The 130,239-nt window shown below is 50.8% G+C and overlaps 1 protein-coding gene across 7 annotated transcripts; it reads left to right on the top strand.

The window, feature by feature from the left end:
* Positions 1-15,618: 15,618 nt before the first annotated feature.
* On the top strand, positions 15,619-101,229 carry SCN5A (sodium voltage-gated channel alpha subunit 5; the record flags this gene model as incomplete). 7 transcript variants are annotated; one of them, XM_082848749.1, is made up of 27 exons in its annotated part: positions 15,619-15,891; positions 18,407-18,552; positions 25,553-25,633; positions 26,971-27,099; positions 34,097-34,188; positions 37,465-37,695; positions 39,079-39,142; positions 40,463-40,604; positions 41,105-41,302; positions 42,301-42,480; positions 43,110-43,499; positions 48,504-48,636; positions 49,576-49,811; positions 58,892-59,065; positions 60,353-60,709; positions 65,133-65,573; positions 67,022-67,180; positions 69,845-69,965; positions 70,879-71,033; positions 85,625-85,798; positions 89,549-89,671; positions 91,510-91,791; positions 93,907-93,960; positions 94,550-94,691; positions 95,359-95,459; positions 96,661-96,931; positions 99,989-101,229. In XM_082848749.1, 27 exons carry the CDS (start codon positions 15,619-15,621, stop codon positions 101,227-101,229), a joined length of 6,090 nt encoding a protein of 2,029 aa, XP_082704875.1. The 7 variants fall into 7 exon arrangements, with proteins under 7 accessions (XP_082704875.1, XP_082704873.1, XP_082704878.1 ...); XM_082848747.1 differs by having other exon boundaries at positions 67,019-67,180; XM_082848752.1 differs by lacking the exon at positions 34,097-34,188 and adding an exon at positions 33,871-33,962 and having other exon boundaries at positions 96,661-96,841.
* Between the last annotated feature and the right edge of the window lie 29,010 nt (positions 101,230-130,239).

The following is a 130,239-nucleotide window of genomic DNA, read 5'->3' as shown; positions in this document are numbered from 1 at the left end:
CCCAACTTTCCTCCCCGAGGGTTAGAGCCTCTAACCGCTGCGCGCCCCCTCCCCTGCCCCGGGTCCGCAGGCAGGCTCCCTCCCCCATCTCTGCCCCCGAGGGTGGGAAGGGGAGAAGAAGCGGCGCAGAGCAGCCTGGCTGGAGGGGATCCCCGGGAGCGGGGGGCGTCTGCTAATCGGCGCACGCCCCCTCCCCTTCCCTTTCCTTCCGGGTTTCCCAATGCGCTGTCGAGGGCCGGGGGAGGGGGAGCTGCGGCTCCGGCTTCCCGGCCGATCCTGGCGCAAGCTCGGGGAGGGTCTGGGATTGGCACCCGGCTTCCGGAGGCCAGAGACCCCAAGGTCAGAACAGCGACTAGGCGCGTAGAGAGTGGGGGAACTGACCGAGAAGGGCTGGGAATGGAGGAAGGGGCTATGCCCCCCCCTTTCTCTGGGCCCCGCGGAGCAGTCCGCTGGGGGTGTCCTCTCTGGGGTGAGATCTCTGCCGGTCCTGACCGGGGACAGATCTATGTGCACCCTGACGGGGGAGAGATCTATGTTGTGTGCCCTATCTCTGCGCGTTCCGACCGTAAAGAGATCTCTGTGCCCTCTTGACGCCCTAATGGGGACACATCTGGTCTCTGTGAGCCCTGAAGTGGAGAGATCTCCGTGTGCCCTCAACGGGGGAGATATCTGTGCTCTGGGATGGGGAGAGTTCTTTGCCCTCCTAGCTCTGACCCGGGAGGCCAGAGGCCAGGCCGTTTTCTACTTGTTTTTTGATCGTCTTTGTTGGTGCCCTGGAAGGAAGTAGAGGTGCCTATCCTTGTGGGGGATGGAGGTGTGGAGAGTGCTGGTGGTGGTGGGGTGCTGGGCACAAGGCCCTGGCCTTAGGCCCGCCTTGCAAACACCTGTTGGAGGCCAGTGCACAGCCCCGAATCAGGAGGCCGTGGCCGAGGTTGTGGCAGGAGTCGATCTTCTCTCCTTAGTGCTCTGAGACCAGTGTGGGTGACGGGATCAGTTTCCTCTTGGGGTTCTGGGCTGCCATTCCATTTCCCCACCTCTCTCCTCCCATCCTGCTGAGAACGCAGGCGCCTCCACTGGGAGGCTAGACTGCCCGGTAGAGACAGGCACTCCACATGACCCCACCGTGCCTGCCACAGCACATCTGCTCTCTCCCCGATTCCCTTCAGGATCCAGAGGGGCCCTGAGCGGCAGAGGCCCAGGTCATCAGGAGGCCAGGCCACTGCTGCTGACCTCAGCCTCTCACAGTTAGAATTGGGCAGGTGCATGTGAGTGGGTGGTAATGGAGCTGGAAGGTGGAATGAGGCTGGCACGGGCTGATAGCTCAAGCCCTGCTGCAGTCACAGGAGCGAGGGGAGGGGAAGGTCAGGGAACAGCCAGAGTGCGGAACACAGATTTTACACTAGAGTGTTCAGCCCCATGCTGAAATGAGCCTCAGTAACCCTATCATCACCACCACATCGTGCGGGGGCAGGGGGGAAACTGAGGCTGAGAGTGGGTCAAGGACTAAACCAAGGTCACCTAGAGAGTCAGTGGATTGGGGGCCCCACTCAGGGTGAAGATGCCTTGAGATCTACTTTCTGAGAGCCAAATTGACCTAGGACTGATCACAGAGAATCTGAGCAGAAAGGGATGTGGTCCTGAGGTGCCAAGAACTAGCGTTCAGCCCAGTGTGGCATGGGAAGCTGCTATGCCTTTGGGGTGCTTGGTCCCAACTCGGTGGTGATTGAAGCCCCTCTGGAAAATTTCCAGGATTGACTCGCTCAACATGAAGATGGAGTTCGGAGGAGTGGTAGGAAGTACCAGAGACAACTGGGAGTTGGGGAGAACAAGAGGCTGGTGCTCAGGGATTCCAAGGAGAAGGGAGTCCTGGGGGCAGCCTGGGACAGTGGTAAATGGCAGTCTCTGTTCTGTTCATAGGAGGCTGGTTCCTGCTGACCCTTGGGAAACTTACTGGAAAAGTGTACAACGATAGAAGTGTGTGCCCACAAACCACTCAAAAGAGGAGTGATTGCCTTTGGCCAGGAGAGTCAAGGGTATCTATCTAACAAAAATAACTTTCCAGCTGGATTTTGAAGGATGAATAGGAGTTCTCTAGATAGAGAAGGTGCAGTCTAGCCATCAAGACTATCACGTACAAAAGCACAGAGATGTGAAACAGTACAATCGTTCAGTGACCCGTTGGGTCCCGTGGTGTGAGGAAGAGAAGAGCAAAAGCTAAAGCCAAGGTCACAGTCACGGGGACCCTTGGAGCTCCTCTCAGGAATTGGGAATTTATCCTCAGTAATGGTACTAAAAATAGCTAACATTCACTGAGTGCTTTCTGCCAGCCAGGCACGGCACTAAGCACTTTATAAGACTCATCTCGCTGAATCCTTGAATCAACCCTGGAGGCAGACACCATAATAATGACCAATTTGCAGGTGGTGAAACTGAAAGCCCATAAAGGTTAAGTAACTTGCTCACTGTCACACATCTACTAAGTAGCGGGACTTCAGTTTGAGCCCAGGTGTCAGTATATCTGCTTTGCACTGTGCTGCCTCTCCAGGGCAGACCATGGATGCCGTACAAAGTTTTTCAGTTGAAGGAGAGGGACAGGCAGGTGACCACAGGTGATACAAACTGTGATATTCCAACTTCCTTCCCTGTTAAGGGATATGGCGCTCTCCCATCCCCAACATCGGTTGCTCACTAAGTGAGATTCACTGCTGCTGTATCACACGGTGGGGAGTGGGGTGGATGGGCAAGTGGAGTTTGGGTTGGCAAGGTTGATGCAGAACAGAGAAGGTGATGGATGTTTCAGGGTCCTGATCTGAACGTGTAGTGCTTCCAGGGAGATGCTGATATCTAGCAGTCAGTTGGAGGGAAGGGTCCAGGGTCCAGGAGGGAGATCTGGGCTGGAGGTAGGAACTTGGAATCATCCGCAGAGGCTGGTTGTTGGAGCCATGGCAGTGAATTAGATTTTCCAGTGAGAATGCAGACCAGTGGTTCTCAACCCTGGCGATATTAGCATCACTTGGAAAGTTTTTTTTTTAATTAATCAATTAATTAATTAAATTTATTTATTTTTGGCTGTGCTGGGTCCTTGTTGCTGCGTGTGGGCTTTCTCTAGTTGCGGAGAGCAGGGGCCACTCTTTGTTGCGGTGCTTGGGCTTCTCATTGCGGTGGCTTGTCTTGTTGCAGAGCACAGGCTGCAGGCGCCCAGGGAAAGCTTTTTAAACAAAACCAACCTATGCCCAGACTCCACCCCCAGACATTCTAATTCATTTGACTCTGAGGTGAGGCCCAGGCATCAGTAGTCTTGAAAGCACCCAGGTGATCCTAATGTGGAGAAGAGGGTGGGAGGGAAGAGAGTTCAGTCTGGAGCCCTGAGGCACTCCAACACTTGAGGCTGGAGAAGTCTGCAATGGAGGCTGGGAAGGAGCAGTCAGAGAGGTAGGAGGACAGCCAGCAGTGGGAGGTGTCACAGAAAGCACAGAGGGCGCGCATCCCGGAAGTCTCCTGTCTGTGCTGGGAGAGTTAAGAAGATACGTTTTGAGAAGTTCATGGGAAGATGAAAAAGAATGCATAATTTAAAAATGAGTGTCCATTAGACTGAGCGACCGTGAGGGTGCTGGTGACCTTAACAACAGAAATTTTCCTCTTGGCACCCACAGAATGTGGTGCTGGGTAGAGATGGATTTTGATGAATGAATGAATGAATGAATGAATTGGTGAGAATGGAATCCAGTTTGGAGTGGGTTGAGGAGTGAGCAGAAGGTGAGGATGTGGAGAGAGCATGTGTAGACAGCTTTTCCAAAGAGTTTGATGGTTTAAGAGCGAAGAGAGAGATAGAGGGGAGCTGGGGGGAGGGTGGGGTCGAGGGAGGGCTGTAGGAAGAGCCCGGAGTGGACACTGTAGGCGTGTGCATCCGTGCCGTGCGTCCATGAGCGTGAGATTGTGGGGAAGATGCTTTCCTTCACAGGGAGGGCCAGAGATCTGTGAGTTGAAAGTGTGCCCGTGGGGTCTCAGTTGCTCTGGTTTGTCCAGTGGGCCGGTCAGGAAGGCCTGGGGTGAAATGACTCTTCCTATGAAGCTCTGAGAGGGTGATTTTGATGGCAGGAGCTGTGACTCCTGCTGGGGGCAGGGAGTAGGAAGGAGAGGGAGATTTGCTCTGAGGAGAGAAAAGTGTTCCAGAAAGCCAGTGTCTGAGGATAAGATGAGGTCGTCTAGAGCAGGTTTCCAGGAGTAGAGGGCCTGGGCTAAAAGTCCTGTGGCTAAATCCACAAAGGAGACAGAGAAGAGAAGGTGAAGCCAGGGGCAGCCTGTGGAGAGAGGCTGGACGATGCAGGGAGGGGTCACAGGGGTGGTGAGGCTTCGAAGTGAGCCCAGGATTTGATGCCCACTGCCCTCTGCCAGCCCAGACTAACCTGCAGCAGAGGTCTGAGGCTGAGTTCAGCCTCAGGTGGTCGGAGAGAGCCTGGACAGGGCATCCAGCACCTAATCTCTGTCATGGAACATTCTAGAAGCTGTACAATTCACATACAATAACTGCTCTCATGAAGTTTACATACTGTTGGGAAAGACAGGCTGGGTACCACGAAACAATTAAATACAGAAGATAATTTTAGATTGTGACCGGTGCTATGAAGGAAATAAAACAGGATGATGTGATGGAGAGATGGAAGTGACGCTAGACTGGCTGGTCATGGAAGGCATCTTGAAGGAGGAGACTAAACTGAGACCTGAATAGCAAGAAAGAAGCAATCCTGAGGAGATCTGGGGCAAGAATGTCTTGTAAAGAGGGGAATGCCAGTACAAAGGCCCTGAGGCAGGGCCAAGCTCCTGAACAGGGTTGGCTGCTGTGCTGGAGCAAAGGAACTGGGGTGGAGATAGAGAGGTCCCTTGCCTCCATTCCACCTACCCCCCCCCCTCAGTCGTTAGCCCCTTCAGACTGCCCCTTTGCTTATGCACGGCTTACACCACTCACCTCGGGCTGCCAGCGGTTCCTGAGGGTGACACTATATTTAGACCCTTCTCTCTGTGGTCCTGGAACATCCTGTGTATTTTTAAGATGATCAATATGGGATGGCTGCTATTTATAGAGACCCCAAGTGAATTCCTGGGACCTGGAGCCCTCAGTTAGTGGAGGAAATCCAGGACCAGGCTTTTCTGGGGCAGCCACTGCATCTGGCAGAGCATTGGAGACATCTGATTCACGGACTCCGAAACTCGTATCACCTCCCTTGCCAGGCCTGCTTCATCCCATCCCTGCAGAGTTACCACAGCCGTGGGCTGGGGAGCTTGGATGCCCATAGTCCACCCATCTCCAGCTCTGTTTCCTGGAGGGGTATCCAGTGTGCCCCAAGCCCAACAGAAAACTTCATTGTGATTGTTGAAACCAGAGTCTGATGGGACAGTTTGTCAATCTTTTGTTCATTCCTCACTCTGTTTACTGGCAGAAGAGGACTCTCAGAACTTCCCAGGTTTACCCCACTGGCCAGAAAGAGGTCTGCCCAGGAGTAAATGTGAGGTTGGCACTGGAAGCTTAGCCTTCCCAGTGGGAGGTCAGTGTGGCCCAGAGCAGCCAGGGAAGGCTGCCTGGAGGAGGTGGGATTGGAGCCCAGCCATGGAAGATGCACAGCATTTGGAGAGGTGAAAGGGATCAGATCAAGTTTTCAGGCCTGTTTTCGGAAGAATGTTTATGTTCCAAGGCTGGAGTTCTTTCTCTTTCTCTCCCCTTCAGTTTTTCTTCTGATTAAATCTCCCAGGGAGACAGTGGAAAGTCACGTCCCCATAGAGGTATTAGCTGAGTTGAAAGACAAAGCTGCTCTCACGGAGTCTGTGTGGGCCCGAGAAGATGCCTCACCCCCTTGGAGATCCCGCTGTTGTCATCTGCAAGGGCTTTCACTCCCCTCCTTACAGCCCTGAGAGGCCAAGGGCTGGTACTTGTCACCCCATAGGCTCAAGGTCACACAGGCATGCAAGTGGCACTAAGCCCAGAGCCAGTGACTCCCTGCCCCACCCAGGCCTTGCCCAGGTATTCCCAGTGCTTTCTGGGAATGGATCTTGAACAGTAGAAAGGCTCTTCGTGGCATCAGGAGGGTGGTAAACACCTTTCTGGCGGGTATTGATTCCTTGAAGGCCTGTGTGAAGGAAGGACCTGGCTCAAGAGGCAGTTCTCAGAGAGACAGCAGAGCAGGAAGGGTAATCTGGCTTGAAGTACCAACTCAGTTCTCAGACTACCTTAGCATCCCTCCATCCGGGCTGGCCTGGGAGGTGCCCCGGGAGGATCTAAGATGAGGGGCAGGGGGAGATCAGACCATGGGAGGGACCAGCCCAGCCCAATCAATACCTCCTGCCTGGCCATCAAAGTCCCAGCCTCATCGACCTGGACCGATAGCCCGGAAGTGGTCCAAAGAGGCCCTCAGAGCCCAGATGCCCTCCCTCTGCTGCCTGCCTCTGGGGCTTTTCCTCGGAAGAATACCAGCCCTGGGTCATTCCCTGCTGGGCCCAGGGCCCCACCCAAGGGACACCCTACTGGTGTGTGGGTGCAGGGAGGCTGAGCGATAGAGGCCTGCCCACCACGGCCAGACTTGAGCAGAAGACACAGGAGCTCAACCGGCCATTTGCGGCGCCGACCCTGCCACCTTGCTGGGTCACAAGCAGCACAGACTGCCAGTGAAATAAAGCGACAGCTAGTTGATAACAAAACTGGAAACGTAGGGAAAGCCCCCACTCACTTGCTGGGCCTGGGTGCTTATTAGGTGTGTAATTGCTGAGCTTCCATTTCAGGAAATGTCTGAGAGAAGGAGAGAAAAAAACTCCCTAAGGATCCCCTGGGGCCGCCTGTCCCCGGAGACTGCTGCACTTCGGGTCCCTTCCAGCCCTCGAGTTTTATGATTGAATCAAGGACTTGTCCCCAGATGGTTCACTTGTCTTCCCAGTGTATTGCACAAGTAACTTAAATGGCACTCACCGACAAATAAAAAGTAAAATTCTCAAAAGCATTATGTTAAGTAAGGACAGCTGACACACAAGAGCCCATACGGTGTGATTCCATGTATAAGAAGTTCCAGAACAGGCAAAACTAATCTATGGTGATAGAAGTCAGAAAAGTTGACTGGAAAGGGACAGTGGGGAACCGTCTTAATTGGCGTAGTAGTTACACAGGCGTATACATTTATTAAAACTCATCCCGCTGTACACCTAAAATCTGCATTTTCTTGTATATGTATTATACCTCAATTTAAAAGAGTATCAAGGCACAAGGGTTGCACATTTGGCTATATGGTGTCATGACACTTCTGCCGTGTGGACTTTGTGGATTAGTGGATTGGCTTATCCCTCTGGAGGTAAATGACCCTGTAGCATAGGGTTCCTAGGTTTCTCTGGGCGCATTTCTGTCTCCTTCAGTGCATGCAGTAGGTGGCCCCAAAATGCCTAGATTGCCGTGGCGTCTGTGCAGTTCCACTGCGGAACCTTTTTTCAGCCCAGATGGAGAAAGTGAGTTGGAAGGAACTGGGCTGGAGAGAGACGGGATGCTGACTGCTGTCTCAGAGGCACGTCTGTTCCAGGAGGGTGTTTCCTGGGCCACAAGTGGACACCTTTCTGGCCCGATTGTATGTATTGTGTGGGTGTAGCTCTACAGGGTCTGGGGCAGAAGTGCCCCAGGCTGACTGAGCCAGCTCTTCAATTCTGGGCTCTGTGGTCTCCGAATAGTAGATCATCCAGGTCTCCACCCAGGAGACCCAGGGCCCCAGCAGCTCTGACAGCTCAGAGCTGCTCAGCACATTATAGCTCCCTTAGTCATGGAGCGGTACAGGGTGTTCGGAGGAAGACTCGGGCTTGGGGGAAGTGGGTGCTGTGTGCCGGGTGGAAGGGGCCCTACATGACCTGGGGAGTTTGTGTTTCCCCTGGCCTGGCACCAAAACACCACTGAACACTCAGATGAGATAATGGGATGAACTGGCACTTCCCAGCCCCCAGGTCCCCATCCTTAAATGGGGAAGGGGGATGAAAAGGCAGGAAGGAGGCTTGGGCTGAGTTCAGAGCTCAGGTCAAAAGTGCCCCTCCCTCCATACAGCTCTTCCATCAGCTCCCAGTCCAGAAGGGGACCTGGTCTCAGGGACCCCCTTTTCATCCCTGCCTGGAGAATCACTTCAGCAGAGCAAGAGGGGGAGGTTTTACTGTCAGCTGAATTAGCCTCGGCTTCAGCCTGACTGTTGGAATAAATGAGATGCAAATGCATGTAAATGAGGGCATCCCCGGCTTCTGGGGTGGGTGTGTTCACCTCTGGGAGGGATGGGGATGATTCTGCAGGACTTCCCGAGACTGCTGGGGGCTGGGATGGCAGCTAGAGAAGGAAAGCCCCTTCACGATGCCTCGCCCCCTTCCTGAGGACTGGGGTCCAGACTGGACAGGGTTAATGCCTGTGCAGCCTCAAAGGAGAGGAGCCTGCAGGGAGCCGGTTAGCTGAGGCCCTGCCCGCACAGGGATGTGCCAGTGTGCCTTTGATCTGGGAGCAGGGACCTGAATGCACAGGCCACGGGCACCAGCTGGCACCCCCGCTGAGCCTTTGTCCAAGTGGTTACCCCGGGAGAGCCAGGACTGTGCATATAATTGCCTGAGCAGGAGGGATGGCCTGAAACACACTGTCGACTCCTCCCCTTCCCCTCACCCCCTACCATCCCAACCTGTGGGATCCCCGCCCTCCAACCCTCCTTACACCTATCCCCACCTTCCAGCCCTCCTCCCCTCCGTTTTCTGCTCCCTCCCCTCCCCCACCCCCAGGCTAGCCTGAGGCCCAGCCCCAAAGCAGGTGGAGTTCTGTAAGGGTTTAGGGCCCCGTGGCTGGAACTCTACGACAGTGCCATCCAATAGAGATATAATTTGAGTTACAAATGCAAGTCACATATGCAATTTAAAATTTTCTACTAGCTGCATTTTAAAAAGTAAAAAGAAACAGGTGAAATTAATTTTAATATGTTTTATTTCACCCAGTACATATATCCAAAATATGACCAGTTTAAATTTTAATCGATATTTAAAAGTTAATAATGAAATAGGTGACATTCTTGATCATGCTAAGCCTTCCAAACCAGTGTGGATGTAACACAGCACACCTGGATGGGCACTAGCCACCTGCCAGGTGCTCGCTAGCCACAGGTGCAGAGTGGCTTTCCTATGGGACTGGGCAGCTCTATCTGGTGTGGAGAGCTGGAGAGACAAGGGCAGAAACTGGCTAGGTCTCCCTGGGACCATCTGGCCACACAGGCTGCGAAGAGGGAGGGCCAGCCTCAGAGGAGGCTGATGGGCCGGCTCTTAGCTTTGGAGCGAGGATCACAGACATACTCAGCCCAGGTAGGCAGGCCACAGATAGCCCTGACCCTTCCTCCCTGCTCTCCATGTCCTCAGAGGTGGGAGGCAATGTCGTGCAGTGGTTAGGCTTAAGGCCTGGCTTCAGACAGACTGAAGCATCAGATTTCCCATGTGTACCATGGGGATAATAACGTCCCCTCTTCCTAGGATTGTTATAAGGATGGAATAAGCGCAGTCCCAGGCACATAACGAGCAAGTGATGCTGCTGGGATGACCCACCCCAGCTCATGGTTGAGGAAACTGAGGTCCAGAAAGGGGGGAGGGAGAGTGGTAAGTGTGACGTTATCCCAAGGTCACAGTGTGGGTTAGTGGCTGGGCAGTAGGAAGGTTAATCTGGCACTCATTCATTCATGCGTTCATTCCTTCATTCACCAGGCCCTTATAGGCAGCTCTCTGAGGCCAGACTGTGCTTTGGGAGCTCAGGACACAGCCAGAGGGAGAGGCAGATGTGGAAGCAAATTACTCTACCCTGTGATGAAGCCAGTATAGGAACGCAATGTGCCAGGAACGCAGAGAAGGGAAGGGCCAGCCAGGCGGGGAGGACTGGTGTGGGCAGCGACAAGGTTTTTCAGAGAAGGGTCTTCTGAGCTGGATTTCTTAGGAGAAAAAGAATGGCAACAATAGCCACAATGATTATAGCAAATGACACTCATTGAACACTTTCTGTGTGCTGAGCATGTGCAAGTATTAATACACTTATGCCTCAGAACAGCCCTGTGAAATAGGTACTATTATTAACCCCATTTTACCTATGAGAAAACTGAGGTAGAGAACCATCAGTTAACTTGCCCAAGAACATACAAGTGGCCAGGACCCAGGTTCACACAGGCAGTCTTGCTTCCAAGCCATAGCCCTAACCATGCCCCTATCCCGCATAGGACTAGGAAGTCTTCCAGAGATAAGAGGGGTGAGCAGACCCGGTCACAGGGCTGGGTTCTCTGGCCCAGGGCATTTCCTCATTGCCAACCTCAACAAGACCAAGTAGAAATTTCCTTAAAAGCTACCATACTCTCCTTGCTGATGACTTTTCCCCCTTTCTTGTCATCACACCTGTTGATTTGGGACCCATCACTTAGGGAAGGAAAGTATTCTAAGAAGTCATTTGTAGGGCCATGCACACAGTGGGTACTGATTAAATGTTCACTGAGTCATCAAAATGAGTCTATGGGTTGAGGTGTTGATTAGTTTCAGCGGGTTCTCAAGGGAGAAATGAAGTGGCTCCTGATCCTCCTCACACCTGTGGGGAGTGAGCCCCTGCTTCAGGGCCACCCACACCCTCTCCCTGAGCCCTCAGGACTGAGGGGCAGTGGAAGGGCACAGGTGGAACTAGTGCCCAGGGTTGTGGGTGCTCCAGCCCAAGGTCACCTGGACTGCAGGGCGGGAAGGAGGCGCCCAGAGCAGAGGAAGCCAGCAGAGATTTTCTAGGAAGCCAGGGAATCACTTCCACAGAGCTCTTTGAATAAATTTACATGGCAAAGAATATTCTTTGCCTGTTGCGTTCCAGAGGCTCCGATTCCAAGGCGAGCAGAATGCCAGAAGTGACTCAGGAACTGCCTTCAGGAGCCAGGAGGGGAGTGAGCAGGAAGGGGCTGCGAGGAGGGGTTAGGCTGGAGTCTGGTCCCTCCTCACCCCAGGGACGGCCAACTGGCCTGGTTTGTCCAGGACTGAAGGGCATCTGGGATGCAGGAATTTTAGTGCTAAAACCAGGGAAGTCCTGCGCATCCCTCCTCCACCCCAGCACTGCATGGCTGCACTGCAGGCTGCCGGGCTGTCGTGTCCTGTGTCACGGCATTGTAACCACCATTGACTGAGCACCAGCTGTGTGCCCTGTGCATTCAGGAAATCGTCTTTCAGGAGGAGACAAAAAGATGAGACAGTCTGGGGCGGTCCAGTTTCTGGTGTGAACAGTCCATATTCTCCCCCCACAGCATCTCCGCCCTGATGTGAATTCCCACACCTACAGGCCAGTGACTCAGAGGAGGGGGGACCCAGCCTTGCCCTAAGATGAGGTTTCCAAGATGTTTGGGGAGACCAGACCCACGCTAACAAGTGTCAGAGAGCAGCCGAGGCCAGGAAGAGATCCAGGGCTGGATGTGGGGCTCAGCCTCCTGACCCAAAGGAGGGAGGTCAGTGTGGGTGGGCAATCAGAGAGGGCGTCCTGGAGGAGGTGGCGTAGTGAGGGGAGCATGAGGTGGCTCTGCCGTTGCACAGGGCATGGACAGTGTTTGGCAATGTCTGAACTAGGGAATGGTGGGAGCTGCACATGGTGGGTGGAGGGAAAGAGGGAGGAGGCCGGTGGCAATGGGATCAGACTGGTCCCAGCTGGGGCCAGGAGGCCCATCCCACGGCCGTGGCCTTGAGGATGGAGGCCTGCTGTTTGGTGGAGCTAGGGAATTGCGGCCAGTGTCAGAGGAAACGGTGTCAGGAGGAGCCAGTTTGAAAAGGAGGGTTCACAGTTTGCTCCCAGTGACTCTCAGGAGCCAGCAGAACTGAGGGAGAGATGCACCCAGTAACAGAAGCTGATGAACTTGAGACAAGATGGAGTAGGGGGTCCCTAGAGCTCAGGGGACACCGATAGGACAGGGGAAACTGGCCCAAGAAGAGGGATCATCTGGAAGAAGCTGTCCCAGCCTGGGGAGCAGGTATAGGGCTGGTACAGATGGAGAAGCTGGTGAAGGTGAAGTTGGTGCAGGTGGAGAAGCTCCTACAGGTGGAGAGACTGTTGCAGGTGGAGAAGCTGGTGCAGGTGGAAAAGCTGGTACAGATGGAGAGACTGTTGCTGGTGGAGAAGCTGGTGCAGGTGGAGAGGCTGTCCTGCGTGAGGGTGAGAGTCATGGGGTGCTGGCATCTAGAAGAGTATGATCTTTGTGTGATCTTTGAATCAAATCTCGTCCAGGCTCCCCTACATGATGGAGCTGTGTGAGATAGAGGCTCCTTGCACTTCCCCAGCCAGAAGTGGGTCTTCCCTGCAAAGCTGGGGGCCTGCCGTCCCAGGCCTGAGGGGTATGGCTGGGCCCGAGCCTGGAGTGTCCTCAGGTCTACCCCGATCTCTCCTTACCCTGGCATCACCGGAAAGCTTGCAGCCAGGGCTCAGCCAGTCTCAGCCTCAACAGGGCGTGGGCCCTGAGCTGCTGAAGGAAGGGCAGGGCCAGAGCCAGGTGCAGGCAGTGGGAGAACAAGGGAGAAAACAGATCCCACCCACTCACAGTGAGCCACCTGTGGGGACCCAGAGACAGAGGACGCTCTTGGCAGGTTTACCTTGGAACCTGAAGCTGCCTGGCTGCTGGGGAGCAGGGAACTTCATCTGGAATCTGGTTTCACAAACTGCCGAGTCCCAGGGGTTCTGGTGCCCTGCTGGAGGCCAGCTGGGGCAAGACCCTTCCGAGGACCCGGGGCCCTGTCATTGGGGCTTCGTTATTACTATATTAAATAATAATATCTAATAAGTGTTGTAATTTTGAAGTAGCCATGGCATTAATGCTATTTGAGATACTGCAGCCCCTGTAATGGAACAGAGAAATAGCTGCATTTCTATTGGTCACAGGTATCGCTAACACTTCCATCTTGCTGCCTGCATTCGTAATGGAAGGAAATGTTAAAGTTCAGATAGAGGTTAATGAGAACGAGATGCAGTTCCCCCCAGATTTTTTCCCCATCACTCCAAGAGGTCTGTTAGGTTCCTCTGAGCTGCAGAGGCAAACAAAGCTAGTCTCCTGACTGTTAGCAGTCGGGAGAGTGGTTATCCAGTTGCTGACTAGAGGGGAACCCCAGTCAGAGGGACTGGAAATTATCCATTTCTTGACCTGGGCGCTAGTGACTGGGCGAGTTCAGTCTGTGGAAATTCATCCACCTGTGTGTACACTTAGGATTTGGGCACCAATCTGTATGAACAGTTGACTTCAATACAAATTTTAAAAGCACCTTTACCAGAACAGATGTATATGCAGGTGCAAGCTTGCGTGCACACGCACACACACACACATGCACGCACACACACCACACACATACACACACCACCACCACACACACACACACACACGCCGCTATGTACCAGGGGCCCTAGGTCCATGGGTGTCCACGTGTCTCCAGAACGCTCGCAGGCATGTGGACACAGATGGATACAGTGAGACAGAGAACACTATTTTCAGGAAATAATTCCAAGTAAACGAGGAGACTTCCTGATTTACAGGACTAGTGATGGCTCACAGTGGAGAGGATTGCCCTGCGAGGAAGGGGCTGCTGTCATCCAGGCTGCCTTGTTTTTTAATAAAAAGAATAATGACTTTATTGTTTTTGAAAAATAATATAAGATCATCATAAATAATTCAAAACTGAAGAAAAGCACGAAGAAGAAAGTTTAAAATTACCTAAACTTCCACCAGCCGAGGAAAAAACCTCACCATTCATGTTTGGTGGCGAGTATTACAGACGCCTCTCTTTGTTCACGCAAAGATGGAGTTAGACAGGGACAGGCTTTTATTAAATAGGGATCTACTCCTTCACCTGCTGTTTTCAACAAAGATGTTCCTATAACTTTACTGGAGTGAACCAGAAGAACAAGAGGCTGAAGGATGGGGTGGTTCTGACAGTGTCTGTCCCGGGACCTCTCTCCTCTGGCTTCCCTTCACACATTCCGTGCTGCATCTCCCTGCGGACCAGAGGCGGCCTTTTGAGACCTGGCTGTGTTGTGTTTGCTCACTGTTTACCTGTTACCTGGCCAGGTGCTTACTTCACGGTGATTGGAGCCTGGGCCCTTGGCGGGGTGTGTGCAGGGGTCGGGGTGGCAGCCACTCATTGGGGTCATTGGTGACATGTGTCCCAGGAGTCAGATCAAGGCAGAGCTTGTCTTTGAAGGAAAGGGATTCTGTCTTGGCAGAGATCTCCAACAGGTGCCCGGCCCTGCCCGGGTTTGATGTGGTAATTAGTGACACGGCCTCCCCCTCCTAGTGGCAGTGGCATCCCAGTCAGGAGCTACGCCGACCACATCCTGTTTTGGTGGGGCAGTCGGGTACACATTCTCCGGCCTCCGTGTCAGAGTCAGAGCCTGTTCACACCAGGTCCTGGATCATCTGAGGCCACCGGGGGCCACATTCTCCCTGTTTGGCGTCACATGCAGCTGCTGGCTGGACGTCCTAGCGGAAGTGCGGTCACCATGTTCTGGTTCTGCTATTACTCGAGATGGGCCCTGGTTTGTTCAGACTCAGGAGGAGGGGAGTGAGGAGTCTGGGATGCTCCGTCAGCGTTTTCCATCTCTGGAAGGATGCCTCACTCTGGGGATTTCTTTGAGATCCTCTCAGGGGGCTCTGTGGCAGCTGTGTACACAGCTCTGCGGTGCCAACATCTGGATGGCAGCTGCCAAGTTGTTACCCAGCTGTTGCCAAAAACCTGCAGGACTTGCCTGGGCCTCGGTGAGCAGATCCAGATACCCCCTCAGTGGACAGATGTTGGAACCTCCGTGCCCCAGGTGAAGTCTGGGCACCCTCCCCCACGCAGGTGCGTGGTGCTATGGGAAGACCAGACAGACTGTCCCCCACCCTCTGGTCCCACCACTCAGGCCGAGGATCTGCCTGAAAAAGAAGCCCAGGGTTGGGACGTTGGCCCAGGAGGGCTCTGATCACCCTCCTAGGGTCCCAGGGTTTCCTGTAGAAGAGACAAGCTGAGAGGAAGGGCAGCAGTGGGTACCTTCTAACGCCCTTGCCCTTCATCTACGTATTCGTCATTCATTCCATCCTTCATTTGTTCAGGACCAGCCTGGCCAGAGATCTGAAATAAAAAGGTGACAGTCCCCCTCCCTGCCCCATGGAGTGTCCCCTTCAGCCCAGGGTGTGTCGGGATCAGTTGTGAGAAGTGTCTCAGAGTGGGCTTGGTTAAGGAACCAAGAGGTGTGAGTGTGCCCTTTTGTATCGAGTGGGGTAGAATGAAGGGTCCCCGATGACCCAGTCACTCATGCCTACTTGCATTCAAACGTGCTCATTGGGATGGGAAAGGGAGGAGCGACCCTCCTGCAGGTCCCCATGCATTCCCTGGAGCCTGGAGGGCTCTGGGTTTGCCCAGGCCGGCGTCCGCCAAGTGTGCCTGTGGAGAGGTGGGGAGCATCTTTGCCAAGATGCTGGTCCTTGCCTCCACCAGCCCAGCCACTCCCCCCAGGTCTGGCCACCCTGCCCCCTGGCCGTGGGCGCAGCATCAGCCGCATGTCTGTGTCTTTCAGCTTCCCTGCAGGTAGCGTGAGGACAGCCTGTGCCCCAGAAGCAGGATGAGAAGATGGCAGACTTCCTGTTACCTCGGGTCACCAGCAGCTTCCGCAGGTTCACCCGGGAGTCTCTGGCGGCCATTGAGAAGCGCATGGCAGAGAAGCAGGCCCGAGGTTCGGCCGCCTCGCAGGAGAGCCGAGACGGGCTGCCCGAGGAGGAGGCTCCCCAGCCCCAGCTGGACCTGCAGGCCTCCAAAAAGCTGCCGGATCTCTATGGCAACCCACCCCAAGAGCTCATTGGGGAGCCCCTGGAGGACCTGGACCCCTTCTATAGCACCCAAAAGGTGACTGCTGCCCACCCCCACCCCACCTCCCTGCAGCATCCCTGTCAACACAGCAGACAGCGAGAGGGCCTCACCTCCATATGGGGGCTCTGTTTGGGGTTGGCTTCCCTGGGCCTTGGGAGAGTGAGTCATTAGTGATCTATATTCCCATCACCTTAATGTTAGAGTTCTGGAATAAAAGGCCAGAATTATGCAGCCTGAGATGGTTTGGTGCTATGAAAGAAAGAGCAGGCAGCCACACTTGAAATCTTGCCTCCCTGTGGAGTATCTACTTTGGGAATCATCTGTGGTTAGATTATTCTCACCCCTGGAGGACTCCTCCCGGTCCCGTGGTATGTGTGAATTGGAGTCGGGCCCTGAGTCCAATTTGGGCCCCAGAGCACAGCATGTGATCCCTCTCCTAACCAGAGACAGCATGTAGCCCCCATCCCCCACCCCACGGAATTTGCTAGGCACTGGCTGTGTAATGACAGCTCAGGCTGGGGGCCACGGCAGCAGCATCCTGGGCCTTGTGGGCTGGTGATGGGACCTTGATGGCCAGTGGGAAATCTGAGAGGGGTAGGGAGGGGTGGTTCTGCCATTGTCCCTCCTGAGTGTAGGGAGAGGAAGGGGCTTTTGTCCACTAGGGCAGGGTAACCCAGGCTTCCTCAGGCATGGATTTCTGCCCAGGAGGTCAGTTCCCCCGTCTGGGTCCCCTGCCCTGGCCTCACCTCTCAGGACCGTGTGCTCAGCCCTGCACCCAGCCAGACCACGGGCATGCAGGGCTCCTGCAGAGGCCTGGTACCCACCCCAGCTGCCCACACTTCGGTCCTCACTGCCGGAAGAAGGTGGGTTTGAATTTGGGGGAGGCCTTTCCCCAGAAGGCTGGGTGCCGAGGAGGATGGTTCCTACCCACATCACTGCAGTTGGTCCAGGGCTGAGGAAGCGCTGAGGAAGTGAATGTGAGCACCTGGCGGGTATGAGTGTTGCGTGTCAGTGTCACCGGGCGTCTGAGTTGTGTGTCACTGTGCAATGAGACTGCATTCAGGAGACCAGGAGTCTGAGGGTGGGAGAGGTGCCAATCGTCTCCGTGTGTGCAGGCACATGTGACTGGGTAGGTGGAAGGAAAGCCCACCCAGGCTATATGCACAGGCGGGAGAAGAGACCTTGAACCTGGTCTCGATTCCCCCCAGAGTTCGAGTGACTCAAGCTGGGTTAAGGTGGGGGCCTGGGGCCACGGTTGGGGTCAGAGTTAGACTAGACATTGGGATTAGTCAGGTTGGGTGGGCCTAGATCCTGGTTGGTCAGAGCTGGACGTGAGAATTAGGGTCGGGTTAAGGCCGCAGCTGGGGACGAGTCAAGGTTTGAGTGGTGCATCAAAGTGGCGATGGGGTTGAAGTTAGCTGGGACAGGCAGGAGTCATGGCACGGGGACCCGGCTGAGAGTAGGCCAGGGCTGGGCTGGGCTTTGGGGGGCTGGTGGCAGTTGAGCCTGGGAGGAGTCAGGGACACTCTCCTGTCCCTGTGATCGGGGACACTTGAGTGGTGGCCCCAGGTAGGATTCTGGTCTCTAACCTCCCGTCTCCCCTTGCTGACCCCCGGTCACACTGCCTGCAGCCCCACCGGGTGATTCAGGCACCACAGCAGTCCTCACCTCTCTGGTCAGCTTTCTCCCCAGCCCCGAGTAAAAAGAACCTGATCTCAACAGCTCAGCCCTTGGAGAAGCACAGCCCCAGGCTATGCCACCTCAGCTGTGCCCGCTGAGCCAGGGCAGGGGGAATGGGCTGCTGTCCTCAAGGGTGGCATCTGGCTCAAATGCCCACTCGATGTGCTCGTGGCTCAGCCTCTAGCACCCATTGTCCGCTCAAATGCCCCGTTGAGCTGTGTAGATAGACTCTTCTGGAAGCACAGGGAGCAGGTTTACCCTGGGCTGCACATGATCCCCCGAGGAAGACACTAGGTTGTGTCCTCTGGGGTCAGGTGGGGCTGCCATCTGTCTGGACTCCAGGAGACACAGTCCCCGGGAAAGCTTCGCTCTCCTGGGCTGGGCTCTGCATTTTCCTCATCCCTACTCTCACCCGTTAGTCCTCCCTGCTGACCCAGCTCCCTTATCAGACCCTCACTCCTCAGTGGGCCTCGTGGGGAAGCACAGAGGGGTCAGAAGGGAGAGGGGAAGGAGGGGGCATCAGCGGGGTCCTGGCCTCCGCTATGATAACAGCTCGGCTAGGATCATGAAAGACCTCTTCTGGCTGGGACTGTAATTTTCAAACGAAACTAAATCCACCCAACCTGACAATCCCTTAAACTTGATCTCATCCCACCCCAGCCGTGGGTGACCCAGCAAGGGTCCACTCACCTGTCAAATGTGCCGACTGCCCCTACCCCTCACCTCTCCCTCAGGCCCTCTCCTCTTCCTCTCACCCTACCCTTTCTCCAGAGTTCTAGGGCTCTGAGCCAACAGCTGCCCCCCAAAAGCCTCTCTCCTCCATAAGGGCCTAAGGGCTGCCACCCGACCTAAAGCAGCTCTCCGTCCACAGACCTTCATCGTCCTGAACAAAGGCAAGACCATCTTCCGGTTCAGTGCCACCAACGCCTTGTATGTCCTCAGCCCCTTCCACCCCATCCGGAGAGCGGCCGTGAAGATCCTCGTTCATTCATATCCTTGGCAGTCCGTCCCCGCTGTGTGGGCCCCAAACAGGGCGGGAGAGGGGGGCGGGTGGTGGATGGGGCGTTTAGGGCTGAGGGTGGTGCTGATTCTCGGTCAGTCCTCAGACGAGCACACAGTTGTCACCTGGGAGCGGTTGGACATCAGTCTCTCGGACCCCACCCCGAATCTGCATCTGCATTTTAACAAGATCCCAGGGGATCGTGAACACATGAAAGTTTGGGAGATTCGGCTCTGATCCTTCAGGAGAGAAATGTCCTAGAAGCTCAGCTACTGAGGATCCCAGAAGAAATGAGGCCGATCAGTGTCCCCTGGTTCTGGTCTTGGCTCCACATGTACCCTCCCGGGCCTGCACCTCCCCGCCTACCGGCTGGGACCTCAAGCAGGTCACCGGGGCTCAGCCAAGGAGAAGACGCTTCCCAGTAAAGAGGCCTCTGGTTTATTCACATGTGGGCCTCTTTCAAGGGAGGCATCGCTTGCTTTTTGATTAGGTGTTGACAAAATGTCTGCAGTTTCCGGATATCTCAAAGAACTCTGGTTAGCGTTAAGTTACATAAACCACAACATAAAAAATCTTCAGGCTGCGGAGGAGAGCTATGGGACGGCTGCAGTATGGTAAGGGACGGGTACTGGTCTTTGGGCCCTAGGAGGACCCCATTCGGGCCGAGCATGGGACAGGGAAACGGCTGTTCTCTGGACTTCAGAAAAAGGGCCCTATGCATGGAGCCTCTCGGGGCGGGGGGGCAGGTATCTGGCTGTATACATGGAGCCTCTCGGGGCGGGGGGGCAGGTATCTGGCTGTGGAGTCAGAGGCATCTGTGTTTCACTGTGAGGGCGTGGGCAGCTTTGCTTTAGCTGCAGCTGACTTGCCTGTTAATTGAATCGATGATGCTGGGCTCAGTGGTGTGATGAGCTGTTAGATTGGTGGCTTGGCCCGAGAGCTCCCCAAGGTCCCCCCTCAGTTCCCCCCTCCGGATGGACCTCTTCTGAGGCGAAGGCGAAGGTCTCACCCATTAACCTCTGGTCAGGGCAGGAGGCTTCAGGAAAACAGCTGCTCAGTGGGGGACTGAGTAACAGAGACAGATGCTGACTGCTCGGGGGACATTTCCTGTCCAGGCAGGGATGAGGGATGCTCCTTCCTGGCTCCACTGTCTGCCCACCTGTGCCCCGGTGCCGGATCCCAAACCCAGGGACCAGTCAGAGGGCCCCAGGGACCCGTTTGTTTTCTGCTTGCAGACGCTCTCCAGCCCCCTCCAACTGGCTCCTGCCTTTCTCATGGAGATGCTGAGACACATGTATGTCCAGGGACCACCCCCTGCTCCCAGCCCATGCAGGCCATGGCTGTGGCATCAGTAGGGTGGTCTCTAGGGTGGGCAGACACTGTGGGGAGAGACTATATTCAGGGGCACCCTACCATTCACAGCTGCATCCTACTTTATGAGGCAAGGGTGGTCCTGGATTTAATTTTGAGCCATTCTGCAACTGTTCCCAAGCTCCCTGTAGGTGCCAGGCACTTTGCCCGGCACCCTGGGGGTGTCAAGCTGAATAAGACACTGTCCTTGCCCCCTTGGGAATTTTACAGTCCCCTCAGCGTGATTAGACAACCACACGAGGAGTTGTCATTTCTGCAGGCATGTGGGCATAGCCTGGTGAGAGCAGTGCAGCGGGAGGAAAGGCCAGCCTTCTTGCTCTGAGCCTGTCTCCGGCCTCACTCCAAGGGCGTGGCGTCCCCGAAAGCATGCTCTGGCTCCCACCTGGGGCTTCTCCTCCAGGTATCTAACCAACCCAGCTCTGTTTGGTAGCCACTGCAGCCCCAGGGCTCCTGCAAAGCTGGGCCATGGGGCAGCTGAGGCCAGGGAGGAGGTAGGGGCAATGCAGTCCCCAGCCTGGCCAGAGGGTCCACCGAGCGGTGGCACTGAGGCTGTGTAGGGCTGGTTCCGCCCGGCAGGACCGGCCCTGAGGTCACTGAGGTGGACCTTGTCTCCCAGGGCAGCTGTCCCAGGGAAGTGGCTCAGCATCTGGGAGGCCCTGTGCTGGGCTCTGAGCAGCTGCCTTGACGCTCCACTGCCTGGGGATGGGAGCGCACTGCTGGCCTCCAATAGCGCCCCTTAGCGGGCTTGGGGGGCACTGAGGGAGAAGAGGGGCCTGGATTGTGGGGTTTGGGAGCAGCCCCTCTGTGTCCTTGAGTCTTGCCATCAAAGTGTGGTACACCAACCAGCAGCAGCAGTATCACAAGGATCTTAAAGGAATTGCTGAAACTTGGGCCCAGAACCCGCATTTCAGGAAGGTCTCCATGATTTCTGCACACACTGCTCTAAGGCAGTCATTTCCAAATGTCAGTCTGCCAGTGGCACCTGGGAAGTTTGTTAAAAATGCAGATTCCTAGCGCCTTCCAGACCAGAATCACCAGTGTGAGGCCTAGAAATCTACAAGCTCTTCATGCATTTCCCTTTTTTTCAATCAAGATACAGTTCGCATACCATAAAATTCACCATTTAAAGTGTACCATTCAGTGGACTTTAGTATATTCATAAGGTTGTGCAATCATCACCACTTTCTAATTCCAAAACATTTTTGTCACCCCCAAAAGGAACCCCATGCCCATTGGCAGTCACCATGCGTTTCTAATGCCCACAGATTTCAGGTTTTGAATTAGGAGCTTTCTCTCCATTTACACTTTTTTTTATTGTGGTAGAAAACATGTAACATAAAATTGACCATCTTAATCATTTTTAAGTGTCCAGTATAGTCATATTAACTATAGACACATTGTTGTGCCATAGATCTCTAGAATTTCTTCATGTTGCAAAACCGAAACTGATTGTTGGCCTACATTTCTATAGCCATTCAAACATCTCAGTCCCCAGTGTGCAAAGTTCTGTGCCAGGCCCTTTGGACAGGGCAGTAGGGGCAAAGACTAACTTACGAGGGGGCAGGAATGCAGTCCCTGCTCTCCAGAAAGAAAGCCCGCTCACTTGCGACAATCCAGGCATTCCCAGTGACATGCTGGTGATCGTGCGATACCTCAGTTCAGCTTTGCTCTGGGCTCCACGCTTGCAGCGTGTCCCTGGGAAGTTGCCTAAAAAGTAAATATGGGCATGTAGAATTTTTTTTTCTGAAGTATTTTTGTTATAATCCTGCAGAATGTGTTCCTGCCAGGATTAAATAAAAGAAACCAACAGAACGCCAAATTCCACTGCAGTCACATTCAGAGAGGCCGCACGTTCATGGCAAGCAGCATTTTGCCTTCCTGGGTGCATAGGATCTGTTCACAAAATCCTCCCACATTCCCTTGGAAGATTCAAATGGGCAATCAAACCACATGTTTGTGTGTGTGTGTGTGTGTGTGTGTGTGTGTGTGTGTGTGTGTGTTAATTTAATAGCACAAATATATGAAAATACCCCGACCATTAATTCCCTTCTCTTTGATGCCTTAGGATCTGAAGACAGGCAGCCCCAGTTTCAGACTTTCCCCACAACCCAGGCTGGCAGTCCTTGCTGGCATTTTAATTATGAGGCTGGGAGTGGGTGTCTGGGGACAATGACACGGCAGGATTGAAGATGTTCAGCTGAACTCAGCCCCGGAGAGTTGGCCTTTGCCTCTGCCCACACATGAAACCAGCTCAATCATCGGCCTGAAACCACCAGGCAGTGCAAACAGGTGTGCCCTGGCCAGGAGTACACGTGACTTATCTCTCTGGTATTGGCTGTGTGCGTGGCTCCATGGGGGACCTAGGGATGCTTGGGCTGAGTCACAGGGACTAAAGGCTCAGTCTAGGTAGGAAAAGATCACATACACAGGAAAGACTGAGAATAATGGAAGGGCTGTCCTCAAGGATAGGAGAGCCAGGCAGGGTTTTGAGCAGTCAGGTGGCAGAGACTAGAGTCTGTGCACCTCACCCTCCATTGCTGTGTCTGGAAAAGCCAAAATTCATTCAGGGAGCACTTGTCTTTTCCCACCGTGAGACCCAGGCCCTGGCTAGCGGGGCTCAGCAGGGCTGTCTACTCTGGTTCTTCCCTAAGTCTTGATGCTAGACCTTGATTCACCTCTGTCTGTGTCCCGCCAAGTCCTCTGGTCCAAGGCGGCCTGTCCGCACTGCTGCTGTCTGCCAAGTGACCTTTTCTCCTCTCTAATGAGAGCTATGAGTGGTGTGTGCACTGAGAGAGGGCTTGGGAGAGGCTTGGCTCCCCAGACAGGGGTCTCCCCAGTTCTGAGCCTCACCAGGACTGACGGCTGGAGGAACCCTAACCAACCTTCAGTGCCTGTCTAAATGCCTCCTCCAGGAAGCCTTCCTGCCCAGCCCAGCCAGAGGCGGGTCTGGTTTCTCATAATACCCTATCTTGGAGCAGTTCAATGGCTAAGAGGCCTCCCTATCTCCCGCACAGAGCCACGCACATGTGCTCACATGAGGTTTGTTCTTAAAAATGACAAATAATTCTGTTCCTCTTCCTGGGTGGCCGTCTGCTCACACTTTACAGAGCCCTTCACCCTGTGGTTTGTACCCACAGTCGTTTTCTGTGACTGCTGTAACAAACTACCACAAACTTCGCCACTTGAAACAACACAGACTTACCACCTTATAGTTCTGGGGGTCAGAAGCCCAAAAAAGTTCTCACTGGGCTAAAAGCAAGGTATCGGCAGGGCTGCAATCATTTCTGGAGGCTCTAGGGGAGAGTCTGTTTTCTAGGTTTTTCTGTTTTCTGGGGGCTACGGGAAATCCTAGGCTCTGGCCCCCTTCCATTTCCGAAATCAACAGCAGTTGGTGGAGTCTTGCTGTTAGCATCATTACTTTCATATTTCAGGAATCATCTGATCCTCAGTTGGTTTAGCAATGGATCTGTGGGGATGAATAAAGTCTGGTTGAGGGGCTTGTTAACTGCCCAGTGAGGAACGCCTTGGCAGGGAGCTGGGGTGTGAGGAACGGGAATGTGTGTGCGCACATGCGCACGTGTGTAGGGGAGAAGGACTGCTGAGTTGGGTATCTGATCCTACCCTTGAAAGCTGGAGAGGAACTAGGCCTGGCCGTGGAGACCCTCCCCCAGGCAGAGGGATGCACAGATACCAAGCTGAGGGAGGGACCTCAGTGTCTGGAGAGACACCCTCTGGCCGGGGAGGAATCAAGGTTCCCTGAGGCCCTGGCCGCTGAGCTGAGCAGCTCTGGTTTGAGTATCCAAACCCTGGGGTGTCCCAAAACCTGACCCCTCTCATCTCAGATGAGAAATTGGAGAATTCGTTATATACTGGGGGCCAGGTCTGACATGCTATTGCCTGATACCCTGGATTCCCTAGAAGGAGTGCTGGAGGTGTAGAGGGCATTCACCTAGATTCCTTGAGATATCCCACCTCTCTCTCCAGCTGGGCCACCAAAGTCAGTACCCCAGCTCAGCCCCATCTCCAGTCTGACTGCATGGGGCTCCCCATCGGGCCCGAGGCTGGGCCAAGCCATGGGAAAGGGTGGAACTGTGATGGGGCGGGAAGAAGCAGGCCCCCGGAGCTCAATTACTGCAGCTCCCGGGCTTCCGGTGGGAATCACCTGGCTGGCAGCTGCTGCCCGCAGGGCTGAGGCCGGGACAAGGTGGTGAGCCTGGGGGCAGCTGCAGGGAAGGGAGGCCCAGTTTCCTCTCTTGGGCTGGGGAGAGGATTTGTGGGGCAGCAGAGTGTCCCTGTTCTAGGCTGGGCCTCTCAGGGGTGCCCCTACCCACAAGGGGCCCAGGGTCTGGCCCTTGTTCCTCTGCAGGTCCAGTAGAGGTAAGAGAGGCCATGGCGGTCAGTCAGAGCTTTGTTCAGCCTGAAGCAGTGTCTGGGACTTGGAGCCAAAGAGTCAGGGATCATGGTGACACAGTGGTTAAGAATCCGCCTGCCAATGCAGGGGACACGGGTTTGAGCCCTGGTCTGGGAAGATCCCATATGCGGCGGAGCAGCTAAGCCCGTGTGCCACAACTACTGAGCCTGCACTCTAGAGCCCACGAGCCACAACTCCTGAGCCCATGAGCCACAACTACCGAAGCCCGTGCACCTAGAGCCTGTGCTGCACAAGAAAAGCCACCGCAATGAGAAGCCCGCGCACCGCAACGAAGAGTAGCCCCCGCTCGCTGGAAATAGAGAAAGCCCACGTGCAGCAACAAAGACCCAACACAGCCAAAAATAAATAAATATATTAAAAAAAAAAAAAAAGACTCAGGGATCAGACAAGGCCTGGAGCAGTTCAGCGTGAGGCTAAGGGCCCAGAGGATGCCCGAGACGCAATCCCAGCATTTGAAGAGCTCCCCTTCTGGTGGTGACAGATGGGCACTGCCATTCAGGGAGCCAGACATGCTAAAAGAGGGATGCCTGGTGCCATGGGGGTGCAGCAAGCAAGAAGTCAGGGCAGGTTGCTCAGAGGAGGCCCTCGTTGAAGGAGGGAAGCAGTGTACTAGGTGGAGAAGAGGCCACGAGTGAAGAGCATGTGCAAAGGAGGAAGCAGCCAGAGATGTGGTCCCCTGCCTCCCCCCAGGTCACTGTGTCCGGACAAGGCATGAACGTTTTGGCAGAGGTCCTAGTTCAAAGGTCAGCGTGGGCTGCTCCCATAGAAGTGGAGGAGGGAACTCGGGGCCCTGCCACCATGGCTTTCCTCTCCCTGAAACAGTGGCGCCTGAGGAGCTGTTTATAAACACCCATCTCCCTCTAATTGTGGCCAAGGACAGGGCTCCCACTAGGCCATGGGTAAAAACCGCTGAGATCTGGGGGCCGGCCCCTCCTCCCTTCTCTCCAGGATGGGCCCTACAAGGGACTCTGCTGTTTGAATTCAGGTGTCTGGTCCCTGTCGGGGGCTGTGGAACAGGGCAGGTGTCCAGCCTCAGTGGGGAGGGGTTGGCAAGGACTGGGCAGAGCCCCGGTGTGTCTCCTGGGAGCCCCTGTCTCGTTGATCTGGCAGCCCTGGCCTGGCGGTGCCGACACCTGGGGCGGGACCCCCTGGCGGTGGCAGCCTGTCCGGCCCCCTGCAGGCGGCTTTCCTTGACCCTGCGCCATGCTCTTCAGCATGCTCATCATGTGTACCATCCTGACCAACTGCGTGTTCATGGCCCAGCGCGACCCTCCACCCTGGACCAAGTATGTCGAGTGAGTATCTTCAGGGCCTCTCCAGCCAGCCCCTCCCGCCCTGCCTTTTCCATTCCAGACTCTTGGCCTCAAAGTTACCCCGGCAGAGGCCCAGGGACTCACCCACCTGGTGGGGGGGGGTGGTCCTTGCCCTAGCCCTTCCCTCTTTCGCTGCTTCCAGTCCTGCCAAATTCATGCTTTGAGTTATGTCCTCAGGAGAGGAAGCTCTCCAGGTTGGCACAGTGAGGGTTTCCCCCTGACCCACCCTAAAGAGGACTGATGGTATTGGAGAAGGCTCTGAGACAATACTACTAATAACTGAGCACTTAGTGCATGCCAGCCACTATCCTGGAGCAATAAGCATCATGTAACCCTCATGACAACCCCGTAGGGCAGGTACAGACACTGTGCCCATTTGACAGATGAGAGACAAAACTGGAGAAGTAACCACCCCAGACCTTGCAGCTAGGGGGCGTGGCAGCCGGGAAAAGGCCCAGGACTATTCCGACCTCAACACCACACTCTGCTGCCTCTTTTCCCTAAGTCCTGCTTCCTATAACCGTTTGCACAGTTTTAGAAAACTGTGCCTGGTTCTTTCTTCCAACATGAACGTACCTGACCCATAGGTTCTAAGTGGAACCCAACAGGCCTTGTTTTTAGGGGACCAATGAAATGTTGGGGACAGCCTCTCTTACCTAAGTGGCTTGCCTGGTGGTGCTCCTTGTTCACACAGGACCCAGCAGCACGGCCAGTGCTGGGGTCTGCATCCAGCTGCTAAGACCTGGAGACAAGCATGGCTGTGGCCCTGTGGGCCGCAGTCCCAGCATCCGAACATTTGGGATTGCTCAGCTGACCCCGGACACAGAGAACAGCAACCTCCCAGCCTCAAGTGTTAGAACATCAACCCCCTTTCCGAGCCCAAGGTAGACAGCTGTACCCACCTACCTGTAGATGGTTGAGGATGAGAAGCCTCCCATCACTGAGGATCCACAAACAAGAGTGAGGGGCCAGAACTCTGAGTGTCCTAACTGTCCCACTGTGGCCACCGTATGCCTGTGTACCTGGACCCCCAGGGCTGGGGTGAGGAGATACGTGGAGGGTCTTCTTACATCAAGACAACCGAGAGACAGAAGATGGAGGGTTCACATGGGCATGAACAACGCTGAGTAAACGGGAAGATGCATAAGTTGACCAGGTGTTTGGAACGAAGCTCCGGCCCCCAACTCCAGCTCTGCCATGGGGGCTTTGCTGGGAGCCTGGTCTGAGAGCCCTCGAGAGGGAAGCTGCATAGGGCTCCTGCCAACCTGGCCTGCGGGCCTCACCCTCCCTGAGAAAGCCCACCGGTCTCTCCTCCCCAGGTACACCTTCACTGCCATCTACACCTTTGAGTGTCTGGTCAAAATTCTGGCTCGAGGCTTCTGCCTGCATGCGTTCACCTTCCTTCGGGACCCGTGGAACTGGCTGGACTTCAGTGTGATCGTCATGGCGTAAGTACCTCGCCCCTGTGCTGTGCGGGGTGCGGCCACACTGACAGGCGTGGGCGCCACTCCTGGCCCCAGGCTGCCCAGCCCTCTCTGCCTCCCTGCAGAGGCAACATCAGCTCTGCAGGAGGAAGATGGCGTGGAGGCCCTCGGCTCACCCTGGTGGGGAGAGACGGGTTCAGAGTAGCTCACGCGGCCATGCTGGTTAGGCCCCCTGGCTCATCTGTGGCTCCGTGGCAGCCCTTTGCTCAAGGAACTTCATTAAGATTCTCGTTTAGTATCCTCTGCTGTTTCTGTCAAGGGAAACCAATGGTACAACCTGAAATCTCTGGACCACTATGAACAGTGATCTGGATTCCAAGGTGATTTAAACTGCAGGAAAGAGAGCAAAGGAGCTGGAAAAGTGGCTGGGCATCCCCAGGAGCTTATGCCAGGTGCCCCAGCATGGCTGCAGTCTCCACTCAGAGAGTCAATGTCTGGCACATTGTGAGATGCCTGGTCACTGACATGATCCATTGGATCCTCACACCAGCCAGAGAGGTCACCTGGATGGGGGTTCCTTACTTCCATTTTACAGATGAGAAAACTGATGCCAGGGACATATTAAGCAAATGTGACCCCAGGCCTGCTGCCATGCCAGCTGAGGCCCCACTTCCTTGCCAGGGAAGGGACCCTTGCTTAGGGGTTGGGTTGAGGCATGCCACTCTGGATGTCTCAGGCAACGGATGCTGGTTTCTGGTGGGGATGAACGATTAGGGCAGGCCTCCCATGCAGGAGTCATGGTCAGGGGCTCAGCTGTCAAACCCTTTATGAAAGCCTGATGTGTGTGGAGAACCCAGTGTGTGCAGGGCTGGGCACCGCACCTCGGCAAGAGCAGAGCTGATGAGGGTTATACTCCCTACCCTTATAGAGCCTCAGTTTCCCCACTGGTGAAAGGTCGGTGTTGAGCTGGGTGGTGTCAGAGGTTCAGTTCAACTGCCACTTTCTAGGGTCAGATTCACTGAACCCACCTGTTCATGACAAAGTCTTTATTTACCCTTGGATGTGAGCGGCTCTGAGCTCATCCATGCAGTGGAGGAGAGAGGTGAAGAGGGAAACGACCCTGCTGATGGGGTGCTCTCTGCCCGGTGGTCAGAACATGCATCAGAACCCCTGTTTCTAGGCACGCTGCTTGTGAGCTGACTCCAGCCTGCCGTTTTACAGGTGGGGAAACTGAGGCTCAGAGAGAGGCTACCGCTTGCCATGAAGCCAGTGTAGATTTAGGCCTGGGCAGAGCTAAGTGAACAAGGGAAAGAGTAGTGGGGTGTGGGGGACAGATTGTGCAGCCTTACAGGCCATGATCAAAGCCAAGTGTGATGGGAGCCTGTGGGGGTTAAAAGCAGGGAGGGACGTGGTCTGATTTACATTCTAGGAAGATCACCCTGGCTGCTCTGTGGACAGGACTCTGTGGAGGGATAAGGGCGGAGGTGATGGAGGAGCTCAGAGGCTATTTTCTTAGCCAGGAGAGAGAGGATTGTGTCTGGGACCAGGGTCCCAGTGAGAAGGTGAGAGACGTGGTCAGATTCTAAGTATATTTGAAGGTAGGCCTGACAGGAGACCTCAGGGTGGCTATTGGCTTGAGCAGCTGGGTGGCTGGTGCGACCATTCGTTGGCCTGGAAAACAGAGGGAGGAGAAGAATCAAACATCCGGTCTGGAATGTATTAGGTATGAAAGCATCCAGGGTAAGATATCGAGTCGGCAACTGGATCTTCCAACCTGGAGTTCAGGAAAGAGGTCCACTCAGAGGTATAAATTTAGAAGCTGTCGGGATACAGATGGTATTTAAAGCCAGGAGACCGGATGAGATCATCTGGGAGTGTCGCCAGGGAAGGGAAGCCGCCTGGGGACTGTACCCTGGGACGCTCTAACATCCTGAAGTCCCGAAAAAGGAGGATGGAGCAAAGAAACTGGAGGGAGCCTCCAGGGAGGGCTGAGGAAAACCAGGAGAGAGCAGTATCCTGAAAACCAGCGGGGGAGTGTGACTCGACTTGAAAGAAACCACAAGGAGGCTGAGGAAGGTGAGAACCAAGATGGACCGTTGAAGTCAACAACATAAAAATGGTTGACGATTTTCACCTTGACAAGATGGCTTCCAGGGGAGTGGGGGACACGTGGCTGATGAGAGAAGGCTTGAGGGAGGGTGGGAAGAGGGCGGGGCGGGGGGAGGCAAATGTACCCATCTGCTTTGTGGGGTTTGCTCTAAAATAGGACCCAAAGTAGGGTGGTGGCCAGAGGGGAGGATGGGTGAAGGGAGGACCTTTAAAGAAGGGAGGCATCGTTGCAAGTTGATGGGAACAATCCACGAGAGAGGGGAAGTTGGTGATGGAGCAGAGGGGGCAGTTGCAGGAGCAAAGCCCTTGAGCTGGCCCGAGGGGTAGGAATCCAGGGACTGGGTGGAGTGTTGGCCGTAAGAGCAGGGAAGGCAGAATTTCAAGTGGCAGTGGAGGTAGATTGATAGAGCCGATAGTGAGAGGAGGAATTTCTCTTCTGATTGCCTCTGTTTTCTCAGTGGTAAGAAGCAGGATCATCATCTGAGAACACAGAGTTGGGAGGCAGGTCTGATGTGTGAGGACGGGGGGAGCATTCTCTGTCAGAGCCAGGGGTTTGCACTCATGGGAATGGAGTAGGATGGCTAAGGCGGGCCCAGGCTCCAAGGTGCCCTACGGTGGGGGTGGGGTGGGGGGGCGGTGGGTAGTGATCCGTGGGCCCCTGAGGGCCTGAAGTCACAGGAAGGGGCTTCAAGAGGATAGAGCATCTGCCTGAGCCTTTTCTACCTTCCCATCCTGGAGCCTCAGCAGCACCGTGTCATGGCAGCAATGCTCCCAGAACCCGGGCCCCTTGTCTGATGGCAGGAGCCAGGCTTTGGCTTGTCATCAGCCCACGACTCTGGGAGATGCTCTGAGTCCTCCCCATCCAGCCCTTAGCCAGTCCTCCTGTCCTGTCTCATGCTGGTCAGTCCCCGTGGAATCCCGCAGAAAACGTCTCCCTCCACTGGGAATCGCAGAGCAGGAGTCCCTTCCTCACCAAGCCCTCCTGCCTTCACTTTGGGCCAGAACCAGGGGAGAAAAAGCAGAACGGGGCCTCAGAGGCCACGAGACTATTTCCAGGTTTCCGAGCATCTCACGGAAATGGTCCACTGACTTCCCCTGGGGGGCTGCCTGGGCCCATTGGCACGCCAGGTTTGTGCTCTGGGCTGGACTGACCTGGCACTTTGATGGACAGTGCTCCTGCCTTATGAAAACAATGAATTACTGCCGTGGTAATGCTGTGAAAAGTGTTCTGCTATAGCCAAAATGATTCAATAATAAGGGGCTCTTAGAATCATCAGAGGAGCCTAAAGTGGCAACAAAGTTCTATTCGATGAAACTCCCCATCCCACCTTCCGTTTTACAGATGGAGAAACCGAGGCTCAAAGAGAGCCTACCACTTGCCTAAAATTGTAGAATGAATCAGCAGCAATGCTGGGGCTCAAACCAAGTCTCCTAACTCGTAACCTTGAGAAGCACCCCTATTCTGATGTTTCTGGCTAGGCCTCCACCTGATCCCCAACCCCACCCACTTTAGAATTGTGGAGGGTTGGAGGGGGTGCCAGGAAGCCTGCCAGGCTCCACTTGCAATCCCGCAGCCAGAGCTCTTCCTGTCGCCCCCTTTGAGCTGGGCATTACCTGCTAGTTAGCGCAGCCTCCCACCTTCTGGGGTTGTTATGGAAACCAAACATGGAGGGGAAGGGAGGGAGGGCAGAGAGGAGAGGGTGGCAATCACCGCAGTAGCTAACGTGCTGTGCTGTCTGTACCTCTGCCTGGCAGCCCAGGAGGGGCCGTCTGCATGGAATGGGAGGGCTGCACAGCAAGATAGGGGCAGAGCAGGAAGAAGGCCAGGGTCTGCCTTCCTCATGGTTCCTCAGCCTCCAAAAGGCTCCCTCCTGCGCTGGGGCTGGTGTGATGGGGTAGAATTCTCACCCCCCACCGGCTGCTTTCTCTGTGTCAGGGCCCATGATCCACCCCCGCAGCTGTCTGCCCCTGCCCAGCCGCTTGGCCACAGCAGAAAGAGTAGAAGGACTTGGAGGAGCGTTTTGCCAGCTTGGCAGGAGCAGAGCTCCACCCTGACCTGGGCCACTGCTGAAGCTGGCCCTTTGCTAAATACAGGGTCTCTCCTGCCTTGCCATTCTCCGGGGCCCCAAGAGAGGCTTTGGTGGGGGTCTAGGGCCCCCAAACGGGAAGTAGCCAGGCACTAGGTTCTGGGTCAAGTAAAAGAGGCAGCAGCCCCCGTGTCACAGACACGGTCACAGACACACCTTGTCCTCACCCTGCTCTGTGCCCCACCGTCAAGTCTTCTTCCCCCTCAGTATTGCTCTCCCACGTGTGACCTGACTTCACCCACACTCAACCACTGGCCCCAGCCTGTTCTCAGCCACACAGCTGGCCTTGAAGGCTGCCGGAAGCACATACCCTGGGGTCTCAGCTTTCCTATGCCCAGCAGGTATTGAGCAAAGGGCAAGCACTGTCAGCGCTGGGGGCCCTGAGGGGGTGGGGAAGGCAGGGTCTACACTGGGACAGGCGAAGACAGGCTAAATCCAAGCAGGAGATGGGCAGGGCTTCACTGGAGACACGAGGGGACAGGCAGGGTCTGGAAGGGACAAGAGGCTGAAGCAGGGACGGTTGGCTCCCTCTCCATTTGGCACAGTTCTCTGCCCATTCCCTGTAACCAGAAGAGACAGCCTTGAAGCCAGTGTCCTGAACAAGAAAACTTTGTCCCAGGCCATACCCATTGGAGTAGCAGCAGAAAATGGATCCAGAGCCATCCACAGGCTGGAACTGTGGCTTCCATGTAACAGCGACATCGGCAGTGGTCCAGGTTCAACCTGGCAGTCCCATGGCCACACCATGTCTGGACAGAGAGTCCAAGCCTGAGAGGAGAGTGTGGGACAGAGGTCTGAGGGTCAGAGCCCTCACAGAAAGTAGAATAGCCATCAAAAGTTGAGAGGGAGCTTCGACTAAGTCAGTAGATGTATATGGGCCAGAACAAGGGAGGTGACTTCTACGCCCCCCGGAACACAGGGCTGCATCTGACTGTCGCACCCAAGAAAGATTTGCAAGCTGCAGTGCGTCCAGCAGAAGGAATGGAAACCACACCATGGAAAGGATCTGGTGTAGACACAAGGAAAGCTCTGCTGAGAAGGAGTCTGCTGACTTCCCAGCTCTGAAGGGATGTGGAGAGTAAGGAGGGAGCAGGCCTCGTCCACGGGGCCCCATAAAGACGAATAGCACCATGAGTGGATGGAGAGGAAGCTGGTGTCAGCCCAGAGTCAGAGCTGGACCCGGCTGACCCGAGGACTTTGAGTCCCTTGTCACAGCCTGCCAAGTCCCTCCCTGCAGACCCCAGAGCTTGAAGGCAGATTCAGAAACTCTGAGCCGAGTGGAAGGGCCTGGAGGTCCACAATGATAGGCAGAGTGAGTCTGTCAGCACTGTCAGCCCACCGTCGACACTCAGCCAGTGTCCCTGGACTGACGTCACTCAGACACCGGGTTGGACACAGTTGGTTAAACATCAGACATCCTGAGTCTGCTGTTCTTTGTCAAACATCAGACACCTTTGGTTAAATCTCAGACACCCTGGATATGAAACCTTTGGTTAAATATCACAAGTCACTTGCCACTGTCCGAACAGCCCTGGTCACACACTATCCATCCATCTCTCAGACATCCTGGTCATGTGACCCATCCATGTGTGTCTTCACGCTCTGCTTGGGCGGGTCCCTGCCAGCCAGAGACCGACTCCTTCCTCCTGTGATTGTGGAAGCTATGGATGGACGATTGTCCAAGTTGTCCAAGTGGCCCCACGGCCACTCAACCCTGCTGAGCACCACTTGGGCCCAAGCAGGACACACACCGAGGAGGGCTGCTTGCCTCCCGAGGTCACTACTCCTGTGGACACCCAGGGCCATCGTGAGGAGACACCAAGACTGGGGTGGACTCATGGGAGAGGGGCTGGCACATCCCTAGGACCCCTCAACCTGCTTTTTTCTTTTCTTGTGTTGGCCGTTGCCCGTGAGTAGTTAAGAGCTAAATATTTGGGCAACCTCCCATCTCATCTTCCAAAGCATCATTTTGGGGACTCTTCTCCCTTTGAGTACTCAAGTCACCTCCACCTCCTGACTTCAGGGACTCCTGAGCCACGCCTTGCGCAGAGATTTGTGGTTGGAAGGAGGGAGTGGGATGCCCTCGGACACCCAGCCATGGCTCCACAGCGGTCTCAGCTAGACTTCAGGGTCCCACGGATCAGAGCTGCCAGGCACAAGCTGGTGACACTGCAGAAGACACAGAGCAAAACCAGGACCAGAAACCCGCTTGCTTCCTATATCACCTGGCCTGAGCCTCCTGGAAAATGGAGTTTCCCTCTTTGCTGCGTCCCCAGTCTCAGACGCCCCCCCATGTGGCTTCGTGTCATAGTCCCCAAGTGGCGTGGAGAACGTGGCAGAGTCGTTGCCTCGTGGCGCTGGTTATTCACAGGACCGTCACCGAGAGAGCCGCCTGGAAGCTTGCTCTGTGGACATCCTTAAGGCACCCTCACTGAGGTTCCCCGTGGCAGGAGGGATGAGATCAAGAAGAAAACCTAGGGGAGGCCCCGAGTCATGCACAGCCCTCCCCATGGGAGGGGGAGAAGGGAGAGGGCTGGTCGGGGAGGGCGGGCTGAGGTGCCACTTTGTAATTCCCAATAACTGTGATTTGATTCTACAGGTATGTATCAGAAAATATAAAACTAGGCAATTTGTCGGCTCTTCGAACTTTCAGAGTCCTGAGAGCTCTAAAAACTATTTCAGTTATCCCAGGTAAGATACCCAGGTTTGCCTCCCAGATCTCAGCTACAAGTGACTCTCTCTCCGTCTCCCCCACCCCCCTCCTCTGACTGTGTGTCCTACTGGCGTGTTGTCACTGTCTTGTGTGTGAATTTCCCTTGTTACAGATACACCACTGAATTTGTGGACCTGGGCAATGTCTCAGCTTTACGTACCTTCCGAGTCCTCCGGGCCCTGAAAACTATATCAGTCATTTCAGGTGAAAATCAGGTTAAACGCCAAGGCTGGAGGGACACGCTTGGGCCTTTCCAGCTACCTGGGAGCCAAGGCGACCCTCGGGAAGGCCCCTTCAAATGTGCCTGTCCCCAGAATACCTTTCCCAGAGCTTGGGTATGGGGGCTGTCTTCAGTGGACACGGCTGTCCCCTCCATGCCTCAGAATGGGCTTCGGACTGTCCACCCCAGCAAAGCCCACCACCATAGACCCCCGGGGGCACAGAGTACTCCATGGCAGGTCCTGGATTGAACCCAAATTCTTCCCAAGGTAGTGATTTATTTCCCAAACTGAACTCAACTATTGGAATAGCTGAAAGCTTGTATGTGAGTTGCTTCAGCCTGAAGCATCATCCTCTGATAAGGAAACTAAAAGTACTGTTTGTGAGGGAAACCACACCCAGAGTAAAAAAGGACAGCTCAGGCATGGCCTTTCATGGCTGAGTGCCCGTTCCCTGCCTTGAGCCCCCTTTGGTGATACACACACAGCCGACACCGCAACCCCATTCTGTGAAACGGAGAGTACTCTGTGGACAGGTGTCACCGGGCCTTGGCGTCTAACAGCCCTTGCTGCATGTGCGGTAGAGGTTTAGCAAACCGTGCATGGTAGCCTCGGGAAGAAATTCTCCTTGACGCATGTTGGCAATTGTCCCGGGAAACCTTCTGAGGCCCAGACAACCTCTCTAGAAAGCCAGTCTACCCCATCCATCTAGGAAAGCTCTCAAAGACTATAATGATTTCAGAGCCTAGAGGCCCCTTCCAGAAACTTTTCTGAGTGCATCCCCACTCAGAGCTGGAGGAGGCATTTCTTTTAAGAAGGCAGCTGGAAACAGGTTGCATGTCACCGATCTGGAGAGATGGCAGAGCTGGTGAGCCAGATGGTTGTATCCACTCCCGACTTGGAAAGCCTGGGCGTCCTGGGCCCTTGGCCTGCATTTGCTATTGCTGCCCCCAGGGAGGCAGGGGCCCTGCTGTGAGCTCCCAGAAGGAGTTCAGACTCCCCCGGTGGGGCTAATTATCTAATAAGAGGAGCCCCCACTTACGCTGGTTTCACACTGAGCCTCAATACTCCTCCTGGCTCTGAAGCCACCATGGGGTGAGCACAGGAGCCACTTGCCCGCACACTCCCCGCACATGGCCCAGACCTCTGCTAAGAGCCTGTAGCGAGTGGGGCACTCTGTTCCCATCCCCATGGAGCGCCCCAACGTTGTGACAGGCGTCATCGGCCAGGGTCTGTCCTCTAGGGGACTTCACAGCACACACCTGGCAAGGATAGGTAAGCACACTGACCACAACAATTAAGAAAAATCATCTTCCAGTTTGTTTTATTAAAAAAAAATAAGGCCGACAAAGGAAAATATTTCTCAGTCCGGGGTTAAGGGAGGGAGCCCGCCAACCCCAACCGAGTCCCACTGGATCTCATCAAAGCTGCCAGCAGCCCAGTGAGGCAGCACACAGCAGCTGCTGAAAGCGGTCATTAGGAAGATGCTGTGGTCACAGCATTACCGACGTCTCCCTTGAGGAGGTGTTCCCTGAGCTGAGGCTTAATAGCCGTGACCCTCTCCAGACCTCAATCTCCTTTCCTTTAAAATGGGAATGAATCGGAATGGTTAGTTTCCAAGGGCTCTTCGCCCAGCCTGTTAGACTTCAGTGGAGGGAGAATTTCCCACTTGATCCCCCAGCACCCATCTCTTCCTGGGTCTTCTCAGAAAGAATCCCTTTACTTAGTTGGAATCATTCTTGCCAGAAGTGGACTCTCATCAGTGTGAGAAATGGTTAAAGGAATGGGTCACCAACTGATTGTCCCCAAGGACACTATCTCCACAGACCAGGAGGTGCTTTTCAGAGCCTTGGACTGAGTGATTCAGGCCACAGATACTTTGGAGGCAGAGTTTAATTTGGGTATGTGAGCTGCTGCCCACGGCCCCTCACTTTGCCCCCACCATGCCCCACACTATGGGTGGGTCTCCAAGCGTGGTGAGGAGAACCAGATGCCCACCGAGGGTCCTAGAAGCTCTGCTAGAGATGAAGCGTAGTTCTGGACTACAGAGGGCTCATGAACCCCGCCACCACCATCACCACCTCCACCCGTCTGGGCCCAGACCCCTGCAAGGTCCACCCAGTGCCCAGGCGGTTGCCAACATCTGCCAGGATGATTTCACAGAGAACGCTGAGTGCCTCCGAGCCCTGGGCAGGCAGCAGCATTGGCGGCACTGTGGGAAGGACTTCCTCTCCCCTCTCCCATGTTTGCCCATCGCTGCCTCCTTGTCTCTGAGTCATGGGCACAGCAGCTGCGGGCACAGCCGCACAGGTGCTCCTAACACATTAACCGGCTGGACGTTGGATGGATGGAGCTTAATCTGAGATCTGGCCGCTTTGATGGGGGGGAGGGGTGGGGAGGAGGGATGGGAGGTGAGTCCCTGCTGCTGGCAGAGAAGCCCCCTCGCTCCCAATGCTCTGCTCGAACTTGTGAACTTGCTGTAGGACCGCAGCCAAGTGTCAGACCAGAGGCGTCTACACGTGCTTTTCTGTGCGGCGCTGGCTTCTGCAGGGAGCTGGGCCGTGCAGCTAACAGATCACGGCCTCTTAGCTTTGGGGGGTGGGATGGACGGGGGTGGGTTCCAGGGGGACAGAGCAGAGGAGGAAAATACAAAACAGGTACCCCTGTGCCTTTCCCAAAAGTGGGGCCTGAGTCAGAGCAGGCCCCTTAGGACATCACCCACCATGGCCTTAGCCAGACCCACCTACCCCCGCCCACCGCCCCGTCAACCTCCCCAGTGCACACACCACATTCCCCTACCAAGAATGGCTGAGTCTCTCCCCATCTCAGGATCAAGGCCAAGGCTGTCCATTGCCCTGGAGGGGGCCTGGCCCTCTGTCTCCTTTCCAGGAACTACATTTAAAGGGACAGGCCTGGCATAACTTGGGACTAACTGCGGGGGATAGGCTTTGAGTGTTTTCTCCTGCAAGGAAACAGCATTTTCCATACTTATTTCATTTATTTGGCTATGGAGAGCAAAGAGAACTAGGCCCCTCTGAAAATACACAGCCAGACTGGACTCCCGCCCCAGGGGGACCAGGACAGACTCTCAGCAGCAGAGGAAAGGGAGGTTTTGGTCTGAAAAGCTCAGGAGAGGCCTCCTTCCCCTGCCCCCCCCATGATGGCTCCCCCAGCCCGGCACCCCTCAGGCCTGGCCCCTGTCCACTGGAGCGGGGAGCACGGGTGCCGTGGGTGACTCCGAGCTCCTCCTCGTCTCCCCCAGGCCTGAAGACCATCGTGGGGGCCCTGATCCAGTCTGTGAAGAAGCTGGCCGATGTGATGGTCCTCACGGTTTTCTGCCTCAGCGTCTTTGCCCTCATCGGCCTGCAGCTCTTCATGGGCAACCTGAGGCACAAGTGCGTTCGCAACTTCACGGTGCTCAGCGGCACCAATGGCTCCGTGGAAGCTGACGGCCTGGTCTGGGAATCGCTGGACCTCTACCTCAACGACCCAGGTGCTGACTGGCTCCGTGGCCCAGGCAGGGCTTTGTGGGGCCACCAGGGCCGAGCATCTCCCACACAGGCCTCCTTCTGAGGATGTCCAAGCCCTACCTGCTCCCCCAGAGACCCAGCTGCGTGTCAGGGATCCCAGCCCCTGCCCTTTGGGGCTCTGGGAGAGAGGACAGGAGAGGAGCAGACTCAGCACCTATCCTCCTGAGTTCTCAGGCTAGATGGGGAGATAACACTTGAAGAATGGGAAGGATGGAGAGGTGGATAGGAGAACGGCAGCTACAACATTTGAAGGGTCAGGAATGGTGAGGAGACCAGCCTGCCAGCAGGGAGAGGGCTTTCGCTTGGGAAAGGGTGGGGGGACGGAGCTGGGGTAGTTTGTGAGGCTTCAGAGTAGAGGCCCCATTTGCTTGGCATGGGCTTTGTCACTTGACTTCAGTGATCCTTGTCAGGATGTTAAGTCCATACCCATGCACCCCAGGACAAGCTCGGTGATTGTACAAAGCCATGTGAGCCCCTCGAGTTGTTTCACTGCCCCATGGGTTACACTTCCATCCTCCGGGCTGATGACCAGCACCTCTCTTGACTAGAGCCATCAGTCTAGGCCAAAGGTAGATGCTGGTACAAGGCCAGATTCCAGGCCACAAGGACCCCAAGGGCCATTCTGAAGTTAAGGCCTCTAACATACACCAGCAGTCCACTGTAGAAAAAAGAAATAGATGGAAACTCAATGAGTAAATTTGCTTGTGATTCAGTGTGGCCACGTAGCAGCTGTTCTAAAACGTATGTGTACACCAAAGTCACCTGGAAGGCTCTGGAAAACACAGACTGGTGGGCCCCACCCCACGAGTTTCTGAGTCAGTAGCTCTGGGAAGTTACCTTTCTAACCAGTTCCCAGTTGATGCTTGATGCTGCTGGTCTGGGGACCACACTTGGAGAACTGACACCTAAGACTAAGGCAGGTAGTGGGGAGTGATGGGGACTGATGGATGGTCACAGAATGGAGGCGACAGGACTGATGTCCTATGTCTCATCTGGTCCAGCCCCAGCCATGTCTGAACAAACCCCTGCCTCCTGTTCGGGGCCTCTCTTGACCTAGGTTGGCCCCCTGAGTGACTGGGGCAGGGTCTGGAAGCTCCCCGTGGGGATTTCCTGAGTGCACCTGGGGACACTGGCAGCTGAATGTCAGAGGAGGAGCCAGGGGAAGCCCAGGGAATCAGCCAGAGTTGCCTCAGACCTGGTCAGGCAGAGGGCAGAGGTCAGGCAGAGGGCAGAGGAGCGGATGGAAGACCCCCAGCAGTGTCTACCTCCCCAAAGCCCAGGGTGCAGTCTGGAACCCCCAGGTCTGGGCCACACGTGCCTCTCACCATTGGCTGCTTCTCTTCCAGAAAACTACTTGCTCAAGAATGGCACCTCTGATGTGTTACTGTGTGGGAATAGCTCTGACGCTGGGTACGTAGCACCCACCCCCCCAGGGCCACCTCACCCAGCTGGGGGAGTCTCCTTCCAGTGCTTTATCAGCTGACTATGCTTTCAGTTTATGCCCTTGACCCCAGGGACAGCAAGACCTTTCCCTGCCTCCCTTCCCTCCCAGGCCCATGGCAGCTGCCCCCCACCTGCACAGGGAGACAGCTGGGAAGGGGTGAAGAAAGAAATGGGGGTTTGGCTTTTCAGGGAAGGCAAACAGAGCCTTGAAGATGGGACTGGACTTGGGGGGCAGCCCAGGAAACCCTGCAGGGCCCCACAATAGCCCAACCCTGGCTCCATTCCCTTCCCAAAGCCCCCCAGGGCAGCACCCACCCCCTCCTGTCTTCACTTCCTCCCTCCTCATCCGTCCATTAGGTCAAAAGTGAGTATGGCCTCCCCTGGCAGCCTAGACTCTCCTCCAGGGCAAGCAGGGCCTGGACCTGCAGCCTGGGTGTGGTACCCAGAGATGCCCAGTAGCCACGTGCAGCTTCCAGGGCCCTGTGCACACCGGCACCTGGGTCAGTGTGGCTGTGTCATAGGTTGTTATGGGGAGGGTCACACAGGCTCACCTAAGGGAGGTGCTCTTCGGGGCTGTAGTCCCGCATCTCTGAATATGTAGATCTTCCCTGCAGACCTCAGGGTCTGGGGGAGCAAGGCTGTGCCAGGGGTTCAAATGGCCGCAGAGCCCTTCCTATCTCTAAAGAAGAAGTCTTAATTTCTTAATTTAGGACATTAGCAAGACACAGAGGCCCCTTGGCTGCATCCTCCTACTTGCCAAGTTCCCCTTGCCCCCATCCTCTCTCTCACACACTCACTCCACTCGTGACTCCATACCAGCGCTCCCTCTTTGGGAGAGAGGCTGTCCCCTCCAGACATGGCCGGCCCCCAGCCCATCCACCCTAGAATCATCCCACAGCCCCACGGCCGCCTGACCTTTGCCTTGGGCTCCATCCTGTTCACCTCAGCCTCATGCTCCCCCTGTGTGTCTGCACTGTGCCCAGCTCCCCTGGGGTAGGCAGGCAGGGAAGAAATCTGAGCCAGGCCCTTGGCACTTCCTCTGGGAGGGGAGAGGCAATGCAGACAGCAGCTGGGATGGTGTGTCACGTGGGCAGAGGGAGCTGGATTTAGGCCTAGCAGCATACAGATGGGTAGAGAAAAGAGGAAGACGGTGTCCCGGGTGGGAGGCACAGCATGAAAAGTCACGGCGGCAGGACCCCGCAGTGCGGCAGTAGGTTTGTGGGGCTAGCGTCTCAGGGGCAGAGGGCCCCTCACAGCATGGGATAAAGTCCGTGTGTCTGGCCGTAGGACATGTCCCGAGGGCTACAGGTGCCTGAAGGCAGGCGAGAACCCTGACCACGGCTACACCAGCTTCGACTCCTTTGCCTGGGCCTTTCTTGCACTCTTCCGACTGATGACGCAGGACTACTGGGAGCGCCTCTACCAGCAGGTACGTGGGTGCATGGGGCCAGCAGAGAGCTGCCAGGAATGGGCTGTGTCTAGCACCAGGGCCCAGGCTGCACAAATGACTAGTCACAAGCGCCCCAGCAGCTTCCCCACTGGTCAGAAGAGAGGAGGCACAGGGGACGTTTGAGGGATGGGGACTCAGCAAGCAAAGAAACTTTCCTTTAGCTGGTGACCAAGTACCCAGCCCTCTATATAGGATACTCCATGCTCTGTTAGTGGAACACTGGTCCACCCTATGTGACACTTCCTGTGTCAACTGAAATGTTCTGCCTCCTTCCATGGGTGGGGTACTGCCCGCTGTGTGCAGGTCACTCTCTTCAGTAGGTTAGGACACTTCCCTCTATAGGTGGGACATGCTCTACCCGTTCTCCAGGCTGTGGCCATTTGAACCCCTGGCACAGGCAGGCTGGGCAACTTGGGATTTATGACCTTGACCCGGAAGGGGCCGCAGTGAAGATGACCTCCGCCCCCTTGCTGCCCCAGACCCTGAGGTCTGCAGGGAAGATCTACATGATCTTCTTCATGCTTGTCATCTTCCTGGGCTCCTTCTACCTGGTGAACTTGATCCTGGCTGTGGTTGCCATGGCCTACGAGGAGCAAAACCAAGCCACCATTGCTGAGACAGAGGAGAAGGAAAAGCGATTCCAGGAAGCCATGGAGATGCTCAAGAAAGAGCATGAGGTGGGTGAGCAGTGTGGCCAAGGAGCCTCCAGAACAAGCCTTCACCTGATTGTGGATGCCTGTAAGTGTGGCGCCTGCTGGGTAAAAGCTGGTGGCTGTAAGTGATGCATGCTGGGTAAAACTGGCGCCTGGTGGGTAAAACAAGTGTCTGGTGGGTGTAGGTATTTCCTGTGAATGTGGTGTCTGCTGGGTAAAAATTTGTTACCTGCTGGGTAAAGACAAGAGCCTGTTCATGGGGAGGTAAAAGTGGTGCCTGCTGAGTAAAGGTGGGTCCTGTGAGTATGGTGCCTGCTGAGGAACGCTCTTCCCTATGACTGTGGTGTCTTCTGGGTGATGGTGGTGCCAGGTGGGTAAAGGTGGTAGCTCCTGGCTAAAGGTGGTCGCCGTGAGCCTAGTGCATGCTGGGTAGAAGAGAACCATGTGTCCATAGACATAGTTTATCCTAGTCAACGGATGCCTTCTGATGGGGTAGTGAGGAAGATCCAAGGTCGGTGGCCTGAAGAGGCTCAGCAAATGAGCACTGGCGATGCTGCCATGGCTGTCCCCACAGTTCCACACATGGTGGGTGCCGGAGGCTAACTGCAGAGCAAACTTTTTAGAAGCTAGGCCAAGGACATCCACTTCCTTCTCACTGCTCCATGCCACATCCTGCAGCAGCCATTTTGACCAGCCGAACCTTCTCGAAGATCCCCTGCCCTCTAGTTCTGTCACTACCTCGGCTCATCAACACCCCCTCTCCCACCTGCCCCAACACTCCACTCTTGCAAGAACTGCCCACTTAAGCCACTACTCTCTTCATCCCTGGATCTGGATCTTTCTCAAAACATCCTGGGTCTGTCTGAGCTCACCTCTCCATGATGTACTCGTTTGGGGGGGTGTGGGCAGGTCCACTTAACTGTTGGGGAAAACAGAGGTGCTGAGAGTTGCCTGGCCTACCTTGGCCTGAGGTTGCATCATGTCTCAATGACCAAGACATCCCTTCTTCCACCGTTTTTCAGGCCCTCACCATCACGGGTGTGGACACCGTGTCCCGCAGCTCCTTGGAGATGTCCCCTTTGGCCGCAGTAATCTCCCACGAGGGAAGGAGCAAGCAGAGAAAACAAATGTCTTCAGGGTCGGAGGAGTGTGGGGATGACAGGTTCCCCAAGTCCGACTCGGAGGATGGTCCCCGAGCAGTGGTAATCTCCGGCCGTGGCTCTGGCCCTTTCAGGGTGGATCCGGCATCAAAAGGCCGTCGTGCTAGTCCCCTGGTGCTGTCACAGCCCCCACGGTTGCTCCCCAAGGAGAATATTCCTTGAGCCCCCTCCCAGCCCCTCCTGTTTCCCATGGCCACTCTTAGAGTGGAGGAGCCCTGGGCAGAGGGATAGGGTAGGTTTGGGTGTTAGGATATCCCCAACCTCAGCTAAGTCCCCAGCATTGGGGCTGGGACTGAGGGTCTCCCCATGGTGTGGATTGGTAGGAGCTCAAGGATGTGCCCAAATGAGTGAGGGACATGACTGATTGCCCCAGGCCCTGCTCGGGCCAGGCCTGTTTGCAGGGGCCTTCCTGCCCCCTTCTCCCCCAGATAAGCTTGAATCTCAAAGCCCCAGAGGCACAGGCTTCAGGTGAGCAGAGATCCCAGAAGATGCAGGATTGCCTCTAACGCTGCACCCCTCCTCTGAGCACCCCCGGCTCAGCCCATCCAGTTCCTATGTGGCGGACAAAAGCCCTCAATGCTCCAAGTTGAGCTGGGGCCAAAGCCACAAGTGATAAGCTGGGAGCACGGGAAGAGCCGTCTTCATCACGTCCCCTCTCTGTGTGCCCTCAGAATCATCTCAGCATCACCCACGGCCTCAGCAGGACCTCCTTGAAGCCACGCTCCAGCCATGGAAGCATTTTCACCTTCCGCCGACGGGATGTGGGTTCTGAGACAGATTTTGCAGATGATGAAAACAGCACAGCCGGGGACAGTGAGAGCCGCCGCACATCACTGCTGGTGCCTTGGCCCCTGCGCCGGCCTAGTGCCCAGGGACAACCCAGTCCCGGAACCTCAACTCCAAGCCACGTCCTCAATGGCAAAAGGGACAGCGCTGTGGACTGCAACGGGGTGGTCTCCTTGCTGGGGGCAGGCGACCCTGAGGCCACTTCCCCAGGGAGCCGCCTCCTCCGCCCTATGATGCTGGAGCGCCCTATGATGCTGGAGCGCCCCCTGGACACGGTGAGTCCTCCCCGCCATGCAGCGCCAGGCGGGTCCCATCTCCCAGACTGGTCACCAGAGCCAGGTCTAAAAGTATTTACTTTTAGAATAAAGTCAAGTATTCACCAAGTATTTATTGAGCGCCTATTGTGTACTGAGCTCTGGGGGTGAATAAGCCTACCAAAAAAATCTCTGCTTCCTAGAGCTTCCAGACAGACAAAAGTTAAAGAAAGAAAAAAATGTGTATGTATGCATACATGGTATGTAATGATGATAAACAGGGATGACAGTTAAATATTTAGCAGCGAGTAAGGCATGGGCACTGAGACACTGTGGTGACACAGGACCAGTGCCCTAGAGGTCTTGTGTGTGCCAGGTGTGAGCCCTGGAGAGTTGCGGATCATGGAGAATCTGGAGAAGGGCCAGAGTGGCAAGGGAACACTTCTGAGCTTCTGGGCGACAGTTATTCATCAAATTCAAAATATTTTGGCACTTTACAAACTGATACATGTCAAGTAATATTAGCCCAAGCTCTAAGTACTGTGCGAGGACGAAAGTGGGGAAGAGGGAAAGGGAAACCCCCTTATTACAAGGCATTTAAACAATGACCTGAAGGAGGCAAGGAGCGGGGAACCAGGTGAGGGGTGGTATAGCAGAGGGGTTAGCACCCAGATTCTGGAGACAGATGGGGTTTGCTTACCAGCTGGATGGCTATGAGCAAGTTATTTTATTTCTCTCTACCTCAGGTCTCTTGTCTGTAAAATGGATTTAAAATACTCACCTCAGGGAATTCCCTGGTGGTCTTGTGGTTAAGACTCCACACTGCCACTGCAGGGGGCGCAGGTTTGATCCCTGCTAAGGGAACTAAGATCCCGCATGCCACGCGGTGCAGCCAAAAAATAAAATAAAATAGTAAAATAAAATAAAATACCCACCTCAGGATTGAAGCCAGGATGAACGCATAAAGCAATCAGGACACGCACGAGTACGTTGATGTGGTGATAATGTTGTAGTAACATACTGTCATTGCATCATCTGTGGGAAACATGTTCCAGGCCTAAGGAACAGCAAGTGCAAAGGCCCTGAGACAGAAGCATGCCTAGTGTATTGGAGGAAATGCCACGAGGGCAGTGTGGCTGGAAACCAGGAAGTAAACGGGAGGGGAGTTGGAGCAATTGTCAGAAAGGTGACGGGAAGGGAGGGCCAGGTCATGAGAGGCCAGTCAGAGCTTTGATCACTCAGTCAGCCTATCCCATGACAGGCTGATGTCCGCCCAACCAGTCACCGAGTGCCCTTGCTGCCCCCTGCCCCCAGCACAGGGCTCAGAGCAGCCCACCCAGGAAAAGGGCAAATGTGGGTCTCAGACCCTGAGGCCTGCAGGAGGTGGAGGAGGGCAGACCTTCTGAGGAAGCAGGGCAAGACAGGGAAACCTGATCAGGAAGGTGGAGGCAGGCTGAAGAGGGTGCTCACAGCCAGATGGCCTGTTTTGCTCCAGCTCAGACACTTGCTCTAGCTGTGGGACTTTGCACAGGCAATTAATCTCTCTCTGCCTCAATTTCGTCATCTGTTAAGTGGAAATAAAAATAATATCCACATCAGAAGGTGGTGGTGAGGACTAAAAGTGTTAATACCTGCCTGGTGCTTAGACCAGTACTTGCCTCATGTTCAATAATAATTATTATTATCTATGATTGTTATTATTGAGCAGGACGGAAGGAGTGAAGACTTGGGGCCCTCGTGCTCCTCTGGAGCAGGGAGTCAAGGAGAGGGTCCTGGGAATGCACTGGGTGCAGACCATAGCTTCTGGGTGGGTCTGGGGACCCACCTGGCCATTACCTGGAGGGTGGGGGTCTGGCTTCCCAAGAACACAGATTCCCAGTTGCTGCAGGTCCAGCCCTGGAGCCTCAGCCTTGTGGAATCAGGTCAACAGCTGGAGCGCTAATAGAATTCCCTAATCTCATTAGGGAGAAAATCATCTCATTGTACTGCACACGTCCGGAGGAATCCAAGTTCAAACACTTCATTACCGGGAGCTCTGACTTCACCCATTCTCACTTCTGTGGGGCCCATTTATAACCTTAAAGGGATTAGCGGGCCAAGGGGGTTATCTGCAAAGTTAAAGGAATTAGTGGACCAAGATGGAGATGTTGAAAAGTTAAAGAGATTAGCAGGCTGTAGGCCTCTGAGGATGCCTTCCCTGCTTCAACTGGGTCCCTGGTGACACCTCTGCCCAGTTCTAGTCTGAAAACAAAGCACAGTGTCAGGCACATAGTGGTTTCTTCATCAACATAGGAGGCGGCAGGCCCAACAGACAGCTCACTTTAATTTGGGGCAGAGGGTGAAGGTTTACTTTGCCTGCTGTCTGTATGTGTGCCTGGCCCCAAAGGCAGAGGGAGTGGGGGAGGCACCTTGAACAGATTCTTCTCCCTCCTACCCACGCCCCTCCCTGCCCCCGTCATCTTAGGGACAGAGCTAGAACTTAACTCAAGCCCCTGAGTGCCAAGTATTTATCCATTTAACCCATATCTATCCAGTGCCAGCCCTCTGCGTAGAGTGCCAGTCTTTAAGGCTCCAAGGATATAACAGTGAACAGAACAGACAAGAGCTCTGACCTCATGGAGTTGGCATCGTAGGCAGGAAGAAAGAGAGTAAACTGATCAATATTTCTAGGGACCAGTAAGGGTCATGTGATAGATAGTTGCTAGGGGGAGGGCTGGGAATGGGGGCTATTAGTTAGAATATGCAGGGAAGTCCTTTATGTGGAGGTGACGTTAAAATTGACCAACAGGTGATTTTAGGGAGCCAGCCACGAAGATGTGGAAAAATAGTGTATTAGGCAGAAGGGACAGAAAGTGTAAAGGCACTGAAGAGGAATAAGCTCAACGTGTTTAAGGGATGAGAGGGGCCAGGCAGGGCTGGGTGTGGTGGAAACAGAAGGGGATATAAAATGAGTTTGAGGAGTTAGGATTTAGGCTATGCAGGGCCTTGTAAACTATAGAAAAGTTTGGATTTACTCTGAGTAAGATGGGGGGAGTTGTTGATCAGAGGATTATCATGATCTGGTTTACTTTTTAAGGGAATCCCTTTCAGCTGTGTAGAGAATAGAGGGGAGAGAAGAGGCCAGTTAGGAGGCTGTTGTAGTAGTTTTGGGAAAGAGAGGATGACAGCTTGCACTAGGACAGTGTATCAGTCAGCTATTTCCACAATACTGCTGTGTACCAAACTACCCCCAAAGTCAATGGTTAACAACAAGCCTTTATTCTCACGCTCACTTCTCTGCAAGTTGACCATGGTTTGGCTGGTCTAGGTTGACCTTGGCTGGGCAGCTCTGCCTCAGACTGCACATGGCCTGGCTCCATACTATAGGTTAGGCTCAGGGCTGCTCCCCTTGTCTTTGTCCCGGGCTGAAAGTGTGGCAGCTACTCGGGGAAGCTCTTTTCCTGGAGGATTACTGGAGCACAAGAGCAAGGCAAATGGCACAAGCACATTCAAAGCTTCTGTTCACATCATGTCCACTAACACTCCCTTGGCCAAAGCAGGCGTGTCACCAGTAAGACAGGGAATTTTGCTTCAGTCACAGTGGGAGAGGAAAAGGTAAATATTTGCTGAATGATAACCCAAACTATCACAGATGGTAAAGGAGAGAAGTTGGGAGAATTTAAGACATGCTTGTGAGTTAAGCTGGCCAGATTTGTAGTTGCATTGGACCTAGGGTACTACTGTTCCACCAGCTATCTCAGCTTTCTCAGGTGCCTCTGCTTGAATACTTCAGTGGCTGGGAGCTCACTCCCTCCCTAGGCAACAGTTCAAGGCAGTCCTACCAATCGCAAAAGCTGACCTGAACTTGAGCCCAGATCATTTTGGTACCCACCCCGGGCCCTGGCTCTGCCACCCTGCGTTGTCTAGGCCCATCTTCCCTCTGACAGATTATGGAGCCTCGCTCTTGCACGCTGAACAGCGCAGTGCCTTTAGCAGCCCCAGCTTGGGCTCACGGACCGTGGTCATGCACGGCCATGCTGACATGAAGTCTTTGCGGGCCCCTCTTGGTTCCGTGGGGGGCTCTGAAGTAAGCCTCGGGAATGTCTGCTGCCACCCCCTTCATTAGGACACACCCCGTCGCCATTTGTAGGCCTGGTTCTTTTACTTATAAAAATGACACAAGCACGTTGAAAACAAATCCAACAGTGCAGAAGTAAAACTCCTTGCCCTTCCCACACAATCCCATTCCCCGGATATAGCCACTTTAACAATTTAGTGTGTTATCTTCCAGATCTTTTTCTTGTTTTCTCATCAAACTGTTTGTCTTGGAAGTGCTCCCATGGGAACATATGTGTAACAGCCTCGTTCTCCTTATTGTCTGCGTCAGAGTCCAGAGTTGGACTGTATCCATAATTGATTTTAATATTCTTCCTATTGATCAGTTGTTTTGTTTTTACGGTATTTGCAACAACGCTGCAGTGAACATTGTTGCATACGTATTTTTGGTGCACGTGTCTAATTATTTATGAAGTTTGATTACTAGACAAGGAAGTGCAGAGCCAATGTAAAATTTTCTTGGTAGATGTAGCCAACCTGCCTCCACAAAAGCTCCCACCAGCTGTGTCTGAGCATTGTGCTTTACGCTTCCATTAATGTCACCTTAGAGCACGGTGGATTTTTTTTGAGCTTTTGTTGACTCTGGGGAGCTTGGGGTCAATTAAGACTCCCAGATTGTTTTTGCATGTACTGATGTATATGTCAGCATCTGGCTAAAAGAACCTGGTACATGTCATTTCCCGTCCACACTCAGGAATCACCACTAATGAGAGATGGTGGAAAAAAAAAGAGAATGAAGGAGATAATGATTGGCGAGAGGGGAGTTGTTAGCTGGGAGGGAGTTGGGAGCAAAGAAGCCCAGCACCCAGTGTCCCATCAAGACCCCCATGTGGCCCCCTGTGACCTCTCCAACCTGAGTCTGGGGCAGCTGCCCCAGATCCAGGCAGACCCCCGTCCCCAGGCTGATGCATATCTCCCGGTTACACCCAGACCACACCGTCGGAGGAGCCAGGCAGGCCTCAGATGCTGACCCCCCAGGCTCCGTGTGTGGATGGCTTCGAGGAGCCAGGAGAGCGGCGGCGAACCCTCAGTGCAGTCAGCGTCCTCACCAGCGTACTGGAAGGTCAGCCCTGGTGTCATCCAAACACTCCCCACTTCTAGTCTGAGCACCCTCACAGTTAGCCAGGCCTGAGCCAAGTTCACCCCAGCTGCTTTGCCTGCCTTGGACATCCGCACAGCTGTCCCAGACTTTTCAGTCTCTGTGGCCTGTCCTGGGTGTCTTTTCGTCTGTTCCAGCTAGTTTTGTCCTGGGCATCCTCAGGAGCCATGTCTGTGTTTCTTCCAAGCATCCTCACAGCTGTCCTGGCCTGTCCTAGGGGCTCATTGGTCTCATCCTGTCCTCTCCCAAGCATTCCCATGTCTGCTGGGACCATCCCATCCCAAGCATGCCTGTTCTAGCTTATCCCAGCCATCCCCATATCTACCCCAGGTTATTCCAAGCCTCCCACATCTGTCCAAGCCTGTCCCACTTTAGGCAACCTCACATCCAATCCATCCTGAACTTGGCACCCCCTGATTTGTCCTCTCCTGTCCAACATGACTTCTGTCCCAGGCATCCCCCCCGCATCTGTCCTGACATGTCTCAGATATCCACATCTGTTCCTACCTGTTGGGTCCTGGGTGTCCTTATATCTGAACTCGCCTGTCTCAGATGTTGTCTCAGCCTATACCTCCCCTGAGTGTTCGCAGATCTATGTGGGAGTGTTGTCTCAAGAGAGCCCACATTTGTCCAAATCTATCTTGTCCCAGTTTTCCCCACATCCATCCTGGTTTTCTGTCCCTGTGGCCCTCTTCTCCCGTATTCCCAGAGTAAGGAGCCAGGACATAGGCCACTCTTTCCCTTAGTCATCCCTGCCCCTCTTTCTGTCCCCCTGTCATGTAGCAGCCCTGTCATCTCCTGGGTAGGTCATACATCTTTTCTGGAATACCACGAGTTATATAAGAGTTGGTCAACAAAAACAAACCAGCTCACTGGCTCTCTGCCCCGCCCCCTCCCACCCAGAGTTGGAGTCTCACCGCAAGTATCCGCCATGCTGGAATCACTTTGCCCAGCGCTACCTGATCTGGGAGTGTTGTCCACTGTGGATGTCCATCAAGCAGAGAGTGAAGATCATGGTCATGGACCCATTCGCCGACCTCACCATCACCATGTGCATCGTGATTAACACACTCTTCATGGCACTGGAGCATTACAACATGACAACTGAATTTGAGGAGATGCTGCAGGTCGGAAACCTGGTAAGGGCTGCTGGCAGCTGTCTCTCAAATGGGCATCGTGTTGTGAAGGGCTCTTGGCCAGCTGGCACAGCCTTTGTGGGTAAGGGAGGAGTGACTCAGAACACGAAAGGATCTTCTGAAGATAGGAGTCATTGTGGAAGACCTTGTGGGCGGAGCCTCAGGATCAGCTTTCGTGACAGATGTAATTGGGAGGGAGAGGTTAGGGATAAAGATGCCCAAAAGCTAGAAAACAAAAGTGAGTTGAGTGTGAGCCTGAAATGTGTGGGGACATGAGGTGTGGCAGTTAGTAACGGAGGAGGAGAGTGTATGCAAAAAGAGGCAGTTCTCTTAGGGAAAGGATGGATGGATGGCTGGATGGAGAGAAGGAGGAAGGGAAGGATAGAGAGATAGATGGATGGATGGATGGATGGATGGAGTGAGTAAATCAGGCAGAGCCAGATTTGAATTCTGACTCAGCTCTTACTAACTATGTGACCTCTAGCAGATTACTTAGTTTCAGTAATTGGTACAGTAAGTATTTGTTGAACTTAATAAATGTAAAATTAGTATGACAATATCAACTTCATAGGAAGCTAATGAGGATTGAATAAGATAATGTGTATAATGTGCTTGGCTCAGAGTTTGATAAACCATAAGCACTCAAAAGATAGCTGTGGTTATTATCTTTGTTGTTGTTATTAAGGAGACTGTCCCTGGAAGTCAGAATGTCTGGGTTCTAATTCTGATTTTTTTCTTCTTGACACCAAATCGAGTCCTAGCTCTTCACTCTGAAGATGGAAAACTGAGGCCAGAGAGGTGACATAGTGATGGCATAGCTGGGCATGTAGCTGTTGTCTCCTGACTCTGGGGGACAGGGTCCTACTGGCTCTGTCCAGGTAAACAAAGGGTCGACCCTTCTGCAGAAGATCCTAGAGCAAAGCGGCAGAGAGCCCACTGGCCTCTGAAAGGAGCTCCTGGGATCATCACTGAGGTTGAGTGGGGGGAGGGGGTCATTCATTCCAAGCTCTCTCCTCTTGCAGACCCAGCCCTGTCTTGGTCCCAGCTGCACAGGTGGCCCCCATACGTAGGCATGTCTCCTACACTGTGGAGTGTGAGGATTTTCTTCCCTTATTACTTACCATATCCAGAACTCTAGATAGTTCTCTACAGGGTCTATTCAAATTTTTTCACAAATGTGAGTCCGTTTTGCTGTGATTCTGCTTTTCTTTTCTTCTTCTGTATACAAACAGAAGGAAAAGCTAGATATCAGTCTGTAAGAGTCTTGTGGCACAGTTGTGCCTGCCTTGTGTTGGGTGGTCTTCAGAGCGTGGGTACATAGGATTTCAGTTGAATACAGTTTTAATGGAATGTGACCGTTGGGTTGGACTGAGCAGCAGTCGAGGTGATGAAGAGCACTGATGGCTTCCCTGGAGCATTAAGTTGTGATTGAATTGCAGTTGTGTTAAATTTGTGGTTCAGTTATTAGTAATGGGTCATGTCATTGGATTACAGCTCTATTTTGTTCTGTTTGGATAGCTATATTGCTAGTATGTAAGGTTTTGATTGTCTTGCAGTTAATGTATTCTAGATGGTTTAAATATTAAATGTAAAGAAACAAAATCACAAAAATAAGCATGGGTAAATAATCTTGGTGTGAAAAAATCCTTTCCAAGTATGTCACTAAAGACAAATTCCATAAAGGAGAAGATTGATAGATTTCACTAATGTTTAGCCCATCATATAAACAAAGGCAAAAGGCAAATGAAACGTCTGTTCCTAGCAATACTGTGGACAAGGAAACCTGAGATGTTTCCAACTATGAAACAAAAATACAGCAAACATTCTTTGACATGCATAGTAAAGTTCATGAGAAAGTAACAAAAACCCCCAAGTGCCAAAAACAAAGAGGTACTTAGGAACCATAGCAGTAAACCTGTGAAATTGTTCTGTAGTTGCCCTAGGGGGTGGGAGGGGTGCTGATCCGAGTAATCTTGGGGGCTTGGATTTCTGTGAACACACAGGGACAGGACTTATATTTGGGACAGTGCAGGTAGGGTTTGGAACTGAGTAGCCCCATAAGAATATGACCCTATGTTCAGCAAAATGGTGAACTAAAATAAATCCACACACTGACCCTGGGAAACAATAAGGAAGGAAGGTTGTCAGTCTCAGCCAGGGCTGGAGGGGGGTGAGGGGGTGGGGAAAGTAACCTCCAGAAGCTTGTGACTATGAATTTGACCTTATACAGATCTGGAGTTCAAATTTATACCTGGGTGTTCCTGGAAGCTATGTCTGAAAAATTAATGCACAAAGTGATCCTGGCAATCATAGCTAATACTTGTTGAACACCTAATTTTTATAACAACCAGTAAGGGGGATGGTATTATTATTACCCCTATTTTACTAATAAGGTAATAGAGGCACAGAGTGGTGAAATAATTTAACCAAGGTCACACAGCCAGGAAGTGAAAGACCCAAGATTCAAATCCAAGCCATTTGTATCTAGAGTTCATCCTCTTACCTAGTGCCTTACACTGCTGTGCTGCAGCACTAGCTTTTTTCCCATCTCCCTGCTTCGAGTCCAAATTATACTGGAGTCCTTGTCAGTGTGGTAAGAGAAGGAAAAGAAGAATTATCTATAGAAACAATCCAAGAAAATCTACAGAAAGACAATTAGAACCAGTAAGAGAGTTCAGCAATGTTGGTAGGTACAGACTCTACATACTAAAATTAATTCTGCTCCTAGCCACCATCAATGATCATTTGGAGAGTAATTTCTAAAAGTTAACACTTACAATAGCAATAAAAACTGTGAGGAATCTAGGAATAAATGTAGCAGAAGATTGTAAATTTTATATGAAAAAAATGACAAAACCATTGAAAAATATAAAAGAATAAATTAGTGAAGAGATATGCCATTTTCATGGATAAAATTCTGAATACTGTAGAGATATCAGTTCTTACCAAATTAACCTGGATGTTTAATGTAATTCTGATCAAAATCCCAACACATTTTTACCCATGGGATTTGAACAAGCGATCCTAAAATTAATATGGAAAAATAATGTCTATGAAACAAATTAATGAATCAGCTGGGGAGCTTACCGTACCATGTATAAGATGTATTATAAAGCTATAGTAATTGAAACATTATAGTATTGGTGCAATATAGAAAAATGGACCAGTACTACAGAATCAAGAACTCAGAAATAAGAAATGCATATTTAGAGACTTGATAAATATCAGAGATGGCATTATAAATCAATATGAAAATGACAGACTATTCAATAAATAAGATTGGGAAGAATAGTTATCTTCTTTTTTTTTTTTTTGGCTGCACTGCATGGCATGCGGAATCCTAGTTCCTGGACCAGAAATCGAACCCACGCCCCCTGCAGTGGAAGCACTGGAAGCATGGGGTCTTAACCACTGGACCATCAGGGAAGTCCCCAGAATGGTTATCTCTATGGAAGAAAATAAATTAGATCCCTACCCCATACCATATTCATTAATTAGTTGCAGGGAAATGGATTCAACACCTAAAAGCAATAAAATAAAATTTTAAAGCTTTTAGAATAAAAATGTGGAAGAATATTTAAAATTTGGAGGTTAGGAAGGCTTTCTCCAACATACAAAAAGTTTATACCATGAAAGAAAAGATTGCTAAATTTACCTATGTTAAACAATTTGTAATATGTGTACAATAAAGGATATGGTAAACAAAGTGAAATCACTACCCCAAACTGGAAATGGATGTTATGAAAAGTATTTAACTGGAAAGACATGGAATCCAGAATATGCATTGAATGCTTACACATCAATAAAGAGAAGAGGGACAATCCACTGGCAAAAACACAACCACAACAATGGACAGAAGAAATGACAGAAGAGGAAATTCAGATAGTTATAAACAGATGAAAAGAAACACAGAGGAATGCAAATTAAATCAACATTGAGATACTGTTTCTCACCCATTAGAGAATCAGAAGTAAAATTCTGTGTGTTGGCAATGATATGAAACAGCGGCAACTCACACTTTGTAAGAGTGTCAATTTGGTACAACCATTTCAGGGAACAGTTGTACAGTATCTGATAAGTCACGGATATGCATACCCTATAACAATTTCAGATATACATATTCTTGAGAAAGTCCCACATGTCTGTATAAGGAGACGTGTACAAGAAAGCTCTTTGCTGCATTGTTAGTCACAGGGAAAATTGGAATCAATCTAAATGTCTATCCCTCCACTTAAAAATGGATAAATAAATTGTGGTGTTTTCATACTGTGCACAGTTAGAAGGAATATGTATACATCTTTCAGTATGGATAAATCTCACAAACATGATGTTAAGAATAAAAGGAACTTGCAAAAAAGAACACATGTGGTTATAGAAACCTTAAAACAATGCAAAAATACTATGCATTAAAACTGTAAAAACATGCATGGGAATGATAAACATCAAATTCAGGATGGTGATTACCTTGGAGTGAATGTAGTTCTATGGGTTTTACCTGCGATGGCAGGTGGTGATCAAGACTATGCAGAAGAAGACAACTGTTTAGGTTCATGTCAGGTTCCATCATGTGGGCCAGTGACTTAACTTCTCTGTATCTCAGTTTCCCTATCTGTAAAATGGGGATAACAATAATATAGAGTTATTGTGAGGATTAAGTGATTCAATATATGTAAAGCACTAGTACAGCACCTGGCATATAGTAAATGCTATTTAAGTCTTTGCTATTATTTTGAGGGAAAAATGAAACAAGATTTGCAGCAAATATGGCAAAATGTTAATATTTGGTAGAGTTTGGTAGTGGGTACAAAGGACGCATCATATTATTCTATACTTGTTTATATGCTTAAAATATTTTATAATTTTTAGAAAGTACAACGACAAAGATAAATGACAAACCAAGAAAATTGCAATGCACACAGTAGATAAAGGGATAATACCCTTAATATATAAAGTATATATATAAACAACAACAAAAAAAGGCAAACACCCTAATAGGAAAACAAGTAAAGGATATGAACAGGCAATTTCACAAAAGGAGAAATACAGAAATCAAAGAAATATCCAACAAGGCAACAGTAAAAGATGGCTTTTGTCCTATTGGATTGGAAAGGTTAGTGGGACAGGAATTAACATTTTTATGAGGGAAAGTTATCCCACGTGGTTCATGGATTTGGTTAAAACCGATCTCTGAGGATCTTTTAGCAGCTATGTGTCAGAATCTCTAAAAATGCTTGTTGGCTATGCAATTCCATTTCCAGAAATTTATACTAAGAAAATAATTGGGCAAGTTGTTTTAAAATATGTATGTGAAAGGATATCTATTATGGCAATGGTTTTTTAAAATTTATTTATTTTATTTATTTGGCGTCATCAGATCTTAGTTGCGGCATGCAGGGTCTTAGTTGAGGCATGCAGGATCTTTCGTTTTGGCGCGAGGGCTCTTCGTTGCAGCACGCAGGCTCAGTAGTTGTGGTGCGCGGGCTTAGTTGCCCCGAGGCATGTGGGATCTTAGTACCCCAATCAGGGATCAAACCTGCGTCCCCTGCATTGGAAGGAGGATTCTTAACCACTGGACCACCAGGGAAGTCCTGGCAATGTTTGTAATAGGGACAAAAGAATGCCCATCACAAAGAAATGGTTAAACTACTTACAGCACATCTGTACCGTGGAATATCCCACAACTATTTTATTTTAAAGGAAAAAGAAAATAATGCTGTAAGTGATGTTTAAATGGCATGGAAGGATGTTCACAAGGTGTTACATTTCAAAAGCAAGTTTACAGTGTGTACAGGATGATCCCATTAAAGACATTAGCCAAGGTCAGGAGAGTTTGGGGTTTCTCAAAAGTCCTCCCACTTTCTGGGAAGCCACCATTAGCACTGATGACTCCGTGTGCCACCTGCCAGGAGTCGGGGGAGGTGGGTGCCCACACTCACAGCCTGCCTGCTAGATCCCAGTGAGCCTATAAATCATGCAGAGCCGTTTGTATCTGAAGCCCCTGCCTGGGCCTGGAGTTTTCAGCAGCTATAATAAATGAGGCCAATGAGAACAACAACCGCCCTCTCTTAGGCAGTATCCACTTGACATCCATTAGCTCTAACTCTTAGACACCATCTATGGTGTTATTATTATTATCCCCATTTTACATATGGGAACACTCAAGGCTCAGAGAGATGGGGAAACTGGCCCAAGATCCCACTGTGGCAGACCCTGCTTTGGAACTCGGGTCTGGCTGCCGTTCTCTGCACATCTTAAACCATCCAGCTTTGATCTCATGTCCTTACAATGCCAGTGGTGATCCTTTGAAAGGAGTCACACCAAAATTCATGTACTTCTAAAGCAGTGGTTCTCAAGCTTAGCTGCACATTAGAATCACCTGGGAAGTTGATAAAACTCTCGCAACTTGGGTACTCCAGTCCAACTTAACTCGAATCTGTGGAGGTGGGACCCAGGCATCAATACTTTTAAAATTCCTTAGGGGGTTCAAAGCGCACCAAGTTTAAGAACCATTGCTCAAAAATAGCACTTCTCAAACTTCAAATCACCTGTGAGTCTGGTCACAATGCAGATTCAGATTCAGCAGGTCTGGGGCCTTCAAGATTCTGCATTTCTGAAGACCTTCCAGGTGATGCTGTTGGTTCTTCTGCTCATCACCTCCCCAAAGGCAATCCCCAAGAGCCTCCCTCTGCTGTCTTTTTCTTGCTGACTTCCAACACCACCTTGTATCTGTTATTTTGCTGCCAGAACAGCTGCGAACCTGGGCAAAGTGAGGTGGGGGTTCTTTCCTGAGCTCCTTTACCGAGACATGCGTATTAGCACTCGTGGGTCTTAAGCACACACTCACTCACCCTGGCATCTTCAGGCAGTGGCCGGGGAGACCAGAGGGCTGGGACCAAGGAAGGGCAAATCCAGGCCCCACCCTTAGGAGCTCTCAGCAAAGCCCGACGCAGGGAATGCAGCTGGGTGAGGGCCGTTGCTGAGTAGGGAAGGCCTCAGGAAGACAGGGACATGGAGCTGGGCGCTGCAGGAGGTCTAAGGCCCAACCACTTGCATGCTTATTCAGCCAATATTGATGGCCCGCCTGTAGGCTGGGCACTGTTCCAGGTACAGTAAGACAGGAAAGGTCCCTCCTACTGTGGAGTTTACAGTCTAGCCAGAGGAGACTCAGCATACAAACACACAGCTACCGTACAGTATGTCAGGGTGGCATATGAGGGAACAAAAAATAAAGCAAGGAAAAAAATAATAATAAAATAAAAATAAATAAATAAAGCAAGGAAGAGGATAAGCACAATCGCGGGCGGGGCCCCGATTTTAAGTGTTGAGAAGTTTTGTTGAGTTGATTAGGTGGCTTTTAAGCAGAGACCTGAAGGGAGTGAGTCCTGTGGATTGGGGAGGGGAGGATCCAGGGAAAGGGAGCAGCAGGTACAGAGGCCCTGAGGAGGTGATGACAAGGAGGCAAGCGTGGCTGGAAGAGTAGTGGGAGATGGGGTCAGAGAGATGGAAAAGTTATGGGGGCAGGGAAAGCGGCAGAACCTAAGGATGCCTCTTCACATGTGAGGGCAGCCTAGGAATTTGAGCAGAGGCTGGAGGATTTCGGGGGCTCTCCCTTCCCTAAGACCCCCAGCTGGTGGAAAGACAGTTCTCTCTGGGCACAAGCACTAAAGGGAACACTGAAGTCACATGGGCTGGGCTGATGGGTGGTGCCCTGTATAGTAGTGCAGAGGTGCCCACCCACCTGCCATCCCAGTGCCCTCCCTGGGCCAACAGCAATCCCCTGCCCCCCAGCCCACTGCTACAGGGCCTCATTTCCGGAGAAGGGAAAGGGCTGGCGCTGGGGCCACCAACAGGTGCAGATGCCTCTCCTTCTCTCCTTCCAGCACAGAGTCTCCTGAGGGCAGGTGCCAAGGACAAGGTAACCCCCACTCCTGAGTGCTGACCTCAGTGAGATGTCTCAGCCATGCCTCTGCTTCTGACCTCCACAGCTACTGAGGCCCTCGGACCTCAGGCCTCCCCTGCAGAAGACCACAGAGCCTCCTCACCACCCTCAGGATAACCCCACCCACTACCCCACCTGGCTCCAGGAAGGCCTGATATACAGGCACCAACTTCCTGCTAGCCACACCCTCAGGGGATATCCCCTCCTCCCAGAGCCATGCGCCCTCCTGCCATAGCAGTTGACACAGCTCAGAGCCGTAGGCCATGGTCGGGGCTGCCTGGCCCATCACATGATGGACTCCTTAACCTTGAGTCTCTGCCTTCTGAAGCTGGGCTGCTCAGGGACTCATGAGTCAGTGAACCAGGTGAAGCCCAGCCCCTGCCCACCTCAGGATCGTTTCTAGAAGGGAGAGTGGTTGCTCTAAATCTTGAAGGACTGCACTGAGTTCATCTCCTGGTTCTCAAATTTATGAGCTACTTGACCCCAGGCATGTTACTTAACCTCTCAGTGCCTCCGTTTCTGTACCTGTAAAATGGGGTTAATGATACTTTTCTCGTCGGGTTGTTGGACAGATTAAAAGAAACAATGTATGCAAAGCATTCTAGCCCAGCTCTTGGTACATAGTCAAGCCTCAAGAGATGGTGGCTGGTTCTTATCACAGTGAGAAGAGTCAGCATGTGGACAGGGAGGAAGTGGGAACAGCATGGGCAAAAGCCATGAGCCATGAAAGCGTGTTTGTGGGAATGTGTGTATTTGGCATGTGTGAAACTTCCTGTGGCCACACGGGCTGGAAGGGGTCTAGAGCTGTGGTGTCAAGGCCCACCCCAGCTTCCCCTGATCCCAGGTGCCTCCCAGAGCTGTGAGTCCCGGCAGAGCCTGCAGTGGGCCCGGCTGTTTCTGAGGCCCAGGCTGGTGGGTCATGCCTGGGAAACAGCAGAGTTGGCTGGAGGCATCAGGCTGGAGGTGTCCCCAAGGGAGCGGGCCGTGGCTGAGCGGGCACCCACTGGGATTCTGGGCGCAGTCAGAGCTGGCAGCCCAGAAGGGGGACCCTACAGGAGCAAGAGTCAGGAGGCAGGGAGCCCCTGCTGCCAGAGGCTTTTTCCAGCCTAAACGTCGGGAACCCCTGATTCCCGCTGCTTCCCAGGTCTTCACAGGGATCTTCACAGCAGAGATGACCTTCAAGATCATCGCCCTGGACCCCTACTACTACTTCCAGCAGGGCTGGAACATCTTCGACAGCATCATCGTCATCCTCAGCCTCATGGAGCTGGGCCTGTCCCGCATGGGCAACTTGTCGGTGCTTCGCTCCTTCCGCCTGGTACACGGCTGGGCCCGGCAGGGGGCGAGTGGGTGGGGGCCTGGGGTACTGAGCCACACCCCCTCCGAGGTCACCACTCAATCACCCCTACTGTGATCTTTCATGCCTTACCCAACAGCTGTTTGCTAGGTACCCCAGGGCTGGTGATGTGGGGGACACAGAGATGGGCAAGACAGAGGGAGATAGCCCTCCCTCCAGAGGGGCAATTGGGGTGCCCATCCATCCTGACGATTTGCAAAGCCCTTTGTGATTCACCGTGCCCCCTTTAGTCCTCATAGGGTCCCAGGAGAGGAGCTAGTATTGCTACATTCCCATTCCACACTCAGAGAGATGAAACAATTTCCCAAAGCCACATGGCAAGCAACAGGTGGAGCCAAGTCTGCTGAGGCTCTACCTGCTGGTTTTGGAATCTGCATTTTTGAAACTTTAATGTGCACACAAATTGCCTGGGGATCTTGCTAAAGTGCAGATGTGGATTCAGTAGGTCTTGGATGATGTCAAAGCTATGCGTCTGTGGACCATGCTTTGAGTTCAAAATGTCTAAGAGGTCCAGGCATGGGGCTAGAGGTAGGTCAGGGAAGGCTTTCTGGAGGAAGTGGCTTCACTTGGGGCTAGGCAGGCAGGCTGTTGGGGGCAAAATAGAAAGCCTAGGCTGTGGGTTTTAATTCCGACTCCACTGCCAAGAGCCAAGGGACCTAGACAACATACTCCACCTCTAAGGGTTGGCTTCTTCATCTGTCAAATGAGGTAATAATAGTACCACCCTCATGTAGTTATTTGGAGTTCTGAATGAGCTGATCCATCCTAAACATAAGGCCTGGCACAGTGGGTGTTCAATAAATGCTAAACACCAGCTCCCTTTCCCTGTGATGACTGAGAGGAGGGAAAGATGGAGGTGACTGGGCAAGTCAGGGATGGTTTGAGCTCGCCCAGAAGGATACCTGATGAGGAGGGTTCTGGAAGAGGAACATTCCATGATGGGGAATCTACTGGGTGGTTCCTGGAAGTGAGACCAAGGTGGGTAGGAGGCTGGTGTGGGGACAGAGAGATGGGGTGGGTTGGGGGGAGGAGTCTGGAGCTGTTGACCTGACTCCCAGAGCAGGGCCCGATGAAGCTGCCCTCAGGCTGTGGAGAGAAGCAATAGTGTGTGCTCTTGGACAAACGAGGAGAAACAGGTGTCGGTGACCTTTAAGGGTGCCCTGGGTTCTCAGGCAGGAGCTGTCGGGGGTGAGGGTGTCTATGGGCAGTGGGAGCCAGAGCCCCTCATAAGGACCCCTCCCTCCCCAGCTTCGGGTCTTCAAGCTGGCGAAGTCCTGGCCCACCCTGAACACACTCATCAAGATCATCGGGAACTCAGTGGGGGCACTGGGCAACCTGACGCTGGTGCTGGCCATCATCGTGTTCATCTTCGCTGTGGTGGGCATGCAGCTCTTTGGCAAGAACTACTCAGAGCTGAGGCACCGCATCAGCGACCCAGGTGTGCTGCCCCGCTGGCACATGATGGACTTCTTCCATGCCTTCCTCATCATCTTCCGCATCCTCTGTGGCGAGTGGATCGAGACCATGTGGGACTGCATGGAGGTGTCTGGGCAGTCGCTGTGCCTGCTGGTCTTCTTGCTTGTTATGGTCATTGGCAATCTCGTGGTAAGTTGGCCGGTGGCCTCACACACACTCACTCACCTACCCATCCATTCATCTACCCAGCTACCCACCCACCCAGTCATCCATCTGTCCATTCACTTACCCTTCCTTCCATCCATCCACTCCCTCACTCAGCCATCTATCAAACAATCCATCCACCCATCAATCTCTCATCCATCCATCGATTTACCCATCCATCCATCTACTCATTTACCCATCATTCCATCTATTTACTCACCCGTTCATTCATTCACCTATCTGTGCACCCACTTACCCATCCATCCCTGTATCATCGATCCATCTATTACTTACCCATTTACTCTTTCATCTCTCTACTCATTCATACATCTACCTATCCAGCCATCGATCCACTCATCAATAACCCACCCACCAACTCACCTATCCACCTGTCCACCTTTTCATCGATCTGCCTATTCAGTTACCAATCTCCCTACCCATTTATGCACTCACTCACCCAGTCATTCATCCATCAACCTCCATCTACTCATTCACTTACCCATCCATTCATCTATCCATCAGCCATCCATCCATCAACCCCCATTCACACACACATGTGCACACCTGTTCATCCATCCATTTGCCCATCTATCTACCCATCCATTCATTCACCCACCTATCCATCCATTCATTCATCCATCCCCCATCTTTCCACTCACTCATCTATCCCTCTATTGATTCATCCACCTCTACATCCATCTGTCAACCCACTCATCTATTCTCTCATTCATCAGTCCCATCCATCTACTCATTTATCTATCCAGCTATCTACTCACTCACTCATTTAGCTATCCATTCATGCACATCACTCATTTCCTCATTCTTCCATTTACCCATCTATTTACCTATTTATTCATTATGTATTCATTTTATATCCATTAATTAATTATTTTCTCATCTACTCATTGTTTTATTAGTTATTCACTGTCAGTGATTTATCACCTGGTTCAATTCAGCTTAACAAACATTTGTTGAGTTCCCATTGCATGCAGAATATTGTGCCAAATGCTGTTGGGCATACAGAGATGAATGTGGCTCTGACATTGCTCACCACCTTGAGAGAGTGAGGAGGTGGAGAGTTCAAACAGGCCTGAGATAACTCTCAAGCTGGTCAGAATGGTCAGAGCCATTAAGAGGGGAGCCCATGGGTGCTGAGCTCCTTCAGCGGGGGAAATCAAGGAAGGCTTCCTGGTGGAGGGGGTTTCCCGCTGACCTGATTGACAGGTGATGCTAGAGAGGGAAGAAGCAAGGTAAGCAAAGCACAGGCTCAGGCAAGTAGTGGTGGTCCAGGTGAGGTGGGGCCCGAGAGAACCTTGTATGTCATCCTGAATAGCTGTGGTGAGAGTCCCTGCTGTCCTGTAATGAGAAGCCCGGGTCTTTGCTCCCATGGCCACCTGTCTGTCCCAGGGAAAGTGCATCTTGCCTTGTGTCTTTACAATGTGGGCAATTCTGGAGTTGAGAGAGATCAAAATCTAAATGCCAGAGAAGGAGCCTTTGGAAGAGGCAAGTTTGAGAGGGGTCAGTTGTTCAGGGAGAGGTCAGTGTCCACTGTGGACATGCAGCCACCTTCCTGGGTACACAGGGGGACCACACACACTCCAACGTCACACCTGCAGTGTCTGGCTACCACTGCCCATGGTGTAGGCAGCTCAGGCTCACAGCGGCTCATAGAGGGATTTTAGGTGATGTGAGTACTGTGGGCTGCAGATTCCAGAGCCCTTCTCCAGACCTGCCTGCTTTCTCCTCCCATGTGACTTAACCAGGCCAAGTCGGGGTCGGTCTTCCTCAGCCTCCATAGGTGGAGCCCAGAGAGGAAGCAGAGTGCACAGTGCCAGTGGAACCCAGCTCTTTGGCGGGCCCTGCAACCCCCCTCCCATCCCCTCAAACCTGCCGCCCCTCAGGGAGCCCCTCACTCAGCCCCTGGCACAGCTCTGGGGCTGCCAGACTCTGTGTGTTCCAAGGAGGATGCGAGTACACAGAGCTTTCAGCCCAGGGCCAGGCTGAGCTGCCCTCACGCACACACAGCCTGCGACTTCTGAGCAGATCTGCCTGGGGATGAGAAGATTAGAGGCTGCTGGAGGAGGGAAGCTAACGCAGCCCACGCGGCCCCCTCCCTGGCTGCCTCAGGAATTGGGCTGCTTTGGGGCGTGGGTGGAAGCAAGATTGTCATTGAAATCGGAAGTGATCATCAGGCAGGGGCTGGGGAGCAGCAGTGTGATTGACAGGGAAAGCACTGGAAGCAGCCGAACTTCTGAAGCCGGCGGCAGGGGAGGCCCTAGCATCTTCTGTGGGTGGACAAGGCTGCCCAGGCACCCCCTGCCCTGCCCCCAGCCTGGCCCCAGCTGCCTGGAGGTCAGGGGATGTGAACCCAGGGTGGGCTACCAGGAGCTGAGGCAGGCCAGGCCTGGGCCAGTGTGGACAGAGGCCCGGAGCCTGGCCAGAGGTCAGTGTAGACAGCAGCTCTGCATCACATCACATGCGTCACCCCTCCAGTGACGACATAAAAGAGACTGCCAGGTGTCAAAAGTGATCATCTCTCTGTGGAGATAGAACAGGAGAGCCTACTCCTTAACTTTTCCATACTGTCCACATGAATGTTTAAAGCAAAGGCACGTTTCTGAGGCCTGGCACTCCAACCTTGCCCACTGCTTTCGCCAGAATTCTCACTCCCAGCTCTCTGACAAGCATGTCTCAGGGGCTTGTAAGAAGCCAGAGCAGGGACTCAGATTGGGTGTCCACCTTCACACACCACCCTACTATAGGGGCCCCCATTCAACTGGACTCCCTTCTGGGAGTGGCTGCGGAGGGGAGACCCGAGCCCAAGGTGGGGAGATTGTGTCTCTGTCCTGTTGGCCTGGTGATGCTCATGAGCCGGTCTGACCCCTGTGTGGAACGAGCCCACCACCATCTTCAACTACCCTCCCCAAGCCCAGTCCCTTGTCACTCGGTAAAAGTTCTCTTTTTTAACAAAAGCTAAAACTTCACACTTGCAGGGTGGTTTAACAACAAGCAGTAGTCCAGAACCATCCAAAGACAGAGAGATTTTTCAAACCCCCCTTAGGGACGGACATCAAATCCATAACCCCTAATAAATAAGTAAAGACTGTGTGTTCCGGCACCTCTGAAGCCTCAGCCCCAGGTCCCTCTACTCTATCCAAGTGTCTAATCCTGCACGCAGCACCCATCCAAGCACCCCTCACTGCCTGGACACAACTCTGTCTCAGTAGCTTGACCCTACAGGCACCCAGGCGCCCAAGGGCTGCCACCTGGCCTCTTTTCCTGGCATCACCCTCTTCTCTGCTCATTCTCCCATGTCCTTCACCTGGAAAGCATGGTCGGATCTGGGGAGAGTGGAGAGTGCTCCACAGCTGGAGCCCCAGATCTTTGAGTGGTGACCCAGCTTCAGTGGGGAACTCAGAGACATATCACTGCCCCTCCTTCACCAACAGATGCAGAGCCCTCTTCCCAGGAAAGCCCCAAGAGCAGATGGGTGATGGATGAATGAATGAATGGATGGGTGGGCCCTGCTGATCCCAGATTGGATCTCACTTCCCAGGGAGCAGCCCTGTGCTCACCCTGACCTCACTGCCCCCCATTACTCCCAAGACAGCAAGGCCCCATCTGCAGGCTTTGACATCAGATGAACCCATGGTTCTCCCATTGAACCTGGGCCAACACCCAAGAAACCTGGGTTTGAACGCCCTCAATTCAGACTGTATCTGAGTCCTTGGGAGGAGGGATTGATTCTGGCAGTGAAACGCTGGAAGGAGGACCTCAGTTCTTCTTTGAAGAAAGAATTCAGCAAAGAGACCAAGATTGTGAAAAAGATAAAAGCATTTATTAGAAGCAAAGTACATGTGGAAAAAACAAAATATCTGTGGAAGAAACAAAGTAAGTGTGGAAAAAACAAAGTATGTGTGGAAGAGCACACAGGCAAGCTCAGAGGGAGGGGCTTAGGTTGCTTCAATAGGGCCAGTTTTCCGGATTTTTTTCTGGCCAATTCTCTTCAGATCTGGTCCTGGTGTGGGCACGCATCTCTCAGCCAAGATGGATTCCAGCTTGCGTCTTCTCCCTCCTTTTGTCCTTCCCCTAGACTGAGGACCTTCTCTGAGCATGTGTCAGGCCAGGAAATCCATGAGAACACACCCAATCAGGGCCCAATGCTCCCGCTGGTATCCCAACTGAAGCATCAGCAGGAGACCAGCTGCAGCTGCTCAGCCTGGGCCTATCGCCTACCTCAGGATGAGAATTTGTCTTTCCTTTTATAGCCAAACTCTCTATATTCAGGAGTATGGGGGGTTAGGATGAGAGCCTAGGGCCCAGGGCTTAAGCCTCGAGCTGTCTGCCTCTGGCAGTGCTCATCATAGCCCCGAGGCTGAGCACGCAGGGCACGGCATTATCTCCACAGGTCCTGAACCTCTTCCTGGCTTTGCTGCTCAGCTCCTTCAGTGCAGACAACCTCACAGCCCCTGACGAGGACGGGGAGATGAACAACCTCCAGCTGGCCCTGGCCCGCATCCAGCGGGGCCTGCGCTTCCTCAAGCGGACCACCTGGGACTTCTGCTGTGGGCTTCTGCAGCGGCGGGCTCAGAAGCCTGCAGCCCTCGCCACCCAGGGCCAGCTGCCCGGCTGCATCACCACCTCCAGCCCCCCACCACCCTCAGAGACAGAGAAGGCGCTGCCAGCCCACAAGGAGACACGGTTTGAGGAAGGCCAACGGCCAGGCCAGGGCACACCCGGGGATCCGGAGCCCGTGTGTGTGCCCATCGCCGTGGCCGAGTCAGACACGGATGACCAAGAGGAGGATGAGGAGAACAGCCTGAGCACAGAGGAAGAGTCCAGCAAGCAGGTGAGCCCCATCCCACATCCCAGCCCCGCACCGTGTGTGCAGCACCTACTGTCCAGGGGACCCAGCCTCACTCAGAGCATCTGCCCCAGCAGGTGTGGCCTGGAGGGAGAAGACAGGCCATCCCCCAAAAACCAGCCTCATGGAGGCATGCTGAAACCAGCTCTCAACCCTCTCTCCCCAGCCCAGCCCAGCCCAGCCCAGGAGGGCATCTTGGGAGGGACTGCTGTCCATCATTCATCCCCTGGCTGGTCACGGGCAGCTAATTGTACAGAAAGGGAAACTGAAGCACAGCAAGAGAGAGAAGAGAGAGACTTGCTAGGAGTTCCTCATGCGTCTAGGACAGAGCTAGGACACCTGGCCCCCAGACCCTGCCCTGACCTTGTCACCTCCAGGACTAACAAGGTGGAATGTCTTGGTGAGGGAGGAATGTGGCCTCCAGACCTCCCCACTGCCCCTTCCCCTCCTCCCAGGCCCAGGGCTAATTCTGAGATTTAAAAATAAGCATCCCTAAGATGGCAGGTGTCAGAGACAGCACTATCTTATCTCCCAACCTGTTATTTTTAACACTTAGGACTAGAGTCTGGACAAACGGAATGGTACCCCTCACCGCCACCCCAGCTCCCTCAGTTTTCTCATGGCCTGAGCTAGGCTTAGATGGCTTCTCCCTATAGGTCTCAGGTCAAACAGCGAGGACTGGTTCTCTCTGTTTCGTTGGGCCCATCCTGGCCGCTTCCTCAGGGCCTGCACTGGGTGGGTCTGGCTGAGAAGAGCAGCTGTTCCCTTGCATGGAATTTGATCTGAGGCTCCAGGCTTGATTCCACATCCTCCTGCCTCCCTGTGGTCCCAGAGGCCAGCTTCTGCCCTTTCAGTCGGGCTGCAGGACAGCCACAGTGTCGGTTGGGGGAGGGGGAGCGTTGGCGTTGCCAGGACCACAGCTTCCAATTAGCTCCAGGACATTCCCAGCACAGGAGTGGAATTCCGCCTGCCTCTCCTTTTCCTCCTCCTTTCCTTCTCTTGAGCCTTTTGGCCCTGGCTCCCTGGGGCCAGTGTGTGTGTGTGTGTGTGCGCGCGTGCATGTGCGTGTGCGCGCGCACTCACACGTGCGGGCACGCAAGCAAGCTGGGGTGCCATGAGAACTCCTGGGAAAAGTCAGCATGTCCTTCCTAAGTAGAGTTGCCAGCATCTGGGAGCTGGGCATCATAGCCCAGCTGTACCCTTCAAGGAGTGGGAGGAGAGGGAGATTTGTCTAGCCTTAGGCCCTTTGCCCGAACCTATCAGGAGCCTCCTTCAGCCTCAGGACGGCCGAGGGAGGGGTCTTCAGTGAGATGAGACCTCATGAAGAGGGCAGGAGGCAGTGCCCCGCTGCATGGGCAGGACCTGAAGCAGAGCCAGGGTCCTAGAAATACTCCGACCTGGTAGCTCATGGGCTGGGGGGGTCTCTTCAGCAGGAATCCCAGCCTATGTCTGGCAGCCCAGAGGCCCTCCCGGAGCCCAGGTGCTGGAGCCAGGTGTCAGAGACCACCTCCTCTGGGGCCGAGGCCAGTGCAGCTCAGGCAGACTTGCGGCAGCAGCAGAGAACAGAGGCCCCAGCCCCAGGGTGCAGTGAGGTAATGCACACCTTTGTCCCTGAAGCCGGTGGGGCACTGCTGCTGGGACTAGAGGCCGTGAGAGTCCCTGGGCACAGGCCTGCATTTGCTGCTGGGAACCACAGCCACCGTCACAGCCAGTGTGGGAGACCCGTCTGCGGAGCGGGGCATGGGCAGCCCTGTCCTGTTAGGGGAGACACGGCTTGGGGACCAGAGCCATGGGGAATTTCTGGAAGCAGCCCCTCAGGACCACGATGCAGGACTAACCCCAAACTTCTGCTTGTTCACCCCCTCCTCACTCGGTTCCTGTGCTTTGGTCCTGTTGGCACATGTTTGTCCTGTGAATCAGCCCATCCCAGGGGGCTGTGGGAGCTCTGAGAACAAGTTCTTGGCACACAAGCCACCAGCTGCTTCTCACCTGGAGAAAAGCAGAGGCAGCAAACACAAGGCCTGCTGGAGGGCTTTGGGACACAAAAGGGTTTTAATTTGAATTTGCTACCAACATTTAAAACCCAGAAGCTTTTGTGTAAAAACATCTGCATTTCTGGTTTCTCTTGAAAAACAAAAGTTGCAAGAAGAGCCGCCCTGCTGGAGACAAGTGGTAACCGCCGCCTCCTTGACACCGGCTGGAGTGCTCTGGTTTGCCAGTTCCCACCTGCCTGCCCTCATTCCATCACCTACCTGGCCCTGTAAACATTTGAGTTTGCAACCCCTGAGCTAACTGGACTGTGGCACAGCTGACTACACCCCACCTCGGCTCTGCCAAGCACCAAGGAAGATGGAGGTCATATGTTCAGAGACAGCACTCAGGGGCCCTTGAACTGCTGCCTGACCTCGGTCCTCATCCCGGCAGCTGTGACTTGCTCCAACAGGATATTTCTCCTTTGCCTTGTTGCTTACGTGAGATGGGCCCATTGGAGGCTTTGTGATCATGGCCAGTTTGTAAGCACGAGGGCCTGGTGGAATCATCATCCTGACTGTACAGGTCACACTTCTCCCCCTGGAGAATCTGACACACCAAGGCTTGTGGGAATAGGAAGACATAGGAGGAGCAGAAGATCACGGACAGAAGAGGCTCCTGTACTAGAATGTTGACCTTTGAACGAGTTTTGTAACTTCATCACCTCTTCAAATCAGGTCACGGTGGGAACGAGGGAGAATGAGGTGGGCTGGGGCTTTCCTGGGCGAAGGACACCTCATCCCATCTGCAGCGGGATTCTGAGAACTTGTCCTCCCACGTGACAGCTCCAGTGTCTGAAAAGAAAAGCTGCACGAAGACCTCTGACTGTGCCTCTCCCAGCTCAGTGCCGCTCAACGAAGCTGGGAGAAGGACATGACCCTCAAAGCCACGGGAGACCACCCTGCACCCAGGAGCACTCTCTGCATTCTCACCAGGATCCAGCCCTTCCTTATCGCAAACCTCAAGGTTAAAGAGGACTTTGAGACAGCGGTGGAGTGAGTAGTGGAAGGAAGGGAAAAGAAGGCAACTTTGAGAGCAGAGGCTGCCCAAGAACTCAAACCAGCTCGCCCCTAAGTGGAGTGGAGCTTGAGTGGCATGAGGCTGGCCAGTTGCGCTGGGGAATGTAGACGTGATCTGAAGCAAATGAAGGCTGCCCTTCCTTTACAGAACCCCCTTCCCCACCATACTTATCATTAAGGTGGGCTCCTAGAAGCAGAGCTGGAGCCTGGCTTCCTGTGCTGATGTTTCGTTGAGGGAGTGCCCTCAGGAGAGACCCATAAGGAAGTGAGAGAAGCAGGATGAGGCAAAAGAAGCAGCTCCAGATGGCATGGCTGAATTCCAGCCTCAGCTTGGTGTCCTCCATATCAGTCAGTCACTAGGCGTCAGCTACCCCTGGCTTCGATGTAACCACCAAGCCATTTCCAGGGATTGCAGGTCCCTGGCTAAAGACACTTTTCTGGAGAAGGGGCTGGCTAAACAGTATTCATGGCAGCTGGAGATGGGTGCACTGGCCCAAAGAGGGGAAGTGGGCAGAACTACAACACCCCTATACACTGGCACCCCACATGTGACACACACAGACACTCATAACAGCACCTGCACACACCTCTCTATAATCAAGTTATGTGGGATCAGGGCAGCAGAACCCTGCACAGCCGGGCAGGAAAGCTTCCAGCACCTTCTCGCTCTTGTTCCAGGCTCTGTGCATCACACCAGCACCCACATGAATTGAGTGAGAAATGTGGGCTGGGTTGCTGGCCTGTTCTTTGCATGTCTGACCTGGTACCTGTGCGTGCCCATGATCCTGGCTCTGACTCTGTTCTGGGTGTGGCATGCCTGTTTCCTCTGTGTGTGCCGAGCTGCCACTCTGTGTCCGTGTCCCAGTGTGTGTCCCTGTTGCACCCCATGTCTGTTTTACTTCCACCTGGATGCCTTCCCCATTCCCAGGGTTTTCCCAGAACCCTTCCCCGACGCCCTGTACCCTGCCCTAGATACCAGTAGACCAGAATCACAAACTCAGGAGCCCTAAGGTCCAGGCTAGGTGACCTTCGTGGGAGGTTCCCATCCACCCGGGCTCAGATTCCCCAGGTGTGCAATGGAGGATAGTCTGGGCACCTCCACTCTGGGAGCCCCAGGCTCCCCCAGACTCTGGGCCTGAGGCTGGAGGCTGCTACACAGCCCACACTCATGCCCTCACCCACCCTACCCCACGGTCCTGCCCACAGACACATGAGAACAGTTACTCTGAGGGGAGCACAGCAGACATGACCAACACTGTTGACCTCCTGGAGCAGATCCCCGACCTCGGAGAGGACGTCAAGGATCCAGAGGACTGCTTCACTAAAGGTACTGCCCTGGATGGGCCTCTGGCCCAGCCTCAGCCCTGCCCACCGGGGCAGGAGGACCTGCAGCTCCTGGGGGTAGAGGGCCATGTCACACCCCACTCTGACCTGGGTGCCTGCCATTTTCCCCCCATTCTTCGAGACCCTGGGGGCCCCTCCACCTGCCTGTGACATGAGTCATGGCAAGTGTGCCCGTGACGTGCTGGGCTGGGCCGCTGTGGGTCGGCTGCGTGTGTGGGACGGTAGCATGACCAGGTGTCTCCACAGCGGCAAGGACTGGATCTAATTCCCCCTGTTCCCTCAGGCCCTGGCACGGCACCTGGTATATAATAGGCCCTCTGTAAATATTCAAGGTGGGTGTGGCATGTGGCTGTGCTGGTGATTGGAATCTAGAGCTTTTATGAATCCATGGTATATTCGGAGGGCCGCTGGGGATAAGATGAGGGTTTGCCCTCCATGTGGCACATCATTTGGGGCTATCAGTGAGGAGTCTGCCCTTCCTAAGGCTCAGAAACTGCAAACATGGAGAAAGACCAGGGACACAGCACCCCAGGGGGTTCTGGTACATTCCCCCAGGGGGAGAGTTTCCTAGATGAGCACAGGGCAAGCTGGAGCTCATCCCAACCCCAGCCTTGCCCCTGCCCAGAACTGCCAGGCCCTTCATCTACTTACTGGTTGCCTAGTCCATCCAGCTTATCCACAGGGTACCTGCTGAGTGTGGGCTCCTGAGGGCGGCACTCAAAGTCACCCCTCCCTGCCACCCACCCCCTGCCATGGCCCCACCCACCATGTTACCCAGTTCATTACCCATCATTGTAACCTCTTTCAGTCATTCTTTCAACCATTCAACTTTCTGCCATCAGATGTGGGCATTTGCAGGCCCTGGACTGGGTCTGACTCCTCTCCCTCCCCCAAAGGCTGTGTCCAGCGCTGTCCCTGCTGCACCGTGGACACCACGCAGGCCCCAGGGAAGGTCTGGTGGAGGCTGCGCAAGACCTGCTACCGCATTGTGGAGCACAGCTGGTTCGAGACGTTCATCATCTTCATGATCCTGCTCAGCAGTGGAGCGCTGGTACCCTCCTGGGGATTGGGCAGGGAGGTATGGAGGAGGAGGGGAGGTAGAGAAAGGAGATCTCCAGCTGGAAAACCAGGTCAGAAACTGGGGCGGAGCCTCTGTTGAAAATGCATTCCCCCAGGGCCCCAGATCAGGACCAACTCATAAACTGTCAACACGCACAGCACATATGGAGGTCAGAGCAGAAAGGGCTCACAGAGGTCATCTCTCCAGGCCTCCTTGTTCCACAAAGGGAAGTGATTTGCCCAGATCACAGTGCACAGCTGGCATAGGTCGCAGGTCACCAGTCACCTACACCCAAGCCCTGGTGACACACCCACCTGCACACAGTGTCAGACACTCCGTCAGACTGGTTCAATGCAATTAACAATGCAGGCTGATATTACACTGGTAGCTCCACTCATTCCATGTCTTCTAGGGCTAGAGGCCAAGCTATGTAGTTCACGCATTATCACATTTAATCCCCATAGCAACCCTTTGTAGAAACATTAAGTAACTCACCCAAAGCCCCACCACTTACAAGCAGCAGTTGTGGCATTTGAGCCAAGAGAGTCAGATTCCGAGTCCTTTGTCTTGACTTTCCATTTGTTCAATAGATCTTTACTAAGCTCTCCTTGTATCTACTGGTCCTGTGAGCCGTGGAGGAGCAACAGGAGGAAGAGACTCTGGCTCTGGCCTCAGGGGCTCCCAGTCTAGTTGGAGAAATCAGATTCAGCAGGTTTGAGATAGTCAGATATCAGCTCGAGAGAGAGTTGAGTAAGAATGGAGTAGATGACTCAGGGTGATGGGAGGTCAGGGGGAACTGGAGCAATCAGGAAGACTCCCTGGAGGAAGCAGATGGAACTGGACTATGGAAAATAGGGAGGTTTGGTGAGGCCGGGAGGAGCAGTGAGGCACTCCAGGGATGCCCTATCTGGTTCCCAAGTACCTTACTCATCTCTCAGAGCCCTTCTAGGAGATGGAGCAGCCCTGGAGAGGGTTGTGAAAGGTGCTGGTGGGCAGAGAGAAGGGTGATCAGAACAAACAGAAACTTTCCTAGCCCAGAGGGAGCAAGCACCTGATATTGTTGAGGAGTTTAGAACCCCATGGGTGAGCAACTAACAAGGAATGCTTTAGACTATAGAGAGGGAGGGGCAACTCTGATCCCAGGCTGTTTGCCTCCAGCACATGCTGCCTCCTGTCGGGGCAGGCCATGGGGAGACATTGCAGCTATCACTTCTAAACCTCTGGGCCTCCCATCCCACCCTGTACTGCCCTGCCCCTGTTCCAGAGTGGGCCTGGAGCCATGGCTTGCAGGCTACATGCTGTTTTACCATCAGCAGCTAGAGCCAAATCTCTGTAGGCTTCAGAGAAGGAGGATTTGACAATATGTTAACGAGTTTTGTTTTTAAACAGCCACAAACAAGGGCAGCCAGAGCCATTTAGTCTGGGCTGTGGAGGAAAAGCTCAGCCTAGCATAAGTGAGGAGGAGTTTTGGCAAGCAAATGGTGAATCTCATCAGGGTAGAGAGCCAAGCACTGTAAAAAAAAAAAAAAAACCATCAATGATATACAGAGAAAAAGAAGTCAGAGTGTGTTATTTAAAGTTATAAACTTGTTTAACAGAAAGCAGAGTATGTATCACTTTGAAATTGCTGAAGGGAAAAATTTTTTAAGAACACAGAGATTTTACAGCAAAAGATAGGGGGAAAAAAGGAACAAGGAAGCATTAAATCAGGAAACAATATGGCAAAGGCAAGATCAAGCATGTGTTTTAATAATAAATGTAACTGGATAAAATTCATCTTTTAAAAGAAAGGGACTCTAAATGGACTGAAGAAAAAAATTTTCAGCTATGTGTTCTCAAATGACAAATCTGAAACACTGTGACGCAGAAATAGGAGGAAAGGAATAAGATATAGCAGACAAATGCAAACAATGACAACAAAAATCAGAGTGTTTTTGTTTGTTAATGTTAAACAAGGTTGAATTCAAGGTAAAAACTGAGATAAAACAAAGAGGGTCCAACCTATAATAAAAATACAACTATTATGAATATATTTGCTTGGGATTTCATAGCACTTATACAAAGCAAAATCAGAAAAAAAGTGGCAACAGTGCAGTAGTACAGTGAGATTTCACCACACTTATATTAGCGCTTGACAAATCAAGTAGAAAGAACAAGACAATGAGATATGTAAAAAATATGTATAGTTAATAAATTTGATCTAACATAATAAAAATAATAGCTAACACTTAAATAGTACTGACTATGTGCCAGGCCCTATTGTAACATTTTACAAACATTAATACATTTAATTCTCATAATAACCCTGTGAAATAGGCACTGTTTTACAGATAATAAGACTGCTAAGTGTAGCAAAAATAGAAAGATTAAAAACAAACCCTTAAAAATATAAAAGTTATTCTTAAACTTTGGATCAAACAGAAAATAGTTTCATGGTGGGTTCATGGGTGTTCATTATATTAATAAGTAAGCAAATAAATAGAGACTATTCATGGACTAAAGATGACAGTGTGTCATAAATCAAAGGTTACAGTTCAACCAGTTTTGTCCACATGAAATCTAGAAAAATAAGAACGGAAAAATAGAGGTATAGAAAAAACTTCGACTTGGGAGAGGGGGAAAGAAACTAGAAAATAACAGTGTCAGTAATACTGCATGTGGGATGCAGCCAAAGCTGTAATGAGTAAAATTAATAGACTTAACCATTTTCATTATTAAATAGAAAGAATAAATTCATTAACTCAAGAAATTAGAAATACAACAACAAATTAATCTTAAAGAAAGCAAAGGAGGGACTTCCCTGGTGGTGCAGTGGTTAAGAAACTGCCTGCCAATGCAAGGGACACGGGTTCGAGCCCTGGTCCAGGAAGATCCCACATGCCATGGAGCAACGAAGCCCGTGCACCACAACTACTGAGCCTGTGCTCTAGAACCCCCGAGCGACAACTACTGAGCCCATGTGCCACAACTACTGAAGCCCACGTGCCTAGAGCCTGTGCTCAGCAACAGAGAAGCCACCACAGTAAGAGGCCTGCACACCACAAGAGTAGCCCCCAGCTCACCGCAACTAGAGAAAACCCCTCGTGCAGCAATGAAGACCCAACACAGCCAAAAATAAATAAATAAATAAACAAATGTAAAAAAATTTTTTTAAATAAAGCAAGGGAATAATTAATAAAATAAAAACACAAATTAATGAATTAGAAAATAAATAGTAAATCTGATAAAATTTCCAAAGCTGATTCCTTCAAAAATTAAAACAATCAAATAAACCACTAGGTCTAATCTCTTACATCTCCAAGAGTGGATTCTTTCATATTTTCAAGGAAGAAAATAATTTCAGTCCTATTTAAAATCTTCTAGGGTATGAAAAAAGATGGAAAACCTACAAATTCTTTTTATGAAAGCTAAATAGTGCTGATTTTTAAAACCTTAAGTATACCAGAAGTAAAACCACAGACCAGTTTTCATACTCTATACTAGTGAATAGTGATGCAAAATTCTTAAAATACATGCAAATAGGATCCAGTAAAATATTTGAAAGACTAAATGAGTCATAGCTAGGTATATCCTAAAAAGTCAGAACGATGCCCTACTAGGAAATCTATTTATATGAGTCAGACAAAGAAAAACCATATAATTGTCTCAATGAATGCCTGATTTTTAAAACTTTGGTAAGAATAGAAATAAAATATATTTCCTTTGCTTAATGAAAAACTTACTTTCAAATTAACTTTTTCCATCATCATTAGTAGTAAAGCACTAGAAACATTTTTATTAAAGTCAGGAATAAGAAAAGGATGATTTAACTACCTTTTAGCTGTTTTTCATTATTTAATAATAATCTTGAAGTACTAGCCAGTGCAATTAATCAAGAAAATTAAACATACAGTATAAAAATCAGAAAAACAGAAGAATTTAAGTTAATATATTCAAGTGTAAAATGAGTTTAAAATAATAGAAATATATCATTACTTGTAGATAGTGATTGCTTAGAAAAATTTTAAAACCTATTAAAAATATTATATGACCAGTTATAAAACAAATGTACAAATAATTGTTGCTGTTGTTTTATACTAACAGAAACCACTTAGTCACAAGTAACATTTCTCCAATAGTCCTTACATGCCAGGCATTGTAGCCATAAAATAATTGGGAATGAATATAACATGGAATGTATAAGAGGTACATGAAGAAAACTATTAAACTTGCCTAACAAGAGTGTAAAAGAAGACAAACAGATAAACATACTATAAATATACTCTTGTCTTGGGCAGAAAGACTGTATTAGTTCCTAAAGCTAATGAGTTATTAAACTCAAGGCAGTAATAAATTTCTAACATTTTAAAGGGAATTTGACAAAACATTGCTTAAGTTTGTCTTAAATATTATGAAAAATGGCCAGGAAAATTCATATGACACTAATTCAGAAATAGACCAAGACAGCAGTAGAACCACACCGAGGGTGGAAATACATTTAAGCAAATATAGAAATGTGGTAGATGATAGTGTTGACTTCTACTGTGTGGATTCTTTAATAAAGTGTTAGGACACTTGACTAGTCACTCTGAAAGAAAATTAAAATATATATTTGCTCCAACCAAAATATATTAGATTTAAAAAATTGTAATATAAAACAATGAAATGAGAAAGGAAGGAAGGAAGGGAGGGAGGGAGGAAAGAAGGAAAGAAGGAAGGAAGGAAGGAAAAGGAAAAGGAAGGTCATTTTTTTTCTATCCTTGGAATAGGCAAGGGCTTTCTTTTTGCTTTTTTCTTTTCATTTTTTTTCATATGTACCTCATTTAAAAATTTTTTGTAGTATTTTTTTATACATTAAAAATTTTTATTTATTTATTCATTCATTCATTCTTTATTTTTTGCTGCACCGGATCTTAGGTGTGGCACGCAGGATCTTTGTTGTGGCATGCGGGATCTTTAGTTGCGGCACGCAGACTTCTCAGATGCGGCACATGGATTCTTAGTTGCAACATGCAGACTCTTAGTTATGGTATGCATTCAGGATCTAGTTCCTGGACCAGGGATCCAACCCAGGCCCCCTGCACTGGGAGCACAGAGTCTTACCCACTGGACCACCAGGGAAGTCCCTATAGTCTTTTTTTAATTAAATTTTTATGCTATATTGGAGTATAGTTGCTTTACAATGTTGTGTTCATTTCAGATATACAGCAAAGTGATTCAGTTATAAATATACATATATCTATTCTTCTTCAGATTCTTTTCCCATATAGGTTATTACAGAATATTGAGTAGAGTTCCCTGTGCTATACAATAGGCCCTTGTTGATTATCTATTTTATATATAGTAGTGTGTATATATCAATCCCAAACTCCTAATTTATCCCTCCCCCCCACAACCTTTCCCCTTTGGCAACCATAAGTTTGTTTTTTCATGTCTGTGAGTCTGTTTCTATTTTGTAAATATGTTCATTTATATCATTTTTTTTAGATTCCACATATAAGTGATATCATATGATATTTGTCTTTCTCTGTCTGATTTCACTCACTATGATAATCTCCAGGTCCATCCATGTTGCTGCAATGGCATTATTTCATTCTTTTTTATGGCTGAGTAATATTCCATTGTATATATGTATCACATCTTCTTTATTCATTCCTCTGTTGATGGACATTTAGGTTGCTTCCATGTGTTGGCTGTTGTAAATAGTGCTGCAATGAACACTGGGGTGCATGCATCCTTTTGAATTATGGTTTTCTCCAGATATATGCCCAGGAGTGGGATTGCTGGATCATATGGTAGTTCTATTTTTACTTTTTAAGGAACCTCCATACTGTTCTCCATAGTGGTTATACCAATTTACATTCCCACCAACAATGTAGGGGGGTTCCCTTTTCTCCACACCCTCTCCAGTACTTACTGTTCGTAGACATTTTGATGATGGCCATTCTGACTGGTGTGAGGTGATACCTTATTGTAGTCTTGATTTGCATTTCCTAATATTTAGTAATGTTGAGCATCCTTTCGTGTGCATTTTGCCATCTGTATGTCTTCTTTGGAAAAGTGTCTATTTAGATCTTCTGCCCATTTTTGATTGGGGAGTTTATTTTTTTGATACTGAGCTGCATGAGCTGTTTGTGTATTTTAGAGATTAATCCATTATTGGTCACTTTGTTTGCAAATATTTTCTCCAATTTTGTGGGTTACCTTTTTTGTTTTGTTTATGGTTTCCTTTGCTGTGCAAAAGCTTTTGAGTATAATTAGGTCCCATTTGTTTGTTTTTATTTTCATTACTCTAGAAGGTGGATCCAGAAAGATATTGTTGCAATTTATGTCAAAGATTGTTCTGCCTATGTTTTCTTTTAAGAGTTTATAGTATCTGGTCTAACATTTAGGTCTTTAATCCACTTTGAGTTTACTTTTGTGTATGGTGTTTGTTAGAGAATGTTATAATTTCATTCTTTTACATGTAGCTGTCCAGTTTTCCCATCACCACTTATTGAAGAGACTGTCTTTTCTCCATTGTATAGTATTGCCTTCTTTGTCTTAGATTAATTGACTGCAGGTGGGCTTATTTCTGGGCTTTCTATCCTGTTCCATTGATCTATATTTTTTTGTGTGTGCCAGTACCATACTGTTTTGATTACTGTAGCTTTGTAGTATAGTCTGAAGTCAGGGAGTCTGATTCCTCCAGCTTCGTTTTTATTTCTCAAAATTGCTTTGGCTATTCAGCATCTTTTGTGTTTCTATACAAATTTTTAAAAAATTTTCTAGTTCTTCAATAAATAACATTGGTAATTTCATAAGGATTACATTAAATCTGTAGATTACCTTGGGTGGTATGGTCATTTTGACAATATTGATTCTTCCAATCCAAGGACATGGTATATCTTTCCATCTGTTTGTGTCATCTTCGATTTCTTTCATCAGTGTCTTATAGTTTTTGGAGTACAGGTCTTTTGCCTCCTTAGGTAGGTTTATTCTTAGGTATTTTATTCTTTTTGAGATGATAGTAAAGGGGATTGTTTCCTTAATTTCTCTTTCTGATCTTTCATTGTTGGTGTATAGAAATGCAACCGATTTCTGCATATTAATTTTATATCCTGCAACTTTACCAAATTCACTGGTGAGCTCTAGTACTTTTCTGGTAGCATTTTTAGGATTTTCTATGTATAGTATCATGTCATCGGCAAACAGTAACAGTTTTACGTCTCCTTTTCCACTTTGATTTCCTTTTATTTCTTTTTCTTCTTTGATTGCTGTATCTAGGACTTCCAAAACTATGTTGAATAAAAGTGGCAAGAGTAGACATCCTTGCCTCGTTCCTGATCTTAGAGGGAATGTTTCAGCTTTTCAGCACTGAGTATGATGTTAGCTGTGGACTTGTCATATATGTACTTTATTATGTTGAGTAGGTTCCCTCTATGCCCATGTTCTGGAGAGTTTTTATCATACATGGGTGTTGAATTTTGTCAAAAGTGTTTTCTGCATCTGTTGAGATGATCATATGGTTTTTATTCTTCAATTTGTTGATGTGGTGTATCACACTGATTGATTTGTGGATATTGAAAAATCCTTGCATCCCTGGGATAAATCCCACTTGATCATGGGGTATGATCCTTTTAATATATTGTTGGATTTGCTTTGCTAGTATTTTGTTGAGGATTTTTGTATCTATGTTCGCCAGTGATATTGGCTTGTAATTTTCTTTTTTTGTGGTATCTTTATATGTTTTTGGTATCAGGGTAATGGTGGCCTCATAGAATGAGTTGGGGAATGTTATCCTCTGCAATTGTTTGAGGTAGTCTCAGCAGTATAGGTGTTAATTATTCTCTAAATGTTTGATAGAATTCACCTGTGAAGCCATCTGGTCCTGGACTTTTGTTTGTTGGAAGTTTTTTTTTTTTTTTTGCAGTACGTGGGCCCCTCACTACTGTGGCCTCTCCGGCTGCGGACCACAGGCTCCGGACCCGCAGGCTCAGCGGCCATGGCTCACGGGCCCAGCCGCTCCGCGGCATGTGGGATCCTCCTGGACTGGGGCACAAACCCATGTCCCCTGCATCAGCAGGCGGACTCTCAACCACTGCACCACCAGGGAAGCCCCAATTTCATTACTTGTGATTGGTCTGTTCACATTTTCTATTTCTTTCTGGTTCAGTCTTGGAAGATTGTACCTTTCTAAGAATTTGTCCACTTTTTCCAGGTTGTCCATTTTATTGCCATATAGTTGCTTGTAGTAGTCTCTTATGATCCTTTGTATTTCTGTGGTGTCGACTGTAACTTCTCTTTTTTTTTTCATTCCCAATTTTATTGATTTGAGTCTTCTCTCTTTTTTTCCCTTGATGAAACCTGGCTAAAGGTTTATCAATTTTGTTTATCTTTTCAAAGAACCAGGTTTTAGTTTCATTGATCTTTTCTACTGTTTTCTTTGTTTCTGTTTTATTTCTGTTCTGATCTGTATGATTTCTTTCCTTCTACTAACTTTGGGTTTTGTTTGTTCTTCTGTAGTTGCTTTAGGTGAAGATTAGGTTGTTTATTTGTGATTTTTCTTGTTTCCTGAGGTAAGATTGTATTGCTATAAACTTCCCTCTTAGAACTGATTTTGCCATGTCCCATAGGCTTTGGGTCATTGTACTTTCATTTTCATTTGTCTCTAGGTATTTTTTGATGTCCTCCTTGATTTCTCCAGTGATCCTTTGGTTGTTTAGTAGCATATTGTTTAACCTCCACATGTTTGCGTTTTTTACAGTTTTTTTCTTGTAGTTGATTTCTAATCTCATAGCGTTTTGTTTGGAAAAGATGCTTGATATGATTCCAATTTTCTTAAATTTACGGAGGCTCACTTTGTAGTCCAGCATATAGTCAATCCTGGAAAATATTCCATGTACACTTGAGAAGAATGTGTGTTCTGCTGCTTCTGGATGGAATGCTCTATAAATATCAGTTAAGTCTATCTGGTCTAATGTGTCATTTAAGACCTGTGTTTCCTTATTGATCTTCTGTCTGGATGATCCGTCCATTGATGAAAGTAGGGTGCTAAAGTCCCCCACTATTGTTCTGTTACTGTTGATTTTTCCTTTTATGGCTGTTAGTATTTGCCTTATATATTGGGGTGCTCCTATTTTTTGTAAGTATATATTTTGGGTGCATATATACTTACAATTGTTATATCTTCTTCTTGGATTGATCCCTTGATCATTTTTGTGTGTCCTTCTTTGTCTCTTTTAACAGTCTTTATTTTAAAGTCTATTTTGTCTGATATGAGTATTGCTACTCCAGCTTTCTTTTGATTTCCCTTTGCATGGAATACCTTTTTCCATCCCCTCACTTTCAGTCTGTATGTGTCCCTAGATCTGAAATGGGTCTCTTGTAGGCAGCATATATATGGGTCTTGTTTTTGTATCCATTCAGGCAGTCTGTGTCTTTTAGTTGGAGTGTTTAATCTTTTTACATTTAAGGTAATTATTAATATGTATGTTCTTATTACCATTTTGTTCATTATTTTTGTTTTGTTTTTTTTAGGTCTTTTTTCTTCCCTTCCTCTTTTGTTCTCTCCTCTTGTGATTTGATGACTATCTTTAGTGTTGTGTTTGGATTCCTTTTTCTTTTCCGTGTGTGTATCCATTATAGATTTTTGGTTTGTCGTTACCATGAGGTTTTGCTATATCAGTCTGTATATATACAAGGATGTTTTAAGTTGCTGGTCTCTTACTTTCAAATGCATTTACAATATCCTGCATTTGTACTCTCCTCTTCTTACAATTGCTGGTTTTGATGTCATATTTGTGTGTGGATTATTTCTTACCTTTACTGCATGTTTGCTTTTACCAGTGAGCCTTCCCATTTTAAATTTTCTTGTTTCTAGTTGTGGCCTTTTCTTTTCCACCTAGAAAAGTTCCTTTAACATTTGTTGTAAAGGTGATTTGGTGGTGCTGAATTCTCTTAGCTTTTGCTTGTCAGTGAAGCTTTTGATTTTTCCACTGAATCTGAATGAGAGCCTTGCTAGGTAGAGTTTTCTTGGTTGTAGGTTTTTCCCTTTCATCACTTTAAACATATCATGCCACTCCCTTCTGGCCTGCATAGTTTCTCCTGAAAAATAAGCTGATAACCTTATGGGGATTCCCTTGTATGTTATTTGTTGCTTTTCCCTTGTCGCTCTTATATTTTTTCTTTGTCTTTAATTTTTGTCTGTTTGATTAATATGTGTCTTGGAGTGTTCCTCCTTGGGTTTATCCTGTATGGGACTCTCTGTGCTTCCTCCAAATATTTTCTCAGGCCCTTTCTCTCTTTCTTCTCTTTCTGAGATCCTTGTAATGTTGGTATGTTTAATGTTGTCCCAGAGGTCTCTTAAACTGTCTTCATTTCTTTTCATTCTTTTTTCTTTATTCTGTTCCACAGCAGTGATTTCCACCATTCTGTCTTCCAGCTCACTTATTTGTTCTTCTGCCTTATTTATTCTTTAATTGATTCCTTCTAGTGTATTTTTCATTTCCGTTATTGCATTGTTCATCTCTTTGTTCTTTAAATCTTCTAGCTCCTTGTTGAACATTTCTTGTATCTTCTCAGTCTGTGCCTCCATTCTTTTTCCAAGATCTTGGATCATCTTTACTTTCATCACTCTGAGTTCTTTTTCAGGTATATTTCCTATATCCACTTCACTTATTTGTTCTTCTGGGGGTTTATCTTGTTCCTTCATCTGGAAGATATTTCTCTGCCATCTCATTTTATCTGACTTTCTGTTTTTATGGTCTCCATTGCTCAGGCTTCAGGATTGTAGCTCCTCTCACTTGCAGTGTTTGCCCCCTGGTGGGTGCAGTTGGTCCGGGGGCTTGTGCAGGCTTCCTGGTGGCAGGGATTGGTGCCTGCCCACTGGTGGGTGGCATTGAGTCTTGTCCCTCTGGTGAGCAGGGGTGTGTCAAGCAGCTGTTAGCTGAGGACATCTTTAGCCAGCCTGTCTGCTGATGGGTGGGGCTCTGTTCCCACCCCGTTGGTTGTTTGGCCTGAGGCATCCCAGCACTGGAGCCTGCAGGATGCTGTGTTGGGCCAGGTCTCAGTACCAAAATGTTGACCTTTGGGAGAGCTCATGCCGATGAACATTCCCTGGGGCCTCTGCCACCAGTGTCCTTGCCCCCACAGTGAACCACAGGCAACACTTGCCTCCTCAGGATACCCTCCAAGACCCACAGGTAGGTCTGGCCCAGGCTCCTATGGTGTCACCACTGCTTTGCCCTGGGTCTCAGTGCACATGAAACCTTGTGTGCACCCTCCAAGAGTGGAGTCTGTGTTTCCTCCAGTCCCGTGGAGCTTCTGTACTCAAGCCCCACTGGCCTTCAAAGCCAAATGCTCTGGGGCCTCCTCCTCCCAATGCTAGACCTCCAGGCTGGGGGAACCTGATGTGGGATTCAGAACTCTTACTCCTGTGGGAGAGCCTCTGCGATATAATTATTTTCCAGTTTGTATGTCATCCACGTGGCATGCATGGGATTTGACTGTGTCACAAAAGTGCCCCTCTTACCATCTTGTTGTGGCTTCTTCTTTGTCTTTGGATGTAGAGTATCTTTTTTGGTAGTTTCCCATCATTTTGTCGATGGTTGTTCAGCAGTTAGTTGTAATTTTGGTGTTTTCATGAGAGGTGATGAGCTCAAGTCCTTCTACTCTGCCATCTTGTTCAGGGAGTCTCTGGCAAGGACTTTCTTAACATGATGCCAAAGGTTTTACTAAATGAAAATCATAACAAATGATATAAATATATTAAATTATATAATTGAAAGTAAAGTATAGAACTTCAGTACGGTAAACAAAAGTAAACAAAATTTAAAGGCACAGAACTAGGATAAAGTATATAAAACAAAGAGTTAATGTCCCCAAATAAACCAGACCATCAAGTGAAAAGATAGGTAAAGGACATGAACAGGCAATTTATAAAGAGAACACTGCAAATATCCAAGGAAATGATGTCAGTATCACTAGTAATAAGATAAATTAAAATGTAACAAATACAAATTTCATTCATTAGTCTGGGAAATGTGACAAAGGAGAAACTGCACCAGTATGGGTGGTGGGGAAAGAGCCACATTCATGCACTGTGGAAGGAGTCTCAAATTGGTGTCCGTTTTTGGAGGTCCTTTTCCTAATCTGTACCAAAAGTATAACTTTGACCTGGCACCTCAATTCTAGAAATTTGTCCTCAAGATAATCAGACACTGTGCTCATTGCAATGTTGTTTCTACTAGGGATAAATTGGAAACAATGGCTAAATTAACAGTAGTATATGCAAGTAATGAAATATTATACAGCCTTTAAAAAGAATGATAGATCTTGTATGTATTCACATTACTTAGTAGGTAAATGTTCACAAAAGATTGTTTCATGGAAAAAGAAATTTCAAAGCAAAATATTTTAGCCTATTTATAAAATCGTGCACTCAAATATATACACACAAATAGTGAGGGCTGAAAGAATGTTAACCTAAATGTTAGCAGAGGTTACTTTAGTGCCATAAAATTGGAGATGCCTTTTATTCTCTTTTTTTAATCAATTTTTTTAATTGAAGTATAGTGATTTACAATGTTTGTTAATTTCTGCTGTGCAGCAAAGTGATTCAGTTATACATATATATACATTCTTTATTTTATATTCTTTTCCATCATGGTTTATCATAGGATATTGAATATAATTCTCTATGCTGTACAGTAGGACCTTGTTGTTTATCCATTCTGTATATAAAAGCCTACGTCTGCTAACCCCAACCTTCTACTCCCTCCCTCTCCCAACCCATCCCCCCCACCTTGGCAACCACCAGTCTGTTCTCTATGTCTGTGATTCTGTTTCTGTTTCATAGATAGGTTCATTTGTGTCATATTTCAGTTTCCACATAAAAGTGATATCATATATTTGTCTTTCTCTTTCTGACTTACTTCACTTGGTATGATAGTCTCTAGTTGCATCTGTGTTGTTGCAAATGGCATGATTTCATTCTTTTTTATGGCTGAGTAGTATTCCATTGTACATATGTACCACATCTTCTTTATCCATTCCTCTGTTGATGGACATTTAGGTTGTTTCCATGTCTTAGCTATTGTGAATAGTGCTGCTGTGAACACAGGGGGTGCATGTGTCTTTTTGAATTATAGTTTTGTCTGGATGTACACCCAGGAGTGGGATTGTTGAATCATATGGTAATTCTATTTTTAGTTTTCTGAGGAACCTCTGTATTATTTTCCACAGTGGCTGCGCCAACTTACATTCCCACAAACAGTGTATGAGCATTCCCTTTTCTCCACACCCTCTCCAGCATTTGTTATTTGTGGACTTTTTAATGACGGCCACTCTGACCAGTGTGAGGTGGTACCTCATTGTAGTTTTGATTTGCATTTCTCTAATAATTAGCAGTGTTGAGCATCTTTTCATGTGCCTATTGGCCATCTGTATGTATTCTTTAGAGAAATGTCTATTTAGGTCTTCTGTCCATTTTTTGATTGGGTTGTTTGGTTTTTTTGTTGTTGTTTATTCTCTTTTTTTATAATTTCTGTATTATTTCATTTTTTATAAGACATATACATTTTTATACTCAGAAGAAAACAGGCCTACTTTCTGTCTTGAACAACTCCCAAAGTCCATTTTGGGGCCTGAATTATCCTGTTGTCATATCTACATGGACCAGATTAGCTATGTGGTCTGCTAATCTGACTGCTGACAGCACCGGCCCCCTGGATCACTGTAGCTCACAGGGGCCCTGCAGTCAGACAGGGAGGCCCAGAGCGACAGGTGGAGGCAGCTCCCTGGGGCCCTCAGTGACGCATTCAGTTGCCTAGACTGGGAGCCTCAGAGCACATTCTGGATAGGGGAAGGTAACTCAGGAGGGGCAGGTACAGATCAGAAGCCTGGAGTTAGAAGAGGGCAGCGGGGCCTCCTGAGTCTCTCTGTTGGCTCGGGGATTTGGCTTGAGGCAGCAGTGAGGAGGTGGGGAAAGACCGACAACTTCTAGCATTTTAGGAATGTTGACTCCCAGATGCTGAGGACTGCAGGAGGTTTGACTTCATCTAGTCCTGTGTTTCCTAATCTTCATATCTACAAACCGCCTTTACTATCATTTCTTTAAAATTTTGCCTTAGATGAACATTCACTGTTTTTTTGTTTGTTTAAATAAGTTTATTTTAAAGGGCAACTTTGAATGATTGTTGTCATTGGAAACACATATTGTTTCCTATGAAAAGTAGGTAATTGCCAAAGTAAATTGAGTAAAAACACAGTGGAGTAGAGGGGGTGGGGGAAGTGTATGCTGTTTCTAGCAGCAGGCCTTGAGCTGTTTTAGAGAGGTCTTAACAATGCACTAGCACTGACCTGAGACTTGCTCTTTAAAGTGAAGGAGGAAGCATTCTCACTACGCATTCTGCCTTGTTGTCCACACACCACATAACATAATTTCCTAACCCAGCAATGGTGCACACGCGGCTCAGAGGGCACACTCAGGAATCCCCTCCACGACATGGCTCCCCTCTGCCCCGCTCTCCTGGGCAGCAGATACTGTCAGAGATGAAGGCTTGTGCAGGGTGGGACTGGCTGGGTCAGGATATCATGTCTACCTTGTCTACCCTGGTCTGCAGGCCTTCGAGGACATCTACCTGGAGGAGCGGAAGACCATCAAGGTCCTGCTGGAGTATGCCGACAAGATGTTCACCTACATCTTCGTGCTGGAGATGCTGCTCAAGTGGGTGGCCTATGGCTTCAAGAAGTACTTCACCAATGCCTGGTGCTGGCTCGATTTCCTCATTGTGGATGTAAGTGTGGCCCCTGAAGGGAAGAGAGGAGGGGGGCGCCCGTTGCCAGTGTGAGAAGGAGCTGAGGCCGAGGGACAGAAGGACAGAAGGACAGGGCAGCAGGAGACAGCAGGACGAAGTGGAGCATCTTGGCTGTGCCACGGGGTGGGCAAAGGGGCAGGAAGCCTGAGTCTGGGGTCACAGAGCGGATACCTGGGCTCTGCCATCAAAACCCCCGACTGGGGACACAGGGAAACCTAGGCTTCTGGGAGAAACTATACTCACCACGGGGGATAGTGACGTGCAGTTCCCGCAGCGGTGTGAGCCAGGGTAGGAGTGGGGTCCCACCCTTTCAGGACGTCCAGAAGGGGGAGCGATGAGCCCGTATTGCAGCCCTCACCACGGCACCTTGTGAAGTGTCTGTCAGGCCCACTACACAGATGACCGGTTAAGAGCCTACATGTCCACACACAGAGGAGGTGTTGTATAGGAGATGGAATGAGCCAAAGACCAGAGGGCACGGGACTGGGGAAAGAGTGCTGGGCAGGCAGGAGATCCTCCTGGCTCAGGTAGAAGGTACCACTTGGGGAGGATGAGAGGGGTTGCAGTCCCCTGTGAGAAGGAGGAAAGCATGAACACTGGCTGAGGGGTTCCAGGTGGCTGCCCTGGGTGATCAGGCAGCTGGCAGGGCTTGCCTGACCTCCGGTGTGCCCAGGGGACCTGGGGCAGGAGGTTGGCATATCCCCTGAGCACCCAGTTGGCAGATGGAATGGGAGGCCCCTGCCCCACAGTTCCCCAGGCCCCGGGACACTTCTGGATACCAAGCAGGGTGAGTGCGGGGTCTTGTGGGGCTCCTGAGCACAGTCAGGTGGGAGGGTAGCCATGGCGGGGTGAGAACTGAGCCTCAGAATGCGGGGCAGCGTTGGATCTGTGTTCCCTAAGGGCAGAGGGAACATGGCGAAGGGCTCAGGCGAGGACTTATCATCTGGTTGTGGTGGGTCTCGCACAGCAGGATGTGGGTCAGGATCTGCAGGCTGGGAAGAGCTTTCCAGAAGACACTCGTAGCCCTGCCCACCAGCAGGGGCTGTCCTTCCTATAGTTATAGAAGAGCTTAGGCCTGTGCTTGGTCCCCACTTCGGGCCCAGAAGCTAAAGGGAGGGGCTCAGCTGCCAGTGGGCCTGGCCAGGGTCCAGGCCTGGGTGGGAGGACAAACTTGAATGGCTCCGTGGGCTAGAGTATGTGTGGAGACACAGATCCACGTTGCTGGGCCTCCAGCCCAGGCCTCTTTCATCACCCCAAGTGGCCGATGCTAATGCTGGGGTGAGAGGTGCTGGGTTGGCAGAGACGGGGGGAGCTCAGGATGCTCTTACAGCCTAGAGCCCTCAGAGCCTCCCTGAGATGAGGGAGAGGACCCCTGAAGCCTCCTTGCCAAAGGGCCAGGGGAAGGCCTGGGATCCTGGCAGCTCTGCCCTGAGGCCCCCTCACCCAGCTGTTCCTGCAGCTTTTTGGGACTCCCCCAGGGCAGGCCAGATAGAGTTTGCAAAGACTTCTGGGGAAGCCCACCCACCTCCCACCACCTGCCACCTTGGGGAACTCCGCTGAGGCCAGGCCTAAGGGCCTGAAATTCTCAAGATTGGAGAATCAGCCTGTGGAGAAGGAAACTGAGGCTCACAGCAGAGAAGGGCCTGGCCCAAGGTCAAGGAGAAGGAAGTGGGTGCTGGAATCCAGCTTTCCAGACACTGGCCATGCCCCCCTATCCCCACACTTCATGGAAATGGTGGACTTCAGGCCTCAAGGTCTGGAAAAGGATGTTTCCATGTTCAGTTCATGCATTTTTTCGATACTATTGAGCATCTGCTGTATGTGGGTGCTGTTGTAGATGCTGAGGATCTTGGGGAACAAAACAGACAAAACCCCTGCCTGCACGCAGGAAGGTGATTGTGAACCAGAAACATAATACGTGAGCCAGCTTTATATTACGCTGGTGATGTATACACATGGAGAAGAGGAAGTAGAGAGGGAAGGGGGTTAGGAGGGCCAGGACTCAGGGAGAAAGGAAGATAGAGATTAGAACTTTAAACAGGCTGGCCAGAGTGGGCTCACTGTGGTGACATTTGAAGGAGGTTGGGGTTAGCCAGGCAGATGTCTGCGGAACATTCCAAACAGAGGTTGGAACAGCAGTGCAAAGGTCCTATGGTAGGAGGGTGCCTGGGGTACTTGAGGAACTGCAGGGAGGCCAGAGTGGCTGGAGCAGAGGAGTGGGGAAGGGAAGTGCAGGAGATGAGGCCAGACTGCATGGGGTAGAACGGATGCAGCCTTTGAAAACCATGGGCCTTTATTTAGAATGAAATGGGGAGGCGTTGAAGGGCTTTGGACAGAAGAGCGACATCATCTGACTCATGTTATGAAAGAATCACCCTGTCAGGGTGGGGGGGGAGGGGAGTGGAGGCAGGGAGAAGGTTGGGAGGTTGTGGAAGTGATCCAGGGGAGAGATGATGGCGGCCTGGCCAGGATGGTGGCAGTGGAAGCGGTGAGAAATATTTGGACTTCTGACATATTTTGAAGGCAGAGCCAACAGGAAATCCTGATGGGTTGGATGTAGGATGTGAGAGACAGAGAGAAGGCAGGGATGATGCCAAGGCTTGTGGCCTGAGCAGCTGGAAGGATGGAGTTGCCATCAACTGACATTGGGTGGAGCAGGCAGGGCGAGCTTTGGAAGCAACAGACAAGGCTGGCCTGCTGGGAGCTAGGCGGGGAGACTGGCCGGACCTGGCTGCCCTCAGCAGCAAGTCCCTGAGAGATGCCCCTCATCCTCTCCCGGGTCGGGGCAGCACAGAAGTCCATCCTGGGAGTCTTCCTCTTCCAAGCCCCTCTGCCCAGCCTTCTCCCAACCTGCTGCTTCCAAGCCTGGGAGGAGGGTCCGGGAGTCAGGGCCCCGCCTGCAGCCCCTCACCACCGTCAGGCTGCCCTCAGAGCTAGGGTGGTGGTAATGGTGATTGCCGGCGAGGTCAGGCAGGAGGCCACTTCTAACCTGTGATCACCGGCCAGCAGTGACATAAGAAGGGTTTGGATGCCCCTGGAACTTTAGAAGGATAAAATCCGCTGGGTGGAAATGCCCTGGTGAGGGCGGGGCAGAGAAAGCAGAGAACAGCCCTCAGGGGCTCCATCTGCGCTTCCCTTCTTTGAAGACGGCAGAATGTTGTGAGGTCCAGCTTTGGGGAAATGCCCCAGGATTGTCTTGTCTGCTCATACTCAACTCAGGACAGTCCTTCTTCCCCAGAGAGTCTACTTCGGGGCAGGGAAGGGGCAGGCCCAAGAATCTGACTTGAAGGAAAGCACATGGGACCTAAAGCCCAGGCTTTGTGACCCTGCTCCTCCACACTAGCGCGTGGCTTTGGAACTCAGTTTTCTCATCTGTAGCATTGGGGGGTGCATTACAAGTCCTGGGGTGATTGTGGCTATTACAGACGTGTGTGTGTGTGTGTGTGTGTGTGTGTGTGTGTGTGTGTGTGTGTGTGAAGTGCACACAGCAGGCCCTCGGTGAAGGTCTGAAAGCTGGGACATGCTTGGGCTTGCCCCCAGCCTCTTGGGCCGCAGGAAGTCTGGCCCAACGCAGGACAGCCTGTGAAAACGATCCAGCCGGGAATCAGAAAGACTGGACACAGGAAGACCTGCTGGCTCTCTCACACCCAGCCTGTTTTCGGTGGGCCAGGAGCCCTGCCACTGTCTCGAGCTGTCCCCGTGGCTCCACTCCCACCCTGCCTCCCACAGGTCTCGCTGATCAGCCTGGTGGCCAACGCGCTGGGCTTTGCTGAGATGGGCCCCATCAAGTCACTGCGGACCTTGCGTGCGCTCCGACCCCTGCGAGCCCTGTCACGATTTGAGGGCATGAGGGTAAGAGGGGTGGCTCTTCCCACAGGGGCAGTGGGAGGTGGCTCCATGGAGGGGACCCGCAGGCCCACTTGCTGTCCAGGCGGCCCTGACCCGGTGGGAGCATGTGCAGGATCTCCAGGAAGCACGGCTGGGCTTGGTGGCACTCGGAGATGGAGAGCTGTGCGAACCTCCCCCCAGGCCTGCCACCCCCAGCCCTGTGGGCTCCACGAGGGCCAGAGAGCCCTGGATAATGGAGAGGAAGTGAGGCCTGGGGCACAGGCGTCTCAGCTGCAGCCAGCCCCACCGGCCCAGGGCCCCTTCGGCTTCTGCTCTCCAGCGGGGCCTCGTGTCTGTGTGTGCCCCGGCTCCATGTGTCCATCCCTGTCCCCTGCCTCCTGGCTATCACAGGCTGCCTTCCCTCTGTCTGTGATAGGCAGTAGGGCAGTGCTAGGGAGGATGAAGGAAGCAAGGAAGGAGCCAGCTGTATTCTCACCATGAGAGAGCAGCTTGTATTTGCTTAGTAAGCTCTTTGGCACTATTTTCTAAGTGCAGAGCCCTCTGCGTTTTTTTCAAGTCACCAAATTTTACCAAAGAATGTGCACATATAAGGCAAATTGAAAAGCCCACCAAGAAAAAACATTATCCATTTTATATAGCAAGAAAACGAACCCATGTGTTTGTGTGTGGGGGTTTTTTTTGTTTCTTGTTTTTACAGAATGTTCACAGTTCTGTTGTGACTTTAGCAGACACATCTGTGTGTCTCTCACTGACCCAGCAGGCACCATTACACAGCCCCAGTTTGGTTGATGGTTTTGAACTTTGCTCACACCCCCAATCCATGGAGAAGCAAGCTGTTTATTTCTGGTGGGAAGCCGTTCACAAGTGAATAATCCGACCTAAGTTAAATGTCTCTTTGGGAGCAAGGACATTTTGTTCTGGGACAAGGGGACATGGGGGAGACACTAGTTGCCAGGAATGCCTCTGCTGTGGCTGCTGGCCACAGAGCCAGAGAAGGGCAAACGGGAGAGTTGGTTTCCCACCCTGTTCCCAGGTTCATCATGCCTGCTGGGGGGCCACGGACCGACCCCCTTCTTTGCGTGTGTCAGCATTACCATATCCACCGCCCAGCCCCACACCAGCTCCGCTCCTAGTCTGTGTGGCAAACATGTTCCTGGCTCACAGATAGCTGAGAACTAGGTCCCTCACTGGAGTGGAGTCCCCAGTTATTTTTGCCAAGGATACTTCTCCTGGGTGCTGTGAGTTTAAATGAAGAGCATGGGGCCATGGCCCCATGGGGTCAGAGAGCCTCTCCCTGGGGAGGGCAGAGGCACAGGGAGCGCGCACACCACCCGCCCTGCCAGCCCTGCTCCCACCGCAGCATGGGAGGGCTGTCAGAGCACCCTCCAGACGTACCACCCGGAGGTCCCCTGGGCACACTTTACAGGAGAACACCCATCCATCCCGGTAGCAGCAACCCCAAAGGAAATCAGAAGCTTAGCTCAGAGAGTGTATCTCCAGAGGCCCTTTCTCATCAGACTTGTGGCATACTCATCCAGCAGAGACCCTGCTGAAAATTAAGTTTGAAGGTCATGGATTCCGGGCAGAGCCAAGAAGGGAAAGGCAGATGTTCTGAGCTGTGTCAGACTTTAGGGTGCAAAGCAAAAGGCGTGTGTGTTCTCTCTCACTCCCCTCGCTGCCCACCAGAGCTTCCAGCCATGGGTTCCCCTTCACTGGGGACAGGAATTGTTCCCCACCCCCATAGGGACCTATACCCAGGAGGTTGAGTAGTTTGGGGCTCTTGAAAAGGGTGTGTGTTCTGGGCACCCCCAGGAACTGAGCCTCTTCTCTGCCCACTTGAGGTTGTGGTCAATGCCCTGGTGGGCGCCATCCCCTCCATCATGAACGTCCTCCTCGTCTGCCTCATCTTCTGGCTCATCTTCAGTATCATGGGCGTGAACCTCTTCGCGGGGAAGTTTGGGAGATGCATCAACCAGACTGAGGGAGACCTGCCCTTGAACTACACCATCGTGAACAACAAGAGCGACTGTGTGTCTTTCAACGTGACTGGTGAATTGTACTGGACCAAGGTGAAAGTCAACTTTGACAACGTGGGGGCCGGGTACCTGGCCCTTCTGCAGGTGGTAAGTCCTGTGGGGGTGGGGAAGGGCCTTCCTTCCTCCTACTGGCTGACCAGCAACAGGCACCTTCCCCTGTGCTGTGGGCAGGTGAGGGAGAGCGGGGCCACTCTGGATCCTCACGATAGGATCATGTTGCCCAAAGGAGGCTTAGGATTCTCCAGGGAATTCTTGGCTGCTTGGGAAGGCCCCAGATTTTCCATTCTAAGGAAGATGCTACATTCTCCAAGTATGGCCTGGGGCTTCAGCACTACAGCAGAACCAGCTCCCCGGATAGCAGTCAGTTTGGCAGTACGATGGCACAGATTGCAAGTGAACGACCATAGACACCCAGGGACTGAACTAGTAGCAAAATTGTGACTCTGGCCGCCCCTCTGTTATAAAAGGTAGTGATACCTCCTGCGTTGTTAAAAGAATATATTTCCTTTCATCTCTAATGTGCAAGATGTGTGATGTTTAAACACGCATGGCCTTCCCCAGTCTTTCCAAAGTTTCCATTGATTTGTGAGGACAGTGGCTTCAGTGATTATAATGCACAGCATACAAATAACCTTGACAACAGAAATCAGTCTGAACCATAACATGCAAAGCTGCAGCTTGTTCTTGCTGTCCCAACCAAAAGCCCAGACACCTGTCTCTAGTCCCCAGAACAGAGGGAAGCTTGGCACATCCCCTCACACCTCCACCCACCTCTGAAATCACAGGGATAGCTTTCTCCAATGACTCCCCTGAAATACATAGTGGGGAACATGATTAGAGCCAAACTCAGAGCACCTTCCATCCCTGTGACTGTCCCTTCTGAATGTCAGAACTTGGAAGGAAAGCCCCCTTTGTGTTGCAGACAGAACCGCACAGTGGCTGGGAAGAATTCGGTCACGGGCATCTCGTAACCTTGGGTGGTCCCCAGCAGGTCCCACAGCATCTCCAGGCCTCTCTGTACAGGTGAGGGCCCCGTGGCACAGGGAGCTGAAGCAGTTGCCTTCTCTGTGGCTGCCTTGGTTTCCCTCTGCCCTGCCTGACTCATGAAAACTCTTAGATATGGGAAGTCTGTGCAGACCAGCTTATACCCTGGAAGTAGGCTCAGGACACGATCGGATTTTGCCAAGGACACAAGTGAGGTCCGCTAGGCAATTGGTCTCACCAGCAAGCATGTCCCCCAGGCTCTTTCTGAATCATCATAGCATCCCAGACTTGGGCAGTCCATGCAGCCAGTGCCAGGACCTTGTCCTATTCGGCCTCCTCTTTCCTGCCTTGTGTGCCATGCCAGCGCCAGCACGTATGGACTCACAAGAGCCAATTGCTACATTTTCCAATATTTGGCAAGCCATTATTAAAAATTAGATTTTTTAAACTTGTAATTAACTCAATGATATTGAAACGAAATCAGAACTCACCATTACCACTTATTATCATCTATGCTCCTGAGGTTATTCACACCTATTATATCCATGCAGTGGAAATATTACAACGCTGTGCTCCTGTGCATCTCTTCCCGACTCTGTGTTCAGTAGTGACATGTTGGCAACTTAAGGATGGCAATGATGGGAGTATTTACAAAGAGAAGTTGGCAAACACAACAATCAGGGCTTTTCTTTTTCTTCTGGAAAGCCATTTGTTAGCCATTTGCCAACACACCACTAGCAAAAGGACCCCCTTAAGTATGAGGGAAGGTTGGGATTCTTCAGGGACTTCCTTTGAAAAGCTATGAAGCAGAAGCAATAAGGCTCATGACAAAGGGGACCAGGTCAGCCCTGGAGTCCACCTTAAGTAAGAACTGAGAGCCCAAGAGCCACCTCTCTCTCCCTGATACCTGCTGTGCGCTTCTGTGTCATTTTAGAATCTGAAATGAATGTGGATCTGAAGGGAAGTCTCTTGGCCAACATCAAGAAGTTTATTCCCCCACTGTATGACCTTCTTGGCTGGCTTCCCCTCCTCCTCGGCCCTGAACAAGAAGGCCTTTCCCTGACCGCCCAGCCGTTTGGATACTGCTGAAAGGGTGGGATGGACTGATTGCTTCTTGTAGGAGGTTATTTCCTGGCCTCATCTGCCCAGACGGGAGCCCTAAGTAGCTCCATAGATGCAGGATTAAATGATTTCCTTACTTTTGTTTTTTCCTTCCAGGCAACATTTAAAGGCTGGATGGACATCATGTATGCAGCTGTGGACTCCAGGGGGGTAGGTTGTCACACTGGCCTCTCTGCCTGAGTCAGGCACCCGAGGTTCCCAGCTTCTTGGCCCCCAGGGAATCAGGGTCTACATCCCATAAGGGCCAGGTCTCTTGTGTCAACCCAGAGTTGAGCCTCTCTGGAATGCCTAGGCCTGGCCCTGGGGCAAGGTTGTGTGGTCTCCCAAGGAGTCCCCAAATCTACAAATATCTTTCAAATTAAATTCACTGTAATTTAGTTGAATCAAAGTCTTACCCCAGGAGGATGGGGTGGAACCAACAGAGACATAAATCAACTTTCTCCTTTGTCCTTGTGTTCCACCCCCATCACACTGAGAGTTGCAGGCTGAGAGATGCCCCCATATACTCAAACCTCCCAGTGGCCCAGGGGAAGGAGCCATGCAGGGACGCTGTGCCAGCCCTGAGCCCAGCATGCCTGCCCTTATCACCTGCCACCACCCACTCTTCTCAACTCCATCCCCACCCACCCATCACACACACTCAGACATACACCCTGTGTGGTGACCTTCCTCTGACACACCCAGCCAGCCCACCCCCATTCCCGCCTGTCTGACCTCCGGTCTGGTTTCTCCCCTCTAGTATGAAGAGCAGCCCCAGTGGGAATACAACCTCTACATGTACATCTACTTTGTTATTTTCATCATCTTCGGGTCTTTCTTCACCCTGAACCTTTTCATCGGTGTCATCATTGACAACTTCAACCAACAGAAGAAAAAGATACGTAGAGCACAGGTTCCCCAGGCTGCAGGGCAAGGCTGGATGCCAGGGACTTGGGAGCCTTTCCAGCTCCTGGCCCCATTTTTCCTTCCTGTTGGGGATGGTCCTCTTCTTGCTCCTGTTGGGATAGGGTGGGAGAGGGGTGTGTCTATAATGTGACCTGCTTAGGGCTGTAAGCCTGTAACAAGGGGCCCCACGCCTGCCGTAGTCTGAGAGATGAGGCTCCTAAGAGAACCTGGGGTGAGGGTTGTGTCTGTTTACCTGGTCCGTGATCAGGGACAATGGTGGGGGCGGTACTGCACAGAGGCCAGGGTCTTCCAGGAGCTCCATCAGAGGGGCCATGATTGGGTGGCAGGCAAACCAAGTGGGCAGAGAGAACTTCCAAGGTGGCTGAGCTGAGCAGGGGAGAGGATGGGAGTAGGGACTGGATTTGCAAGTCACAAAGTCAGAGAGAGCTCAAGGAGAATGGGGACAGGGACCCAGGAGAAGCAGGTCCGGGGGTGGGGGGAATCTCTGGTGCAGGATAGAGGCACACTTTCCTCCCCCAGGAGAGGAAGTGCGGAGGAGTGCAACCCTGGCATCCTCATCAAGGAGGCGAGATCCCTGTGCCCTCCATGCTGGGGGCTCTGAGAACTCCAAAATGAAGCTGGTGCCTGTCTCTCTGCACTTAGGGGGCCAGGACATCTTCATGACAGAGGAGCAGAAGAAGTACTATAATGCCATGAAAAAGCTGGGCTCCAAGAAGCCCCAGAAGCCCATCCCACGGCCCCTGGTGAGTCAGGCTTTCAATTTGGTGGGAGTGGGGAGGACCAGCTGAGGGGACCCTGGGAAGGCCCCATGCCACAAGACCAGCTATCAGGGCCTCTTCACAGTCTTTTGGCCCAGCCTAGGGCCCTCAGCCTGTCCAGGAAAGGAGGGACCTATAACCACACACAGGGGCCTCAGTCTCACGGAGATAGAAGGGAAGGCATGAGACAGCTATGGCAGCCCAGGGGACACTCCCCTACCACAGGAACCTCTCAGCGAGCCCCCTTCTCCCCTGCAGGGCTGCAGGCTTTCCCCAGGGAGCGCAGGACAGCCTGCCCCCACCCCCGTGCATAACCTCATCCTTGCAACTCCCTGAGCAGTAGAGTTCCCTGGTAGGTGGGGCCCAGAGGGGTGCTGGGTTCTCTGCTAGGCTGACTCCCTTGGCCCAAAAAAGTGTGTGTGTGTGTGTATTGGAGCAGGATGGGGGCAGTACTGAGGTTAATTAAGTGAATCGTACCTAAATCACTAGCTTGTAAGTGGCAGCCCCAGTTTTTGCATCTAATTCATCCATTTCATCTGATACTTTCCTGTTCTCCATGCTCGGTTCTAGGTTACGTGTGTGTGTGTGTGTGTGTGTGTGTGTGTGTGTGTGTGTGTGTGTGTGTGTGTGTGTGTGTGCATGCGCAGACGTGTGTTTTCACTTATTTATAATCGTCTCTCTTCCCCAAAATAATCTTACAATTAAAGACACATATAAATACAGTCAGTAGAATCCACTGGACCACTGGGGGAGTCCCAAGTAGAATAAATAAAATAAATTCCATAAAAAGGGTGGAGAAAATTTGTTAACCTGAGGACTGAGACAATTACTAGGACTGAAATTTAAATCTGACCTTGAGCCTTCAGACAGTGGGAACAAAAAGGGAAGCATGATGAACGATGTGCTGAGGAAACTCGGGGTAAGAGAGGTCCCTTTCTGAAGAGCCATCAGAGATGGTCTCAGGGAAGAGAGAGCCTAGGACTGGGCCTGGAAGCCCAGGGAACTTTCAGCAGGAGAGCCAGGCTGGCCAGCATCCTGACTTCTTCTTCCCGTGACTGTCTGGGGGCATTGGCCCCCGCCAGAGGATGAAGTAGGAGGGTAGGTGGCCTGGGCTGAGAGGCAGCAATGGGGGCATGCTAGCCTGTCTGAGACCCCTGCTGAGCCCGTCCTTTGCCCCTCCTTTCAGAACAAGTACCAGGGCTTCATATTCGACATTGTGACCAAGCAGGCCTTCGATGTCACCATCATGTTTCTCATCTGCTTGAACATGGTGACCATGATGGTGGAGACAGATGACCAGAGCCCTGAGAAGGTCAACATCTTGGCCAAGATCAACCTGCTCTTCGTAGCCATCTTCACAGGCGAATGTATCGTCAAGATGGCTGCCCTGCGCTACTATTACTTCACCAACAGCTGGAACATCTTTGACTTCGTGGTTGTCATCCTCTCCATCGTGGGTGGGTATGCAAGTTGGCTGGGCAGAAAAGCCCTCCCCAGGCGAGGCCTTTCCCTCTCCTCCAGCCCTGGATCTGTACTTCACCATAACAAGTACACCAGGCTCCTACATTCTTTTCTCTCTACATTCCTTGCCTCTACCCCCATCTCATACACACACACACACACACACACACACACACACACTCACACACACACACACATCTGGGAGGGCCCAATCAGGCCAAGGGGCCAACCTGGTAGAGGACCCAGCACCCCTTCCTGGCCCCACCCTCCCTGGAACCCTGGAACACAGCTCTCTGATTGGAGAGCTTCAAGGATGAGTCTGGGAAAGGGAATGGGACCTGTGGGGGCTTTCCTGCCTTCCCAAGGGAAGCCTGCCCCTTAGGCTGAAGGAGGAAGAAGTTCCAGAGTCGGGAGGCAGGTGGCCCTCTAAAGTAGAAGTTATCCCTGGAGATGGAAAATTCTGGAGTCTAGCCACCCAGGTATGTGCCAGGTTCCTTCAGACATCACCTGCCTCATGCAGTTTACCTTATAAAGTCAGCACTGAGGCAGGGAAATCATACAACTAGGGAGAAGCAGAGACAGGATTCATACACAGTCTACTCAGGCTGCTATAACAAAATACCAGACTGGGTAACTTATAAACAACAGAAATTTACTTCTCACAGTTCTGGATGCTGGAAGTCCAAGATTAAGGCACCAGCATAATAATGTTTTCTGGTGAGGGTCCTTTTCCTGGTTCATAACCTGTACCTTCTTGCCATGTCCTCACAAAGTGGAAGGGGCTAGGGAGCTCCATGAGCCTCTTTTATAAGGGCACTAATCCCATTTATGTGGGCTCCACCCTCATGACTTAAGAACCTACCAAGGTCCCACCTTCTAATACCATCATCTTTGAGAGTTGGGATTTCAACATATGAATTTAGGGGGAGACAGAAACATTCAGACCATAGCACATGCCCATATCTGTTTAACTTCAGAGCCCAAGTTCTTTTTTTAACAACAGTTTTATTGAGATATAATTTACATAACATAAATCCACCCTTTCAAGTGTACTTCAGTACTTTTTAGTATATTCACATAGCTGTGCAACCATCATCACATTCTAATTTTAGAATATTTTCCTCATCCCCAAAAGAGACTCTGTACCCATTTAGCGATTAGTCCCCATTTTCCCTCTCCCCAGCCCCTTGGCAACCAGTAATCTAAAATTTTGAGGGGCCGCCAAACTGTTTTCCAAAGTGGCTGCACCATTTTACATTCCCATCCTCAATGTATGAGGGTTCCAATTACTCCGCATCCTTACCAATACTTGTTATTTTCTGTATTTTTTAATTATAGCCACTCTAGTGGGTGTGAAGTGATATCTTATTGCGGTTTTGGTTTGCATTTCCCTGATGACTAATGATGATGAACATCTTTTTATGTGTTTATTGGTCATTTTCCTTGGTATATCTTGGTATATAATAAGAGAAATGTCTTGGAGGAATGTCTTCAAATCCTTTGCTCAATTTTTTAATTGACTTATTTATGTTTTTATTGAGTTGTAAGAATTCTTTATATATTCTGGAGGCCAGTCCCTTATCAGATATATGATTTGCAAATATTTTCTCCCATTCTGTAGGTTGTCTTTTCACTTTCTTGGTTGTTATCTCTTGAAGCACAAAGCTTTTATTTTTAAGTCCAATTTATCAATATTTTTTTTCTTTTGTCACTTGTGTTCAGGGCCCAGTCTTGACCCTGCCTCCACAGACCGCTGCCTTGGGGTGACTGGCTTTCATCTTTCTGCCATGTTCAGACCCTGCCTTCAGTGACTCAGAGGCAAAAGCAGGGGCTGCTATGGCTGTAGTGATGGACAGATGGTTAGAAGCTGGAAGTTAGGTCAGGAAATGCTCCGAGAGGTCCCAGGCAGGGGTGAGGGCGAGATTGTGCCTGGTGGGACTGGAGAGAAGCTTTAGAGAATGCGGGTGTCAGGAACAGGAACAGAGCCCTTGAGGCATAGTCTCAGAGATTCCAGGAGGTGCAGTCTGTCCTCAGGAACACCTAGTGATCCCAGAGCTTGTGTACCAGAGAGGCATAGTTAACATGTCGACTTGGAGCCAGAGTGTCTGAGTCAAATCGCAGCTTCTCACTGACTAGGTGGTAACTTAGATAAGTTTCCTCTTCCAGAAAATGAGGATGATGGTATCAGCTTTCCTCCTAGGGTAAGCCCTTTCTTCTGTTGGAAGGGCTAAATGGATGGGTATGAATTGCTCAGCCCAGTGCCCTATTGACAGTGAACACTGGACATATGTCAGCCGGTGACATTATTATCATATGAGGAGTCGGGAAAGGTCACTTGGGCCAATACGGGGCAAGTGTATTCCACTCTTTCCCCTATAACTTACATCCCTGCTCCTTGAAACTCCAAATCCAGAGTAGTCAGTGGAGATGGGTGGGCAGGCCTGGCAGCTAGCAGAGTTGAGAGGGTCATAGGAAGCACCTCAGAGAGGCTGAGATGTGACAGGTGAGGTGCGGGGAGTGGGCCGACTGCCTGGCCAGTGCCTCTTGTATTTCAGTGCGCACACAAACGACCTGGGCTTGTTAAAACACAGTGGGTCTGGGGCGGAGCTGAGATTCTGCATTCCTAATAAGTGCCCAGGAGCTCAGGCTTCTGGTCCTTGGACCACACTTTGAGTAGCAAGGAGCTAAAATTTCCCGAGTTCTGATCCAAGGTGGGCCACCAAGATGCTGAGAAAGTCCTCTGAGGCCTCAGAACCCAAGATCTGGAAGATGGGCCTGGTACGGCTCTGCAGGTGTTCTCAGGAGACTAAGGAACAGAGAGCTAAGAAGGCACTTTGCAAAAGATGCAGGTACTGTAGGTCCTCCTTTTCTGGACCACAGATGCAGCAATGGAGACTCAAAGAGGTGGGTGGAGGCAGGGTCCTTGCAGACCCCAGGTGACCCAGGCCTCCACTTCCTGGCTCCTCGCTGTACAGAGACCCCTCCCAGCGATGCTGGGCTGGAGGGAGGACAGCAATGCCATCAGTGGCCACAGTCTGCATTGTTTCCCACAGGCACTGTGCTCTCAGACATCATCCAGAAGTACTTCTTCTCCCCAACGCTCTTCCGAGTCATCCGCCTGGCCCGGATCGGCCGCATCCTCAGGCTGATCCGCGGGGCCAAGGGCATCCGCACGCTGCTCTTCGCGCTCATGATGTCCCTGCCCGCCCTCTTCAATATTGGGCTGCTGCTCTTCCTGGTCATGTTCATCTACTCCATCTTCGGCATGGCCAACTTCGCCTACGTCAAGTGGGAGGCTGGCATTGATGACATGTTCAACTTCCAGACCTTCGCCAACAGCATGCTGTGCCTCTTCCAGATCACCACGTCGGCAGGCTGGGACGGGCTCCTCAGCCCCATCCTCAACACGGGGCCTCCCTACTGTGACCCCACCCTGCCCAACAGCAACGGCTCCCGGGGAAACTGCGGGAGCCCCGCCGTGGGCATCCTCTTCTTCACCACCTACATCATCATCTCCTTCCTCATCGTGGTCAACATGTACATCGCCATCATCCTGGAGAACTTCAGTGTGGCCACGGAGGAGAGCACGGAGCCCCTGAGCGAGGATGACTTCGACATGTTCTATGAGACCTGGGAGAAGTTTGACCCGGAGGCCACCCAGTTCATTGAGTATTCGGCCCTGTCCGACTTTGCTGACGCCCTGTCTGAGCCGCTCCGAATCGCCAAGCCCAACCAGATAAGCCTCATCAATATGGACCTGCCCATGGTGAGCGGGGACCGTATCCACTGCATGGACATCCTCTTTGCCTTCACCAAGAGGGTCCTGGGCGAGTCTGGGGAGATGGACGCCCTGAAGATCCAAATGGAGGAGAAGTTCATGGCGGCCAACCCGTCCAAGATCTCGTACGAGCCCATCACCACCACACTCCGGCGCAAGCACGAGGAGGTGTCGGCCTCGATCATCCAGCGGGCCTTCCGCAGGCACCTGCTGCGGCGCTCCATGAAGCAGGCCTCCTTCCTCTTCCGCCAGCAGGCGGGCGGCAGCGGCCTCTCCGAGGAGGATGCCCCCGAGCAGGAGGGCCTCATCGCCTACATGATGAACGAGAACTTCTCCCAGCGCCTTGTCCCGCCCTCCAGCTCCTCCATCTCCTCCACGTCCTTCCCACCCTCCTACGACAGCGTCACCAGGGCCACCAGCGATAACCCCCAGGCGCGGGCATCTGACTACAGCCCCAGCGAAGATCTCGCGGACATCCCCCCGTCCCCAGACAGGGACCGTGAATCTGTCGTGTGAGCGTGCCCCGGTGGGCCAGCGCACAGCGTCATGGCAAACCCAAATGCAGCCCCAGACCAGCAGCCGTTGGGCCATCTGTCCTTGCTTTGGGCTTCAGGAGTGAGAGATGAGCCTCAGCCCCGTGGACCGACAAGGCAGAGTCCTGTGCACCATGCTGATGGCTGGAAGCATTTGGCTACGCCAGCCATTCGGGGTGGCCTGTCCCTAGAGGCCCCAAGTGTACCAGTCCTGGTGGAAGGTTCTGGTCAGGCAACACCCCAGGGCTCTGACAAGCAACTCCATCCCAGCTGCTGAGACAAAATACAAAACTGAGACTGTAGGTGTTGTGAACGGGCTTTCATAAATTTATTATATTTGATATTTTTTTACTTGAGCAAAGAACTAACTTTTTTCATGGACGGATCGGCAGCAATTCCCGCTGCCTCTTCTTAACTCTGCACAAGAGTGTCTATGGAGCTGCTGGGACTCTGTTGTCAAAGCAAAAGTGAAATCCAGTGTGGGTCCCACAGGCCTTCACTGCCCAGGGGTTGGGCTAAGGTGCCAAGAGGGCTGAACCCCTTCCCCTTCATGCGTGTGCACGCTCCCATACACACAGAGGCCAGACACAGGCCACGTGTGGCCTGGGCTCCCCGAGGTGAGCACCAGGCAGCCTCTTCTGCCCTAGCCTAAGGGAGACAGGCCTTTCCTCCCGGCCCCTATGGGTGGGATTCTTGTCAGCCGGGGCTCATCCTGGCCTTCCATTGTACCCAAGGTCCATTTTCCCCTTGTATTTTTATGCAGGCCACCCTGGGGTCAGTTCTACAGATACAACAAGCTTCCAGAAGAGAGTGTCCCGGGTCCCAGGGCTGGTCCTCGGCACTGATGTTGCCTTTCTTCCCTGGAGAGCGTGGCCTCTGTTAGTGTATTAACGTTAAACGAAGGGCCTGAGGGAGGAGCCCCACTCACTTCCTGCCACCCAGCTTGTCCTTGCTGCCCAGCCTGGCCGGCCCTGCCCCACAGGCGAGGAAGAGAAGGCTGAGCCCGTGGGGTTAGGGCTGAGAAACACAACAGCCCTCAGAGCGGGGGCCCCTGGCCCATGTGGAGAAGGGAGTCTGTTGTCATCACCCAGGCTCTCTCTCCGGACCTTTCTGCCTCTGCCCAGCTGTGAGGGGATGCCCGTGTGGCCTCCAGCTCCTCTCCAGATGCAGTGGCATGGGAGTGGGGAGGGCTGTTTGGGCCCTGTGCAGAGAAGGGGCCTCAGGAGGCTCAGGCCCAGTCCCTGTGCCCTGGGAGGGGAATGGACCCCAGGCCCCCTGGGAAAGGGAGTAGTGTGACCCTGGACCAGCTCCTCCCGCTCAGCCCAGGGTCCTGGTGGCACCCGCATGCAGGACCTTCTGGGGCAGCGGCCAGGCTGCCCATAGGTCTTGTGAGCAGGCCTTTTCAGGGAAAAATACTTTTTCTAGTCCAATTACCACCCCCAGGGCCTCTTCAGCTGCTGACAATCCTACTTAGCATATGCAAATCTTTTAATGTAGAGAACTGTCACCCTGAGAGTGACAGTGGTGGCTGGTGGAGCCTGTGCAGGCAGGGGCTCGGCTGCCCAAATCCGCTCTCCAGCAAAGCCGCCCTCCACCCGGCGGCAGCCACCTCTCAGGGCAGCCCGGGAAGCCAGAAGCTGGCTGTCCTAACCTACCTCGCCGAGCCGTCAGGGAGCTGGCCGTGGGGAGCTAAGGGGACACTGCCGGCGAGACAAGTATTATGTTTCTTCTTGTCACCTGAGTTCCCTTGGTGGCAGCCCCAGCCTCCACCCCCTTCCACCCCAGTGATTTCTCTTCTCCCATGTTCCCTTTGAGTCCAGAGTGGGATGTGGTTTTTAACTGTCCCAGCGACACTTCTCTGAGTGGAAATCTTATTTTTGTAGCTCTCTGTGCTGTGCTCTTAAGGCTTGGAGAGGTGTGTGCCCTCCCTGGCACCTGGCACCCAGAGCCTGCTGCATGGACGGGGATGAGGCTGGGAGGCCGGCCGGCCTGCAGGCCCAGCTGACCGGAAGGCAACTGGGGTTTTATATGTGGGGACAGCCTGGGAGCCTGAGGCAGGTGCCCGGGGCCGGCCGCTGACAGACGACGCTGGCTGCACCAAGTGCCAGCCGTTGTCTGAACTACCCAAGCACTTCTCACCAAACTTCGTGCGTAAATAAGATACATATTTTTAAAACAAACCAATAAATGGCTTACATGACCTGGCCTGGACCCTGTTCTTTTTTTTTAATTGAAGCATAGTTGATTTACAAATTTACAATATTGTGTTAGTTTCTGGTGTACAGCAAAGTGATTCAGTTTTATATATCCAGCCTTTATTTTTGCCTCTTCCTGTCCCTTTCAGCTTCATTCAGTGGAGACAATCTTCCCTGGCCCCGGGTAAAAACCAGGCCAATGCTGGGGCTTTTCCACTCAGTCTTGGGTGAGACAGCAGCCTTCAGCCACTCTGTTGTAAATACCATCTTAGCCTCATCCTGAGAGTGTCCAGTCCTACGACAGTCGGAGATAGGGTGGCTGGACGGCTAGAGGGGACTCTCATACGGGCATCTTCTGGCTTTCTGGAGACTCCCTACTGGGCCTTCTCCCTGTAGTCTCCTCAGCCCTAGGAATGCACTCTTCCAGGTGCCCCGTGACCCTTCCTTTGCCTGTGGGCACCTGTGGGTCTACTCCCAGCCTCTTCCTGCCAAGCCCCTGGACCTTCCCGGTAGCCCTGTTGTGGAGGCTCACACAGGCCCTCTCTGCCTGCTGCCTCTGGTCCTCAGGAAGCACTAAGCACACTTGCCCCACCCACACTGGCCCGCGGCTAGGCCCCGGCAGCAGTGTGCTCCAAGGCCACCACCAGAGCAACCCTCCCTCCAGGTCCCAGGGCTGAAAACTTGAGCTTTCTCAGGCCCAGTGAGGCCCAGTCCTCCATGTCAAAGCTCTCCAAGAAGGCCCAGGAAGCCCCCCTCAGCAGGTCAGGGTTAGAAGGTGGCACCCTCCACACACAGGCCATCCTCAAGAAGAAAGCCACAGCGTCCTGGAAACAACTCATGACAGTTCTCTGCAAGAAACCCACTCACAACAGGTTCCCTTGGACCCCTTTTTCTATCCTTGATGTGACTATGGGGTCCCCATGTCCAGCTCCATTTCCCTTGTAAGCCATCTGCATACAAGAGACACATGGTTTGGCATCCTGAAACCCTTGGTATTGGTCCCTTGGTCAAAACAGGGGCAGAGACAGTCCACTTTAACCTCCTGTGACACTTGTTTAATTGTCTCCCCAGCCAGACCAGGGCATTTCAAAGGGCAGGCCATGTCCCAGTGTAGTGGGCCATGACCAGCTTTTTTTAAAATGATATCAGAATTTAAAATAGCCGTGGATGCTATGTGCTTAGGATAAGTGTTGTTTTGTGAAGCTATTGTTTCAGATATACATAGAAAACTTGGGTGAGTGCCTGTATGTACACTGGGTGGTGAAAGAAAATATATTTTGTATTAGAAATTGCAGCAAAAAGAGTGAAAACAACATGAGGAGAGGGGTGTGAGACAAGACAACGGAGTAGAAGGACTTCAGCTCACCATCTCGCATGAAAGCACCAAAATCACAATTAGCTGCTGAACAACCATTGACAAAAAAGACTGGAACTATCAAAAAGATACTCTACATCCAAAGACAAAGAAGAAGCCACAACGGGATGGTAGAAGAGGCACATTCACAATATAATGAAATCCATACCCGCAGGGCGGGTGGCCCACAAACTGGAAAATAATTATATCTCAGCGGTTCTCACACAGGAGTGAGAGTTCTAAGCCCCATGTCAGGCCCCCAGAGCATTTGGCTTAGAAGGCCAACAGGGCTTGATTGCAGGAACTCCACAGAACCAGGAGAAACAGACACTCCACTCTTGGAGAATGTACACAAGTTCTCATGCACACTGGGACCCAAGGAAAAAAGCAGTGACTTCATAGAAGCCTGGGCCAGACCTACCTGATGGACTCGGAGGGTCTCCTGGGGAGGCGGGAGTAGCTATGGCTCACTTTGGGGACAAGGACACTGGTGGAGGAAGTATTGGGAGTATTCATTGGTGTGAGCTCTCCCAGAGGCTGCCATTTTGTCACCAAGACCTGGCCCCACCCAACAGCCTGCAGGCTCCAGTGCTGAGACCAAACAACCAACAGGGTGGGAATACAGCCTCACCCATCAGCAGACAGGCTGCTTAAAGTCTTCCTGAGCCCACAGCTGCTTGCAAAAATCCTTTACAAAACACTAGCAAACCAATCCAACAATACATTAAAAGGATCATACACCATGGTCAAGTGGGATTTATCCCAGTAATGTGAGGATTTTTCAATATCCACAAATCAATCAGTGTGATACACTACATCAACAAATTGAAGAACAAAAACCATATGATCATCTCAGTAGATACAGAAAATGCTTTTGACAAAATTCAACTCCCATTTATGATAAAAACTCTCCAGAAAGTGGGCCTAGAGGGAACTTACCTCAACATAATAAACACCATATATGACAAACCCACAGCTAACATCATACTCAACAGTGAAAAGCTGAAAGCATTTCCTCCAAGATAAGGAACAAGACAAGGATGTCCACTCTTGCCACTTTTATTCAATGTAGTTTTGGAAGTCCTAGACACAGCAATCAGAGAAGAAAAAGAAAAGGAATTCAAGTTGCAAAAGGAGAAGTAAAACTTACTGTTTGCAGATGACATGATACTGTACATAGAAAATCCTAAGGATGCTACCAAAACACTACTAGAGCTCATCAATGAATTCAGTAAAGTTGCAGGATACAAAATTAATACACAGAAATCTATTGCATTTCTATACACTACGAATGAAAGATCAGAAAGAGAAATTAGGAAACAATTCCATTTACCATCACATCAAAAAGAATAAAATACCTAGGAATAAACCTACCTAAGGAGGAGAAGACCCATACTCCAAAAACTGTAAGACACTGATGAAAGAAATCAAAGATGACACAAACAGATGGAAAGATATACCATGTCCTTGGATTGGAAAACTAAATATTGTCAAAATGACTACACTACCCAAGGCAATCTACAGATTCAATGCAATTCCTAGCAAATTACCAATGGCATTTTTTTGCAGATCTAGAACAAAATATCTTAAAACTTGTATGGAAACACAAAAGGTTGCCAAAGCAATCTTGAAAAAGAAAAAACAGAGTTGGAGGGATCAGGCTCCCTGATTTCAAACTATACTACGAATCTACAGTAATCAAAACAGTATGATACTGGCACAAAAATAGAAATAGAGATCAATGGGACAGGACAGAAAGCCCAGAAATAAGCCCACACACCTGTGGTTAAATAATCTTTGACACAGGAGGAGGAATATACAATGGAGAAAAAACGGTCTCTTCAATAAGTGCTGGGAAAACTGGACAGCTACATGTAAAAGAATAAAATTAGAACATTCTCTAACATCATACACAAAAATAAACTCAAAATGGATTAAGTACCTAAATGTAAGACTGGATATCATAAAACTCTTAGAAGAAAACATAGGCAGAACACTCATTGACATAACTTGCAGCAGTATCTTTTTGGATCCACCTCCAAGAGTAACAAAAATAAAACCAAAAATAAGCAAATGGGACCCAATTAAACTCAAAAGCTTTTGCACAGCAAAGGAAACCATAAATAAAACAAAAAGACAACCCAGAGAATGAGAGAAAATATTTGCGAATGATGCAACCAACAAGGGATTAATCTCCAAAATATACAAACAGTTTATGCAGCTCAATATCAAAAAAACAAAAAGCCAATCAAAAAACGGGCAGAAGGGCTTCCCTGGTGGTGCAGTGGTTGAGAGTCCGCCTGCCAATGCAGGGGACATGGGTTCGTGCCCCAGTCCGGGAAGATCCCGCATGCCGCGGAGCGGCTAGGCCCATGAGCCGTGGCCACTGAGCGTGCACGTCTGGAGCCTGTGCTCCACAACAGGAGAGGCCACAACAGTGAGAGGCCCACGTACCGCAAAAAAAAAAAAAAAAAAAAAAAAAAAAGGCAGAAAATCTAAATAGACATTTCTCCAAAGAAGACATTCAGATAGCCAAAACGCACATGAAAAGGTGCTCAACGTTGGCAATTATTAGAGAAATGCAAATCAAAACTACAATGAGGTATCACCTCACACCAGTCAGAATGGCCATCATTAAAACGTCTAAAAAGAATAAATGCTGGAGAGGGTGTGGAGAAAAGGGAACCCCTATATACTGTTGGTGGGAATGTAAATTCGTAACAGCCACTATGGAGAACAGTATGAAGGTTCCTTAAAAAATTAAAAATAGAATTACCATATGATCCAGCAATCCTGCTCATGGGCATATATCCAGAGAAAACCATATTTCAAAAAGATACATGCACCCCAATGTTCACAGCAGCACTGTTTACAATAGTTAACACATGGAAGCAACATAAATGTCCATCGACAGAGGAATGGATAAAGAAGATGGGTGTATATATACAATGGAATATTACTCAGCCATAAAAAAGAATGAAATAAGGCCTTTTGCAGCAACATGGATGGACCTAGAGATGATGGTACTAAGTGAAGTAAGTCAGACAGAGAAAGACAAATATTATATCACTTACATGTGGAACCTGAAAATTGATATAAATGAACTTATTTACAAAACAGAAACAGACTCAGTCATAAAAAAAACAAACTTATGTTTGCCAAACGGGAAAGGTAGTGGGGGTAATAAATTAGGAGGTTGGGACTGACATATACACACTGGTATATATAAAATAGATAATCAACTAGGACTACTTTATAGCACAGGGAACTCTACTCAATACTCTGTAATAACCTATATGCGAAAAGAATCTGGAAAATAATGAATATATGTATATGTATAACTGAATCACTTTGCTGTACATCTGAAAATGACAATAAACTAACACAACATTGTAAATCAACTATACTCCCAATATAAAATATTGGCCTGGGAGGTGTCAGGTACATCTGGAGGGAGGCAAGAGTGGGCCTTGCGGTTACCACACCACCACAGCTGTCACCCGGCCACTCTGGGGTGAGGCTGAGGTCCAGGTTCCATGAGGGACGGATGCCGGCTCCTGTGTCAGAATGAAGGCATGCAGCCCAGGATCTCAGCCCTTGGCAGGGAGAGAGATGCTCCCGGACAGACGTCAGCTCTCACCCTGGGGCCAGGGCCCTGGCTGCTCCCTGCCCCGTGCCAGCCGCTCTTCCGCCTCAGCCTTGCTGGCCACGAGACTCAGTGCCGGGCGGCTGGGAGGGGCGGGGAGACAGCACAGGCACTCACTCCTACAGGCGGAGACAGAGCGGGCAGCGGCCGAGAGCTAGGAGGTGCCAAAGGCCACCGCGGATGGGCTGGGGAAGCCGCAGGACTGTGTCTCCTGCACACCCCTCCAGCTCACCGTCCTGTGCGCTGCCTGAGGGCTGGGGAAGGCCAGGCCGGCCCGCTCGCACCACACTCTCTGGCCCCCGCCCCGTGCCTGGCACAAGAGACACCCCCTCAACCCAGCCGTTCACCGTCCACTGTGTTCGCCTGGATCCTCTCCTCCATTTGAGTCTTTCCTGCCCTTCTGTCCTCTTAGGTCCCTGGCTCCTATTCTCACCCACAGCTCCACCTTCCACTCTGTTCTTCTGGAAGGACGCCACCTACATGAGATCCTCGCCTACATGGAGAGGCAGGTGCGGATTCACACACATGCACACTCAAGGCACAGCAACCAGGATCCGTGTTGGGGAGCGAGCAGGGCGTGACCATAGGGAGATGCCTGAAATCCTAAGAAGGAACCTCAGGCTTCCTGTCCCAACCACCCTGGACCAGGGGCCTCAGGACATTCCCAGGGACAGAGGCAGGCAGACAGGCCTGAGGTGGGGGCCGAGGGATTTGGTTCAGAAATGACACTCAAAGCCCGGCAGCTGCCAAGCTCTGTCTCAGGGGATCCTGGGGGGATCCCAGAGGGACCTGGGGGCCCCCACGCAAGGTGCCGCTCTCCTGTGGGCGTCCCAAGTCAGCCTGAAGGGCAGGGGATGGGGACGGGCCAGGGCCAAGCCCAAGCCCAGCACGTACAATCACCACTCCGACAGGCACTTCCTCCCAGGCCAGTTCACGGGGCTGGCATCCACGGGCAGCTGCCAGGCACCTGCTGCCGGAGAGAAAAGCCCCATCGCCCCAGCGTTCGTGGACGGAGGCGCCAGCTCGGATTCCAGAAAGGCGTGCAAGTCGAAGCAGAGCCCCCTCCCCGGATGTGGGCTGACCGGCGGCGGTACGTCCTGCCCTCCCACCCCGCTGTCCTCCGGCCTGGCCTCTGTGGGGCTGAGCTTGCCTCCTGTATTTGCTCTTGGAGCCGTGTCTCCTGGGGACCGTCTGTCTGCCACTCACCCTCTTGGGCTGCACTCCCTCTTCCTGGACAGCCAGGGACCAGGCTGCTTCTGCCTTCAAGGCAATGGGAGATGCTGCAAAGACGGAGAACGGGGAGGGCTTGACCAAGAGGAGAGGCCGGCTTGACAGAGATAATTGGGCCTCCTGTATCCTGTATCAATCCATCACATTTATAGTCTTCTCTCCAGACAGGAGACAACGAGGAAATGACAAAAGCCAATAAGGCCAATAAATAAAGGGTAATGGAATAACCAGTACAGGCAGCCCATCCCCTGAGCCCCAGAGCCAGCAGCAGGGCCGAGCCCTCCCCTGTGTCTGTCTTGACTTCAGCCACACGCCCCAGGGGACAGGTAACACCGGTCAGCAGCCCCCATGGGGTTTTCAGCTGGAGCTCCAGCTGCTCAGGCCAAAAACCCTGGCATCATCCCTACCTCCTCTCTCTCACACACCCCACATCCAATCCAGCAGGAAATCCTGCCGGCTCTGCCTTCAAAATATATCCCAAGTCAGACCACTCCTCAACACCACCGTCGCCGTGCTGGTCTGAGCGACCAACGCCTCTTGCCTGGATTCTTACAAAGGCCTCCTGGTTGGTCCTTGGCCCAGACCGTTCTCAACACAGCAGCCAGTGGCGTCTATTAAAAGGCAAGTTGGGGCTTCCCTGGTGGCGCAGTGGTAGAGAGTCTGCCTGCCAATGCAGTGGACACGGGTTCGTGCCCTGGTCCGGGAGGATCCCACATGCCGCGGAGCAGCTGGGCCCGTGAGCCATGGCCGCTGAGCCTGCGCGTCCGGAGCCTGTGCTCCGCAACAGGAGAGGCCACAACAGTGAGAGGCCCGCGTACCGCAAAAAAAAAAAAAAAGGCAAGTTGCACAGAACCCCCGAGTGGCCCCCATCACACTCAGAGAACAGCCTGAGCCCTCTGCAGCCCCCCAATGCACCCCGCTCCCCAGGGCCTGTCTGAGCCCGTCTACAACCCCGGCTCTTACTCCACTTCAGCCACACCAGGTCCTTGCTGGCTCCTGCCTAGGCCGTGCACGCCTCACCTGAGGGCTTCAGCAGTGGCTGTTCCCTCTCTGTCACAGTCTTCTCCCAGAGAGTGCATGGCTCCCCTCTTTCCTCTGATGTCACTTTTGCAATGAGGCAACAATGACCATCGTACTTTCTATCCTCTCCAGCCCACTGTTTCTATACTTAAATCAGGGGGATGTGAACTCTTAGCTGCAGCATGCGAAGTCTTAGTTGCAGCATATGAGCTCTTAGTTGCAGCATGTGGGATCTAGTTCCCTAACCAGGGATCAAACCTGGGCCCCTTGCATTGGGAGCATGGAGTCTTAGCCACTGGACCATGAGGGAAGTCCCAAAATTCACCCTTTTAAAATGCACAGTGTGGTTAGTTTTGACAAATGTATAAGCAGTATAATCACCACCAAAATCAAGATATCAGATATTTCCGTCACGTCCTCATGCTCCTTTATAGTCAACCCCTTCCTCCACCCCAGCCCCTGGCAACCACTGAGCTGTTTTCTGTTCCTATAGATCTACTTTTTCTGGAGAATTCATATAATGGAATAATATTGCACGTAACCTTTGTGTCTGGCTGCTGTCGTTCAGCATAATGCATTTGAGCCTCATCCATGTTGCTGCCTGTGTTGGTTTGTTCCTTTTCATTGCTGAGAGGTATTCCATTATATGGATGTACCATGCTTGGTTTTGCATTCAGTAGTTGATAGACATTTGGGTTGTTTACAATTTTTCACCATTAGGTATAAGGCTGCTTCTATCAACATTGCGTACTGGTGTTTGTATGGTCATATGTTTTTATCTCTTGGGTAAATGCCTAGAAATTGAGTTTCAGGGGACAACTAATCAGTTTCATCTGATTAGTGTATGCTTAATTCTATAAGAAGTTGTCAAATGTTTTCCAAAGTGGTTGTTCATCATCCATTCCTACCAGCAATGAGAGTTCCAGTTGCTCCGTATCCATGACAACATTTGGAATTGTCAGTCTTTTTTTTTCCTTTAATTTTAGCCAGTTGGGTGGGTATATCCTATAATTTTAATTTGCATTTCCCTGATGACTAATGATGTTGAGCATATATCTGTTCATGTGCTTACTGGCCATTCCTATATCCTCTTTGGTGAAACGTCTGCTATTGTTTTTAAGGAGCTCTAAAGACAGACTTTATATATATATATATATATATATATATATATATATATATATAAGTGACATATATATATGTCACTTATATATATATGTGACATATATATATGTCACCATTTGAAGGAGCAAAACTCCCTGTGCAGTGTGACAACATTCCACCGCTCTGCATGGGCTTGCTGCACCATGTGGAGAAACTGACCTCACTGTTCTAGTCTCCATTTTCTCATCTGTAAAATGGGTATGACAATACTTACCTCCTAAGGTAGTGTGAGGATTGTGTAAACTAGGACACATAAAGAATTTACAATAATCCCTAGTACACAGTAGCACTTAATAAATATCCAGCATGATAATGATGAGCATGATTACCAGCCCCCATGTGACTTGTTCATGCCAATCCAATTTCTCTCTTCCAGAGCCCTGGGTTTTCATCTGTAAATGGTTAGGGACAATCTCTAAGCCCCTTCCACAGTAACATTCACTGATTTCCTGAACTGCTCTCTGTTTACTGACACACCCCTCACAGGTCCCTTCCTCCACCCAGGGGCACCCCTGATAGCCACCCACCCCCCCGGGACACTAGTTACACACACAATGCAGCAGAAAGCTCCCTGCAGCCCGTCCTTCCTGACACGCAGAATGGCCTAGGCCCCAGCTCCTCAGTCACCAATGAGAGGGACCGTGAGAAGCTGGAAGGACCGGGGTGGGGACAGTGGAGACTGAGGAAGCGCTGGGAAGGGCAGATGGCGCCAGGCAAGACCAAGGAAGCTGGGAAGGTAGTGTGGCCTTTCTGGGACCCCATCCCCTGCCCCGCAGGGCCCCGCATGCCCTTCCCTCTCCCCATACCACCCTCTCCCTAGCTCAGCTCCACAGCTCAGGGTCGGGGGGGGACCAGGCCCTCCTTCAGCCACACCCTCCCCCCACCTGACCTCTGGGGGAAGCTGGATCCCCAAGAGAGCCCCTCCCTGGGGGTGTGGGGCAGGGAGGACAGGAGTGTTGGGAAATCAGTCCACACAGACCTGGGGCTGGTGCCAGGGCGCCACAGGGAGTGGAAGGAGGTGAGAGAAGGGGGCTGGCCAGCAGGGCCCAGGCCGCTGGCAGGACAGGCCAGAGGTGGCAACTGGGGAGCTGAGGGACAGGGAGGTTGGGAGAGCGGATGGCATCACAGGGGCTGGGGGCCTGGGGGTTCTAGAAGCCCAGAGCATGGAGACTAGGAGGCAGTGAGGGGCTGGAGTACAGGAGGCGTGAGGAAGACCAGAGGCCAGGGGCACCGCTGGGTCGGGGTGCTGAAGCTCTGGACTTCCTACCCCCAGTCCTCCATTTCGCTTACACTAAGTGGGCTCTTTACGCCCACTGTCACCTCCTCGATTATGGGCAGCCCGCCCAGCCCTCCTAGCCATCAGCCCAGACTCTCTTGGCAACTTGGCCACAGTGCCCTTCTCTCCCCAAGGCAAGTCACCAACTCAGTGCCGCCCTCGCCACCCACCTGCTGCCAGGCCCCAGCTGCAGAGCCCCTCGTGCCAATTTCTCTGCTCCTGTGCCCCGGCTGAAGACCACCTGGCCCCATGTGTCTGCTTCCCGCCAGCCCCAGCTGCTGCGTGACCACCCTCCTCCTCCTGTAGAGACTCTGGTGTTTGCAGGATAAATAAAAATGGAGCAGTGGGGCCACAGCCTGGCCTGTGGGCCTGATGGCAGCGAAACTCCCCAGGTGCGAGGGACAGGAGGCCCCGGAGCCAAAGGAGTCCCCTTCCTCACTCACTCACTCCTGCTAAGTGATGTCAGCCTACACACGGGACCAGCTGGGGAAACCGAGGCATCTGTCCATTCTTCCTTTAGCAAACATGTGCTGAACATCTCCCAGATTCTGGAGAGCACGATAATGAGCACAAACAGACAAGACCCCCGCCCTCATGGAACTCAGTCATGCTGGGGAGACAGACATTAACCTCAAAATCCACAAACCAGAGCTCTTTATAATTACAAACCAGTGAGGGGGTGGGGTGGGACAAAGTACAATGAGTACAAACATCAGGGAAGACCTCTGATGAAGACATGGCATTTTTGTTGACTGAGGTGGGTGTTTCCAGGCAGAGACCAGGAAGGGCAGGTGTGAAGGTCCTGAGGTGGAAGAGTCGTGGCCTGGTCCAGAAGGGAAAGATGGCCCACGTGGCTGGCTTGGGAGTGAGGACGAGCCAGGAGCAGAGTGTGGACGTGACCCAGCGGCACACAAAGAGGTGCCTTGTTGTACATGCTTTCTATTATTTGCAGGGAGGGGCAAGGTTGCCAGCTGGGTTTGTACTTTAGAAAGATCCTACCTCTTTCTCTGAGGGAAAGATCTGTGGGGCATAAGAATGGATGAGGGGAAACAGGTCAGGTGGTCTGTGTAGGGAGAGATGACGGTGGAGGGTGAGAAATTTGGGAGCAATTGGGGATGCAAAATTGGAGAACAGAGCGCCCCAAAATGGGTGAGGAGGTGCCGCTGGTCTCTGACTAGGACAACAAGGAAGGTGCCACAAGAGGCTGTCGGCCTCCTCAGGCCACCTCCTGGGCTGGCCCTCAGGCCTCTGACATCTGCCCCAAAGAGTACTTGGCAAGCAGGGTGGATGATTCACTGGGGGCCTATTCTATTTAAGAATTAATTCTCCACTGTGGAGAACAGTATGGAGGTTCCTTTAAAAATTAAAAATAGAGCTACCATATGATCCAGCAATCCCATTCCCGGGCATATATCCAGAGAGAACCATATTTCAAAAAGATACATACACCCCGAAGTTCACTGTAGCACTATTTACAATAGCCAAGACATGGAAGCAACCTAAGTGTCCATTGACAGAGGAATGGATAAAGAAGATGAGGTACACAGAGACAATGGAATACTACTCAGCCATAAAAAAGAATGAAATAAGGCCTTTTGCAGCAACATGGATGGACCTAGAGATGATCACACTAAGTGAAGTAAGTCAGAAAGAGAAAGGCAAATATATGATATCACTTATATGTGGCATCTAAAAAATGACACAAATGAACTTACTTACAAAACAGAGACAGACTCACAGACATAAATAAAAGCAAACTTACTGTTACCAAAGGGGAAGGGGAGGAGATAAATTAGGTGTCTGGGATTAACAGATACACACTACTATGTATAAAATAGATAAACAACAAGGACTTACTGTATAGCACAGGGAACTATGTTCAATATCTGTTAATAACCCATAATGGAAAATATCTGGTAATAACTCATAATGGAAAAGAACCTCCTGTGTCTACCACAGACAGCAGAAGCTCCACAAGATAGCAAGTTCCTGTACCCGCCTGAAGCATTGCACTATGTCGCTGCTGATGGGAAAACACTGCTTCTCTGGTCGTTGTGAATGTAGCTATATGAACTGCCCCCTGAGCATAGAGCACAAAGGCGGCCTCAGTCAGCTTTTTTTTCTTGGCTGTGTGGCTTGGGGGATCTTAGTTCCCCAACCAGGAATCAAACCTGGGCCCTCAGCAGTGAGAGCTTCAGAGTCCTAACCACTGGACTGGCAGGGAATACTCTCAATCAGCTTTTAATGTTTTCTATCAACCTATCAAGAATTTACATGACACATCCAGTCCCTCTCTTGAGGGAACTTCACCTTCTGCTTGAATTGTTTACAAAACAAAATTGGGGTTGAGGTCTGACGGCACTGCCATGTCACTGTTGAGGACACTTGGACACCTCACAGGATCCAGCCCAGGCTACCAGAAGGCAGTACCATTCCTCAAAGTCACGGGGAGCCCAGGGAGGGAATCCCACTTTGATTCATCTCTAGGTGACACTCCTGTGGATAAATAACCACAGTCTCCAGTCGAGAGCACAAGCGCAGCTCAGCACCTCCCAGCAGTAGCCTGACTCCACGCTGAAACCAGCGTTCCCCCATGAAACACAGGGGAGCCCTTGCTGGGATCCTGTCACTACCCCTGACCTCTGCTTCCCCAAGATGATTTCATTTCAGAAGCCCCTGGCCCAAGGCCTTTATTGTGGTCACGCCACTCCCACACAATACACCTCCTCCCCTTCTCATCTCAGGATGTAGCAGCTGGATACTGTTTCCTCCATCCCAGAGGCTCTGGGTCCTTCTGTAAATTGATGCACTTCCTCCAGAGGCCAGCTTTCCATACCCCAGATCTCAGAGAGAGGAAGCCTTGAATATAGTCTCAAAACAGTTAACTAACTCCCAAGTGGGGGACCAGGGATATGTACTCACCCTACATTTGAATAACTAACAAAGCCAGCCAAGTGGCCTTCCCCGGACTCCAGGCAGTTTCTTCTTAAGCCACACCTGTACCTGCTACCTGTGGACATGGCAAGTGGGCTGCACTAGGCATGTAACCATTCCTGCGGGTCCCCTGAGCTTTGCAGAGGCTTATTTGGAGAGCAGACCTCCAACGGCACCCCAGCCTTAACCTCAGCACAGGTTTGGGTCTGTGTGCTTTTCATGCCGGAAAAAGGAACATTTCCATGTGGAAATCTTCCAAATGTGTCTTCCCCAATCACCCTGTCACCAGATTGTTCTAAGCAAAAACTTTCTTGTAAATTATCTTTGCCTTTGACTGTTCACACACAAAGGTTACATAGTTGTCTGTCTCTGATATCACACACGTAGCTGGGGAAATGGTTTCAGAGGTTCCCACAACTGGAATCTCCAGAGGAATTCTGACCAAGAAGGGGGACATGAGGTCATGATGAAGAGGGAAAGAAAGAAAGAGAAGGTGGGGAGGACTCAGAGAGCCAGAGAGGAGAGGGGACTCTATGCAGGTCACCTTGCTCCTTTGCCCCTCCCATCTCCAAGCTGCAGTTTCATTGGTGCTGCCCCAACCTTCGCATACAAGTGAACAGATGATAAAATGGTCAAGGAGGAACAATAATACACCAATATCAATGAGCACATGCAGCCCCAAGTCTTGGTTTCTAAATACCATTCTCCATTCACAGGAAATCGGACTCCTTGGTGAAATGGCCGATTCATTGCTAGAGCAGAGAAAAAATACAAGATGAGCCCCGGACCATCCTAGAAAGTAAGAGAGTGCTTAGACTGGTATATACATGTCAAAAGACATGGGAGCCAGTTTGAATGGTCCAGTTAGTAAGTTTAGAAGGAGGGAGGGAGTAGCAAATCATCAGTGGATGAAAATTAGGATAAAAGTTTGATGAGGAACATAGTCTCAAAGTATCCTCCCACAGCTGCTCTTTAATTTACTTAATTTAACTGCGGGGGAATTTGGCACACACGTCCTAAACCAAGTGATCGGGGACAACATCGCTACCAAATGGGAAAATGGATATTGCGTGCCTCCCCAAGTGATACTCCGAGAGAGATACAACATCCCCTTTGTGGTAATCTTACCAAAAATGCATAACCTGAAACAAATCATGAGGAAACGGCAACAGAACTTGAGCAACGTCATTCTACAAAATAACTGGCCTAAACTCTTCAAAACTGTCAAGTTCAAGAGACACAAGGAAAGGCCAAGGAATTCTTCCAGATTAAAGGAGACTAAAGGGACATGACAACTAAATGCAACAGGTGGCCCTCGACCAGGAAAAATAAATAAATAGAAAGAAGACATGATTGAGACAATGGATGAAATTTGAATATGGCCTGTGGATTAGATAACAAATTTTCTGATTTTGTTAACGCATTGTGATTTTGTAAAAGAATATCCTTGTCCTCACCAATACACTCTCAAGTATTTAGGGGTAAAAAGGCATGATGTCTTCAACTTACTCTCAAGTGATTCAGAGAAAAAAATCTGTATGTGTATATACTATGTATAGTATATATACAATATAGAATATACAGTATATTATACATACATATATGTAGGAGAGAATTATAAAATTAATGAGCAAAATATAAATAATTGGTGACTCTGCATAAAGGATATATGTGAAATCACATTAAAGTAAAATTTACACAAATAATAATAATGGCCAACAACTACATGGTTCTTACTCTGTGGCAGGTGCTGTTCAAATACTTTACATGTAGTAACTCATTTGATACTTGCAAGAGTCCTACAAGGAATGTGGTACTATCGTCCACGTTGTCATCTTCCTTTTGCAGATGGGGGAACTGAGGCACAGAGCAGTTAAGATGGCGGAGCTGAGATCTGACCCCAGGTCAATCTGCCTGGCTCCAGAGTCTGTGCTCTTAGCCAGTGGGCCTTGATGCCTCATAAGCTGTGCAGAGGCTGAGAACGGAACCCGGGGATGGGAACATACACAGAGGACACGCACATCTTTACACCCAAATGCACATGGATGGGCTGCCCGATGCACAATGGTGGCAGACTGAGAATCAAAGCAATCTTCAGCTCTGAACACGTTAGCGAGCCTCTGAGAAAGCAGAAGGAAGCTCCGAGTTGAGTGCCTTAGGCCTGGGGGCAAAGACCCTCCTTCCCGGGGCTGTCCTGCAGCCTCTAGCCCAGCCTGTTTGCCTTTCCCTTCCCCTTCCTGAGAGCTCCAAGCTCAGTTTCTCTTCTTCTCAGACCCCTAGGCCCACAAACCCAGAAATTAGGGGTTTCTGGCCTTGGCCTGCTGGTGGTGAACACTGGCTGGGGCCTTGGAGGAAAGAAGGTGGGCCCCGATGAAACAGTGGCCCCAAAGTCAGAGTTGAGGGGGGATGACTGAAAGCTGATGGCCACAGAGACTGGAGGAGACTGGGTGAGGGCAGGAGATGAGAGGACCAGCCAGGCCCCAGCCCCACGGTCACTGCAGGAGCAGCTTGGCAGGGGTGGCTGTCCTCCTCGGCTCTTTGCCAGAAAGGACTGAGGGAGTTCTGCTCCCTGCACCCCTGAGGAGGCTGAACCTCGCTGGCCGAGTGTCAGGGAGGATGGGGCTGCTTGGGCCTGTCCAGCCCAGCAGGGAAAAGGGGGTGGGGGAGGAAGGCGCTGACGTCCGGATTCAGCAGAGGCCTGGACCCCCGCCATCCCCTCCCCACTGAAGGACCTGTCACAAGGCGGCCGTGGCTCACACCCGCTTATCGGGGCTGGGGTGTGGAGAGGGTGTCGCGGACGGGAGATAGGACTGGGACAGGGCTGTCCACACTGGCCTGCTCTGCCTCTCCCTCATTCACGCCTCCTCTGAGGCCCCTCAGCCCACTACCCCCCGCACCTCCAGGCTGCCCCTGCATGTCTCCCTGCAAAGCACCCCTGCAGGCTGCGTTATGAGAAGGAGGGCTCTGCCCTGGGCAGTCAGAACACCGAACACAGAGGGACCCTGGAGAGTGTCCGGCCCAATCTCACGTTGCACACAGGGGACTAGGCGTAAGGGGGTGCCACTTACCTGAAATCATATTGCAAGTATGCAGAGGAGCAGAGCTAGGCTCTGACCCTAGACCAGAGCTTGTAAGGCTCTGAGCCTCAGCCAGCGACCCCGGAGGAAGGGTCCCAGGGCCACAGTGAAGGAGACGTCGCAGCACACTTACCCCTGAGGAATCCCAGTCTATTCAAGTTTCAGCCTCATATGGGGAAAGAGGACATAGACACGTCACACTGTCCTGGACTCCACTGACCTTGGAGAAGATCCAAGGTCTCTGCCCGTGTCTGAATGGCAATGACAGCGAGAGGTTGAAGGCTCCCTCTGCAGTGTGGGGCAGTGCGGGGCAGAGAGGCGAGAGGGGGCACACAGCACAGAAATCAGGAGGCCGGGGGAGAAGTCAGGGGCCCATCATGGGAGGTGGTAGGAACTAAAATATGTGTCCTGCCTAGTGGGCTAAGAAAGAGCCAGCTGGGCCCCAAATGTGCCAAGGCCTCGGAGCTCCTGGGGAGGCCTGGCAAATTCAAGGCCACTGTCTGCCACTGTCCCCAGACTTAGAAGACATTTGGGCAGAAATGAGCCCTGGCATCACCAGGGGCATGACGGTTCATCCTGTGCCTGTCGAGGAACTGGGGCTGGGGGAGGCAGAGGAGAGAAATAATTCCAAGATCCTGGCTGGGGGCAGGGTTCCACACCTGCACACAGCTGGAAGACCTAAATTTAACTCCGCTTCTCTCTGGGCCAAACACACAAAAGCCCTGCTCAGCACACTCTGACGGGCACCTCCGTGCTCCCATCTTCCCACTGGGACGGGTGGCCTCAGGACCAGACCCTGTGGATCCTGATGAAAAGTGAGTGGGGAAAGCGCCCGGGTAACTCCAGCCGGCTGGAAGCAGTGCTCAGCACGCCGCTGGGAGTCATCCCAGCACAGGGCCCTGCTCCACGCAGCGCCTGCCCACAAGCTCACAGCCAGAACAATGCACATGCCTTCCTCCCTCCTCTGAGAAGCCATCATCTCAGAGGCCAGTCTCTCTGTTCCCCGCAGGGGGACTGGCCCCCCAGCCAGGTCCTAGTCCTCAGCCTTCCTGGGTTCCCTCACAGGGACCATGAGCACAGTGACACTCAAGCAGGATAAGCTCAACATTTCCGACTTGCTGGTAACTCCATAACACGTCTTGGGCACGTGCTGTTTACAGAATCCTCTGGAGGCCGCAGAAAGGAGTCAACTCTGCAATCTGCCTGCCTCCAGGAAGTTAGCAGGCCTTGGAGGGCAAAGACAAGTAAATGATGAATGACTGAACTACAAAGCAAAGTAAAGTAACGGCAACAGCCTTGCGGGGTGGAGGGCAAACATTACATGTGTAAGTGGGAAGATGGGCTGGGCAGTCTCCCTGCATAGCACAGGTATCCAAAGCGCTGGCCCAGCCGTGCTGTGTGCAACCAGAGGTGCAGTGGGCAATCTCCCTGTCCCAGAGTGACTCACAGGCAAATTTTCATGGTGACCTATTTCTGCATTGTACAATCAATTTAGTGGGTTTTTTTTTAAGACATAGAAGAGAATTGAATGTAAGTTCTGAAAATATCAGAGCCCATTATTATCACATGAAACTTGCTGCATGGGTATGTGAAGCAGGTTGCCATGTAAAATGAATTTTTTACCAAAGGGACCTTCCTTGGCTCTTGTCTCCTTCAATGTTTTTAACGGACACATTGAAGGCTTGTTTTTCCAATCTGCAATCTCAAAGCTGGGAGGCATAGCTAACATGTCAGATGGCCAAATCAGGATCATCGAGAATGTGAACTCGCCTGAAGATGGGTAGGAATTATAATCAAGTGGAATCTTAATAGTTGGGCATACACAAAATGCCATATTTGTGTTCCAGAAATTGACTACGTGAGCACATGATGAGAAAGTGATTTGACAGTAGATCATGTGGAAAAGACCCGAAGCCGTTAGTTGGAGCGAGTCCCACGTGAACCAGTGGTATAGTGAGAAAAGTGAGGTGTTAATCCCCCACCTCGATTCAGCACTGCTATCACCTCACCCTGAATGCTTTGTCCAGACGTGGTCGCCACACCAGGAAGACATGTGAAATCATGGTGAAGGGTCTGAAATCCATGAATGCCTGGGCATGAAATGAGATGCCCTGATGTCATTAGGAGCACCTTATCTCTAAAGGGCTATCAGGTGAAAGTAGGTGCCAGCCAGTTCTGTGTAGCCTGGAAAGGCGGTTAGGGCCTGTCATTGATGAGCAGGAGTTACAGGGGAAGGTTTCAGCTGAATGTTATGCAGCTCTTCTATAAAGAAAATTGGGCACCTGGGGGCCTAATGGGATAGGAGAAAGTTTTCCCTTGATAGTCACAAGGTCAAACTCAAAGACCACCTGCCTGCCAGAAGACTTCTGTCTAAGGAACGTGTGCCTTGGGGGAGGGTGGGAGCAAAGAAGGGCATATGGTCCGGTTCCAAATCCTGGTTGCTCCTCAGGATTGCCAGTGTTGCTTGTTTAGAAAATACAGATTCCAGCTTCACATCGGATCTACTGAATCAAAATCTTCAAGTGTGGGGTTGGAGAATCTACTATTCTTTTGAAGCTCACCAGGCAGACTATTCTAGATTGAGAGACTAGACATAATTAACAAAATATAGTATAGGAACCTTGATTGAAGCCTGGATGTTTCAAAAAAGGATAAAAAACATTTGGGGAACATGCAGGCAAATTCTAATTGAGATTGTTTATTAGACGATATCGAATGCTTGATACTTTTCTTAGATGTGATAATAGTTACTTTGGAAATAGGGGAATGTCTTTTTTCTTAGGTAATTCAGGCTGAAGTATGAAAAAGTGAAGTGCTGTGCACTATTCACAATAGCCAAGACATGGAAACAACCTAAATGTCCATCGACAGATGAATGGATAAAGAAGATGTGGTGCATATAGACAATGAAATATTACTCAGCCATAAAAAAGAATGAAATAATGCCATTTGCAACAACACAGATGGACGTAGAGATGATCACAGTAAGTGAAGTAAGACAGACAAAGATATCCCATGATATCACTTATATGTGGAATCTAAAATATGATACAAATGAACCTACCTACGAAACAGACTCACAGACATAGAGAACAGACTTGTGGTTGCCAAGGGGGAGGGGGCTGGGGGAGGGATGGAGTGGGAGGTTGGGGTTAGCAGGTGTAAGCTATTATATATAGGATGATAAATAACAAGGTCCTACTGTATAGCACAGAGAACTGTATTCAATATCCTATGGTAAACCATAATGGAAAAGAATAATTTAAAAAAGAATGTATATATGTGTAACTGAATCACTTTGCTTACAGCAGAAATTAACTTTGTAAGTCAACTATACTTCAATTAAAAAAAATAAAGTAAAAAAACAGCAAAGGACTTCCCTGGTGGTGCAGTGGTTAAGAATCCGCCTGCCGATGCAGGGAACACGGGTTCGAGCCCTGGTCCGGGAAGGTCCCACATGCCGTGGAGCAGCTAAGCCCGTGCGCCACAACTACTGAGCCTGCGCTCTAGAGCCCATGCTCCGCAACAAGAGAAGCCACCGCAGTGAGAAGCCTGCGCACCACAATGAATAGTAGCCCCCACTTGCCGCAACTAGAGAAAGCCCACGTGCAGCAACAAAGACCCAACGCAGCCAAAAAGAAAAAAAGGAAAAAGAAAAGAAACAAACAGAAAAAAAAAAAGTGAAGTGCTGTGTCTACAACTTACATTTTTTTAGACAATAAGTTACTTTTAAATGGTTCAAAACAAGAACGCAAATGAAACACAGTATGGAGGGAGAGGGCATTCGTTACACTTTCAACTTTTCTGAAAGCTTGAAATTATTCAAAATAAAACTGGGGGGAAAAATCAAACTCTCTAGGCTTCTCTGACGTGAGCCAAACATGAGGCGCACTCTAAGAGATGACCCCTCCTGTCCCATCCAGCCTGAGAGCTTGGAGCCTGCCTACTGAGGCCCTGTGCTGGGGCGAGGTCCCAGCGGTGTGGCATTAGGCCACAGTGACCCCTAGAGGTGCTGTGCACTCAGGGTGAACCAGCCCTTGGCCAAACTGTCAAGTTCAGGAACATGGAAGAGAAGCCCATCCAAGCACCCCATCTCCCCTGCCCCAAATTATACAGAGTGCAGTGCATCCCACTCGGCCCTCTGATGACCTGAGGGTTGGTCCCTGGAGGTGAGGCTGGACTGCAAAAGCAGCACTGGATCCCCTGATAGACCATCTCCATGACGACACCCAGAAAAGCAGGCCAGGTGGAGAGGCTGGGCACGGATGTGGGCAAGAGCAGGGCTTCCATGGTCGATGTGAGGCTACCCCTGACCAGCTCCACCAGAATGAATTAGAGGCTCAAGTAGGAGAGTGAGGGCCCAGAAAGGGGAAGGGCACACAGGGTGGACGTGGCAGGGAGTTAGCAGGGAACAGAACAGCGGACCCTGGGGTCAGGGACAGGCTGCTGACGGGAAATTGGAGATTCGTCATGTTAACGCCAATGACATTTATGGACTCACGATCAAGGCAGGGAACACAGGCGACATGGTAATACTCACGGTCACTCCAAGAGCAGGGCTGCAGGCTGAGCCCAGCTCTGCAAGAAGCCATTCCCTCAAGATCAGACTCTGTATCTCCTGCTGGGCTCTATTCTAAGTCCTGAAGGAGGGACGGAGGTTTTCAGTCATTTGAAGATGGAGTCACAAGTGCAGAAACACTAGCAGGTAGTTAAGGGGCTAGCACATCCATCCTACCTTTGCCACTTGTGTAAGGTCCCCCTTTGCTGCATACGATATAGGCGAAATAGTCTCAATCCACAGACCAAAGGGCCTGAAGTCTCGAAAAAAAGATGTTACTGCAGGTGGAGAGAGATTAGGGAGTGAGTCCCTCGCCCCCAGAGGGGGGTCCCAGCAGCAGAGCCTGGGTCCTTCTCCCTCGGCAGCCTCCCTCAGACCAGGGGCTCCCTGAGCATAAACAGAGTGGAAGGCAGAGTCCCAGGTGCAACCTGAGACCGCGGCAGGACCCGGAGAGGGCCCGGCTGGATGGTGATTGGCTCAGGTCAGTAATGAGGTGCTTCTTTGACCAGAAGGACACACCTGATGCTGGGGGGGAGGCCTAGGGCTCTGCTGCGTCTGAATCCAAATACTCAACAGTCCCACAGGGGAGGCAGAAGTGATCTGATCCAGAGGAAAGTCCTGAGCTCTACCCAGTGTTTACATTTCAAAGTTTGTTTTGGAGGGACTCTTAGTGGAAGTGTTGAGACAATTCAAGCATCACTTGTCGTATATCAACAAAACTTTTACGTATAAAAATGAGGACTGGGAGACTGCTTTTTTAATTGTAAGTAGTTATCTCTTCTTTTTCACAATGAAATGACCAGGTAGCATTTTTCATAGGAACTAAAAACATGTTAAGACACTTTAATTTATTGATCTAAAAATCAAGATTCTCTACCATTGAGGTGGTGACACAGGAGTGAGAACAGCATGGGAATAACCCCAAGGCTGCTGGAAATTCAGGTCAGAGGAGAATGTAGTGACAGGCCCCGGGGACAGCGGATGGGGGCTTGCCTCTTGAGATGGGCGGTAGGACCTCTCCCACAGAGCCGCCCTCAGGCTCCTGGAAAAACACCCAGACCCCACTGTCACCTCTCCAACAAGGAGAGAAAGTAACAGAGTTTTTGGTCACAGTGACATTTGGGCTCTTTCTCCCTGAGAAGAAAAAGACTGGCACAAGCTAATGGGGAACAGTGTGATAAAACAGGCAGGTATTAATTGGGCTGCAGTGTTCTGACCCCCCAACTTCTTTCTTTTTTACCCAGATAAAGCAGAATAATGTCAATCATTATCATCTTACCTTTATCTTAAAGCCTTGGCATGTCTGTTAGAGACAAACACAAAGCACCATGAAAATTGTTCTAGTAACAGCACTTGGAAAGACAGCAGTGACAGGACACAGTCAGACAAGTTCCTGTGCCCTATTTTAAGACATTTTACTGCCTACACTTATGAAAGCCCATGAAAGGATTCCACATAAACCCAAATCTAGAGATCTGGCTCAGAAAACAGCCACTGTTTCCCCCAGAGGTAACAGTTTTTGGGTCTTTGGGCCGTGAACCACCAGCCCTATGTATGCCATCCAGGTAGGCACGCTGGCACAAAGGTGAGTGAGCCACAAGCTGGTGAATCTGTGGGCACAGACCCTTCTAAGGTTCCTCAATCTCTAGAACAAAAAGCCCATCTGGAAAGCAGGGAACACATCGATTTGGCACCAGCCAGTCTCTAGAAGAATTGCATTTCTGAAGGCAAATAGGGACCCTGATAAACCCCAGAAAGCACTGACCTTTAATTTTCAAATACCTGTGACTGTTTCTTCCCAAAGAACTAAGGAGGGTTCAAGTCAGAGGACATTAAAGTCCCTCTGGCTTGATGGCAGACAAGGAACCAGACCCCTCTTACCAAGCAGGCCCCAGGATCACAGACACCCCTTCCATCACTCAGGACATATGTCTTTCTGAGTCAAAAGCCTCTGTGTCAGGGAAGATTTTAATGTACCCCATGTTGTGTGCCCATTCCTTGTGGATTACTTCTTTGGGAAGATGAACCTTGGGCAAAATACTTCAGCTCTCTAAGCCTCAATTTCCTCTTGGGTAAAATGAGGATAGTGGTATTTCCCTCAGGGGGTAGTTGTAAGATAACGCACGTAAAGCACTGAGCTTAGTATATAGAACATACTAAGTGAGCAGAAAATGTAGTTGACAGAAGAGGAGGAACAGCAGGCCCATGAGGGGAGGAACAAGAAACAAGTATATGATACACATGGTCAGGACAATGCATAGGGGATACCCAAAAGCCATCTCTAAGACCAGCTCAAGTCCCAGGGAAAGAAAACGTACAATATTGGGTTCCACGAAGGCTGAGCAGATACATCAAAGACACTGTATGATGTGGAGGCAGAAAATAGGCCTTCACATACAATACATCCAGAGAGACACGCACACAGAGTCATCCTACAGACACAGCCCTCCTGTTAACTTGACACAAGACCAGCCCGTGATCTGCAGGCGTTAACAGTTTCCTTAGTTTCCCACGTCAAATAAAATACCAGCCAAAACATTTGACATCTTTGATCTTTTGGGGAGAAATTTAGGAGTCCATCATTTTAAAGCAGAGCCACTAAAACATAGTATCCCAAAGAGGCTGCACCTGCTTCATTACAGACAATGTCGCACTTCTGAGAGGTGAACTACGAGGGCTTTCTTTCCAGGACCCATGAATACTCTGAGCTTTGAGTTCTTCCAGCTTCTTCTTGCAGTGAGTCATGAAGTCCTCACTGGGTTCAATGCCTGCGTTACGCAAATTTTCCATGAAAGGATTTTCCAGTCTGAGTACCGATCGGGCTCCCTGAATCTTTCTTGTGCTCAGAGTGAACTTCCTGAAATCCAGGAGCTTACAGGTGTCCACCAAGCAGATGTTCCTGATGTCACTATTTCCATCCAGATGAGGGAAAAACACCAGTCCTGACAACTTCTCCAGGTCCTGCAAGCTCACCTGGAGCTCACTTAATTGGGGCTGGAAGCCAATGGCCTCGCTGGGCACCACGAAGCCCCTAGTGCCAGGGGCTCAGTAGACCCCGGGCTTCTGCGCACCAGGATCGCCTTGCAGAGGTGGGAGGGCACCGCCACATTGTCCTCGCCAATCACCTAAAAACAAATTAGCTTATGCTAATTTGCACTAGCAGGTCCCAAATTTTTCCTGAAAAGACTTTTAGATGCGTTTCTGAAAATGTACTTACAAACTACCCCACCCCATCCCCAATGGATTTAAATTCAACTGCCAAAGGTAATAATAACCAAGACACAGACTCACAGAGAAGATGAGCATTTAACAGGTAGATTCTGATTGTCTTTAAAGTAACACCACCCCAAAGAGCAGGGGTCCCATTCTCTGCTCTTTGTAGGACAATGGAATGCCAGGAGTGGGTCCTGAGTTTTTTAATGGACAAGAAAAGCTGTTGCCTTTTCCTTGTCTCATAATCAGAATTTCTGGTGCTCCTAACATTCAAAGGTCAAAACGGCCAGCTTGGGGAACTCCCAGCTCTAGAAATAAAAATATGGCCTTGGTTTATCAAATTCGCTAGGGAGCTAAACAAACAGCCTTTCAAGAAACGCCCAGACGCACCACATCAGTATTACTATCTCCAGTATCACCTAGACTGTGGCTCATTTTAAAAATTACATTAGGTAAATGTAAATGCTGTTTGCTCAGAGTTCTGCACACTCTTGGGTCTGCTATCAAACACAGAACCGCTGAATGTGTCATCAAATCAGACACTTTGGAAAGGTATCCACACAACGAAAAAGCCAGAGCCAGGGTCAGGCCTGAAAACAACTTGGCTGCCTGTGGAGGCTGGCTGTAATAATGAAATAACACTGTTATGAAACCTTTTCAAATTTCCTTCCAATTGGCTTAGAAGCCATTATCTGCTTTCTGGAAAAGAAAAAAATGAACGTCCATTTCCTTAATGGTCTCCAATAAAATGACACAATCCAGCTACAATATGCTTGTGGTACTACTGCTCCTCCCAGGCCGGCCCTTCTTTGGCAAGAGGCCTCCCTTCCAGGCCAAACCTGCTCGCTGTGGGAGGCCCCGCTGGGAGCCCAGATAAGGCAGAGGGATGAGAGCTACAGAGGATTCTTTTCTGCTTTTCCCAAGCTCCTACCCATACGGTGCACAGCCTAACAACTCCGAGGCCATCTGCTGCCTAATACGCAGGGAAGTCCCACAGCCAAGGCCAACTGCAGGGCTGCAGGGAAGACCCATCATTCCACAGGAATGATCTCTGTAACTGTCTTGGAAGTTAGTGAAAGTGGTTGGTCAGGGTGCAGTTTGGAGTAAGGTTTATGAAACTACACAATCCCCTCCAGCAAGTCATTTATGCAGCTGGGAAAATAAACATGCCGTTCAAGACAAAAAACATACTGAACATGAATGCAATGGAGGGTCACAACTAGCGCACGGATCACCAAGAGATGTTAATTCAACACTGCAACTCAGAAGTCCTGTGCCCAGCACTGCTGGAAATACCGAAAGGAATAAGCTTTAAAGTAAACTCATTTGGCGCTGCTCTCAAGAAGCTTCCCATCCAGGGGAAGAGTCAACACCCACAGTGTGGTGAGACGCAGCCGACACAGAGCAGCAGCAGCAGCACTGAGTGGGTGGGTGCAGGGGAAGTCAAGGACCAGAGCTGAAGGTGTGGCTGCAGCTAAGCCTTAGTGTACAAGGTGGGGGGGAGAAGTTTAAATGGGCTTCAGGTGGTGCAGTCACTAACTAGCTGGGGAGCCAACAGTTAAGCAGATCCTTGGTGTCACCTGGTGGACATTTTCCATCACTGCAGCACAGATCTCAGACTCCCAACTATCTGGAGCCGTAGGAGACCAGTCACTTGATTTTATTCTCTCCTCACCGACTCCTTGTGTACAAACAAATGACAACTCTCAAAACACTCAATCAGTCATGCCCATGTGCTTCTAATCAGGTGCATTAGATTCCAGCCAAAAGTAAAGAAGCTTGACATTTTAAGATCCGTGGATTTACCACATGGAAATCTACCGTTTCTATTAGATTTTCAAAAACTCTCACATAGCTAGAGGACCTCTAATACTACCTTTGAGAAACCTCATGAACACAGAAATTCCTACTAAGAACCATAAAGTGTGACTCTTCCACCCATGACTTACAATATTTCAACAAAGAGGAGATAAAATACTAGTCCCAGAAATAAAGAGAAAAATGAAAACTTAGCCAACTCACTATCTCTCTGATTCAGTCCACTTTGTTCTCAGGAAGTAAACATATTTAATGTATCTAATATAGGAACCAGTCCTATTTGGAAATTCAGAAAACTCGTTTCTTCCCTGATTTTAAAACTTAAAAAAAAAAAAACCTGAAATATCTTAGAGCTATCTTCTCTGTAGACAACTCAACCTACATAATAAATTCTTCCCACTTTTGGGAAAACTGGAAATGTTTCTAGAAACTAGGGTACTGAAGCAGAATGGTTCCGCAGATTGAAACCCCAGAGACCTGGGGCTTTGGCATGAAGTTGCAAGTCACGACCATTGGTATCTTCTTTTTTCATTCATAAAATGAGTAATAACAATCCCCAAGCTATCTCACAGAATAGTTCCGAAGATATAAAGACAGGTTAGTTTAAAAAAAAAAGATTTTGAAATCTGCAAGGCCTATGTAAAAAGCTATTTTTGTAGCATATGTCATTCAAAAGACAGGAATGCAATTGCATTTGGTACAAAAGGTGGTTCTGCAGAGAGATAGTGGAGAAACATGGGATCAAGCAAGATTAGACCAGTTCAAGGTAGACAATAGGGTTTCAGGAGAAGAAAACAGGTTGGACACAAATGACACCCTAAACAAAGGACTCGAGGGCTTAACGTGAACCAAGTCTTTAGTATCAGTAAATCAGCAATAACCCTTTTCCTATGACATTTAGGTATAAAAATACTTTATAAAAGGAAATCTTTGCTGCTGTTAAATTACCAGAAAGCACTGAACTCTTGTCAAGGCTGTAACAAAAGCTGGAAATCAACTGGGAATCACTAGAAAATACAATATATATAACAATCATAAAGCTGGCACTTGTGACCTGAAATTAGTTCCCATATGTGCTGGCCTGCGCTCGTTCCCTCCTATCCAAGAGACAGAGATGACAATTTGCTCCCCCTTCCCACCCCCAACTCCACACACACAGAGCTGGGCCTTCATGCTGACTCAGTGCCAGCAGAGACTGGCCGCAAACGACACCCAGGCTAAGCCTGCCCTCTGTCATGTCATATCTGCAGCAACTGTGCCTTAAGTGAAATAGCAAGCAGCATTGTGAGGAAAAAGTATGTACCTGCAAGACTCAGACAGATAGATATTTGGTTACATTCCCCCGGTAAGACAAAAAAAAAGAAATTCTAAAAATAAAACTGTTGGACACCTCAAGAGATAAAGCCCTTAAAATAAAGTCATACCAATCAAGAGAAAGAAAGAGACCATGACAGTGTGATAAATAGGGAGGAACCAGAAGTGAGGGAGTCACAGGGGTGGGGAGTCAACAG

Source organism: Leucopleurus acutus, assembly GCF_964270905.1.
Source record: "Leucopleurus acutus genome assembly, chromosome: 10".
Taxonomy (NCBI): domain Eukaryota; kingdom Metazoa; phylum Chordata; class Mammalia; order Artiodactyla; family Delphinidae; genus Leucopleurus; species Leucopleurus acutus.
Note: the sequence above shows the minus strand (reverse complement) of the source record. Positions and strands in the feature narration are given on the sequence as shown.